The 144179-nt window shown below is 37.4% G+C and overlaps 1 protein-coding gene and 1 non-coding gene across 2 annotated transcripts; one reads left to right on the top strand and one right to left on the bottom strand.

The window, feature by feature from the left end:
- Positions 1-78818: 78818 nt before the first annotated feature.
- BTC (betacellulin) lies at positions 78819-128887 on the bottom strand. The gene is made up of 6 exons (XM_077143165.1): positions 128680-128887; positions 103486-103584; positions 93356-93473; positions 87660-87806; positions 86005-86115; positions 78819-84579 (listed from the first exon to the last, which is right to left on the bottom strand). The coding sequence occupies exons 1-5, from the start codon at positions 128741-128743 to the stop codon at positions 86007-86009; spliced, it is 537 nt and encodes a 178-aa protein (XP_076999280.1). The 5' UTR covers positions 128744-128887; the 3' UTR covers positions 78819-84579; positions 86005-86006.
- Positions 121256-121362, top strand: LOC143668643 (U6 spliceosomal RNA). Its single transcript, XR_013168508.1, has one exon. It is a non-coding gene; the product is annotated as a U6 spliceosomal RNA (small nuclear RNA).
- Positions 128888-144179: the final 15292 nt, after the last annotated feature.

Genomic DNA, 144179 nt, shown 5'->3' with positions numbered 1-144179 from the left:
TTTTTTATTAAAGGACACCATTATATATATATATTTTTTTCTTTTTTTTTTTTGCAAGGGCAGGAGCCAGGAATCAGTTTCCAACATGGCAGGTGAGAACTCTGCCTGCTGAGCCACTGTGACCCATTCAATTTTCATCTTTTATCTCAAACCTCAGCCTGAAATAGAATATGTCTCATAGAGTTGCAAGACTGACACCAAACTTCTCATAGCTTGGAAGAGAACCCTAAAGTAAGCTTCAGAGAGTTAAGAGATCCAATCAAGGAAATTTTTTAAAGAGGCAAAAAAAAAAAAACAACAAAATAAAATGTGAAAATGGAAACCATTGACTAGTAGGGGACATTTACAAATTTTTTAATGAAACAAACATTTTCATCTCCCTCTGTGCTACTCCATTAATTTTCTCTCACATGACACTGATCTATCTTTTCTTTGGACTGAATATTCATGGTACACCAAAGATGTTCTTATACCTATTTAGTTCCTGTGATCATGTTCTGAATATGCACATCTAGAAATGAGCACAAAAGAGTGAGAAGAATGCCACAAAATAATATAAGAATTTTTTCCTACCACTTTCTCTAGGAATGGATCTATATTATCTCTTACATCATTAAAAGTGTTTAGATTTCAGGTAGGAATAGGGTTAGCTACTTTTTAATAGCTCAGTGGCAAAGTAAAGTATAAAATCTAGCCAGTCATTCTGAAAAATGCTTTTAGTGCATTTTCTAGGATTATCCATTTGACTAGTTCCAAGCAGAAGGGAAGGTCATTCCAATATGAAATTAATGTTAACTGTTTACATGATTTTTTTCCTCCTGCCCTCCTCAGGTGAGAGTAGGGTTTTCCAAAGTTAAGTCACAGATGTTTGAAGCTGTGGTTCCTCTGATGGAAATGCTATGGAAAGCTACACCAAGACACTGACGCCAGCTCACCCCAACTAACTTGTGATTACCCTGTAATAATGGAAATAGGACAAAAATCCTGGAATGTGTCCCATTGTTCTCTGAACTCACCTACCTATTGCGTGCAAGAGAAAATTTGACTCCAACTTTGTCTGGTAAATGATTTCCTTGAATGATGCAACAGGTAGAAGGTTTATCTAGTGGGTTATCTCCAGACCTGTTCACAACTGACAGATATTTTCAGGGATGTATGATCACACTTTCTGTAACTAAAACATTAGGTGTTTGTAAGTGAAACAATGATGAGTAGCCCCTGAATCAGAGCAGGTAAAGTGTCTAAATAAGAGGGGTTCTCCTCTTCTGATCTTCCCTGAGGACTGAAGCAAGAAAATTACTTTTCAGGGGCAAATGAACTCTCAAACCAGACAAATGTGACAGAAGGCAAGGTCTTCATCAATGCACTGATTGAATTATCTACAAATAAATGTTTATTGCTATTTTATCAAGTACCTTTCTAGACTCAATAGTAAATAAAACAAAATCCTTGTCCTCACTGAGTGGGTTTCTGACAGTTCATATACACTAGAAATAATAATGTACAGTTATTGATTTTTTTTGTGCTATTAAACATAACAGTGAAATCAATAGCTTTATATTAATTCTTTTCCCAAAAACTCTACTCTTTACCCTACAATTCTTGACAGACAGGATGGATTCTTAAATTGAGGTATATTAATAGGGCATGGCTTCTCAGTCCATGAGTTCTCTCCCTACAGGGCATAAGAAGGAATTGGTCCTGATAGGAGTAAGTAGATCAGCAGACTCCTTGCTGGGGAAGACACAGACATGCTCAGTGGCCATACCCGAGTCTTTACTTATTCCCATCTCCCCACCCCCACCTCTGCCTCCTTTTCTATTGTGCGATGATGTTTCCCTGTTTCCATTCTACAGCAAGGAGGAGATGTTAGATCTAATGAAAGAGTCTAACACACACCTTAAAACCTGGAAACCAGGAACAATCAACCCCAGATGTTTATTAGGGCAGGAATTCTAAGTGACATGGCTCCTGCCACCAGGGTGAATGAAGCTCTACATTCAAATACCATGCGGTCTCTCCCCTCTGATGTGATGTTGGGCATGCAGTTTTGCCATTCACTGACACTGACCCAAGTAGTTTGGCCTCCTCAAGAGACTGGTCACAATAGGATCTCTTCCCTTGCTCTTTTGGACATTTTGTGCCATGTAAGTAATAAAGTGGTTATTTGCTGAAAATTTCTGTTGTACCTGAGCCTGTGTTCCCTTGACATAGCATGGAGAAATCATTCCACGCTCCTCTCCAAGAAAGACTAAACTTTTAAATTTCTGTCCGCTGCCTTCAGCTCAAAAGAAGGCACTATTTAAGCTCTTCTTTTGATCTTCTGAGTTTAAAACTAAATTTAGGCCACTGGTTTAAAACAGTTTTCAGTCTACTGATGGGAGAAACAAAATAAGCAGTAAATAAGCAAGCAAACAAAGAAAAGCATACAAATTGAGCAGCATATGAATTTTGATTTGTCAATTCCTTTCTGACATCCATAGTTAGAGGTATTTGAGCCAGTGGCTTGTAGAATCAAAATGACAACATCAAAATGGGCCTTTGACATGCCTCACATTTGACACTAATCTCTTCCATATCTGAATCATTCTATGTTAACATGAGGCAGCATGATCCTTGACCTAAGTCCAAGAATATGAGTGCAGACCTCAGAGGACCCTGAGGCATAGTCTAAATGGATCTGACTTGAATTGGACCTGCATGATTAGAACATTAGAGTTAGCAACATAAAAGCTCTTCACTCTGAAAAAGTCAAGAGATAAAAATATTTCTTTGTCAAAAAAAAAAAAAAAAAACAGAAATCTAGGTAAAAAGAAAAAGTTTAATCACTCACTTCTCAGCTTCATGTCCTGAGCCTGAAACTATTAGGAACCGACTTGTGTGCCACCACTTGTGTGCCACCATAGCTCTTGGGGGCGGCCCTAACTACCAGGCTTCCTTATCATATTGCTGAGTATTAAACAAATACTTTGGGAGGAAGAAAATGAAAAGGAGTATTGCCACTAAATATGCATTGGTCTATATCTATCTACAGAATCAGATTTCTTTTCAAGGGAAGTGGAGAAAGAATGAGATGTCCATGTGTATTTGTCTCACAGTGATGTACACTTTGCATGCCTCTTTTGAGATATTGAGATGCACAACAAATAAAACTTCCAAAACTGAAATTCACTTTCAAACAACATGCAACCCCTTTATCAAAGTTACCTAGAACATATTCAACATTTCCAAGTTGCTCCATTAGGATAAAGCAAGGAGTAGAAAGTCAAATCCGTGGCCCCAAAGATAAAAGTGCTTTTTGATTTCTTTGAAACCCACTCATAAGAAAGGCGGTCCAAATGTAGGGTTTAAGAGTTAATTATCTATGCTGATTCATTATCCCCAAATGATAACATACCTGTTTTTTGAAATCTTTGTAATGCTCTTGTTTTTAAAATGTTTGAGAACCAGACAAATGGTTGTAGGTCTGTTTTTATGACAATCTTCTCAATACAGATAGTTCTGGTAAAATAATAAATGTCAGTACAAGTTGATTTGACCCACTGGAACTCTATGTACCCAATTAACTTTCTTTTACCCAATGAAATCTCTTGAGGTTTTCTGAAACTATAGTCAGTGTTCTCAACTTTGTCAAAGTGTGTTGTTAAATTCCATTACTCTTAGTTAGCTGCTAAAAGCTTGGGGAAAAAAATGCATCCTCATTTTCATCTATTTCCAGAACTGACATTATACTTTTTCATCTCCTCTGAAATAACTGCTTTGCATACAGAGTAATTGTTTTTGAGCAACAGTAGTGTAATGAGGGGAATTATTTATTCATTTGCCAAATACTTATTGAGCATGTATGACTGACATTCAATAGTGAGCAATATGGACAAGGTTACTGGTTTAAAAGAGCTTTCAGTCTAGTGATGGGAGAAACAAAATAAGCAGTAAATAAATGAGCAAGTAAATGAAAGTGTCTATCACAGTATGTGCTTTTCAGAAAATAGAATAACTAGTTGATTAAGTGACTGGTTAACTACTTTTGCTTTCTGAGGAAATGACATTTGAGCAAAGATCTGAATGTCAAAAGGTAATTAGACATGCAAAGGTTCCAGGCAAAGGGAGCAGCAGGTACTCACTAAGCTGAAAAGAGCTTTGTGTTGTCATTCAAAACAAACAAACAAACAAATGAAGCAATTAACAACAGCAAAAGGCTGCTATTCCTGGAGCAGAGTGAACAAGGGGAAATGAAAGGAAAGAGTAGGCAAGAACAGCATTATGGCAGTCTCAAAGGACTTGAGGTAATAATTAAGGAGTTTGGCATAGAGGTTGAGTGCTATGGAAAGTCACTGAAACAATTCAAACAAGGATTGATATGGTTTACTATGTGGCTATATATGGAAGATCTTACCATTTGGAAAGGAAAGGAATATTTTCCTAGCACTAAATCCAAAACGACTATAATAAAACAAATTAACCCTCTTATTATCATTCCCTTTAAAGCATCCACCAGCATACTTGAGAAAGTATGCACAAATATGATGCGTTCATGAATGACCATTCATTATATTCACCAAAGGGCAGATGTACTTAGAGAACACTTTTTTCCAGATCCTGGTTTTTGCTTCTCATGAAGGGAATTTCAACAGTGCAACTCTAGGACTCTCTTAATACCTTTTCTCATTTCATTTTTAAGGAAGTAAGTAGACCTATCTGATATAATTACTGTTTATACAGAGTGACTGGTTGGAGGAATAACTAATATGCTTGGCTCAGCTCCCAGATCTTCCTCTTCAGAGTGACTCTACCTACAGAGAGCAGAAATTATGCGTTGCATGTCCATGGCAAAAGTATTACTTGAATCGACCCCATTCTTGTGGCCCACCTCATCCATCATTTCTGTGACTGGGCAATGAGTTGAAATAAATCTGAGTTCAGCATAAGCAAGTCCAATTTGTTAACAAATCTAAAGCTCAGTTCTCAAAACTGGTCTCTATTAGCAACAAAAATGATAATTTGGCCTCCATGACTGTTATTTCTCAAATTGTTCAGAAACGTGATGGGAAGAAGGAGTACCATTTTAGCAGGGGAAGTGCTGACAGATCCCAGCTTCCCATATCTATTGAGGAAATAGTATTGTCTTGAGTTCTGCAGATGACATAAAGGAAGAAGTCAACACATCACCTGTATGTAAGGAAATTTACAATCCTCTGTATTAAAACACTGTGTCTTGCTGACAAGAAAAGCAAATTCTCAAACAAAATAGAAAACCTCCATATTAAAAATAAAGAAATAAAAGTCAACAGTTTGGAGTTCCACAAGACTCTGACACATGCCTTATTTTACACAGATCTAGACAACCACATAGAAGGAAAGGACCTGTTAGAGAATGCTAATCTTTTGTGCTCCACATTCCTCTTTTTTGTTCATTGACTTTCATTGTTTTCCACGTCTTGATCTGTGAGCTTTGGCTCTGAACACTGTTTTCATCTTAGTATTATTTTCAACTCATTCTTGTCTTCACCAGACAATGAAAGGAAGGGCTGCTATTCTTGGTTTCTTTTCTCAAGCTTTTCATACCTTCTATCTAAACACAATACATTGCTGAAGCGCTATTGCTTCACATTGAATGACATTCATGTTGCATTTCAAAGATTGCTTCAGCATAAAGAGTAGAAGTCTTTCTACATAATTTCCTATCTATTCTCACATGGAAAAGGTGAGAGGTAAATAGAAGTATTTAAACTCATGCTTGAGAAAAAGGCTCTAGACATAACAGAATATTTTGTCTAACTTAGAAACTCTTAAAGCATGAGACATCAGAGAAAATCCTAAATGAATCCAAATACAGACTTATTCATCTTTACTGTTGGAAACAAAGCTCTGAACCACTTACTAGGTGTGAAATTTGAATGAATTGAAGATTAAATATGCTTGATTGGCCACCATATAATTTTTTCCTTTTTTAATGCAGTTTTCTTGAGATGTAGTCACATACCATACAATCTATTCAAAGTATACAATCAACGGCTCACAGTATCATCATCCATATATTTTTAACAAGCGGTGTTTTTTTTTTTCAAATGAAATAAGTAACCACCTTATGGAGATTTAGAATTACAATATGGCAAATATATGTGCTAAAGTATTATTTAGAATCTCTGTGCAGCAGCTTTTATTTGTTTGCTTTTCTGCTTTGCTTTTTACTTCTTAAGTACTTCAGGTTAATGGAGTGTTTCTCAGACCAAATGTATGAGACAATTATAATACTTAATAGCAAACACCTGTGTGTACTTGAACCATATTTTGTGGGCCTACTCTAAAACCCTCACCCAAGGAATTTGATCATTTTATTGGGCCTGTTCCAAGTAAAATGAGAAGTGATCGGGACCCTGCATGTAAGTTGCTGGCATCATTTTCATCTCTAAGGCTTGCTCAGAAAGTCTTAGAAATCATGGCCACAATTTTTTTTTTACCTGTTAAGTACACATACCCAACAGGTTAAGACAAGGAGTGTGGTAGGTGTTTGAATAAATTTTTTAAATGAAGGTGAATTTCCTGTCACTGGCAGTAAATGAACTTTCATAAACCATTACCCTCAAAAATGAAGTTACAGTCTTTAAAACTCTAATTGTTTCCACTTCCAAGATCTAGGGAGTGACTCAGCCATTCGGCCTCCTGCCCCACTTCTAACTGACTCAGAAGTACTTCCTTAGGAGCTGCCACACATTTTTGAAAAAATAAAAAGGTGGAGTTGCTACAATGAGTCATGAGAGACTGAGGGAGACAAGTGTAAAGTGAAAGGTGAGGCGGATGTTCCAAATGCATCTCACGAGGAATAGTCAAAAGACCAAGAGGCAAACTTTATCCTAGACTTTGAAAGAATTAACAATTAAATGAATTTTTAATATTAGTCTTCACCCCTGAAATATTATACTATCTTAACCTTCATATACAAAAGACCCACAGATACCTCTAATACAGTTTAGAGAGGGAAAAACAGCTCACATCACAAATCCCTCCATTGCATAAACATTTTTCCATTATCTTCTCCATGCTTTTTCTATCACATAGCTAAACTTGACATTGTGAATCGTTGGCTGTAAATTAATTGAATGAAATCAGGCTTTCAACTTCATCTTGGCCATTGAAGTATGGATAGTCTTAGAAGAACTCATTTAAATATTGAGAGCAAAGGCTTGCTTATTGATAAGAAAAAATAAATTTAAGTTCAACCAGAGAGCAATTTTCAGTAGAGTACATGCAAATTGATTCTTTTAAATTAATTTACAAATGGTAATTTAAGATTCCCCTAATAGCATAATAGAATATGTATCTAAGGGTAGAACCCTGTAGATTTCATGAGTGTTCACAAATCAGTAAGTGGGGGCATTAAGGCTGTGAGAAAACTGACCAGAGCAAAAGGCTACAATTTAGGCAGTAAGTCTCTGCAGTCTATTTTGAAAGATTTCAAATAAGCCTGTCGTGATCCAAATGAAATAAACATATTGTTTGTAAGTCAGCAATTGTGTTAAAAGTTTTTAGCTTCCAAGAAATCTTCAGAAAGAGCTTTTTCCATCCTTTGTTATTTTCTAAGCAGATATATTCTTAGTCTCTACTGAAAAGTAAGTTTATAGAGAAAGTAAGGGGCTTTCTGGAAGGGACTTCTTCCCTTCATTTGTAGATGAGAGATCTGACCAGAAATGATTGGAGCAGTAGCTGCATGGCAGTCGGCAGCATCTGCTCTCCTGCCAGCTTGCTTGGGTTGGAATTTTGGCTCTAACTGCCCATGACTCCATTATCTTGGACAACATTTGACTGTTCCATGCTTCACTATTGCCATCCTTAAAATGAAGATAGAGACATTACTTGCCTGGCCTAAACAGTGCCAGGCACAATATAAACTCTTTAAGACTGTAATCAGAAGAATTACAGACCCTAAGTAGGTGAGTGACCTTTTCCAGGTTACACAGCCACAAAACCTAGATTTGAACTCAGGTCTCTGAACTCCCTGTCCTACATGCTCAGACTTGGTTTGCTCATCGCCTTTGCCTCGAGTGTGAATAGTTCTCATGTTGGGTAATTGGTGGTAAAGCACCAATGTCAAATTGGTCTGAAAGTTTTACTTAAAACTCGAAATTAGGTTAGGTTTTTCTGTTTTTTAATACAGTGTTTTATGGGGCAAGTAAAATCTAAGATGTTTAACCTTTTTGAAATAGAAAAAGCTGCAAAGGAGTAGAGACCCAGAATATTGAATCTCATACTCTGACTATGGGGTTGTTCTTTTAAGACACATTTTGCCGCCAGGTCTCTGGAGCAGCGTTTCAGTGTCTGCCCCAGAGGCCGTGGTGTTGGTCATAGCATAGCCAGAGTGTCTGTCCCAGCAGATTGACCAGGGCTGGAAGGCAATGGAACAATGTCATTAACTTTATTCACAAGCCTCTGGGTCTCAGCAAACATTTCCTTGCAAAGTCATCACAACCATTATCAGATAATGCCATGGTCTCTTACCTGAGAAAAAAGGAAGCTTGCTGTGACACAAATTCCTAGCCAAAGACTGCATTTTCACTTGCTAAAGGATAAGACAAGAAAGGAACATATATGTGAAACACAAGTCCCCAAATCAATGGCACAATGCAAAATGTTAATTATTGCAAAGTTCTTTTTTTTACATGACTCACTCAGGTGAGATAGAGGCCGTTAGTTTTTACATACTGGTGATCTGGGAGCACAACCCGTAACAAAACCATGCCGAATTCTCTCAATTCTATTAATTGTCTACTGACCCTGGAGAATGTCTGTGAGTGCCATTTTAGGGTCTAATCTGAATGTGACTCATTCTCTTTCATGTAGTGTTTGTGAAAGGGAATAAACTAATCTATAACAAACATGTTTTATTTGACTCACTCTACCCCATTCTAACTTTCCAGAAATTCTAGCCTAGCCTCAAGTTCCTGTGATTAATGAGATTTCAGGTGCAATGAATTCTATGACAAAATCTGAGGAAAAGCTTATACCACTGTCTCTTCATTCCAAAAGAGGTCTACTTGACCCAGAAAATTTAAAAATCGGTTGCTCCATTTGTTCCAGGGCACGAATTCCCTCTAGACAAATGACGAGTTTATCTATCTACCCTACAATAAAGGCAAGTCAACTTAGTAATTATTCTTATCAGGTGCCCAATGACCAGATTCTGCATTTTACACTGTCTCTCATGTTACCTGTAACTGTGTTATTAAAGATTCTTCCAGGAACAGTCACAAGGTATAAAGTTTATAATTCTTTCTGATTATATTTTATTTAAATCCAAATAAAAAGAAACAAACATCTCCGTGGAAATAGAAGCATCAGTGGCTAATGCTGAAAAGAATGAGTAAGTGATTTAAAAATACATCAAAAGATTCAAAATAAAAAAAGAATTATCAGAGAGAAAAAAACATCAACAACTTTTTGAAAGGTGAACTGTTATCATAAAAACATATATATATAAACTAAGGTAGAATAAAAAAAGAGAATACAAATAATAATGTTAAAATGATGTAAAATGCATGAATATGCAAAGAGTTGGGAATGAATTGAAAGTTTATAGAGTGACATAATTAAATTATAGTCTTTATGGAATTTTTGAATGATATACATATTTGAAAAGAAAAAACAAATGATTCAAGTGATTATTTTTAATTGGTTGATTCTTTGAAATTACAAAGATCTATTGGTACACAGTTCACATTCATTCTATACACCAGGGTTGGAAAGGAAGCTCTAATAACAGTTCATCACAAAAGTAATGTAGTTGAGAAGGACATTTGTTTGTTCCTGTAAAATGTAACTTTTCTAAAGAATAACTGAACTTATAATCAATAACACTATATAGTTGTCTCATATCAGACCAGTACTAAGACATCTTATAGATAGTGAGGATATTGACAAATCTCTAGGACTTTATACAATTTCTGAAATGTTTATATTAATAGCATTTTACCCATATAAATTTAATTAACAGAAAGTTAGAAAATCCTGTTTAATTTGACAATAATTTCCATGTACTTCACAACATATCAAATAAACTTAATTATTTCTAGCACCACCCTTTTTTTTGTTGTTAATTAAAAAAAATTAACTAACCAAACATTTAGAAATCATTCCATTCTACATATACAATCAGTAATTCTTAATATCATCACATAGTTGTATATTCATCATTTCTTAGTACATTTGCATCGATTTAGAAAAAGAAATAAAAAGACAATAGAAAAAGAAATAAAACGATAATAGAGAGAAAAAAAAATACTATATGTACCATACCCCTTACCCCTCGCCTTTACCTACCACTATTTCAAACTGAATTTATTTTAACATCTGTTCCCCCTATTATTTATTTTTATTCCATATGTTCTACTCTTCTGTTGATATAGTAGCTAAAAGGAGCATCAGACATAAGGTTTTCACATTCACAGAGTCTCATTGTGAAAGCTATATCATTGTTCAATCATCATCAGGAAACATGGCTACTGGAATATAGCACTACATTTTCAGGTGATTCCCTCCAGCCTCTCCACTACATCTTGAACAACAAGGTGATATCTACTTAATGCGTAAGAATAACCTCCAGGATAACCTCTCAACTCTGTTTGGAATCTCTCAGCCATTGACACTTTGCCTCATTTTACTCTTCCCCCTTTTGGTTGAGAAGGTTCTCTCAGTCTCTTGATGTTAATTCTCAGCTCATTCTAGGGTTTTTCTCAGTCCTTTGATGCTGAGTCTCAGCTCATTCCAGGATCTTTGTCCCATGGTGCCAGGAAGGTCCACACCCCTAGGAGTCATGTCTCACACAGAGAGGGGGAGGGTGGTGAGACTGCTCATCATATTGGGTGGAGAGAGAGGCCACATCTGAGCAACAAAAGAGGCTCTCTTGGGGGTGACTCTTAGGCCTAAATTTTAAGTAGACTTGACCTATCCTTTGTGGGGTTAAGTTTCATGTGAACAAACCCCAAGACTGGGGGCTCAGCCTATAGCTTTGGTTGTCCACACTGCTTGTGAGAATATCAAGAATTCAACTTGGGGAGGTTGAATTTCTCCCCACTCTCACCATTCCCCGAAGGGGGCTTGCAAATACTTTTCCAGTCACTGATCAAATCATTCTGGGATTCATCGGGGGATCACTCTGGACAAACCAACAAAAACTCATGTGCTACCTGAGATTCCAAGTACTTATGACATTCAATCAAACTATCTACATTAGTTATATTAGGAAATGCTCTAGTCAAAATCTAAATTTTGTAACAAATAAACATTTTTTGCTTTGGTCTCACACACAATGTGACATTTTAAAGTATTAAATATCATCTATTTTCAGCACCCTGCAATAATGACAATCTTTTGTTCTTCCTCATGCAAAAACATTTTTTAAATTTGTAGATTGTACATTTCACTATTATTATACACTCTAGGCATTCCTAGATTATACCATCTTGATCTTTAACATCTATCTTTCTTTCTGATTGCATTTATGTCCCCAGCCCTCCACCCTCTATCATTCTCACATGCAGCTTCATTCAATGTTTTAACATAATTACATTACAATTAGGTAGTATTGTGCTGTCCATTTCTGAGTTGTTGTATCCAGTCCTGTTGCACAGTCCATATCCCTTCAGCTCCAATTACCCACTATCTTACCTTATTTCTATCTCCTGATGCTCTCTGTTACCAAAGACATATTCCAAGTTTATTCACTAATGTCGGTTCATATCAGTGAAACCATACAGTATTTGTTCTTTAGTTTTTGGCTAGTCTCACTCAGCATAATGTTCCCTAGGTCCATCCATGTTATTACATACTTCATAAGTTTATTCTGTCTTAGAGCTGCATAATATTCCATCGTATGCATATACCACAGTTTGTTTAGCCACTCATCTGTTGATGGACATTTTGGCTGTTTCCATCTCTTTGCAATTGTAAATAATGCTGCTATAAACATTGGTGTGCAAATGTCCATTTGTGTCTTTGCCCTTAAGTCCTCTGAGTAGATACCTAGCAATGGTATTGCTGGGTCATATGGCAATTCTATATTCAACTTTTTGAGGAACCACCAAACTGCCTTCCACAGTGGTTGCACCATTTGACATTCTCACCAACAGTGGATAAGTGTGCCTCTTTCTCCACATCCTCTCCAGCACTTGTCATTTTCTGTTTTGTTGATAATGGCCATTCTGGTGGGTGTGAGATGATATCTCATTGTGGTTTTGATTTGCATTTCTCTAATGGCCAGGGACATTGAGCATCTCTTCATGTGCTTTTTGGCCATTTGTATTTCCTCTTCTGAGAAGTGTCTGTTCAAGTCTTTTTCCCATTTTGTAATTGGATTGGCTGTCTTTTTGTTGTTGAGTTGAACAATCTCTTTATACATTTCTCTAGACTTGTTTTAAGTGGGACATTTTCTTGGCCTTGGAACTGTAAATGAGCAACTTATTAAATTCCTCTTTTTAAAAGCCATTCCATATCTGGTATATTGCATTCCAGCAGCTAGCAAACTAGAACAACTACTCACCCTCTTTTTCCTTTACAAAGCTTTTCCTGTATATCTTACATAACCGCATTTTTGACATTTTTGCCTTCCCAGAATCAAATAACATCATGTTGATCTGAAACTATCTTTGGGATTTTCCAGAAAAAACTTGGAAAATCACAAAGGATTTGTTCCTTCACCTTGTAAAAAGTGTGGTGCTAGACTGAAGAAAGAAATAAATAGATGGGAGCTCCTCAAAATTAAACACTTTTGTGCATCAAAGAACTTCATCAAAAAAGTAAAAAGATAGCCTACACAATGGGAGACAATATTTGGAAACGACATATCAGATAAAGGTCTAGTATCCAGAATTTATACATAAGAAAATCAATTAATGTAATACACCATATCAACAAATCAAAGCAGAAAAATCACATGATTACCTCAATTGATGCAGAGAAGGTATTTGACAAAATTCAACATCCTTTCCTGTTGAAAACACTTCAAAGGATAAGAATACAAGGGAACTTACTTAAAATGATAAAGGGAATATATGAAAAACCTACAGCTAATATCATCCTCAATGGGGAAAAACTAAAACTTTCTCCCTAAGATTAGGAACAAGACAAGGATGTCCACTATCACCACTGTTATTCAACATTGTGTTGGAAGTTCTAGCCAGAGCAATTAGACAAGAAAAAGAAATAAAAAAAAACAAACAAAGAAACACAGGAAACATGGAGATACAAACTCACTAATTTACATAAGCTATTTTACAATCTTGTGATTTCTTAGTAGATTGAGTACCTATTTGACCTAATGCTTTTTCATGAGCATGTCTAAGATAAATAACTTTATTCCATTGAAAAATTCTATAAAGGCCATTGTAACTCTAAATTATCCTTAGTGGCATTCTCCCATTTACTTAAGTAGGCAAAACTCCATGCACCTAATTCTTAAACATAAAAGATGCAGGGGTGCCGAGTGCTAGAGTGCTCTTAGAATTTGAGGATCCTATAGCAAACTAGCAGCAAAAATGCTGTGGATCCTGCAGTGGAAATGCTGTGAACTTTAAAAACAAAAGGTAAGGACTGAGTTTCCTTAGAGACCTTCTTGCAAAGAATACTCAGCCTGTTAATCTCTGGACAGGGGCTTGGTGAGATTGGAGAGCGCAAGCACAAAAAGAGTGGAGCTTGGACCTGAGAGGATCTCACTGAGGGCTCTAACAGGACAATGAGAAAGAGAGGGAACACCTAGGTTTTAGCAGATACCACGCCCCTTGCTTCAGGTTCTTCACAGAGCCTTTGGCAGTCCCCTTCAGGTCCCTTCAGGCTCACCAAAATAACTGTCGAAATAAAATATAAGCAGTAGTTGGTTAGATCTCAGAGAGTTTTATTGAATCAATTCATGAATTGAGGAGATTCCAATCGTCATGAGGTAGAGTGGAATTCTGCTGAACAAAGAGAGCAATGGGCTTTCATAGGCAGAGAAAGGAAGTACCTGGGGGAAGTTTTCATCGGGAAATACAGACTACATTTCCTAACATGGTTAATGCAGGCAGTTGGTTAGCAAAGAAGAAGTCCACTGCCATAAGGGCAATTACAGGGAGTAGAATCTTAGCTTTTGGTTTTGCTGACAATGCGATTAGCACAGCTGTCACTGGTTGGGCTGACTAGTTTTATTTATCAGGGGATTACATATTTATTGAGTAAGAAGACCATTAACATAAAAGAGCAGAAGAGAGTAACTTGTTAATATAAACAGTATAACTAAGTTAGTTACAAATCATAATATTTGTTCTAGAGACTATCAGCGTGACATTACTTAGTACAGAGTTAAGGAGAATATGTTTTCCTTGTGAAGAAAGATTTTGTAGAATGCGTAGGGTTTGAATTGGAGGGAGAAGAGAGGGAACGACAGGAAAGGACATTCCAGACAAAGAAAACAGTCAGCGCAAAGCTCCAGAGACAGACCTGTCATGGTGCCACACAGGTCAGTGGCCCTGTCTAAAGCTGAGGAAACCTTTGAGGAATAGAAGGCAAATGCTTTAAATTCTTAGGTTGGGTTTAAATAGTAGAGAAGTGTGTAAAACTGGAGCCATAATATTTGATACTAAAGAAAAAGGCATTGAGAAGGCTTAGGTTGGGAGAAAGTAAAAATAGTATTTAATGTTTATTCTAATAGTATCATGAAAGAAAAATAGAAGGGTGTGGGAAAGAGTCCAAAGGCACCGAGGCCAATGGAGAAACATTTGAGACATAATTGGTTTATATGGTAAGAAGTGGTAAGATCTTGGCTGTGAAATGATAAACGACAGGCATTTCGAAAGAAAAATGGGGGGCAAATGCCCCAACCCTCATTTAGGATAATGCCGTGGATAAAAGTGAAGGGTGGGGATCCATTGAGAGTGACTGAGTCTCTATCTGTGGTGTTAGGAAAGAAAGATGTGGTGAGAAGATGTTAAGTTGGCTTTATTGCTGTTGAGCTTGACAGGATAAGAGAATATGCAAGTAGAAGCTTAGTTAGAAGGCAAAGGAAAGCATGTAAATCAAGTGAGAGTATAAGGTTGGAGTTATAGGTGACACTTAAAACCACACATTTTCTAAGGAAAAGAACTGAACCGTTATTTCAACTTTTGTTTTTACAGCAGAATTAGTTCATACAAAACTTAAACCAAGTGCCAAGTTTTCCCATGATTTATAATAGAAGAGAGAGGTGCTTCGCAGGGGTGCAGGTCCTGGAGCTCCTTTGTGCCCCAGAACCTCCACTCCATGGTATCGTAGAAGCTAGGAAACACAAAAGCAGGATGCTCCTGGGAAGAAGAGGAACCAGCCGAGCAGAATTTCTTTATTGGTAGTGGGCATGGCTGGTGATAATGGGAAGGAGGCCAGAACCACCCTGACAGCGGCCGGAGTGGAGTGAACAGTGTAGAGTTGGCAAAGGAGCAGGATGGGCTGTTCTCAAGCAGAGCTGGTGGCTAAGAGCCCAGCGAGCAGTCCGTCTGAGTCACGGAGAGGCCACAGGCAGGTCAGACAATGTAGAAGATAGAAGAATATGGGCGCTTCAGAAACCAGGAGCTCAACACTGGCCAAAGGTCGGAGAGGCAGTAGCCAGCTGCCCATTGTTAGCACTGAGGATTAGTCTCTAAGTCACTAGGAAATACATTGATTCATCCATTCGAAAATTATATCCTGAGCATCCACTATGGACTAGGAGCCTGCTGACACTGGGAAATACCATGGGGAGAAAAAGATAAAGCACAATTTCTGTATTCATGTTATGTACTATGTGCAAAAAGTTACTCAGATTTCAGAAAATTCTTCTCTCTTATCCCTCCCACCTCACAGGTATGTCTTGTGATCAGCGTCTATTCAATGTCACCCTTTTAAATCTGCCTCATTTGTTCTGGTTCTGTCTAGATGGCTTGTCATGCCCCAGCTTTTACTTTACCAAGTTTGAATCAATTAACGAAAAGAAAAGACTTTGGCTTCTACCATATGAAGGCCACAGGTAATGTTTCAGATTGTTTTAGACAGTGACGAAGGCAAAAACTAGAGTTTAAGGGCTTACAGGAGTCTGTGAGATTTACAAAAAAAGTTTTATTTGATTGTAAAAGTAGGATTCATTGTTGAAAACTTTTAAGAAAAATAGAAAAATATCTAACATAACAAAAGTCACATTTATTTCTACCATCAGAATTAGCAATGACTAATATTGGGGGTTATTTCTCTCCTTTTAAGCATAGCACAGTGGTTAATAGCACACAATGCATAGCAAAACCTAGCTCATTTACTCAAGAGAAAGTAAAACAAATGTCCACAAGAAAATGTGTACACAAATGTCCATAGCAGCATTATTCCTAATAACAAAAAAGTGGAAACAACACAACTGTCTTACAACTGATGAAATGGATAAATAAAATGTGGTATAGCCATACAATGGAATATTATTCAGCAATAAAAAGGAATGAGTTCTAATATATACTGTGTGATGGATAAACATCATGCTGAGTGAAGGAAACCAATCACAAAAACCACATATTGTATTATCCCATTGATGGAAATGATCAAATAAGCAAATCCATAAAGACAGAAAGTATATTACTGGCTGCTGGGAGCTAGGGAGTGTGGGGAATGGGGATGAATATTTATTGGGCCTTTTTGGTGTGATGAAAATGGTCTAAAGCAAGTAGTGTTAGTTGCAGAACTCTATTAATATACCTAAAATCCATAGCACTTTAAAAGGGTACATTTTATGGTATTTGATTCTATCGCAAGCCTATTATTAAAAAGAAAACCAGCTCTGCAACTTTCTATCAGTTGGTACAAATTATTTAATACTTATATGCCTCATTTTCCTCACCTGTACAATAGTAATAATAACTACCTCACCAGGGTTTTGGGAGCACTGAATAAGTTAATATATGTAAAGAGTCTAGAAGAGTACTTGGCACACAGCAAGAGCTATGTACTTTTTAGCTTTTATTAATAGTAGTAGTTGTAGGGGAAGGAATACCTTTTACTTGGTTATACGTCAAGCAGTAAATAAAATTATATTGTAAACACTACCTATAGCAAGAAAATCTTTGTAAATGTGTAAATGTCATTTTAAACAATACATCATACTTTCTCAACTGTTCCTCTACTTTTGGATATTTAGGCTGTTTCAAGCTCATGACTGTTTAAGTTATGCGGCAATAAGCATCTTTGTGCACAAAAGTATGTTTTTGAATCATCCTCTTAAAATAGATTCTCAGAATTGAAATTACTGTTTCCAAGGTTGTGACATCTTAAAGACTCTGCATACGAACTGCCCAAAGTGTTGTTGAAAAGCTCATTCTACTTGACTCTTTCTCGAGCCAGCTGTGTATAAGACTGACTGTTTCAACTTGCTCGCCCACACTAGATGGTCTCTGTTTTTATAAACTTTGCTAATTGGATTCTCACTGTTCTTTTAAATTGCATTCAGTTAATTGTCATTGAGATTGGGTATTTTTTCAATCATTCTTTTTGGAAATTACAAATTTCACCATTCTAGAAAATTTAAGAAAAATTAAGCTTTTTTTCTTAGACCTTTATGAGTTCTTTATTTGCTGAGCATATTGTATATATCCTGCTAGTTCATAAAATAGAATTTGACTATAAATAAACATTTGGCATAACAGTGGGTACAGAGCAGATTTCTTTCATTCATGACTCAAGTAGGGTTTGAGGTATTTAGATCATTGGCAGTAACTCTTTCCCTCTAAAATTCAACTTCCAATTTCTACCTTTCTCTGTCACTGCTCTTCATTAGAAAATGACTCTTGAAAATTATACAATTGGTGAGGAATTCAGAACCAACAAGAAGTAAATTATGAGATTGTATGGAATCTCTTACTTTAATGAAAAATCTGCTTGAGGAAATGGAAGAGTTTATTTTTTAACCTGATAACTCTTTGGCATATACAGAGGGCTTTCAAAACTCTTCTTTCAGGAGAGCTTCTGCTTTTAAACCAAGATGTCTAGGGCAAGGTACAAGAACTACCCTCTCTGAGCCTGTGGCCCATGGCTCTGCCCTCTCTTTGCCTTATTTATTTTTATATGTGTTCTAAGGTTTTGTCTTGTATATCAGGTGAATACCTTCACATTTAAGCACTTCAGATAAACCTCATTTGATCTGGCAGCTGTAATTTTAAGAGACTTGCATGTCTTAATGACTGCTTTATCACTATCAAACTGAGATGTGTGAATAACAAACCCTCTTTGATATAAAGCTGCACCCTTTTGTCGAAACACTTGCTGTGTTTTATTAAGCAAGGAATGTTTGTTTAGCAAATCACAGAGTCCTTTTATGAGCTTTGTTACTAGGTTCAATGTCATATAACATTTCCATGAACTTCTAAACACAAAGCAATCTTCAAAGAAGCAGAGGTTCTCAGCTTTGTTTGAAAAGAAATATAACTAACTCTTAGAACAAGGTAATATTTAACAAATCGGACGCAATTTTGGAATGGGATGAGTTTTCTGTAAATGGTGGCCCCTTCTGCAAGAGCATAACCACTATCTTGCTGGAGATAAAGTTCTAAAAATGGGTTTTCTGCCAGTTTTTCTCTCTCTTCCTTTCTTTTTTTCTTTCTTTTTTTCCTTCTCTCTTTCATTCTTTTCCTTCTCTCTCTCTCTCTCTGTCTCTCTCTCTTTCTTCCCCCCTTGTCCCTCTCTGTCTCTCTGTCTGTCTCTCTCTTCTGTCTCCTTGACCCCCTCCTCATCTGTCTGTCTTTCTCTCTCCCTAGTCTTTCTACATTGAGGAAATTGGGTAAAAGCCAGTGGGGATGATGAGAGTGATGGTGGTGGTTCTGGGTAGGGCTGAATCATTCTCGTGATGAAGGTAGTTAGATGAGTTGTAGAGATTAAATGAGAACTCAGTAAACTCATTTTTCATAGTTCAACTGAGTTCGAAATTGTTGGATATTGATTAAAGCCCTGAGGTAAAGTAATAAATCTTATTCATTTTCATATAACTTAGCATCAATAAAAAAGCAATCATGCATCTATTCATTGGATTTTGAACTATTAGCCAAGCACTGCACCATATAAGGAAGATTCAAAGATGATGAAGACCAAGTCCCTTCCTTCATACTTCAAATCTACTATTCCTTTCCTTCCTTCTTGTGATGGTTAATTTATGTGCCAACTTGGCTAGGTTATGGTGTCCAATTTTTTGGTCAAACGGGTACTGGCCTGATTGTTACTGAAAGGGCATATCAACTTGCAGCTATAGTCAGTTGATTGTATCTATGACTGATTACATCAAAGGAGCTTGCCCTCAACCATGAGGGGAATCTCCTCATCCAATCAATTGGAAGGCTTAAAGCCAGAATTGAAGACTTCAGAAGTCAGAAGGAAGAATTCCTGCCTCTACTTCAGGCAACCAAGCTTCTCCTGGGAAATTCAATACCACCTACCTTGGAGTTTCCAATCTGCAGCCTGGCCCATGGGATTCAGACTTGTCAATTCCCATGGTCACACGAGCCAGTTTCTATTCTCCTTCTCCCTCTTCTCTCCCTCTCCCTCTGTCAGGTCTGCTTCTGTGGAGAACCCGGACTAATACCCTTCTTTTACTTCTTCCCCTCACTTTTCATACGAATACAAGCAGCTTTATAAAAGAGAATGGACAAAGGGCTCTGAGCAAGAAAGGAGGATGTGCCTTTAAAATGTTGAACTCCCTGGACCTCAGATTCTTTTACTGTAAAATGGAAGTAACTTTGAATTCTAAATAAAAGTGACCTATGAAGTAAATGAAACGTCTTCAGAAAGTCCAGTCAAGATTTTTTCTTTCTTTTATCAGAGAGAAAAGGGTCTTCCAGATCAAGGAAATGTCCAGTGTAAAAGGTACAAAGACAAGAGATTTCGTTCAGGATCATAAATGTTTCCTTACAGTCCTTGTTCAACAGAGAGGTGGGAGAAGATAAGTCTGAAGAAGTAGGCAGCTTTTAAGGACTTTGTATTGCAAACCAAAGAGTGTGGACATGATCCTGGAGGAGATGGGATTCAACAGGGAAGCTGTGTGGTTATAACTGCGGGAGAATGAGACCACAGCCAATATGGTCTGTTAGGAGTCTGTTGCAACAGTGAGAGCAGGTGAAAACTAAGCTGATATTATCAGAAGAGATGGAGACTTATATATATTTAAGAGAAAAAAATCAGCAGGCCTTGCATAAAATAGATGCCCAATAAATCTTATTTTAAAAAATTACATTGGCAGATATTGTAATAAGTGTCAAATTCCCCTCTAACCCCACCCACTTTCAGTGTCCTCATCCACAGGAGGAGCTAAGAAATTGAAAAGATTATTAATGTCATAGTTGTTTCACTAGCTCAGTTGAGAAAATATGGTTCCCTAAAATTATATTTTTATTACAAGTTTTGTGTACAATGACTACCCTATGCTTTCTATAGGAAAAGGGTCCCAGCCTTTATTGAGTCCAGTAACCCCATGAGGTAGATATTATTCATCCCATTTCATAAATGAGGAATCTGAGGATAAAAGTAGTTTGGTAACTTGTCAAAGATCACACAGTTTGCATGTACCAGCATCAGAATTCAAAGTCAAATCTGTGGACTTCAGATGTCAAAACCTTCCTACCACAAGATAAGCTTCAGTATATCCAAAGACTTTGGTTCTCAACTTTGACTCCACATGAAAATTGTTAGAGGACTTTTCTTTTTTAAACAAAGATGTGTAAGCCCCATCTCAGACTTACCAAATCAGAAATTTCCAGGAAGAGAAGAAGCAGCTAGCTTTCTTAAACATCTTTGAGAAACTCTGATGTGTAGGCTGAGATGAGAAGTTACTTCATGGAGAGAAGAACAAAGTTTTATCCACATTTTAAATGAAATGAAATGCAATGAAGGGAGTCTCATCCTTGTTTATTGATTGTGAGGGATATAGATCACATTTCTCTTCAGATCCTACATATAGCCTTATTAGGAAGCACCGATATTAGAAACAATGAACTACATACAATAGGGTAGAAATAATTAAGTTTCACACCTTCTCATCCCAGATTAACTGCTAAGTGAATGTGGTATACAGTACTCTAATAATTCTCAACTCAGATCTGAATCAATAGATGGGAAAGGAAGTCAAAAGTTTCAAAGCAAAGACAGAAAAAAGAAATACATTCTTTCTTGATACCTTTCAACAGATGCTACAATAACTACAATAAGCTTAGTGTAAGTCTTCAATTAATTTCCTCCACATCAAGGATATAAACTAAAAAATCTAAGATCATTCCATCCCCCTTGTCCAGGTTCAATGTCTAACACCTGCGCACTCTCTAAGAATCAACTCAAAGGAAGCCTTACCTGACCTCCTTTACGTTATAGAAGCCTCTCTTCTGGGCTGTTCTCTTCTCCCCTAGTGTCTTATATCTACTGTTATCACAGCTTTGAGTACACTGTAAGGCAATCATTGCTTTCATTGCCTGTATCTGTCTAGACTCTGAGGCACCTGAGAGTAAGGGCTGTGTCTTATTCCACTCTCTATCCTCAGATCATAACACAGAACAGATCACAAAATAAGTGCTCAGGAAATATCTGTGGAGTTAATGAAAAAAGTAAGTAAAGATGGGAGGACAAAGGAAAAGAAGGAAGGAAGGAAGGAAGGAAGGAAGGAAGGAAGGAAGGAAGGAAGGAAGGAAGGAAGGAAGGAAGGAAGGAAGGAAGGATGGATGGATGGATGGAAGGAATGGAAGGAAGGTAGAGAGGAAGAAAGGAAGGGAGGGAGGGAGGAAATTAGAAATTTCTTTTGTGGATTGTTGTCAGTGCAACTTCTGTTCAACTTCCATAACTGAAAAGTAAAATGTAGGATGAAAAAGAACTACTCTACTAATTAGAAAGAAACAACAGGCAAATATATTACATCAGATCCCTTGGAATATAATAAAGTTGAAATTTCCTGTAAGATTGATCCTATTGTTGCATATGAATGGCTATTTCTTCCCAGTAAGGACTTCCTTATAGACATTCATGAGTAAAGAAGGGCAATAATGCCTCCCAGAGGCCAAAGGCAGGCGTTTGGGAAATAGATAGCATTTATTTCCCATTGGCAGAGTGCTTAGGGAGATCCACGGGGAAAATGGCAAAGACATATGGCAGGCTTGTACAGAGTGGTAATTTGAAGGTTGAGGACAAAGGGTAGGGATCAACATAGTATACAAGAGGCTATTGCCATTTTCGCTTTATTTGATTAGTTATAGGGCACTAAATACAGGTAAGTAATTCATAAAATGTAGCCTCAATTGAGCAGCCACTCCTAAGATACCACAGAAACCTGAATAAAATAAAACAAAAATATCCCATATAGGTTACATGATATATTTTTAATATCTAATTTTAATATGGAAAATCCAGTAGTTGTACTGGATAAATTCCTGGATCCACATTCATAAAAATACTGGCTTTTTATAGGTGAGGACTCGTTTTTTTATTGCTGAATCTTTGTGTCTACCACAGTACCTGGCTTCATTGAATGAATCATCATATGTGTATCCTTAAGATGAAACACAGAATTATAGGCAAGGGCTACTGCTTACTTGACAGGTAAAATGCTTCAGATGACTAATGAACACCTAAGACTTCTTGATAGGGAGACTTTTTGCTGAGCCTTTGGTTCTCAGCATCATTGTTTATTATGTTTTCCTTATTAGGAGGTTAAGTACAGCAAAAGAGTATTAACAGTAATTAGCCTTGGAAATAAGAGTAAACCCAAGCACAATTTGGTGCTTACTAACAGCTCATGATGAGAACAGGAATCATCAGAAATATGTAACCCATTATGCTGAGAGTATAATCAACAGAGACACTATCTCCTCATCTGAAGGATGGACCTTAGCCAATGGACTTAAGCTGTGATATTCATGCTTAGAGATCTTTCTAGTGTTTCACTGCCTCAAATCTCCTACCCAGCATTTGTCACCTTCAGTTAAGCAGATGACCTTAACATTTACTTCACTAAGGGAAAGCACATCCTGGGAACTCCCCTGCCTCCTAACTGTGTCCCAATACTTACAAATAGTCTTGAGTCTCTGTGCTCTTCTTTCCCTCTTACCCTTAACCCCAGAGGATGAATCCCATTCTTTTGAGTGAGTTTCACTCTGTTTCTCAGTCCTCTGCATCCTTTTCATTAAGGAGCAAAAGCTCTCACACAGCATCATGCCCATACCCAAATTTGAGCTCTTTTGGCCCTTGGCTTTTTTCGCAATCTGCTTAGGCTTTTTCCACCCTTAGCATCTCTTTCTTGATCTCCTTCCCTTAACAAGCAAACTCCTTCTCTCCACAAACTTTCTAAAAGAGAATCTAACACAGCAATTCCCCTCTCCTACCCCTTCCAATCACCAACCATTTCACTGCATCCTGATTTTGCAACCACTATTCCACGGGAACTACGATGATAAGTATTGCCAGAGTCTGCCAAATCTATGAGACCAAGTGGACTGACTGCTTAGTGTTTATCTTTCTTGATATCACCCTCCACATTTTCCACTTAGCTTCCCCCCTTCCTCCAGTAGTGTAGCATTCAGAAAAGGTGCATCCCACCATCTCCTTCTCTCACTCCACTCTGAGCTCCCAGATAGAGTGACTCCCTCATACAGTGAACAGATTTTTGTAGTTTCACTTTTAGAAATATATTCTCATTCACTTGTTTATACATCCATCTTCTTTTTCACATGGTGAGCCCTTTGCAAGCAGAGAAAATGTCTAATTTATCTCTGTCTCACAAATTCCTGGAAGAGTATTTGGTGCTTAGAAAGCAGCTAATAATAATAAAGGAAGAAAGAGGAAGAAGGAGGATGAGAGGGAAAGTCAAACAGATCTGAGTATCCAAAGGAGGTATGTAAATTCACTGATTTTTTAACGTGCATATATATAATGTATATATAATACACCATGGAATTACCATTCTACATCAGAGATGGCTGTGTATTTTAGATATTATGGAATTTAGTGGCAACTTAAAGATTATCTTTAAAATGAAGAAAGAGAGGGACAAGGACATAAAGTTATTTTTCAAAACCCACTATAGTTGTGGAAGAACTAAATCTAGAACCCACAACTCCTCATCCACTGTTCTTTTCATTATACTACATACTTGTACTCTTTAAAGTTAATTGGTTAATTAACAAGTTAATGAATTCAGCAAAAATTGGTCTAGTGCCTATTATGTGTCAGGAATGTCCCAGGTGCTCAATGAATAGTACAATCAATGTCCCTGCTCTCATGGTGATAAGCTCCACAAATGAACAACACAATGAACAGAAATGAACAATAAAATGTCAGGTAATAATTGCTAAGAAGCAGAATGAAGCAGTCTAAAAGGATAGCTAATGACTGAGGAGGGAGGGCATTTTTTTTTAGATAGGGTGACCAGAAAAGGCTTCTCTGAGGTGGTGATATTCAAGCAGAAAATTGAGTGTCGTGAAAAAGTAAACCACGCAGGGCGGGCCGCGGTGGCTCAGCGGGCAAAGTGCTTGCCTGCTATGCCGGAGGACCTCGGTTCGATTCCCGGCCCCAGCCCATGTAACAAAAAAAACGGAGAAACAGAATACAATAAAACAAGAAAATGGTTAAAAATGTTTCCCTTTCTTCCTTCCTTCCTTCCTTCTATCCTTCCTTCCTTCTCTCTGTCTTTCCTTTAAAAAAAAAAAAAAAAAAAAAAAAAAAAGTAAACCACGCAAAGATCTAGGTGAAAACAGGAATGAGGGGCACAACGTGCAAATGATCTTGGCGTGGTCTGCAGGAGAGTCTAAGGAGAGAAGTACGATGTGGTGTGGGTGATTATGACAAGGCTCAGATCATGGCGTGCCTTGCAGACCACAGCAAAGATTTGGATACTACACTGAGGATTAGAGGACTGGGGTTGGGGATTATTGCAATCTGATTTCCTTTTCAAGATCAGTTTGGCTATGGCAAGTAATAGACTATAAGGTGGCAATAAAAGGACAAAAATGAGCTAGGAGGCTTTTCCAATAGTCCATGAATTGGGATGCAGGGTTGGAAGTACTGCAAAGGGTTAGGTGTGGGATGTATTTTGAAGTCAGAACTGCCTGACTGTTCCTAAATCGGTTGGAAGGAGGGCATAAGGGAAAGAGGGGATGAAGAATAATTTCTAATACTGTGTTGTTTCAATTTGCTAAAGCTTCTGCAATACGATGTACCAAGAATGGATTGGGTTTTACAAAGGGGACTGTTCTAGTTTGCTGGCTGCCAGAATGCAATATACCAGAAACAGAAGCGCTTTTAAAAGGGAGAATGTATTAAGTTGCCAGTTTACGTGTTTTAAGGCTGTAAAAATGTTCAAACTCAAGCAAGTCTATAGAAACGTCCTATCTAAGGCATCCAGAGAAAGAAATGTTGGTTCAAGAAGACTGGGCAGGCCACGGTGGCTCAGCAGGTAAGAATGCTTGCCTGCCAAGCCCGAGGACCCGGGTTCGATTCCCAGTGCCTGCCCATGGAAAAAAAAATAATAAAAATTAAAAAAAAAGAAAGAAAACTGATGCCATTCAGGGTTTCTCTCTCACCTGGAAAGGCACATGCGTGGGGAGCATGTTGGTATCTGTCATCTTTCTCTTCCCGCTTCCCGTTTCATGAAACTCTCCTGGGGCATTTTCCTCCTGCATCTCCAAAGGTCTCTGGCTGCACGGGCTCTGTCGTGGCTCTAAAAGGGACTCTCTCCAACACGTTTCCTCTTTTAAAGGATTCCAGTCAAGGCCTACTCAGAATAGGTGGAGTCACATCTTCCTCTGAGCAAAAGTTAATACCCACCATCGGGTGAGTTCTTCATGGGAACAATCAAAAAAGCTCCCAGCCAGCAGTATTGAGTGAGGATTCAAGGACATGGCTTTTCTGGGGTTCACAACAGATTTAAACAGGCACAGGAATTTATTACGGTGCAAGTTACAATTCTAAGTTCGTGAAAATATCCGAATGAAGGCATCCATGAGAGGATACCTTCACTCAAGAAAGGCCAATTGTGTCGGGGTTTCTCTGTCACATGGGAAGGAATGGTGACATCTGCTGTCCTTCTCTCCTGCTTTCAAATGGCTCTCTGAGCTTCTGGTGACTCCTGGAGCATTTCCTTCTGCATCTACAAACATCTGTCACTTGTTTTTATCTCACTGCCCTGTGTCAGCTCTGAATTCTCTCTATTTTCTACCTTTTATGCTTTTCATACTGGTCTCCAGTAAAAGGATTAAGACCCGCCCTGAATAGGCATAGTCACATCTCCATGGAAATAACCTTATCAAAAGTTCCCACCCAACAATAAGTCTGACCTTACAAGAAAGGATTAAAAGAATATGGCTTTTCTGTGGGTACATAACAGTTTCAAACCAACACATGTGTGCTAGCTAATGGACTCAGGGTTTCTTCCTGAATCTGACTGTGGTGATGGTTGCTCATGTCTCTGAATATACTAAAATCCATCAACTTGTATCCTTCAAATAGATGAATTGTATAGTATATGAACTATATCTCAGTAAAGCTGGCTTTTTAAAAAAGAATAACTTCCTGGATTTTGTCCAGAGAAACCAAATGAATGATTGGAATGCTTGTGGAGATAGGAAAGACCAGAGGAGGTACGGTTTTGTAGGCACAGAAGGAAAACAGAAATTCTCTTTGGAACATGTACTCATTGAATTGCTTATTGGACATTTAATCCGTAGTCCTTTAACCTCTGATACCCGCTGCTGCTGAGAGTAGTTCAGCTTGGTGATTGTTTTAAAAATTTCTCTCCATGTTATTGGCCCTTAACCAGTGTCCAGAAAATAAAAATTTATTTTCCAGAAGCACTTTTTCAACAGCCACAAAACTAGATGCATTCAAAACCAGGCATCAAATCCATGCTGATGAATTAGTTTATACCTCAGGTAATATAAATATACCCCACTGTACAAAACACATCTTAACTTTTTCCTACTGCTGTTCCTTAAACTTTATTCATGAGAGCAATGATGAAGACTTGGGCAGGTTCATAACTTTTCTAGTTACTCTTAGATAAGACTTAAGATGAGTATAAATCATAAAAACAATAATTCAGAAATGTAAATGTACCTACTCAGGCAATAGTCAGAATTCTGAACTTAGCTTTAATTTTCTCCCATTTTCCAGCTCAGACCTGATTCTAGTTGGTTCACTGGTGACTCTTGTGCTCCTCACCAGAGACCGTGCAGGGGAAGGAGGGAGAGATAGAAGGAGATGGATCCTTCTCACTTGGCTGGGAGCCTTCACACTGTCTAAGGCTGGCAGGAGGCCAAAGCTAACTCTGACCTGGGGGAATTTGCATGCGGTCTTCAAAAGCTTCCTGTGGGGGAGGGGGGGCTCTCTCTCCTCACTTCTCTTGAGCATGGTAAATGCTTTTCTATGTGGGCTGGTCACTTTGTGACTCCTTCTTCATCCCCTGGGTATCCAGCAGCCACACACACCCCATGACCTCCTTCTGCTGAGGTCTCCTCACCCCTGAAGATGGGACTGCTAGATAGAAGTCAAGATGACTTGCTCGCACTCTCTTCCTGGTCACCCTTGTCTGGGAAACCCAACCTGCCTCGAGTTGAATCCTGACTCAACCGTTCGTGAACTGTTACCTTAGGCTATCACTTAACTTTTCTGTGCCTCAATTTCCTCGTAAGTATATAGGGAATAATAATAATGTGAATCTCATGGGGTTGGAGAAGTAAATGAGTTAAAATATGCAAAGCCCTTAGAACACTGCTCTCTAGTTCTAGGCTTTTACTTTCTGGACTCTTTCCTGGCTAGTTACCAAAGCAGCTTTTCTCTCCATCTGCATTTTCTGGTGGGAGCTGTCAAACCCAGCCCAGAAACCTTATCAGCTTTCCAGGTTTGAGTTAGGCTCCAGCCCTTTGTGTCTTCCAAGTAAGGATCCATTTCAAAGTTCTATGAATGGCCTTCTTTAGTCCACTCCTAAATAGAAATTGGTCAACAGAACCCCCTTAACTCACTCCTGAAGGACAAAGAGATGGGAATTCACAGTAGGATCATAACTTTCTAAAAAGAAACTTCTACCAACCTCATAACCACAATCCCTCACCAACATCATCTCTCTCATCTTTGACCTTGCTTTATATCCCTGATCTAACCGAAATAGCCAAATTTGGGGGAATAGGTTCTATTTGATACTATTTTCTTGGTAAATCTGCATTTAAAGGATAAGTAATTGGCTTCACATTCAGTTGGATATCTGATATCTATTTAAATGCAATGCCTAAGTGGCCATAGAAGGAGCATCTCTATGCAAAATAATGGAGAGGTCTCCTGTATGATCCTTCAGAGACTGTCCCAATCAAAACTATCTTTCTCTTGTGTACTTTTCATGATCTCCTTTCCATTCTTTGATTTTTCCAGTACCAAGTAAATATCAATTTTCATCAAATGACTTAGAGTTGTTAAAAAAAAAAACAAAAGTAACCACACATATATTTCCCAGAGCAAATATTTGGTTTAAAAGTGGCTTCTAAAACAACATTATTTCCATTTATTTCTATATTCTTTATTCATGGTCCTCCCCATACCTTTTCCTTTTGGTCAGTATAATATTTGGGATAATCGTGCCCCCTTGTGGTCAAGCCTAGTTCCTACAGGGTTAGAGAACATGACCCTGGCCAGCTTCTGGACCATTCCAACTACATACTCTATAAGTGGCCGCTTATTCATCGTGAGCCCAATTTTAAGCGATATGAGTGTTCTCAGTGATTCTATTTTTATATCTATGCTTCAAGTAAATGTTTACCATGTGAAACAGACATTTTATCCGAAATTAATTTAAACATGCCCTCTTAATCCCAAGTCATTAAACACATTTACATGTTATCTCTCGCAGCTGACACCCTAAAACATTAAAAGGTAAGCCAGCCAACATTTTAATTAACCGCTTTACTTTTTGAATTTAAACTTTTTATTTTGAGATTGTTGCAGATTAGTGTGCAGTTGTAAGAAATAATACACAGAGAGAGATCCTATGACCCCTCTACCCAATTTCCCTTAATGGTAAAACCTTGCAAAACTGTAGTTTGATATCACAGACTGGATATTGAAAATGCAGAAAATTTCTCTCATCACAAGGGTCCCTTATACTGTCCTTTCAGAACTACACGCACTGCTCTCCTGCCCTCAGTCCACTCCTAAACTCCTGGCAATCTGTTCTCATGGCTATAACGTTGTCTTTGCAAGCCTGTTTTGCAAATGGATCATACAGAAGGTAACCTTTTGGCACAGGCCCTTTTCATTCAGTACAATTCTCTGGCAATATATGTAGGATGTTGAGCATTTCAGTTCATTCCTTTTTATTGCTGAGCCATATTCCAAGGTATGGGCGTACCATTTTTTTTAAAAATCTTTTTAACTTTTTTACTGTATAATATAACATATATATACAAAGCAAAGAAAGAAAAAAGTAATAGTTTTAAAATTAGTAACAGGACAGATCCCAGAGTTTGTCATCAGCTACCATACCATCATCTCAGATTTTTCCTTCTAGCTGCCCCAGAACATAGGAGGCTAGAAGGAATAAATATTTTATCATCACAATAGACTTTTTTTTCTTCTTTGTGAAAAATAACATATATACCAAAAAGCAATAAATTTCAAAGCACAGCACACCAGGTAGTTGTAGAACAGATTTCAGAGCTTGGTATGGATTACAATTCCACAATTTTAGGTTTTTACTTCTAGTTGCTCTAAGATACTGGAGACTAAAAGAAATATCAATTTAATGATTGAGCAATCATATTCGTTTGTTAAACCATACCTTCTCTATATAACTACACCATCACCTTTGATCTTTCTCTCACTCTTCAGGGGTTTTTTGGGCTCTGGCCATTCTAACTTTTTCATGTTGGAAGCGGCTGTCAATAATATGGGGAAGCGAGATGGAATCAGCTGATGTCTGGAGAGGCTGATCCCTCTGGGTTTCAGGCCATATCTGGTCCAGGGATCCATCTGGAGGTTGTAGGTTTCTGGAAAGTTACCCTAGTGCATGGAACCTTTGTTGAATCTTATATATTGCCCGAGGTGTTCTTTAGGACTGGCTGGAATGGTTTTGGTTGGGGGTTGGCAAGTTACGATAGGTAGCAATGTCTAACTTAAGCTTGTATAAAAGTGACCTGCAGAATATCCTCTCGACTCTATTTGAACACTCTCAGCCACTGATGCTTTCTTAGTTACACTTCTTTTCCTCCTTTTGGTCAGGATGGAATTTTTGACCCATCAACAAAATCCATCAATGGTGCCAGGGCCAGACTCATCCCTGGGAGTCATCTGCCTTGCTGCCAGAGAGACTTTCACCCCTGGATATCATATCCCACTAAGGGAGGAGGGCAATGATTTCATTTGCAGAGTTGGACTTAGAGAGAGTAAGGCCACATCTGAGCAATAAAAGAGGTCCTCCAGAAGTAACTCTTAGGCATAACTATATGTAGGCTAAGCTTCTCCGCTACCTACATAAGGTTTACAAGAGTAAGCTTCAAGATCAAGGGCTTGTCCTATTGATTTGAGTGTCCCTAATGTTTGACACAGTATCAGGGAATTCCCTGATAGTAAATATTCCCTGATGGTTAATAGTTCCACATTTTTTCTCCCATGCCTCAAGGGATTTGCCAACACTTTTTGATTATCTGCTTAGTATATTCTAGAAAGTATCCAGGCTTTACATTAAGCTATACAGGATTAAAGAACCTCATTCTTATTCTGGGCTCCCTGTGGTTCAATTGTTCAAATGAGCTGTGTAGACAGTTTGAGTTAGATTATGTGCTACAGAAAATTTAGTTTTCAGACAAAATCAACCTTTCTTCTTTTGATCTCAGAGAGTAAGTGTGATTCTAAAATATAGACAATGTCTTCTTTACCTCTGTGATCTGAATTACCTTAATCCAGATCTGATTGGCCTTCTTCTTACCTCTAAATATCAGGTTATACATATTTAAAGCAGCCTCTGAAAATCCAGAAATAATAAATAACATACCAGACAAAATGTATCCACTATAAAAGCTTACAGTTTAGGTCCCTGTTTTCTTATAAGAATTTTCTAAAGGAAACCATGCCATAATTGTTCTTCCGTTTCTGGCTTATTTTGCCCCACCAAATGTCCTACTGCTTCATTCACCTCACTGCATGCCTCACTTCATTTCTCTTTGTAGCAGTGCAATATTAAATCATATGTATACACCATCGTTCACCAATTTACTTCTCAGTCGGTGCATCCTTCAGACACCTGCATTCATTAGGCATCATGTATAATGCCCAAAGTCCACAGCCCATCAACATTCTCAATTTTAGACAATTTTCTTGTTCCAAGAGGAAAATAACCAATAAACACACCCTTACCAAATAGGAAATCTAAACCTCCCCTTAACTCTTATCTCTCCCCCCATTATTTACCCCCTGCTGTTGCTTGTGGTGCTGTTGATGTTTTCCTGTTGAACATAGCTCATAGCATGCAATAGCAGTTTTCCCCCTGTACCCTGGACTTAAACACTCTTTGTACATGAATCATACCTTTGAAAAAGTTATTACAAGAACTTATTTATATTTCTAGTGTTAATCAGTGAGACACATAGGTCTATGCAACCCCTTTCAATCATGTTAACCTTCAGTATGGTAGTATTACTTATAGATGCACAGGTGAACCATCTTCACTGCATTTGAGTTCAACGTCATTAGCTAACCATTTCCCCCCATGTATTTCTAATACCCCTATGTTCTGTATAAGCCCCTGATTTTCCCTTTACCATCGTCATGAAAGTGGAATCATATGGTATATATCCTTTTGTGTCTGGCAAATTTCACATGGCATTATGTCTTCAAGGCTCATCCATCTTGTCATGTGGTTCAGGATGTCATTTTGTCTTACTGCTGCATAATATTCCATCATATATATACACCACACTTTTATTAATCCACTCATCTGTTGATGGACATTTGATTTGTTTCTGTCTTTTGGTGATTGTGAATAATGCTGCTATGAACATTGGTCTGCAAATGTCTGTTTGTGTCTCTGCTTTCAGCTCTTCTGGATATATACCAAGTAGTGTTATTGCTGGGTCAAAGGGCAACTCAATATTTAGTTTCCTAAGGAGCTGCCAAATAGTCTTTCATAGTGGCTGTGTCATTAGACATTCCCACCAGCAGTGCATAAGTGTCCCAATTTCTCCACATCCTCTCCAACACTTGTAGTTTCCTGACTGTTTAATAGCAGCCATTCTTATAGGTGTGAGGTGGTATGTCATTGTAGACTCGATCTGCATTTCCCTTACACTTAATGAAAATGAGCATCTCTTCATGTGCCTTTGAGCTATCTGCATTTGCTGTTTAGTATATTCAGAAAAATGCCTATTCATGTCTTTATCCCATTTTATAACTGGGTTATTTGTTCTTTTGTTGTTGAGTTATATGATTTCTTTATAGATACAGGATATCGAACCTTTGTCCAATGTGTGATTTCCAAATATTTTCTCCCATTGAGTTGGCGGCCTCTTCACATTTCTGACAAAGTCTTTTGAGGTGCAGAAGCACTTGATTTTCAGGAGTTCCCATTTATCTATTTTTTTTTCTTTTGTTTCTTGTGCTTTGGATGTAAAGTTTAGGAAACTATGTCCTATTACTAGGTCTTGAAGATGTTTCCCTACATTTTCTTCTAGAAGCTTTATGGTGCTAGATCTTATATTTAGGTGTTTGATCCACTTCTAGTTAATTTTTGTATAGAGGATAAGGTAAGGGTCCTCTTTTATTCTTTTGACTATTGATATCCAATTCTCCCATGCCCAATTATTGAAACGACTATTTTGTCCCAGTTCTTTGGATTTAGGGACCTTGTCAAAAATCAGTTGACCATACATTTGGTGGTCTATTTTTGCACTGTTGATTCAATTCCATTGGTCAATACTGTTATCTTTGTGCAAGTACCATGCTGTTTTGACCACAGTGGCTTTCTAATAAGTTTTAAAGTCAGGAAGTGATAATCCTCCCACTTTGTTCTTCTTTTTTTAGGATGCTTTTAGCTATTGGGGATCTCATTCCCTTCTGATGAATTTGGTAACTAGCTTTTCCAAGTCTTCAGAGTAGGTTGTTGGAATTTTGATTGGTATTACATTGAATCTATACATTAATTTGGGTAGAATCGACATCTTAATTATATTTAACTTTCTTATCCATGAACAGGGATATATTTGCACCTATTTAGGTCTTCTTTGATTTCTTTTAACAATATTATGTATTTTCTCAGGATTTTCCAGGTATGGTATCATGTTATCAGCAAATAATGAACATTTTACTTTTTCCTTTCCAATTTGGATGTCTTTTATTTCTTTGTCCTGCCTGATTGCTCTAGCTAGAACTTCTAGTACAATGTTGAATAATAGTGGTGACAGAGGGCATCCATGTCTCATTCCTGATCTTAGGGGAAAGCTTTCAGTCTCTCTCCATTGAGTACAATGCTGGCTATTAGTCTTTCGTATATTCCCTTTATCATATTGTGGAAATTATCTTTGATTCCTATCTTTCTAAGTGCTTTTATCAGAAAAGGATACTGAATTTTTTCTAATGCTTTTCATAATCAATCAAGAAGATCATGTGATTCTTCCCTTTTAATTTGCTAATGTTCTGTATTGCATTAACTGATTTTCTTGTGTTGAACCATCCTTGCATTCCTGGCATAAACACCACTTGGTCATGGTGTATAATTCTTTTAATGTGTTGTTGGAATTGATTTGCTAGTAGTTTGTTAAGAATTTTTGCATCTATGTTCATTAGGGAGATTGGCCTGTAGTTTTCCTTTCTTGTAGCTTCTTTATCCAGTTTTGGTATTAAAATGATATTAGCTTCATAAAATGAGTTAGGTAGTGGTTTTTTCCCTCAATTTTTTGGAAAAGTTTGAGCAGGACTGGTGTTAGTTCTTTTTGGAATGTTTGATACAATTCCAATGTGAAGTCATCTGGCCCTGGGCTTTTTTTTTTGTTGTTGTAGGAAGATTTTTGATGACTGCTTGAATCTCTTTACTTGTGATTGGTTTGTTGAGATTCCTGTGTTTCCAGGAATTTGTCCATTTCATCTAGGTTATCTAGTTTGTTGGCATATAGATGTTTATAGTATCTTCTTATGATTTCTTTTATTTCTTTAGGGTCTGTGGTAATGATTTTGTTTATTTGATTTTTTTCTCATTTCTGATTTTGTTTATTTGAATCCTCTCTTTTTCTTTGTCAGTAGTTGCTAGTGGCCAGTCAATTTTATTGATTTTCTCAAAGAATCAACTTTTGGTTTTATTGATTCTTTCTATTATTCTTTTGTTCTCCCATTCATTTAACTCTGCTTTAATCTTTGTTATTTCTCTTCTTCTGTTTGCTTTGGAGGAGTGAGTTTACTGTTCTTTCTCAAGTTCCCCCAGGTGAGCAGTTAAGTCCTCAATTTTTGCTCTTCCTTCTTTTTTAATATAGGCATTTAGAGCAATAAATTTCTCTCTCAGCACAGCCTTTGCCACATCCCATAAGTTCTGATATGTTGTATTCTCATTTTCATGGATCTCCAGATAGCTACTGATTTCTCTAGCCATTTCTTCTTTAACCCATTGGTTGTTTAAGAATGTGTTACTTAATCTCCATGTATTTGTGAAAGTTCTTGTTTTTTGTTAGTTATTGATATCCAGCTTCATTCCACTGTGGTCAGAGAAAATACTTTGAATAATTTCAATGGTTTTAAATTTATACAGACCTATTGTGCTCCAGCATATAATCTATTCTGGCGAATGTTCCATGAGCAGTAGAGAAGAATGTATATCCTTGTGTATGGGAGTGCAATGACCTATATATGCCTGTTAGGTCTAATTTATTTATAAAGTTGCTTAACTCCCCTATTTATTTGTTGATCTTCTGGTTGTTCTATCTATAGAGGAGAGTGGTGTATTGAAGTCTCCTACTATTACTGTTGAAACATCTATCACTCCCTTTAATTTTGCCAATGTCTATCTCATGTAGTTTGGAGATCCTTGATTGGGAGCATAAACATTTATGATTGTTATTTCTTCTTGTTGAACTGTCCCTTTTATTAATATATAGCATCCTTCTTTGCTTCTTATGATGTCTTTAAATTTAAAGTCTATTTTATCCAATAAGAGTACAGTTGCTCCTGCTTTCTTTTGGTTACAACTTGCGTGGAATGTCTTTTTCCATCCTTTCTTTTTCAATCTATTTGTATCCTTGTGTCTAAGATGAGTCTCTTGTTAGAAGCATATAGCTGGATTATATTCCTTCATCCATTCTGCCAAACTGTATCTTTTAATTGGTAAGTTTAGTCCATTAACATTCAAATTTATTACTGAAAAGGTGTTTCTTGAATCTACCATCTTATATTTTGGATTTTATTTGTCAGATCTATATAGTCTTCAATTCTGTACCCTCCTTCAGACCTCTCTCTCTTGTCTTTTTTTCTTTCAACTGGCAGAACTCTCTTTAGTATTTCTTGTAGGGCAGGTCTCTTGTTGACAAATTCTTTCTGGGTTTGTTTGTCTGTGAAAATTTTAATCTGTCCCTCAGTTTTGAAGGACAATTTGGCTGGGTACAGAATTCTTGGCTTGAAGTCTTTTTCTTTCAGGATCTTAAATATATCTTACCACTGCCTTCTTGCCTCCATAGTGCCAGTTATGTAGTCTGAACTCAGTCATATGTGGCTACCCTTGTATGTAGTAGATTTTTTTTTCTCTTGCTGCTTTCAGGATTTTCTCCTTCTCATTAACACTTGACAGACTGATTAGTATGTGTCTTGGGGAAGGCCTATTTGGATTTATTCTATTTGGAGTTCATTGGGCTTCTTTGATTTGCCTATGTATGTCCTTTATAAGGGTTGGGAAGTTTCCCTTCATTATATCCTCAACTAATCTTCCCAGCCGTTTACTCTTTTCTCCTTCTGGGACACCAGTGATTCTTATATTTGTGCGCTTTGTTTTGTCCTTCACTTCCCTGAGATCCAATTCAAATTTTTCCATCTTTTTTGCCATTTGCTGTTTTGAGTGTTCAAAGTCAGTTGTGCTGTCATCTAATTCACTTATTCTTTTTTCTGCTTCCTCAAATCTGCTGCTGTCTGTCCATAGTATGTTTTTTATTTGGTTACAGCATCTTTTAAATCTGTAATTTCTGCTATTTTTCTATCTATTCTTTCAAACTCCTCTTTATGTTCTTCTAGTGTCTTCTTAATCTCCTTTATGCCATTAGTCATCACATTTATTTTATTTAATAGAGTTATATAAACATCTTTGATTAGTTTTTCCAATGTCTGCATCTCCTCTGGTGTTTTAATTTGGGAATAGACTGGGATATATCTGTCTGCATCACAGGCTTAGTGATCTTCTGTTGTCTTTCAGCATGTAAATATCTTGATTGATTTACTTTGGAAGTTGATTTCCTTCAGCAGTCTAAAGCCCTGTATTTGTGTGGTGGATGTAGAGCAGGAGGCAGGGCATGGGGTGGGACAAAACAGAGCAGTGATTCATTGCGGCGCAGGTATAGGCACAGGTTGGAGTTGCTATGTTGGTGCCTCTGAGCATGGGTGCCCTATGGTGGGGAGGATGTGGCTGTGTGGGTGAATGGGTCTGGGGGGCGGGGTCCTGATGTGTGCTGATCTAGGGCACTGGACCCTTCGTGTGCAGGCACAGAGTTTAGGGCAGCGGGTTGGTTCTCTGCCTGCATGGGCTAGGGGCAGATGTGGCCCAGCTGAGTATGTCAGCACTTGCCCAGAGGTGGGGTCATGACTGGCAGCCATGCACATGCATGGATCTGGGAGGGCTAAACTGACATACATTTGCAAAACTCATGGGATCTGGGGTGGGGTTGCATGGCTGTATGGGCTGTGAGCAGGTTGTAGCCTGGGTATGGAGGTAAGCATCTGCAATCTTTATGTGCTGGCTACAGCCTGAATGGGGCAGGGAGGGTAAACTAAGTCTTGGGAGGGGCAGAGTAAGCCTGCGCTGGTGCAGGAGAGGTGGGCTGGGCTGGGCTGGGGCAGACCTGCGGTGTGGGTGTGGGGGGCGTATATGCACAGGGGCATGGCGGGGCAGGGATACTTTGAGCATGGGGAGGGTGTCAGGTGATGAGGTTCAGGTGTGGGGTGATTTGCAGGTCTCAAGGCTGCATTAATAAGGGTAGTGCATTCAAGGAATCTGGCTTGGCTTACTTCCTGCACTCCTGAGGGCTCCAGGCTTCGGAGTTAGGACAGTCTCCAGTACTCTGCTTCTCAGTTCCTCAGCTTTTGCAACTGGGGCCTCCCTATGTGGTGTAGAAGACTCTCCCAAGTCACTTACACCCTAGAATCACCATCTCAGTAGCCCTCCCATCCCTTTTCTAGCTGTTTCTTGATGCAGGGGTGAACTCGATCTATCCTATTCTGCCATCTTCCCAGAACTCCCCTGTACCATTGTTTTTCACCATTTACTAGAGAAAAGATATTTGGGTTATTTCCAGTTTGAGATTATTATGAATAAAGCTGCTGTAAGTGTTCATGTATAGTTTTGAGGTGAACATGTGTCTTTTTTTATTTTTATTGATGAAACAACATACAAACGCATACATTCTTAACATACAAACATTCCATACATTATGTACAATCAGTGGCTCACAATGTCATCACATAGTTGTACATTTATCACCATGATAATTTTTTAGAACATTTACATCATTCCAGAAAAAGAAATAAGAAAAAAATTCATACATACCATATCCTTTACTCCTCCCTCTCATTGACCATTAATATTTCCATCTACCCTATATATATTTTTTTAATTTTAACATTTCTCATTATTGTTTATCTTTAATCCATATGCTTTACTCATCTGTACATACCATAGATAAAAGGAGCATCAGACACAAGATTTTCATAATCACACAGTCACATTATGAAAGCTCTATCATTATACAATCATCTTTAAGAAACATGGCTGCTGAAAATCCTCTAGTCTAATACACCTTAAACTAAAAAGGAGATATCTATATAATGCATAAGAATAACCTCCAGGATAACCTCTCGACTCTGTTTGAAATCTTTCAGCCACTAACACTTTATTTTGTCTCATTTCTCTCTTCCTCCTTTTGGTTGAGAAGGTTTTCTCAATCCCTTGATGCTGAGTCCCAGCTCATTCTAGGATTTCTGTCCCACATTTTCATGTTTACATCCCTGGGAGACATGTCCCACATAGAGAGGGGGAGGGTGGTGAGTTTGCTTACCGTGTTAGCTGAGAGTGAGATAGGCCACATCTGAGCAACAAAAGAGGTTCTCTTGGAGTGACTGTTGGGGCTAATTTTGAGTAGGTTTAGCCTATCCTTTGTGGAGATAAGTTTCATATAAACAAGCCTCAAGATTGAAGGCTTGGCCTATTGCTTTGGTTATCCCCACTGCTTGCAAGAATATTAGGAATTCTCCAAATGGGGAAGTTGAATTTCCCCCCTTCCTCACCATTCTCCCAAGGGGATTTTGCAAATACTTTTTTATTCACTGTTCAAATCACTTGGGATTTATCAGGGCATCACTCTGAACAAACCTACAAAACTTCATTCCCTATTCAAGGTTCCATGTACTTATGGTGTTCAATTAAACTGTATATATAAATTATATTAAGAAATACACTAGCCAACATATAAATTTTGTACCAAATAGACATTTTCTGCTTTAGCCTCACACGTAAGCTGAAGTTTTAAAATATGAATTACCATCTATTTTCAACACCCTGCAATATGACATTCCTTTGTTCTTCCTCATGCAAAAACATTTTTAAATTTGTACATTTAACCACTATCATTGTACACTCAAAGCATTCCTAAATTATACCATCTTGGTCTTTATCGTTTATCTTTCCTTCTGGTTTCATTGTGCCCCCAGCACTCCTCCCACTGTCATTTTTACATTCAGCTTCATTCAGTTTGCTAACATTATTGAGCTACAAATAGGTAGTGTTGTGCTATCCATTTCTGAATTTTTACAGTCAGTCCTCCTGCACAGTCTATATTCTTTCAGCTCCAATTACCCAATATCTACCCGATTTCTATCTCCTGATGGCCTCTGTTCTTAACTGAAATTCTCCAAGTTCATTTATTAATATTGGTTCATATCAGTGAGACTATACAGTGTTTGTCCTTTTGTTTCTGGCTAATCTCTCTCAGCATAATGTCCTCAAGATCCATGCATGTTGTTACATGCTTCATGACTTTAGTCTGTCTTATAGCTGTGTAATATTCCATCATATGTGTATACCACAGCTTGTTTAGCCACTTGTCTGTTAATGGACATTTGGGCTGTTTCCATCTCTTGGTAATTGTAAATAATGTTGCTATAAACATTGGTGTGCAAATCTCCATTTGTATCCTTGCTCTCATTTCCTCTGAATAGATATCTAGGAATGGTATTGCCAGATCATATGGCAATTCTATACTTAACTTCCTGAGGAATCGGCAAACTGCCTTCCACAGCAATTGTATCATTTTACATTCCCACCAACAGTGGATAAGTGTGCCTCTTTCTCCACATCCTCTCCAACACTTGTTGTTTTTTGCTTTATTGACAATGGCCGTTCTGGTGGGTGTGAGATGATATCTCATTGTGGTTTCGATTTGTATTCCTCTAATAACCAGGGAAGTTGAGTATCTTTTAATGTACCTTTTAGCCATTTGTATTTCCTCTTCTGAGAAGTGTCTGAATACATGCTTTAAAACATTTTTTAAATTAGAGAATTTGTGAGTTTACAGACCATTCACACATCAAATACAAGATTCCCACATTCCACATCACCATCACCACCTTGCATTAATGTGGGCATTTGTTGCAATTGATGGCAGCTCTTTTTCTAATTGTACTAAGGATTTTAAACAGTAGTTGCCCTTGTTACAGTTGATGAAAAGATATTAAAATTGTACTATTAACTATTGTCCATAGTTTACTTTAGGTGTATTTTTTTCCACATCCCATCTGTGGTAGTTAGGTTCAGGTGTCAACTTGGCCAGGTGATGATGCCCCATTGTTCTGTTTCTGTGGACTTAAATCATCAATATGTGAAATTCATCTATGTCTAATTACATGTGCAGTTGGCTAAGGGGACCGCCTTCCACAATGAGTGAGGTTTGATTTAATTAGCTGGAGGCTTAAAAGAGAAAGAGCAGAAGAAAGATCAGCATACTTCTTCTCAGCACCTGTAGCTCAGCCTAGATGTTTGGAGATGAAAGGAATCATCCTGGGGAAGGCCATTGGAACCCAGAAGCCAGGAGACAAGGACAGCAGATGTTGCCATGTGCCTTCCCATGTGACAGAGACTCTCAGATGAAAGCTAGGTGTCTTTCCTCTGAAGAGCTATAAATTTTTAACTAAATAAATCCCCTTATTAAAAGCTAATCCATTTCTGGTGTGGGGCATTCTGGCAGCTTTAGCAAACTACAGCACCATGCTATTATTACACCTTGTATCCTTGTATTAGTGTTGTACATGTATTATAATTCATGAAAGAATATTCTTATACTGTTTACTCTAAGTAACTGTGCTGGTCTGAATCTGTGGTGGACCCCAGAAAAGCCATGCCCTTTGATCCTCATTCAATATTGCTGGGTGGGAGCATTTTGATTGTTTCCATGAAGATGTGACCCACCCAATTGTGGGTGGTAACTTTTGCTTAGATGATTTCCATGGAGGTGTGTCTCCACCCACTGAATGTGAAATTGCTTGCTGGAATCCTTTAAAAGAGGAAACATTTTGGAGAGAGTCCTTTTTTGGTAGAGCCACATGAAAGCCAGCAGATGCTGCCATGTTCTCCATGTGTCCTTCCAGCTGAGAGAGAAACGTTGAACGTCATTGGACTTCTTGAACCAGGGTATCTTTTCCTGGATGCCTTAGATTGGACATTTCTATAGACTTGTCTTAATTGGGACATTTTCTCGGCCTTAGAACTGTAAACTAGCAACTTATTAAATTCCCCTTTTTAAAAGCCATTCTGTTTCTGGTATATTGTATTCTGGCAGCTAGCAAACTAGAACACCATCATATACAATAGGATACACTGTTTTTGTGCAGTCTTATGTTTTATTTTTAAATTTTTTGTAGTAACATATAAAACTTAAAGTTTCTCTTTTTAACCATATTCATCTATTTAAATCAGTGCTGTTAATTCCACTCACAATAATGTGCTACCATCATCGCCATCCATTTCCAAACCTTACAATCAACCTAAATAGAAATCCTGTACAAATTGAACAACTCCCTATTTTCTAACCCAAGCCTATACCCTGGTAGCCTAAGTTATATATTTGAACTCTTTGAGTTTGCTTATGATAATTAGTTTGTGTCAGTGAGATCATACAAAATTTTTCTTCTGTGTTTAGTTCATTTCACCCAACATAAAGTCCTCAAGGTTCACCCATGCTGCTACATGCATCAGGACTTCATTCCTTGCAGCAAATAACATTTCATTATATGTATATATCACATTTGGTTTATTTATTCATCCATTGATGCATACTGGACTTGCTTCCATCTTTTGGCAATTGTATGTAATACTGCTATGAACATCAGTGTGTAAATATCTGTTCTAATCCATATTTTCAGTTTTTCTGGGTATATTCCTAATCGTGGTACTGTAGGTCATATGGTAATTCTACACTTACCTTTCTGAGGAACTGCCAAACTGTCTTCCACAGTGGCTGCACCGTTTTACTTTACCACCAGCAATAAATGACTGTTCCTATTTCTCCACATCCTCTTTAACCTTTGTAGTTTTCCGTTGTTTTATTAGTAGCCATTCTAGTAGGTGTGAATTGATATCTCATTGTGTTTTCTTAATTTGCATTTCCTTAATAGCTAATGATGTTAAGCATCTATTCATGTATTTTTTGTCTAATCGTATATCCTCTCTTTGGAGAAATGTCTATTCAAGTCTTTTGCTCATTTTTTAATTGGGTTGTTTGTCTTTTTATTGTTGAGTTATAGAATTTCTTTATATATATAGTGTATATTAAGTTTTTATTGGATATGAGGTTTCCAAACATTTTCTCCCATTTAGGAGGTTTCTTTTCACTTTCATGATAAAGTCCTTTGATGCACAAACATTTTTAATATTGATGAAGATCCACTTATCCAACTTTTCTTTTGCTGCTTGTGCATGGGGTATAAAGTCTAAGGAACCATTATGTAACATAAGATCCTGAAGATGTTTCCTTACATTTTCTTTTAGAAATTTTATATTACTCATTCTTATATTTAGGCTTTTGATCTATTTAAAATTAATTTTTGTATGCAGTATGGAATAGTGGTTTCCTTTACTCTTTTAAAAGAAAAATATCCAATTCTACCAGCCCCATTTGTTGAAGAAACTATTCTTTCTCAATTGAGTGGACTTGGCAGCCTTGTCAAAAATCAATGGCCAAAGAAAAGAGAGTCTAATTCTGAACTCCCAAATTTATTCCATTGGTTAATATGTCTATCATTTTGGCAGTACTATGATATTTTGACCATTATAGCTTTGTAAAATGCCTTAATGTCAGAAGTGTGCGGCCTCTAACTTTGTTAGATGGTGTTCCCTCCTCTTCAATTTTTTGTGGAAGAGTTTAAGCAGGACTGCTACTGATATACTTGGAACAATTGTTAGCAATCACCTGTGATGTCATTTGGTCCTGGCCCAGAAGTTTTCAATGACTGATTTGGTTTCTTTATATGTAATCAGTCTGCTAAGTTCTTCTATTTCTTCTAGTGTCAGTGTAGGTTGTTCATTTGTTTCTAAGAATTTGTCCATTTCACCTAGGTTGTGTAATTTGTTGACATGCAGCTGTTCACAATATCTTCTTATGATTGTTTTAATTTCTCACAATTCCAGATTTTATTTATTTGAGTCTTCTCTCTATCTCTCACTCTTTTTGATCAGTCTAGCTAGGGTTTTTTTTTTTTTCAAATTTATCGATCTTTTCAAAGAACCAACTTTTGGTTTTGTGAGTTCTCTCCATTGATTTTTATTTTCAGTTTGATTTGTTTCTATTCTAACCTTTGTTATTTCTTTCTTCTGTTTGCCTTGTGATTCCTTTGCCATTTTTTTCTAGTTCCTCAGGTGTGCAGTTAGGTCTCTGATTTTAGCTCTTTCTTCTTCATTAATGTAAGCATTTAGAGCTTTAAATTTCCCTTTCATCACTGCCTTTGCTGTGTCCCATAAGTTTTGATACGTTGTATTCTCATTTGCATTTGTCTCAATATATTTACTGATTTCCCTCATAATTTCTTCTATGATGCACTGACTTTTTAAGAGTAAATTATTTAAATACCATATATTTGTAAATTTTCCAGTTCTCCACTTCTATTGATTTCCAGCTTCATCTCATTATGGTTAGAAAATTTGCTTTGTATACTTCAATTTTTTTAAATTTATTGAGATTTGTTGTTTGACCCAACATGTGATCTATCCTGGAGAATGATCTGTGTGCACCTGAGAAAAATGGGATGCAATGTCTATATTTGTCAGGTCAATTCATTTATCATATTATTCAAATTCTCTCTTCCCTTATTGATCTTCTGTCTAGATGTTCTGTCTATTAATGAGAGTGGTATATTGAAGTTTCCAACTATTTTTGTAGAAGTATCTATTTCTCCCTTCAGTTTTATCAGTGTTTTCCTCATGCATTTTGTGGTACCATGGTTAAGTGCATAAATATTTATGATTGTCATTTTTTCTTCATGGATTGCCCTTTTTGTTATTATATAGTGTCCCGTTTTGTCTTTTATAACAGCTTCTGCTTAAAGTCTATTCGGTCCAATATTAGTATAGCTATTCCAGCTCTTTTTTTGATTACTATTTGCATGAAATGCCTTTTTCCAACTTTTTACTTTCAACCTATGTGTGTCCTTGGATCTAAGGTAAGTCTCTTTTCAACAACCTATAGTTGCATCATGCTTTTTTATTTATTCTGCCATTCTGTGTCTTTTGATTGAGGCAATACTTCAGCCACTTTATCCTTAGATTTTTAGATGTTGTTTTAGTTAGTAAGCTGTTGAAATGCAATATACCAGAAACAGAATGGCTTTTACAAAGGGGAATTTATTAAATTGTAAGTTTACAGTTCTAAGGCTGTGAAAATGTCCAAAGTAAGGCACCAATAAGAGGTTACCTGCACTCAAGAAAGGCCAATGAAGTTCAGGTTTTCTCTCAGCTGGAAAGGCACATGGAAAGATCTGCTAGCCTTCTCTTCAACAGCTTCCCTAGGGCCCTGTCTGTTCTGTTGGCTCTTCAGTTCTGGTGGCTGTCATGGCTCTAAAGCTTTTTCCAAAAATATTCCCTCTTAAAGGACTTCAGTAAGCAACCCTACCTTGAATGGTAAGAGACACCTCCACGGTAACCATCTAATCAGAAATTACCAAACACAATTGAGTGGGTCACATCTCCATGGAAACAATAAAAAGATTCCACCTAGCAATATTAAATGAAGATTAAAAGACATGGCTTTCCTGGGGTACACAACAGATTCAAACCGACACATTCTACACTTTGGAAAATGTTCTTTCCAAATGCAAAACACATTCATTGCTCACATTATTAGAAAGCCTTAAACCATTTCAGTAACAATACAAATACAATGCAAAGTCAGAAACAGTACAAAGTCTCAGCAGAGTCAGCTACAGGCATGGTGTGTCCTAAGGCAAAATTCTCCTCTGGCTCTGGACCTGTAAAGCTCAGAACAAGGCATGAGCTGCCAACACACAGAGGAGGGACAGTCATAAGATACATATTCTAATTCCCATAGGGAGAAATTGGAAGGAACACAGAGGGCCAGTGGACCCAAGCAGTTTTCAAAACCTGCAGGACAAACTCAATTAGATTTGAAAGTCTGAGAATCATTTATCTTCAGAGCTTTAGAAAAAAGCATTCCCACCCTTTCCAAGGGCCAATGCTGTGGCCCACCTCTCTCTGAATGCAACCTTGGGGAACATTGGGGACATTACCTTTTTCTCAGCTCCAATTTCTCCAAGCACTGGGGCCACAACCAGACTCTCTGCTATCTCTGGGGCACACACTTATCCCCTCCATGTGATGGCAACCAGTCTCCCCTTCAATCCCCAAGGAATGTGCTTCACCATCTCCAAGGCTTGAGGCAGCACAACACTTCCACTGCATTGAGGTGGAAGGCCCACACTTTGCCTTCAGGACAAACTCAACCTCTCCAACTACTTGGGTGAGTCCATTCTCCTGGTCTGAGTTTTCTTGACTTCAGGCTTTAGCCTCCATGGTTGTGCCTCTGAAGACATTTTACTTTCACTTTGTCCCTTTTCTAAATCTTTTTGTCCAGACTGGCAGCAGTTCTGTTTACACAGATACCACAACACTCTTGTTAGTTTCCTATGCAATAGGCTGGGATCATGCCCACCAGACAAAAGGACTTTCCCCTTCCTGAGTAACTCCATGTCAAATCCTCGCTTGTCCTGTAATTTCTACCTGCTTTTCATGTTTGGTCAAGTCCTCATGTGGGGCACTATTCTCTGGGGTCTCTCTTTCTGGAAGCCAAGAATTTTCCAGAACATCAATTTCTGGTTTCTTTGTACCCAAAAGTTCAGTTCTCAACTTTTCTCTTTCCTCTTGCATTTTACTATATGCTTCAAAGAGCAGTTAGATTGTATTTTCCACATTTAATTTGGAAATTTCTTCTGCTATGTCCAAGTCCATGATTTTAAAAATTTGCCTTCCAGCTGAAACCACTAGCTAATTTTGCCAGGTTATCTGCCATTTAAAAACAAGGATATCCTTCCTTCCAGTTTGCAATAAAGCACAGCTCATTTCTGTCTACCTCATTTGTCATGGGTATCTTCCGAGTACACATTTCAAGCAACAGTCTTTTCAAAGCATTCTAGGCCTTCTCTATCAAGCTCCTCACAACTCTTGCAGAATCTCCCCCTTTTCCATTTAAAAAGCTGTTTCAACAAGTTTGGTATTTGCAAACTGCAGCAGCACCCCACTTCTCCAGTACCAAAATCTGTTTTAGTAGTAAGCTGCCAGAATGTGGTATACCAGATATGGAACAGTTTTCACAAAGGGGAATTAATTAAGTTGCAAGTTTACAATTCTAAGACTGAGAAAATGTCCAAATTAAGGCACCAACAAGAGGTACTCAAGAAAGGCTGATGAAGTTCAGGGTTTCTCTAAGCTGGAAAGGCACATGGCAAGATCTGCTAGCTTTCTCTTCAATGGCTTCCCCAGGGCTCTGTCTGTTCTGTTGGCTCTGCCAGTTCTGGTGGATCTTGTGGCTCTACAGTTTTTTCCAAAATGATTTCCTCTTAAAGAGCTCCAATAAGCAGCCCCACCTTGAATGGGTGGGGACACATCTCCATGGAAACCATCTAATCAAAAGCTAGCAACCAGAATTGGGTGGGTCACATCTCCATGGAAAAAATAAAAGATTCCACCCAGCAATATTGATTTAGGATTAAAGGACATGGCTTTTTGGCAGTACACAGCAGTTTAAACCAGCACAGATGTCATACCTTTTATATATATATATATATATATATATATATATATATATATCTTTTCCTTTATTGCAATCTTCTTTTCCATATTGTTGATCTTTTGTGTTGTATCTGACTGATCTCTTCCTAATTTCTAGTTCTGTATATTTTGAAAATACTTTCTTTGTGGTTACTGTGGTGTTTATATTTCACAATCTACATCTATAACCTAATAATTTGAAAAGATACCAATGTATCTTCAATAGCCTACATGTTTTCTCCTCTCCCTCTGTTTGCCCTCTTTATGTTCTGTGTGTCCCATTTTACTTCTTTATGTTTTGCATGTCCATTGTGGAGATATGTGCACTTTCCTGTTCAATTGTATTCTTATTCTTATAGGAAATAAAGAGTAGAGTTTTATATTGAGGATACAGTACTATTGGGTTTTGCATTTATCCTTTTAGTTGCCATTACTGATGATCTTAACTTCTTCAAACTATTCTATGCCACTCTCTCCTATTTTTCTTTTGGCCTCAGAACTCTGTTTAGTATTTCTTGTAGGGCAGGTCTCTTGATGAAATATTTCAGTTTCTGTTTTTCTGTGAATATTTTAAACTCTTCCTCCATTTTGAAAGACAGTTTTGCTGAATAAAGAATTTGGAGCTGGAAGTTTTTCTCTTTCAGTGCCTTAAATATATCCATACCACTGCCTTCTTATCTCCATGGTTTCTGAAGGGAAATCAGCATTTAATCTTATTGAGGATCCCATATAGATGATGAATCACTTTTCTTTCGTCTTTCAGAATTCTTTCAGAATTCTGTCTTCATCTTCAGCACTTGTCATTCTGATTGGTATCTTTTTAGAGTAAGTCTATCAGGACTTACTGTGTTTGGAGTATGTTGTAGTTCTTGGACATGTATATTTATGTATTTCATTAAAAATGGAAAATTCTGGACCTTTATTTCCTCAAATACTCTTTCTCCCCCTTTTCCCTTCTCTTCCTCTGCTGGGACACCCACAATGCATATGTTTGTGGGCTTTCTGTTGTCACTCAAATCCCTGACACCATTCAATTTTTTCTATTCTTTTCTCTATCTGTTGTCCTGACTGTGTGATTTCAATTGGCCTGTCTTCTAGTGTGCTGATTCTTTCTTCTACCTATTCGAATCTCCAGGTGTATGCCTACTGTATTTTAATCTTCATTATTGTACCTTTTATTCCCTTAGTTTCTGTTACATTTCTTTTTATATTTTCAATTTTTTTATGCTCACACCTTGTCTTCTTAATATTCTTTATCTGTTTATGTGTATTTTCCTTTATCTCCTTGAAGTGATTTTGTAGATTTGTTTGAACATCTTTGATTAGTTATTCCAAATTCTGTGTCTTCCCTTGATTGAGCTTTATCTTCCTATTGCTTAGTATGGCTTATAATTTTTTGCTGACATCTAAGCATCTGATTATCTTGATGAGTTAACTCTAAAGGTCAGTTTCTCCCTCTTATCTAGGGTTTCATTTTTGATTGACTTTGTGTTAAGCTTCTTCTTCAGTACTTGGTCTAACTTATTCTAGACCTTTAGAATAGCCCTTATTTAACTAATCATATTTTCTCAGCTCTTCATCTGATTCTTGCCCTGGATATGTTGTACAATTGTTTCACAATTATAATTGTTTCACCTCCAAGAAAAAAACTTACTTTCCTCTGTTACTCCTCTGGGAATCTTGGTCTGGCTTGTTTACTTTTATGCAGGGTATTCTCCCCAGCTTTTCTGGAGAAAGTACATTTATCCAGAAATGATTTTGCTTTGCCTTTACCACATGCCAAGGGTGGCACCAAATTAAATTTAAATTCTCAGCTTGAGCATTTTTGTTTGGTTCAGTTGGTTGGTTTACCTTTTACATAGTGTAAATTTAGGCTATGAATCATTTGAAAGTTGTCTTCTTAACAAATTCTGAGAGAAGTTTTGTTTTCCCTATAGAGCCAGGGTACTGATGAGCCACGGTCCTCTGTCCCCTTCTACTCTATTCTGTGCCCATATTGAGAGCATGGACCTTTGGTCTCACATTTTGCTCTGGGTGTCCTGCAAGACTCCACCTCTGCAGCCCCTGGCCTTTGTTTTCTTTCATCGGTGCCCTTCCAGTCCCTCAAAACTGAGGTTTCTCTTTACCAGAGTCCAGCAGATATTCAGAAAACAAAAGCGAACCCAGAGCTTACTTACATCTCTGGAGTCATGCCTTCAGTTTATTTTTAGTCTTTGGGAATTGTTTGTTTAGATTTTTACATTTTCTTTTTATAAAATAGATACAGAAAACCACACAAAAGAAATGCCTCACTTAATGAATTAAACTAATCAGTTTGATGCAAAACTTTGCTACCCAGCCCAGAAGCTGCTTCTTTGTGCCACACCCCAATCACAGACCCCTTCCTCCCTCTGAAAGCAACCACTATCCTGACTTTTATAGTAATCACTTCCTAGTTTCTTTTAAAATAGTTTTCTCACTCAAATGTGCATCTACAGACATATAGTTTAATTTTCCCATTTGATTTTTTTTCATTTTAACTTTCTTTTTAATAAATAACCTTTCTAATTTTGGAATAATTTTAGGTTTACAGAAAAGTTGTGATGTCAGTAGAGAGAGTTCCCATATACCTTGTACCCAGTTTCTCCTATTAACTTTAAAACAATTTTGCAGCTCTTTGTTGCTTGGATGAGGGTGAAAGTGATCTTGGAAGTTGAAATCTAGTCTTCTTTTTATATTACCCCACACTTGGGTTAAAAGAATGCAGCTAATAAGTCCTATAGCTGGTACTTTCCAAAATGGGCAAAAATTCCCATCCTTTAGAAGCAAGCTTAACTAAATTATTTATAATTATTGTCTTTAAGGCTGATTCCGAGAACAGGTGACACACCAAAATTGCTCCTTGCTATTTTGAGGAGCAGGGGGTGCCCAACTTCTCAAGATACCAGCACTCAGGCAGCAAGGCCAGACCAGGACCACAGCAGGGGAAGCTGTGGAGCAGCCAGCAAAAACAGATTGTCTTGAAGAAAGGGATTTTCACAGGAGAGATGTGAAATTTCATATTCAATAAAAGCCGACCTGCTGCTGTTTCTACTTTCCCTAACCACAGACTAAAAATACCCAGCAAATATCAACAAACCCACACACCTCATCCATCTCTGTCCTCAGTGAAATGCCAGCAAATCTGCAACCCCTCCAGGGAAACATCTGACCAGGGAAGGCAGGACTCTAGGGAAGTAAGGGAGGCAGGAAAAGTCTTATAAATGAGCTCTGGACAAAGATTTTCTTCAGATAAAAGATTTCTCCAGGAATTCAAAATGTCTCAAATGAGAAATCTGCTAATGCTTATGAAAAAGGAGTATGTGAAAAGAAATTGTTATTGTATCTCTTCATCAGTGTTCAAAAATGAAAAAAGTTTGTGGGCTATTTCAGAAGCATTTTACCCCCAATGCTTGCAACTCACTAGGTTGAACAATTACATTTTGAGCACTCACTTAGACATTTGGTGCGAGATGTTAGAAGGTGCTTCAGTATAGATGGAGGCTGTAGTATCTTCCAAAGACCAGTGGGAGGCAAACCAATACTCATTCATTCTTTCAATATTTATCAAGTGCTTACCACATGCAAATCACTTCTCTGGTAATTATCTATACCATTCTTTCATATTCTAGAAGGGAAGACTTCTATGCAAGCACTGATGGCAAGATTGCCCTGAGTGCAAAAAGAAGGGAGAGCAGAACGTACAGTTAATCATGCTGGGGACACAGCTTGCAGAGGGGGTGTCAGGTAAAACCAACTTTTTAAAATTATTTTATTTTTCAGAAAACTTCAAGGGTTCTTTTAAAAATTTCTCAGGGTTGTTCTCACTGTTTTTGTCCAGTTTTATCTCCTAAGTCCTATCTGCTGAGGCTAGTCACCTCCCACTCTAGAAGATGAACACACTGAATGTCCATGTGCTCAATGCATCATGACTCTGTTTATCCAACCGTATGGCCTCTCCCAGGTCTACTCTTCTGATTAGACCAAATGTGGGCCTTACTCACTATTCCTCTGCTGTGTTTGTCCATCTCCTGCTGAATTCTTGATCCCCCCTTCATCCCATTTCCTGTTCATGCTAATCTCTTCACTCACTGTATGTTCATACAAATGGACATTTTCCTGCTTCTTGAAATTCCAAGAAGTAGACATACTTGTTGCCAAAGTGTGGGTACAGAAGGAAGCTACCTCTCAGTGCAATATAGCAATCAGTCTAAGATCCAGCATTAACCCTTGTTTTTAAAATCTTCTTCTATATTCCTGCCATGAGAAACTACTATCCTCTTCCTCCTTCCCCTCTGTGCCTCTTCGCTGTTTCCTGGGAGGAGAACCACATTGTGTGGGATCCACAGCTTATACAATTTCACAGCCCTTCTTTGAGACAAACAGTAAAAACCTGTGGCTATGAAACTAGATGCATGGCCTTAGAAGGCACCTGTGTGGATGAGTCCCCTGGAGCCTGTGTTCTACCTCCTTTAGCTCCTCTTCCTATTGCCATGTTACTCTGATCTTGTCATTCTTCCTCTCTTAGCTGCCAGCCCACAACACTTCGATTCCTGTTGTTTTTCTTTTAAAAGAACACAGAGAGGCATCAACTTTCATAACCTGAAAATGCTAGAATGTACTTTAGGAAAGAAAAGAATTTGTTCTCTGAATATTTGGAAGCCTATAGGTTTTAAAGGAACATGCATTACTTCTAATGTGCTTTGCCAGCATAAGGATTCCTCTCTTCCTTTATCCACGTGGAGTGTCGCCCATCTCCTCCACGTGCACACCCTACCACCACCCAGACAAGATCTATTAATCTTACATTTCATCCAGAGCATAGTTCTCCTAGATGGAAGGAGCGAGGATGTTTTAGTGGCTGTTTGCTGACAGTTTGACGGTTGCCATTGGTGTGTGCAGTTAAACTGAGTGATGACTGGTATGTGTTCCAGTCTTTGGTTAGATAGGGAAGAGCATTTATGAAAAAGAGGCCCAACTCAGTAATTGGGAAATAAAAAGGACATCAGGTTGGAACGAGATACCATGACCTAACCATTCAGTACTGAAAATGTTTTTCAATGTCTGATATTTCAAGGATGAAGCTGAGTTTCAAATGGTTGGGAGGAGTGGGATCTGTCTATGAGGAGACATGGGCAGAGACTGTAAAGGAAATCTTGGTGCACAGAGGCAGCCAAATTCACCCCAAAGCTCCAAAAAGTCAAAGAGGGGCCCTTATCTTTGCCTTTTTGCTAATGTAATTAACAATAACAAAAATAGTTTTAATTTAAATCCCAGAAGACACCATCCTTTGTTCTTTGCAGTAATTCTAACACCAGTTCTGAGAAGGGATGCTATCCTTCATTTTACAGGTGAAGATAGGGTGATTCAGGGACATTAAATAACTCTCCCAGAGTCTGTTCCCTTGAAACCTATTACTATTTTGGCAAGTGCAGAAGGTATTACAAAAATCAATTATCAAATCATTTTTCTCTGGAGCATTATTTGGCAACTGGTGGAAACTGAATGGGGTTTGAGAATTAGATGGAAATGATGCATGGGTATTAATTTCTTGATTTGATTGTTGTATTGTGGTTATATAAGAGAATGTTCTTGTTTGTAGGAAATATACACTAACATATCTGGAGATGATGGACCATCAGGTTGGAAACTTTCAAATAACTCCAGAAAAAAAGTTCTCTATGTTTTACTTGCAACTTTTCAGTAAGTTTGTAATTATTTCAAAATATAAAATATGAATTTTAAAAAATAATGATCAAGGAAACAAATGCACTAAATTCTACTCTTCATCCTCTCCACCAAAATTATCCTGAGTCCCTAGGCAATATAAGTTCTGCAAGCTCAAAACAGCTTTGGACTAACTGACCAATTTCTATGCTATGTTTCATCACTGTGGAAAGATATGCTCTCAATAGCTTTCTAATGAGCACCTGACCACATCTATATTCCTATTTTGAAGTTTAAGACACTTTGCCATCTAATAACTATTCTCATCAATAGAGATATTGCATACTAGAATGAAAAGTCATAAAGATTACTACTGCATAATGCTCTGCGTGTTCCAAGGCATTTTCACAATCATCACTGGATTCTCCTCAGATTGGGAAGCAACTTGGAGAAGTTCCATGAGATCGGGCCCTAGACTAGGGATTATGGGAATTATGACTCCAGTTCCACAAATCCCAGATGTGTAACCTTAGGAACATTAGGTAAACTCTCTAAGCCTCTACTTCTTTACCGGAACCTCATGAGGTTATGGTATGATTTAATGAGGTATAAATCACTGATTCAAGGTATATGCTACAATCAAGGATCATGCATTTATTCAATTGATATTTATTATGTACCTGGCAAATGTCAAGTGCTGTTCTAGGTGTGGGAGGTAGAGTTGTAAACTATAAGATATGGCCCTTGCTGTCATGGAGTTCACAGTCTAGTGGGAGTAGAGATAAAGAGGACAATCAAATGGTGAAGATATGGAGTGAATGGAATAATAGGAAGGGGGGGGGGAGCTTCTCTAGGAAGTGCTAAAACTTCAGTAATGAAACACAGCTGCTCTATGATCTAGGCCAGCAGCTTCTCCAAAGTTACTCAATTCCCCTCAGAGGGGAAAGATTGATTTTTGGAAGAGCAGCAGAATATGGTTTCTTGTCTGTGCCCTGAGATCTCAGCAACAGTTTCAGAGTTTGTGAATACCTCAACTGCTTTTGTGGTACATTCATGCAGACACCATATCAGGATGCTCAAAGTACCATCCTTTAAGTTCCCTCACCCTCAAACTCAAATAAAAGAGGTTAAGCTAAAGTTTTGCTAGGCTTCTTGAGGGTATTTTTCTCAGCTGGTTCAAAGTTAGGGATGTGCACGTGTGTGTGTGTGTGTGTGTGTGTGTGTGTGTGTGTGTGTGTGTGTGTGTGTGTGTGAGAGAGAGAGAGAAAGGGAGTGAGAAAGAGAGAGTTACTGGATTTTTTTCATATGTAAAATTTCATGAGAATATTGTTTCTGAAACCAGTTATTTCCTGTTCTCCAAATTCAAAAGTTACACTCCTATTTACAGCCTATATTAGGACATATGTTCCAAGTGCAATTAAAGAGCTAAGAAAAGAACAAAAGTCCTTATGGTCGGGAATAGGCAGAATTTCATGACACTTGAATTTTTATGACGCAGGTAAGAAGCGAAAAGGAATGGTAAAGAGAAATTATTCCAATTCTAAAAATCTTCTCCACCCAGCCCACCTAATAGTCATGGGTTGTCCACAACCAAGGTTGATTGGCTTTATGGCCACTTAACTTTGAATATTCACATCAATAAAGTTGTATTATTTGATTAATTCTTCAATGTTGAATTGTCCTGACTTAAAAATGGAAAATTCCTGAATAAGAATACCTTGTTCGCATTTATGTGTCAGTCTACTGGTGCTGTAAATGACCTCTCAAGTCTACATTTTCATTCCAAGCTAGGATTGTTCTCAGGGAATTCTGAAATGCTTTCTATATTTAGTAGAACTGCATCAAAAACCAAAATATGCAATTTTAATTTTTAAAAAATGCCATGTTTTACACATAATTCTGGTCGCCTGTTCCCTTTACATTTTTCCTCCACAGGAAAAAGCTTTCAAGCTGAAGATAACACAGGCCATTTGGCCTCAAGCCCCAAATTACCTGAGAACCTGTGGTTTCCTGTAAAGATGACACATTAGTCAGAGAGCCCCCTGTTGAAAGATCTGAGCCACAGAGTCTCCTCATGACAGTAGGGGACTGGAGACAAGATCTGTATACTCTCCCTCTTCACCTAATCTCTATTCTTAAGAAGCACTTAGAGCATGTACAACAGGGGTTTAATAAATATTCCAGAATTAACGAAATGTGCAGGCAGACTGCTGATTGTCTCCAATCTCATTCTTCCTTTCTTTCTTTGTATTTTTGAATATCAGTTGAGCAAATAGCTGCCCAGCTATAGACTACCTTTCTCAGCTAGGTGAGGTCAAGTGGCTATGTGGTGGGCAATGAGTGTAAAATGGAAGTTATTCCTCTATGGAAGTTGCATGTTCTCCATTTCTCTTTCTCTCTTTCCTTGAACTGAATAACTTTGATCATACAGTTGAATACATTTCTTCTTGTTAAAAACCACATGATTAAAAGATCTTGGTTCCTTAAATGTCATCATGGAACAAAACCACCTATTTCTAGGTTGTTGCATGAGAAAAAAAATACACCCATGTTTTGTTTGAGCCACTATTATTTTGAATTTCCTTATGGCGGAAATTCACTTTGTATTCCTACTAATATGCAAAGTAATTAAGTCAACATATTTGCAATTACTGCCTTTCTTTGTGTCAGGCACTGTGCTACTCTTAATGGGGAGAAAAAAGGTGAAAAAGGCAAGGTTCCTGCCCAGAAGAACTTAAAATCTACTAGAAAAGAAAGATATTTACAGAGTTAACTACAACATAAAGGAAGATACAATAATACTTCTTAAAACACCAACCAACAGCATTTCTTGAATGCCAAGTTTTATAATAACCAGCCACTCTCCAAAAAATTATAAGAGCACTAACGCTTATTTTCAACCCTCCTTTCTGTTTATTCATATACCTTCTTCCCTTACTGGGTACTTAGAGCCTTTGAGCTATTACCATCAGACCTTCCTTCCAGAGCCCTACTAGAAAACAGAATTTGGGGTAAATATGTTCTCATATTAGACTCTGTAGATAAGAACATAACAATGATGTGCCAAACCAAGTCCACTGTCCTTTTTATAAGGTTCCATGTAGAATCTTAAGGAAATAAAAGATAGCTTCTTAGTTTGCCAAGGCTTCTGTGATAAATATCACACAGCAGGTTGGCTTTAACAACATGAATTTAGTATCTCTTGGCTTTGGAGGCTAGACATTCCAGTATTGGCAGGGTTTATTTTCTTCCAGAATCTGTAGCCTTCAAACAATCCTTCACGTGGTGATTTATCTCTTCTTGTGTATGTCTTTCTGATTTCCACGGACTTCTGGCTCCTTCTGACCAACTCCATCCAAATTTCCTCTGCCTTATTAGGACCCAAGTCATAATGGCTTAAAGCCCACCCTGATTCAATTTAGCCTCATTTAAATAGGATCTTCAAAGTTCCTATTCACAAAGGAGTTCACACTTTTACTGATAGGATCCTCAAAGGTTCTAGTTGCAAACAATTCCTCTGGAATGTGGATTATAACTTGAACATGTTTTTATGGGGGACATGATTCAATCTCCAAGAGATTCTTTCATCTCAAAGACTTATTATCTGGTAGATACCTGAAACATTCCTGTGGTTTCTGATGATGATCTACAAATCCTTTAAAGAATGAGTGGGATCATATAAATATGAAGAGAATCCATTTGGGCACCATTCCTTAGGATGTTAGCATTTCCTAAAGTGAGGAGGGATGAGAGGCTCTAGTGGCTGTAAGATGTGTCCAGGTGGTGCACACACACCAGTAATCACACTGAATCAGCTTGGGAGAAAGTTACTTCCCTTTTCAGATCTCATTCAACCTTCAGATTTTATTTAGGAAAAATTCTGGTGTTAGCACCCATGTACATTTTTTTTTTAATTTTAAAAAACAAAGTTTAATTCAAAAAATGAAGAGATTAAACAATTCAGCAATGAAGAAATTAAAATAATATATTGCCAGTTTACATTTTTTGGTTCCTGTTTTTTAATTTGAAAAAAAGATTTATTTCCTAAATGATGGTTTTTGAACATTTTCTTCCAGAATTGACTCACGTGCAAAAATTCTAAAAATAGCTCTGCTTAATGGATCCTTATTGCTTTTTTGTTGTTGGCATGGGCAGGCACCGGGAGTCCAACCTGGGTCTCCAACATCCTATTGCCTTTTTTTTTTTTTTATTAATTAAAGAAAAAAAAGAAATTAACACAACATTTAGAAATCATTTCATTCTACATATGCAATCAGTAATTCTTAACATCATCATATAGATGCATGATCATCATTTCTTAGTACATTTGCATCGATTTAGGAAAAGAACTAGCAAAACAACAGAAAAAGATATAGAATGGTAATATAGAGAAAAAAATAAAAATAATAATAATAGTAAGAAAAAAAAAGACAAACAAACAAACAAACAGACAGACAAAAAAAACCCCTATACCTCAGATGCAGCTTCATTCAGTGTTTTAACATGATTACTTCACAATTAGGTATTATTGTGCTGTCCATTTTTGAGTTTTTGTATCTAGTCCTGTTGCACAGTCTGTATCCCTTCAGCTCCAATTACCCATTATCTTACCCTGTTTCTAACTCCTGCTGGACTCTGTTACCAATGACATATTCCAAGTTTATTCTCGAATGTCGGTTCACATCAGTGGGACCATACAGTATTTGTTCTTTAGTTTTTGGCTAGACTCACTCAGCATAATGTTCTCTAGGTCCATCCATGTTATTACATGCTTCATAAGTTTGTTCTGTCTTAAGGCTGCATAATATTCCATCGTATGTATATACCACAGTTTGTTTAGCCACTCGTCTGTTGATGGACATTTTGGCTGTTTCCATCTCTTTGCAATTGTAAATAACGCTGCTATAAACATTGGTGTGCAAATGTCCATTTGTATCTTTGCCCTTAAGTCCTTTGAGTAGATACCTAGCAATGGTATTGCTGGGTTGTATGGCAATTCTATATTCAGCTTTTTGAGGAACCGCCAAACTGCCTTCCACAGTGGTTGCACCATTTGACATTCCCACCAACAGTGGATAAGTGTGCCTCTTTCTCCGCATCCTCTCCAGCACTTGTCATTTTCTGTTTTGTTGATAATGGCCATTCTGGTGGGTATGAGATGATATCTCATTGTGGTTTTGATTTGCATTTCTCTAATGGCCAGGGACATTGAGCATCTCTTCATGTGCCTTTTGGCCATTTGCATTTCCTCTTCTGAGAGGTGTCTGTTCAAGTCTTTTTCCCATTTTGTAATTGGGTTGGCTGTCTTTTTGTTGTTGAGTTGGACAATCTCTTTATAAATTCTGGATACTAGACCTTTATCTGATATGCCATTTCCAAATATTGTCTCCCATTGTGTAGGCTGTCTTTCTACTTTCTTGATGAAGTTCTTTGATGCACAAAAGTGTTTAATTTTGAGCACCCATGTACATTTAACACAACTTTTTCTAATCAATCTTTTTAACCATGACAGATCAAACTGAAAGCTATTTCCTTTTCATCACATTAGCTTTTATTTACTTTCTATTTATAGTAAGTAATATTGATTTTCCAGTTATTACATTAGTGCCATTTTCTTTTAAAAATAAATGTAAGTGAAAATTGAGAAATTAAAAAATATTGAGTAAATAATAGAATTATTAGACAAACTAACCTATGGGAAACGTTTCTGTACGGGAAATGTGTTTCCTGGTCTATCCACTCTGGGCACAGTGAAAATGACTCAATATTAATTGAATACATCAAATTTGGGTATTAACGCTATCTGTGGGAATTCTATTAGATTCAAGGCACACAAAGACTACTGACCACAAAAATGTTGTCCAACTGTAATCACAGAGGCACCCGTGCACCATACCAAGATGGAGTGAAGACTAATTGGAAGTATCAAAGGGTGAGACTCTGTCCTGGATCTTATCCTGTTGTCTTCTGTTTTCTACTACTTTATTATGGCTTATGTATTCATTTCTTTTATTTCTGGAATGAATTTCTGAGCTTTGATATAGCTGAGTGTACAGGAAAGAACTTGGGCTTCGGAGTTAGACAGACCTGGGCTCAAATTTGGACTCTGCTACCCACTTGCCGGGTAACTCTGGGTAAGTTACTAAGCCTCTCTACACTTGATTTCCTCGTTGTAAAGTGAGGATTATATCTCATTTGCACAGGTGTTGTAAATGTTAGAACTCAATCCAAGGACTCTGCAGACAGGAATCTATTCCTTCTCATTCTACCCGAGCAATTTCTTTCTGCAAAATGCCTTTAGAAAAATACTTGCTGCAGCTTTAGCTACAATGAAAGGTATTCTGTCAATCAACCTGAATATAGGTAGGAAGAAAACTCTCTTCTGGGGTTTTGCCCATTATAACCAAGGTTCCTAGGGCTAGATGCTTCTGAATGGCCAGGTTGTGTACTAGAGAAACAAAATACTGGCACTAAAATGAAAATAGTACTAAGTCAAATTGATAAAAGTTTAATTAATAATTACAGAATGTCAATTTGCAACTGCAACTCAACTCTCGTATAAACAATAATATGATAAATTTAATATCATATGACCATGAATTCTTAACAAAACTCAACTTTGTAAATATCCTTTCAAAAATCAAATAGCTGGGCAGTGCAACGAAAGGCTCAGTGGCAGAATTCTCACCGACCATGCAGGAGACCCGGGTTTGATTCCCGGAGACTACCTATGCAAAAAACAAAAAACAAAAAACAAAAAAAAAAATTGAATAGCCAAAATTTGTATATAATATACAAAGTGATTATGGTGAGGAATGAAGACCTGAAAAGCAAAATTTCCTAGGAACATGAATATTTAAAAATATTCCTGGGTCTGTGCATCCTCAGAGTTGCTCCCAGGTTACTCAGAAATGCTTAGTGTTATTCCCCAGAATAAGTAATTGGAATTAAATGATCTCTCATTGATTAAGTATATGAACAGTGTTATCCCTCCCTTATACTAGAATAAGGATATGAAGTTCATGGCAAGAAAAATAGTAAATGTGCTTTTGATAGAAGAACCTTTTCTCTAGCTTATTATTTTCACAAGGACTCTCTCCAATTTATGAAATGCATTTTTATAAATCACAAGTAAAATAATATGCACTTTGTCTATAATTCCAAATTTGTGTTTGTTTTCTGCAAGCTGTTGTTCTTTGAGAAATCCTTGGTCATAAGATTAGTGATTCCTCTGAGATGGTTAGAAGAAAAAATTGAACACCGGAGACAGAGTGATATCGACTAAAATGTCCTGGCCGGGGAGCCTGTGGGTCTGGATGTGACTGGCTGTGGGAGCCAAGGGACGACACTCACTCTCTAGACATTCTATCTTCAACTGTAAACCAGGGGGTTGGACAAATGACCTTTGAGATATCTTTACTTCTACAATCCCGATATTACTTTTCGAAGACTCCAGGATATCACACAAATTTCAAAAGTCATTTGGCATTACCTCTGGCTGGTAATAATGATTTTCCTCCATTTTATACTTTGCCACACATTTATGAAATTTTTCACAAGGAGCAATATTCCTTTCAAAGTAAGAAACTGATAGAATAATGGAGGAGTGAGTGCATTCATTTGCATGTATGTTCTAGAATGGAAGTCTAGGCCACAGGTTCTTTGCTTTGTATTTACCATTAAGGGACACTCCTTTGTATTGACCAGGCCCCAGCCCTGCTCCCAGATGTGTTGACATAAAGCTTGGCTGCACAGACAGAGTGAGCTGCCACCCTTACTTTGTATTACTCCTCTGTACAGAAATATGAGGGCTGCAAAGAGTCCCATTCAGTGGAGCTCATTCAGGTCCCTATCATGCTGAAACTGAGCAAGCCAGCACTGAAAGACCAGTTTCTGATAAAGCCTACCAAGTATGCAGCAACAGCTACACCTTTTTAATTGAGACTAATTTACTTCTTTCTCTCCCTTTGACTTGTTCTGGCAGAATAGTGATTCTTTGTAACTATAAAGCCCTTGCATGTGGTCTCTCAATCAAGGAGAGAATAATCTTCTAGGTTGCCATCTTAGAGATGGAAGACGGTAATTTACTTTTCTACCCATTTCAGTTTTATCAGCACAAGCACCGTTAGTTTCATCTTTGAATGTAATTAATTTAAGGCTTACCCAGCTACAGGTATGTAAACTGATAATCCAAAGCCCACATATTCATCTTTGTGTCTTTCCTATTTCTTCCCTCTCACCTACATAGATCATTACAAAACACAAAGTTCCAGGCATCTTCAAAAGCTGTCACAGATCATTGTTAAAGCATAAACTACTGCTGAAGCACTGTTGCCATAGGGATGGATTCCTATCATAGCCTTCTTTTAAACTAAAGCCTGCCTGGGATATTTTTAGAAGTGGCCAGCAGAGTCTGTTTATTAAAAGTTGTTATTAATTTGTGCAAACAAGTTACTGTAGGTTTAAAGCAACTGTGAATCACACATATCCATGTTGGCTAGAAAATTTTAAAAAAATATATTTGAGTTTCCAGATTGCTTTTTCCTTGTGAGTGGTTTTCTTCCAAAACTAATTACTAAAAGAAAGCAGGGCAGGGTGAAAAGAGAAATAGCCAAACTAAGTGAGAAACAAAAAGAGTTATGCATTTTCCTTGCAACCAGAGAAATCTCAATCCTATGACAGGATGTTTTTCACCCCACTCTGAGAGCAGTCAATTTCACTAACTTCAGAGGGATGCTTCAGAGGAAAACTGGGTTTCCCAGTCAATAAATCATGGGAGCCCGTGATGCTCAATTTCCACAGCTGTAAACGAGATTGTTGCGCTAAATGGGTGTTTTCAAGATAGGTATGTTTAGTGGAGTTTGAGGGACTCCAATCACGTGCCTTAGAGGCAGGCCAGGTTCCTCACATTTCAGTTTTCATCTGCTATACATGTGAAGTCCTGCATACGATTTTGCAAGAAAGAAGTAGAGGTTTTTTTTTTAATTTATTGTTTTTTTTTCATTTTGTTTTATAAGAAAAGCTGAAAAATGGAACTGGTTAATGAAATCTATAGTAATAAAATGTATTGAGTAGGTGCCTGGCCCATAGGTTGTTTAGCTCATTACTCTTGTTCCTCCCAGTAATCCTGCAGGGGAGACAGTATAATTTCCTTTTTACAAATGCTATCAATAATCCCAGACATGCACAGCCCCTTTCCTCTCCCTTGTATTCAATCAGAGTTGTCACTAGCTATAGCTGAATGAATTGTAAAGAGCATACTTTTACTGTAGGCACCTCTATTTCCTTACATAGATTCAAATATTTTTCTCACCTACAAACTTCTTACATATCTTACTACTTCTCTTCCTCATAAAAACCAAGGCTACATTTTCCCAGAGCTGGTCCAGAGAACCTTTCCCTAGAATAACTCCCTTCACTAAGTATGAATCAGTGACCTAAAACACATTCATAGACTCTCCTACTTATTCAACACTCATTCTAAAAAGGTGTGTTTTGTACCTCCAATATGCCAGGCACTGGGGATACAGCAATCATCAGGATTTCCAATCTACATACTGGAGCACTAGTCTTGAGTTTAGAACTCATTTAAACATCATTATCAAGAGCCTTAATGCTGATTTCCCAGAGAAAAATAATGAACTTCAAAGTTCTTCTCAGGATCCAGGAGGCCATTTGGTCTCCTTATAAATAGACGAATCTACTGTGAAAATACAGTCATTGACCATGTGATTCAGACACCAAGCAACACTGCCACCTAAAATAGAGGCCAGGAGCAGGAAAGGGGCATTGAAAATAGTTTGATTTCTTAAATTATGAGGGGCGGATATGTGAACTAGGGCAGTGTTTTGTAATGCCCCTCTACCTTTCCTGACCACTATGCTTCTCTTACCCAAGATCCCTGGAAAAGCTCTTTCCCTGGCCCTATTGCATCTTGTCATCCACCTCCTGCTTCATGTACTCCAGATTCCTCACTACAAAAGCCTAAATAACAAGACAAGAAAAGCAGGATTCTCCTCACAGAGTAGGAAAGGGAGGAAACTAAGGAAACCAAGGAAAGGAAAGGTTGGCTTCATTGTCGTAGCACCAGGAAAGCACAAAGGATTCCTGTCCACCTGCCCTACTGCAACATATTCTGGAGAGGGACATTCCAATCAGTGTGATCTATTTTTTCTCTCTCTCTCTCTATATATATATATGATCTGCTTCCAATTGCTATTTAAAGAGCCCTACTTTCACACACACATGTACACACACAATCCTCCTGTACATAGCTATGAAGTGAGAGACCATCTCTTTTCCAGCTTAAAGACTCTGGGAAGTCTGCAATCTTAAGCACTTCACTTATGAAATGGCCTCCAGTAGGTCATAGAATAGCAGTTAGAAATGTGAATGTCAGGAAACTCTCACCAAGTTCTAAGTATTCCGAAGTGAAGTCAAATTTCCAGAATGGAATAAAACCAAGAAAGGAGGAATCAATTCATATTTTGTGATGTTAGTTATGGTCCAGAAATGACAAATATATAATCATGGCACATTTATATTTGGAAGAGTTATTAATTATGCTAAAATGAGTCCCCCCATTTACAAATAAGAAAACTAAGGACAAGAGAAGTAAAGTGCCTTACTTATGGTCACACACCTAGTAAAGGGCAAAGCAATTCTAGTCCAGGCTCTTTAAACAAATGGAAAAGTGCTCCCTGCCAGCTCTGGATTTATCTAGAAATGGTGTCATCCCTTGCTGTGTGAAACATTTGGCTAAAGTGCGTCTTTCTCTTTCAGATAGTTTTATTTTATGAAGCAGCTTAAAATGGAAATGGATTGGGAAACCTCATTATACATCATTGGCAATATTACCTGAAGAACGCTGCTTTTGTTAGGCCTTGCCTCCTCCTACACCCTTCACTTCCCAAGTATTAATCCTTGTTTCCAGTTGCCTGTATCATGTCAGAAGCTGACTTTACTGAATAGATACTCAGGTTAAGCTTGACCAAGATAAAAGCTAAGTGCCAATTTTAATATTTTTAGTGGTCAACTATGGAGGACATAGTCCTTCAAATGGGAAACACTGATATTTTTACCTCATTTATTTCTTTAAACAAAAGCCATAATCCTAAAACCTAGTAGCAAATGTACTTTGATATCAAAATATGTAATTAGAATAAATCAGAATTTTCTATTTCACAGTAATCGTTTTAAGCCAATCGTGTTAAATTGTGTCTCTTGTAATGGAAAAATTGAGATCCCATATTCTTTCTACTTGCAGATCATAGTGAATAAAATAAAGGGGAAAGAGAAAGAGAAAGGAGAGGGAGAAAGAATGTGCCAAGTTAAAATAACATTTATATAGAACCTGTCTTTTGGAAGCTTATGAACAAACAAAAAGCCAACAATAATGCAGATATGTCAAAGGGACACAGGAGCCAACTGAAAGAGGTCTTGCTGGTAAAAGCTGGAATAATCTGAGCAAAAAAATTAAAATACTATCAGATGATAACCCAGCATATAAAACAAACATCAGTGAGTCCCTGCTGATACAAATAAATGATTGAATAAATAAATGATTAAATAAATGGGGTGACAACCTCCTGTGCAGAAGAATTCCATAATTATGTAGATACTCTGCCCTTGAGGAGGTGACACATAACTCCCTTCTCCGTAAGTGTAGGCTATGATTAATGACTTCCTTTCAAAGAGATCAGCATGGAAATGGGGGCGGAGTGGGGCAAGTAACTTTAGAGTTGAGAAACTTGACAAAAAGTAATTCATTCAGATAATCAAAGGCAACAGCACTAGATTTAAGTCATATTGACAGTATGTACCCAATATAATGTGGTAAAAATGAAGTTTAGCTGTGGTTTTCCTCCGCAAAATCCCAGACTAGTTATGAGGAAAAACCCAGATAAATCCCAGTTGGGGGGCTATAAAATACTTGGCCAGTACTCCTCAGATCTGTCAAGGTCATCAAAAGCAAGGAAATTCTGAGAAACTGTCACAATTAAGAGGAGTCTAAGGAGACATAAGGAGTAAATGTAATGTGAAATCCTGGACAGGATTCTTACAACAGAAAAAGGCATTAGGTAAAAACTAGAAAATCTGAACCAATTATGTTTCTTTGTTAACAAATAGTGTATAATTATTGGTTCACCAAGTAAAACAAATGCACCATACTAATAAAACATATTAATAATCTGGGAAACTAGGTACAATGGGAACTCACTATACTCTCTTCATAATTCTTCTCTAAGTTGAAAACTACTCTAAAATATAGTTTATTTTTTCAAAAAGTCTTTCAAAAGAATTGGAGTCTAAATGTGAATAAATTTTCAGAATAGCTTAACCAATTTATTTTTTCCAATATCTTAAAGAGCTTCTCATTAGAAATAAAGTAACAATTTCATATAAGAAAGCAAAAAAGAAAAACCTTAAGAACAACTTTATTGCCTCTTCAACCTGAAAATTGGGAATAGATAACAAACTGCAAAAGTCATGTCTTTCATTTATGTCTGTCATCATATTATAAGCACATTTTAAATTGGCAAGGCATAAAATCTCTCCTTGATATCTGTCTTCCAAAGAGTTCAGTGTTTGAGAATCATCAAAAAATAATTTATTGTAAATTTTTTATAAAACCAAATTTACTGTGAAATTATGGCCAGACAATGCTGTATTTTTATTTTGTTCTTGAGTTCTTTTCTAATTATTCAGCTTTTAAGTCAGAGATTCAAAATCCAGCAAATACTATAAAGAGCTATTTTTTAAGTTATAATACAACCCACTAATGAAACTACATATGGTTTTCCTTTGCTTGGGTATGGCTCCTTATTGCTTTATTTGATACACCATCTCATAGTCTTTTGACTATCTCATGAATGTGATTATCAATTGGTTTGATGCCTTAGCCTTCTTCTAAATATATCATCTCACAACATAATCCTCAGTCCCTGGAAAGCCTGCTTATTGCAGATGCAGATCTCTGCACCTTCTGGATTTGTGTAAATGTTTGTATATATGTGTTAACTAAATCCAGAAGATGAGTAGAAAAGCTGTAAAGAGTATAGTTCTCTCTCCATTACTCCAACAAATACTTCTTGCAAGATGCTATGCTATTGAAAGATTGAAGTGGAACTCCCTCTTCCCTGTCTTCTAAATGTGCAAATTGTACCAATATTTGTTTAGCTTTTTCTGCACAACAAATAGTCTGAAAACTTAGTTGTTTAAAACAAGAACCATTTTATTTAGCTCAGGATTCCTTGGATTGGCTAAGATAGCCGGATCCTTGTTTCATGTAAAATCTCATTCTACTGGAAGCTAGAAGGAGCAAGTGCCAATGCACCAGCACTTTTTAAGCTTCTGCTTATATACTATTTCTAGTGTACCATCAGGCAAAGAAAGTCATACAGTTAAGTCCAGATTTAGAATAGAGTCCTATTTGGAAATAGAGTCCACCTTTTGATGAAAGGAGCTGCAAAATATTGTGGTCATTTTGTGTCCATATTAGCACAATCTGCAATTATTCACATTCCTCCCATGAAGAATTCCCTGACACCCCCATGACTCCTCAGAGTTCTGCTCCATCCATCCACAGTGTCATACCCTAATATCCCGCAGTGTTTCTGGTTCAGACACAGATGCAGATCCTTCGATGTGACACCTTGAGTGTGTCTCCTTTTGATCAACAGACATCAGAACTGAAGACCCAATGGTGAAACAGGGGCAAAATAGCAACAGAGACTCCCATTCAAAAAGGGAAGAAATGGGAGACACATAGTGGTCACTGCCTATAACAATACAAAACATGATAGAAATCTTTTTTTCCTATTTCCATTTCTAATATTTGTCAGGATAAATCATAGGAAAGTTTGCAATCCATTAATTTATTAAATAATTGGTGCATATGTACTATGCTGATTTGAAACTGTTATGTACCTCAGAAAAGCCATGTTCTTCTCATCCAGTCTTGTGGGTACAGACCTATTGTGGATGGGACATTTTGATAGGTTGTTTCCATGGAGATGTGAGTCACTCATTTGTGGGTAGGATCATTTAATTAGGTTGTTCTCATGCAGATGTGACCCTGCCCGTTCAAGGTAGGTCTTAATCCTTTTTCTGGAGTCCTCTATGAAGAGCATAAAAGATAGCTAACAAAGTGAACTTAGAGCTGACACAGGGAACAGAGAGATGAAATTGAGTGAAGGATTCTTGAAGAAAGAAAAGCCCCCAGTAAAAGCCAGAAGTACCCACAGGAGCTGAGAGAGACATTGTGAAACTAACCCAGGAGAGAAGGGCCAGCAGACTTTGCCACATGCCTTCCTAAGTAACAGAGAAACCAGGACATGATTGGCCTTTCTTGAGTAAGTTATCCTCTTGTTAATGCCTTAATTGGGACATTATCATGCCCTTAGAATTGTAAATTTGTAACCTGATAAATCCCCCTTGTAAAAGCCAATCCATTTCTGGTATTGCTAATGCATTCTGGAAGCATTAGCAAACTAAAACACCTACTCAATGATAACTGCTAGGGATAATATGCCAAGCAAAAATAGATGCAGTGCCTGCCCCCATGTAGCTCTGTCCTAGTGGGAAACAGGTACTAATCAAATACATGTAAAAGAAAACTAAAAAAAATTATGGTAGCTACTGTAAAGTAAACATAGAGATTAATATCAAAATACATAAAAAGATATCTAGCCTAGTGAGAGAATGCCAAAGAATACTGCCAGAAGAAGCAACATTCACATTGGGATTCAAGAATTAGAATTTAGCTAGGCAACAGAGAGGATGATCAACAGAGAAAGGATATTATAAGCAGAAGGAACATTTCACATATGAATTGTGGAATGTTGGACAAGTTCCTTGAGCTCAGGTTCTGAGCCTATTTCCTTCTCTGTGCAATAGTACCTGTTCTAGTTTGCATGCTGCTGGAATGAGATATACCAGAAATGGAATGGCTTTTAAAAAGGAGAATTTATTAAGTTGCAAGTTTACAGTTCTAAGGCTGTGAAAATATCCATATTAAAGCAAGGCCATAGAAATATCCAGTCTAAGTCATCCAGGGAAAGATACCTTGGTTCAAGAACCAAATGCCCCTGGGGAGCTTCATGAAACAAGGAGCCTGGAGAGAAGGTTAACAGATGTCTCCATGTTCACTATGTGCCCTCCCAGTTGAGAAAGAACCCTGACTGTGTTCGCCATGTGCCTTCTCACTTGAGAGAGATACTCTGAACTTCATTGGCCTTCATGAACCAAGGTATCTTTCTCTGGATACCTTTGATTGGACATTTCTACAGACTTGTTTTAATTGGGACATCTCCTCGGCCTTAGAACTGTAAACTAGCAACATATTAAATTCCTCTCTTAAAAAGCCATTCCATTCCTGGTATATTGCATTCTGGCAGCTAGCAAATTAGAACAATGGCTTTTAAGGAATTTGAGATTCAGAAAGTTTAAATACCTGTCCAAGTTTACTTAGGTCGGAAATTTCATGATCTCAGACTCAAACATGCAATTTCTGACTCTGATACAATTTTTAATTCACTCTATGAGGCTTCTTCATGCCTCAGTAAAAATCACCTTGGAACTTCGAGGAAGGACAGTTGGCTCATCAGTATAATACAAGTCACACTAATGTCCCTTTGACCTTTCCAAGTCAGTGAAAATAAATTTTCTGAAAAGTTTCAGATTTATGAGAAATAGGTGGAAATTATAGTTACTCAGAATTACTTAGGTCAGAATATTTTAGCTATAACACCTAACAAAATTTGTTCATTAAGATGGAAGAAGCTTCAGATTTTGAATAGGTTCAGTAACATGTTCAGAGTAAAATACACTGGTGTTTGAAATGCTCTTCATCTTTTAAAGATAGAATGAGAGCTTTTCAACCTATAAAATAAATTCTCAAGATGCTATTATGTAAAAAGGGTCTCCAGTTCAAATGCTGACTGGAAACTACCTCTGCAAATCTGAGATGGGTGACCAAGTCTGTTTGACTTTAAATCCCTTGTTCTGTTCACTGCACCACTCCCACCAATGCATGGTGACACTGGAGTTCATTTGCAGCTATTCTGCTAGGAGTTTCCAGAAGAGGGACAAAGAGATGGAGGAGGGGCTGGTAATAAACATTAAAGATGGCTTTAGGATTCACTTGCCATGTCTCTGAAAAGTAACTGTGGTTCATATTTTTGTGGGTTAAAGAATGTAAGAACTGCAAAAAAAATTAATCACTGAAGCTAAATAAATCCTAAATATTCATGCTTATCTTTCCAGTCTCTCTTGGTTTGGTTTCCATGGCAACCCATATTTATTGGGCAATTGTGAACATATTTGCTGAAGGTAAGGGCTTGCTTTCTCTCAGCCTGGGGGTGGGTAGAGGATGAGCGGGGTGTGGTGGGGAATCAGTCCAGAGTGAGCCATTTAGAAGAAGGAATCTTGTTTCATTTTGTGGAAACTTTTTTTAAAAATAATTTCACTAATGTATGTATAACTCAAAATTTACCCTTTTAACTTTTAGGGTAAAGTTTTTAAAATTAACAAGTTAATCTCTTAAACTCTGTGGCAGGCATTGTCTAAAAGATGATTTAGTTGATATCTTCTCATTAAGAGAAACAAGAGAAGGAAGAGGAGGAGATAAAGGAGGAGGAGGAGAAGGAGAAGAAGAAGGAGAGGGGAGGGAGAAGAGCAAGAGGTGGAGAGGGAGAGAGGGCAGAAAGAAAGAAGGCAAATGTGATGTATGAATTTTCCCTGGTTAACCTCACTAGATTCCAGCCATTTTTTCACTGTTGGCCTTCTTACTCCTGGGGTATTTTGTCTACACCCTTTCGTCCTTCTGCATGCTGACTACTGTTCCTGCCACTGCACCAAAGCAGGGGAGGCTGGCTGGCTTGCAGCAAAGCCCTGCACCAATGACACCAACCCAGCCTGGACCGCAATTCCACAAATCTGTTCTACCTCCCACCTCAAGTGCCTCCATTGCTCTGCTTTTCTGCCCAAGAGCTTTCTCCAACAGAGAAGAAGATTGTTCTTCCTGGAGACAGGAAAGCCCAGGAGTTCAGGGTGTTTAAAGCCACCCCCGAGAAGTATCCCTCAGCCAGTGAGTTGCAGGTGTCTGATATGATTATGGCACCTTGACAAAAGCCTTGGTGGCATACTTCTGAGGTACATTCTACATGGTTTCTCAGATGTACCTAAATGAGATTAAACCTAGTCATCCGTAGAAGTAATTCTCTCACTAACACACAATTCCATGTCTTCTCTCTATTCCCCACATCATTTTGGCCACTCCCTTACTTGTGTACTCTGGAAATATTCAGGGTATCCCCTTTTTGGCACTGATATATCTGAAAAATAGTATAAATAGTAAAATAATTAAGGCAAAAGGAAATTCATATCCCTGAGGGCTGTCACTGCCCTAGTGCCTTCATCTGGGTTCCATAATGAGAAACAGAATCCCATAGGTTTTCCAAGGGGAAAAGTTTTACTGCAGTGTTCCCACCCAGCAATAGTGAATGAGGATTTAAAGGACATGGCTTTTCTGGGGTCCACCACAAATTCACACTGGCACATGCAGGGAATTAGAAGCTAGACAATCACTGAAAGAGCTAGAGGATCAAAGGTCAGCAAAACTACAACTAGAAGCATATGATCCTCAGGAACTCACCTGGAAACCACTGCAAATTCATGACTTCCATCTGTCCCTTCATCATCATCTACAACAGTGTTTGGAGAAGAAAGACTTCTCTTTTCTCCCACATACCAAATGTGCATAGTGGAAGATTCTAACCTGTACTAAAAGGGGTGAAGTATTCTGGAAAACAGGGTTCTAGGTTGCTGCCATGAAGTGCAAAGAAGGTAGAAAAGGAAGTGATAATGGTAAGATTATAGCAAATAATTCAGCATGCCCAGGTAGAATACTCCTGTAGAGACCAGAAGCCTGAAGTTGGACAATGCTGGATAAACAGTGTTCAAGTTTTGCTACCCAGTTTCTTCTTTTCTACACTGCATGAAGACCATCACATATTATATTATGTGACATAATGTAATTATGCAGAGAGGTGCCATTTCAACCAGTTAGAACAGATTTCTATAATGATAATACTGCTCTAAATATATATTCTGAGTCTACTGACTCAGATGTCCCCATATAGCCTTTTCATTCAAGCATTTACATTTATCTTAGTTCATCCAAAACTTGACTTTCATTATCCCATCTCACTATAACTACCATTACCACTAATGCATGGTCTTCCTCCTTCTTGTTTTTCCATTTAATTAAAAGTATATAGTCTTGTGTATACCTCAAATCATCTGTTAGGAACTGACCTTTGCAAACTTTATTCTGAATGAAAACTGCAAATGGATGGAAAGCTGCAACATTCCCCAGTATCTATCTAATTTTTTTCGTAGTTTTCCTCCTTGTGGCATATGCCACTATAGTTTACACTCTCCTGCTTTTTTGCCTTGGCCTCCCTGACATTGTGCTTTGTTCTATTCGCCTTTTTGGCATCTCTTACTGCTTCCATGGCTGGCTCCTCTTTCTTTTTGATTGGTTGTTCCTTTATTACTTTACCCCAATTTTTCTGCCTTTGTTTTTATGGAGAAATAAAGCATAACAGATCACTTTTAAAGGGCTGATAAACCCAAAAACTCTCAACCCAGGAAAATGCCCATAAGCATGTAATAGGGAATGGTATTAATTTTAAATTATAATTTTCTCTTTCTGCCACACTGAGTACACAAACCTGGCCTGTATTCCCTTGATTATAACTGCCAGCCAAGAGACTTAGATTTCATGCACATACTATTTCCTCTCTGATATGGATGCTGAGTTGAGAACTACACACTATTGTAGTTCGTGTCATGGGCCTCCATGGCAAGGTGAGATACCACCTTGGAAGACGTGATTAACTGTTAGGCTAGAGGCCAGACAAAGGATGAGGGGATGGAAGCCAATAAGTCATAAAGAGAAACCAAAGCAAGGGTGAAATGCTCACGGATCTCTGGGATCATACCTGGACCAAGCAATAAGACCATGACGTCCTCTGCCTCAGTGTGCAGCTTCCAGGCCAGCTGTCAGGTGGTCTGAAGGCATATACTCCTGGATGTCAGTGGATGCCTCCCAGGACAACCCAAGGCCCCCTGTAGGAGGCCAAACCCCTTCCATCCCCCATTCCATGCCTGCCAACTTAATGAGATAAACAAGAGATGGAAATTCTCTGAGAACCTGAGCTCTGAATTTCTGAGGAGCTAGGAAACTTCCCGAAAAGACTTTACATTACTTGATTGTGCTAGATTTAAAGCAGATTGGACATTTAATTAGCTGGTTTTCTACTTACTAGCAGATGAGCACTCAGGAGAGGAAAAAAAAACCAATTAGTAACAAACTAAGTTAATTTATTGAATCTTTTTCTGCACAATAAATTTGGAGTGTGAGTTGCATTTTTTACCCCAGCATGTACACAAACACATACAAATGTGCATTTCTTTTCAAGGAGTTCACAGCACCTCTGAGGGTGAAGCCCCCTGCTTTGTATTCATAACCTCATAAATACCACTCTCTTGTCGTGGTTACACTGTATAAATCTGTATTTTCAATCCTTTTATAAATTAATTTATAAGTTGCATCCACTAGCAAGGTATCTTAATTTAGATGTTCTATGGGTAACCTGAAACTCAGATACAAAGTGGAGCATATCTTCCATCCCTCCAATCAGCTTCTGTCTCACTTTGCTCCATGATGTCGGGAACAAGCCTTCACCATGTCTTAGTCTCCCTGACCCCTCTCTTTCTCCTGTATTGCCTGCTATAGCTAATGACGAAGGCTGCTATATTTTTTCTTTTGAAATGAATCTTGGTTTGCCTTTTGTCTCTCCATCTTCACATTATTCCTGCACGTTAGGATACTGCAAATTCTCCAAGCTTCCATTCATGAACTCAATATCTATCCTTTCATCCATCCTCAATGCTCTTAGATTACTCTTCTAGAAGCTGCTATATCATTGTCTTTCTCACTTTCAAGACTGGTCTGTTTCTTGACCTGGACAATTTCTTGAACTCCAAGTTTGTATTCCCAATTGCTTACTGGATCCTTCTACAAGACGTTCTTCTGAAACCAGTCTTATCTTTACTATATCACCCAAATCCCTACCCCCAGCCTTCTTTTCCTCCTGAATTCCTTATCTCAATTAATCACACCAAGAACTGCCTGATCACCAGTTTAGAGCTATCTGTCTTTATCTTTTCCCTCTCTCACATCCCCAGATTCAACAAATCACACTCATATCACCAAAATATCTTGAGTATATCACAGTCTTTACATTTCTACTGCCCAATTTCGGCTCCTATTATTTCTTCTGCCTATCATCTTTCAGCTTTCTTCTTCACTCTTCACATAGCCTGCAGAATTATCTTCCTAAATAATATATCATTTCATGTCACTGGCCTGTCCAAAAACCTTTCCCATTAAGTAAAGTCCAAGAAATTTTAGCATGACACACTAGGTGTGCTATCGTCTTGCCTGCCCTAACTGATAACTTCATCTTTAAGAATATTGCCCATCACACCCCATGCTCTACTGATTCTATACCAGGGCTATCATATATAGCAAACAAAAATATGAGCTACCCAGTAAAATAATGTTAGATAACAATATCTGGGATATACTTATACCCAAAAAAGCCTGTTGTTTATCTGAAACTCAAATTTAACTGCATGTCTGGTTTTTGTCTGGCAATCCATAGAGCATTCCCCAAACATGCCCAAAATTACAAACTTACACAATCTTATTTCTAGTGGCTGTTCTCTTCAAATGAAGTTCTTCACTCTAGTCTCTGCACCTACTCATGTCCCATGCATTCCATTGGTCTCCTATCCAAAACCACGATCCAGGTTCTCTTCCCTCCCAGGGGCACTTGCCCCTGGCCAAAAATTCAAGGGGATGTCAAAAATCTCAGAAATCAAAATAAATAAATATTAAGTAATGTAATATTCTTTTAAAAACAAAACTTAATTACAAAAATCCATGATGAACAATATATATAAAAGTTGTAAATAAAGGCAGGTAGTGGTCGCTTGTTTGTTTGCTTTCTAACCATACATCATTGCTCAATGGGAACAGGCTATTTCAATTAGCCTGCAGTTCCGGGACCCACCTGCCATCAGGTCACCAGTGGGACACTGTCATGAGGGTTGGCAACGAGGTGTGAACAGGCTGAGCAGTGTGGGACTTCAGGTACAGTCATATTGATATATAAATTTTTTTTTTATTACAGGGCTTTTAATACCTTTCTCTAGTTGGTTCAAAATATAGGAGGATATTTTGATAAGAGCATGTCATGGTTAGGAACAGGTGTCAACTTGGCCAAGTTGTGGTACCTGTTCATCTGATTGGGCAAGCGCTGGCCTGTCTGTTGCAATGAGGACATTTCATAGGATTAGGTCATGATCACGTTAGCTACATCCACAGCTGATTCCATTTGTAATCAGCCAAAGGGGAGTGTCTTCTGCAATTAGTGATGCTAAATGCAATCATGGGAAGCCTTTTAAGGAGGACTCAGAGGAGACAGGTTGCATTCCTGCTTTGGCTGGTGAGCCTCTCCTGTGGAGTTCATCCAGGCCATCCATTGGAGTCATTGGCTTCGCAGCCTGCCCTGTGGATTTTGGACTCTGCGTTCCTACGGTCACGTGAGACACTTTCATAAATTTTATATTTGCAAGTGTTCCCTGTTGGTTCTGTTTCTCTAGAGAACCCTAACTAATACAGAGCATATAAGGGTACACATTTTTCCTTTTTCCTTAGGCTCCAAGTTCTGCAGTGGGGTGACCATCCCCCTTCTCTTCCTAATGCACTCTTTATTAAAGGTATGATGCTTTGTGATATAATTCAAAGGGTTAGGGGTGGAAGGCAGAAATGCTTTCTTCTCACATAACAAAACTGATATTGGGCATGTTTGCTACAAGAGATTGTATAAATATGTTTCTCCTGCCCAAGAGAGTACCCAGGCTTTTGTGATCCAAAAGCTTGGAGCTTTTTGGCAGAAACTTTATCATCTTCTGCTTCACAACTGAAATGGAAAAGTTGCCAGAAGAATGAGGGAGTAACTGGTGAAACTATAAACAAGACATTGTGTCTCAAGTCCACTCAATTTTACTGCCTAATAAAAGGAGAGATATGGGCCTTTTGTGAGTGTGTTTGGGGTGCTGAAAAAGTGAAAGCAACCCTATCACTTGATTGCCAGGAACTGGGAAAAAGGTCAGAATAGAGGCGACTAGAACCTGGTGAAATATGACCCATCTGAAGCACTCAGGCCCCAGAAGGTATTGGCAAATGGATGCCTACAAGGATGGGCTCAGGACTTCCTTAATAGCTTAGGGAAGGAGCCCCAGACTCTTGAACGCAAAAGAAGTGGAGGTGCTGGGGGTGCTACCTGCCTTACAGCAGGCCACTCTGGCCAGGGCAGGGAAGATCCCACTCTTAATGGAGCTGAAGCACTGATGGATGGTGTATTAGTTTGTTAACGTAACTGGAATGCAATATACCAGAAATGGACTGACTTTTGTAAAGATTTATTGAGTTACAAGCTTACCATTCTAAGGCCATAAAAATGTCCAAACTAAGGCATCCAAACAAAGATACCTCGATCCAAGAAAGGGCAATGACGTTTGGGGTTTCTCTGTCAGCTAAGACGACACATGGTGATGTCTGCTAGGTTTCTCTTCTGGCTTCTCATTTCAAATGGTTTTCCTGGAGGTGCTTCCATTGTATATCTTCAAACGTCTGTTTGTGTCAACTCTGAAGGTTTTTCCAAAGTGGTTCCCTCTTAAAGAACTCCAGTAAGCGATTCACCTTGAATGGTTGGAGACACATCTCCATGGAAACCACCTAATCAAAAGTCTACCCCCAAACTCATACAATTTCCTATCAGGATTAAAGAACATAGTTTTTCTGGGGTACATAACTGTTTCAAACAGGCACAGATGGTGATATCATTCTGAACTTCTGGAAACCTTCCTTCTGGATTAGGTTGGCGTCTCAGGTTTGGTGGATAATTCATGAAAGAAGAGGATGGAACACTGTCTTCTCTGAAATATCATTGCACTGTAGTCACAGTCAGTTGGTTACCCCCAGCTACTTTCTATTGTCCCTTTCACTCTATTCTGGTTCCCCTAAACTGAAGTCAGGGATCATAATGAATGCCTGACTCTCCGTAACCCATGTACTGAGCACAGGGCAAATATGTGCTCACAAATCAACGATGAGGCAGCCAACTCCACCACTATGTACTGAATGCCTTCCGTATTATAAACACTCTGTCAGGGCCATGGCCTGCTACATAAATTGTGCGTCCCCATGCACACATGAAATTGCCAAGAGCTTTGTTAAAAAATTATTAGGAATTTCAAGAGAACAACAATAGAGGAATTAACCAAGCTAAGGCCTTTCTAAGCAGAGGACCTTGTGCAACGTAACAGCTCATGCACCTGTGAGGCTAGCTCTTGCCGGGGCTTTCACAAACAGTGCTGTTTCATTTATCCTTATTACATAAGGTGGATAATAGTATATTAGGGTTACAGATTAAGAAACTGAGGCTGGGTAAAAATGTGTGGTTTGCCCTAAATCATATCGCTATCAAAATATGGAGTTCACTTTTAAACTCAATCCAAAGGACTTTGGTGGGATCTATGAAAATGTAAAATTCATTAGGTTCTAGAGGAGATTTTCTGTTTGCCATTTGGTTGTTTGAGGGAAATTACATATAGAGCCTGCTAATTTTGTCTCTTCCTCTGCCTTTTATCAATAACTAGGACCAGGATTAGTGTAAGGAAAGCGAGGCACTCGCCTCTGGCCAAAAATTCAAGGGGATGTCAAAAATCTCAGAAATCAAAATAAATAAATATTAAGTAACGTAATATTCTTTTAAAAACAAAACTTAATTACAAAGATCTGTGATGAACAACATATATAAAAGTTGTAAATAAAGGCAGGCAGTGGTCACTTGTTTGTTTGCTTTCTGACCATACATCATTGCGCGATGGGAACAGGCTATTTCAATCAGCCTGCAGTTCCGGGACCCGCCTGCCATCAGGTCACCAGCGGGACACTGTCATGAGGGTTGGCAACAAGGTGTGAACAAGCTGAGCAGTGTGGGACTTCAGGTACAGTCATATTTATATACAATCACTTTTTTTTATTACAGGGCTTTTAATACCTTTCTCTAGGTAGGCTATAGGAGGATATTTTGATAAGAGCATATAAGGGTACACATTTTTCCTTTTGCCTTAGGCTCCAATATGGATTGGCAGGACACTATTGAAAACTTATTGTGCTCTTGGGTTTCATTTTACATAATGCCATGATTGATGATCTACTCCATATGGCATGAAATTAGTGCCATATATTCACCCTGTGACTTAGATATCCTCAAGAACATTTCAATCCAATAGACAGAGTACACCTCATGTGAAAGCAGATATTCCATTTGGTTGACAAAAGGTGCACTTGTGTATTCATCATTATTCCTATGAAACTCCCTGGGGCACTTCTGGCACGGCCTTAGGCACCTTGTCTAAACCAGGGCATTTCTCACTCCCTAACCAATTAGGGGCTGTTCTGTGCTTTTATCCACATTAGCCCGCCCACCTGAATGCTTTTTCACCTATACATCCTTTCACATCCCACCCATACTCCCAGGCCAAGATAAATGCCACCTCTTCAGGAAAGTGTTTCTTGTTCTCTTCAGTCCCTAGTCTATACAATATATTGTTTGTATATATGAAGCTCTCATCTTCTCAATTAGAGAATAAAATTCTGGGGGAGCAGGGACTAAATTTAGTTCCTCTTTTTCTCCTTAACACATTGTACTGTGTTTGCATGTAATAGAAACTAAATATTCATTTGGATGAATTAATTTATTTGGCTTTTATTATAGCTATTTGTGTATCATCTTTTCTTCTACTTGGAAAGAAAAACACTCTCTTTGTGCCCATTGCAAGCTTTCAGTAATAATTAATTGACTTAGAATCTGAAGGTAATTTAGGGAGATGATGATGTCACATGAAGGATGCTATTACAATGCAATAAAAAGATGCTCTTGCTGAAGTGTAATTTTCAATGTATTTGGAAAGTTTATAACATGGACATCTCCACTGCAATTTGTAAAAAATACTATTTCTTAATTATCATGAAGATAAACAACTGCCTATCCCTTGGCTGAGTGATAAATTCGAATTGGTGGGGTCTGAATTATTGATGTTCCATTGTATCCACAGACTCAAACAATGTGCACTTAATTTTGGTTATCAGTGTAAATATTTTTAAAATTACGTCTAGTTGTATAAAACTTAGGTACTTGTAAAAGCTTCAGAAATAGCCGAATCATTTACAGGTTGTTTACTTCTTCATGACTACTGCTGTTCAAATATTATTTTGGTCCCACCAGCTTATTCTGCTCCTATAAAAGCATGGTCTGTATACCCTGAGTTAGGGAATCTGTTGTATTTCACAATCTACTTGCATTTACTAAACATCTTTTTCTCATATTTTCAGATATTTTAACAGGCTTAAGCAAAGATAGTTAAGCCTATAAAAACTGGCTGAAAGGTTGAATTAAAAAAAAAAATCGGTAGGTTGCCATAGATCATCAGATTTTATTTCTGTCCAGTTTTCACTTTTTATGTTTCAAAGATTTTTGAACCACATTCTTAATAATCACTTATTCAGCCAATTGTCAGAATTAGAACAATTTGTTTCTGGTTTCTTTCTTTCCCTCTGAAAAGCAGGCAACATCAATGTACTTTTATTCCAAAGTTGGAGATGCGAAAGTTAAAAGGCAGATGACAATTATTTACTAGTAGCATGAACTTGGGCAGGGAACTAACACAACCTGATTATTAGATTTATCATCTAGTAAATGGATATCATAGTTCTTACTAAGCAGGCCCCTTATGAATAACAAATATGAAAAGTTTGCTATGTTTAAAAACGCAAATGATTTCGAATATACAAATAGTAGAGAATCCAATTCCACCTTCAAAAATATCTAATTTGTCTCCCCAAGTAAAATTTAAAAATCATTGGGTATTTAATTATTTTCAATGTCTTTATAATAATTCTTCCTTAATCTTTGTCATTGTGTGCTTTCAAGGAGAGAGTGGGGTAAGGAGAGAGAAAGAATGCAGAGAGAAGAATAAGGCAATATCACAGAACTGGTCACTGACATGGAATTCTTCATCTAAACATGGTTTGTCCGACCGTTGCAGAGAAGACATTCCTTTCCATAGGGATCATGGATCCTTAAAAAATACAAAGACCTTTTCTGTGTCAGTACAGTGGCTTGTTTTCAGAAAAGAATCTCTTGTGTTCCATTAAAGTGATTAGAGAATATCATCATCACTATTATTATAGATCTTACTGCTAATAACTAACTTTTATTGAACCTTTTTACCATATACAGAGCTTAAAATGACCCAGGTGCTGGGCTAAGCATTTTATTGGCATTATTTCACTTAATCCTCTTAGCCCATGTTATTTATTATTTATTTCAACTTTACTGATGAGTAAGTTAGTAAAGTTAAATGACTAGCCCAGGATCTCACAGTAAGAGTCAGACCTGGAAATGTGGCCCAGTCTGTCTGCATAAAGAGCCAGTGCTCATAGCCTTTGCATTATAATACTTCAGAAGCAAGTTTTTCCCTATTCCCACACTGTGTATAGAGTGATTGAGATTCTGGTTTGGTTAAGAGTGCAGATAAGTTGAAGTCTGGTTGAATTGAGGGGGTAGAAGAGTGATAGTACAGTACCTAAGAATAAAAATGGGCAAACAAACAAGTAGAAAGAAAAAAAAACTCTGTGTAAGTGATTTTTAGAATTGCTAACTCTAGTTCATTGAGTAAACAAAATGCTCCCAGGGCATTAAAACAGAATGTGCTAGAAACAAATTTATTTAAATTAGCTTACACATTGCAGTATTTCAAAAATGGTTTTAGAGAGTAAGTCAGATACAAGACTCTCATGCTTCTTAATAAAACCCAGCAAACTGTCATCTACTTGAATCGCAGAGTTTCAAATTATTTTATTATTCTGCATGCATCTTTTAAGAATAACTAGATTTGCCACAACAAGCAACATTAAGGAATTCTCTGTAGGTGGGGAATTTTATTTTATTTTAAATAAACTGAAAAAAAATAGAGAAAACCAGCTTCATGAAGGATCTCTGTTACACGTTTGTGTTTTGTGTGTAATTTAAACTTGAATAATTTTTTTTAAAAAAACACGTTGAGAAGTCTTAGAAAAACATGTTTCATTAACTTTTTAAATAATCTTTATAATGATTATTGATGAAACATACATAGATATCCACATTTTGAAATTTCTAATAGCAGAAATATTCCCAATAATTTACCTCTTAAATACACTCTGATATCATTTTTGGAGTTAAATAATTTACATTGTTTTCTAATACTGAATTTCAGACTACTTCAAATCCCAGTTGCTGATGGGTTCTAAAGAGTTTACAGAAGTACTAGATGTTACTATAAATATACATTCCTAGGATCCAATAACATTAAAAACAGGCAAGAGTTGATTACTTGCACGTTATGTTTGAGCATTAATCTCAGCTGCCAACAATCACATGGGAACAGGTTTCTCTGTAGAAAAATGCTTTGAAGCAAAAACGTGTCTTTGAAGAATAGCAGGTGCTTAATTGCCTTACCAATATTGGTCAACTATAGTGAAAAAGTGTATGAACAAAGATTTTTACACCATATAAACATAGTTACACCTTTTTTTTGCTCTTTATATTCATTATCAAATGATGTAAATTATTTTGAGTTCAAAGGAAATCTGCTTAAGCTTCCATATATTTAGTTCTTTTGCAAGTGCTCATTTTTGTGCTCCAAGACACTGTTATAGATTAAAAATTTAACAGTATTGTCTTTTGGATAATATAACTACTTGGATAAGCCTTGTTACAAATTCTATGTTATAAAAAATTATATCCACTATAATATAAGCTCCATGAAGTCAAAGATTTTTTTTTAACCATCGTGTTCATTTGTGTATTCCAATGCCTAAAACTACTTGACACAAAGTAGATGCTCAAATATTTTGGAATGAATGAATAAATGAATTATAGCAATGTTTCCTGTATGGCTAGGCTTGCATAACAAAGAGTTAATATACTAAAATGGAAGCCTCATTAAGGTAATAATTTGGTCTTAGAGCCATGGACATTGAAATATATCCTTGGATCCCTTTATAAAATTTTGCACAAACCAAGGCCTATCCAAATAGAAAGTTATTTGACCTAGAACATTTGCTCCACTCTTTATGTAACATACCTACACCAAGGATAATGAAATAGAAAAATGTGTCCGAATAAACCACTGAGGAAAGATATCAAAAGCTCTGCTCAATCTCAGCCCATCACTTAAACACATAAAGTCACTGGAATAAGCAATATTTCACCTTTTACCCCATATTCTCACATACTGTTCTCCTGTCTTGTCACTAATATAAAAGTGGGCCCCAGGGGCAGTCTGGATCAAGGCACGATGAAGTCCTTGATCCCTTTGCTTGCTCGCTTGTAGTAACATCTGCTGTTTCCTACATTGCTGGAGATTTTAGAGAGACTCTGTAGAATTTGTTAAGGACCCAAAAAATATCTGGACTTATCTAGGATTGGGGGCAGACTTTTATTTCTTTCAGGGCCAGTTATTAGTTCAGATGTAATTTACTTCAGGACCCTTCCTCAATTCTTTCTAAGTTTGGTTAAGTCACCATACTCTTGTATTCCATAATACCTTGCATCTCAGAGTACCACATTCTTTGAAATTATGAGTGAGTAGCTGTTTCACCCACTAAACCCTAAGCTTCTTAAGGGGCCATGTCTTATTCCTCTTTAAATCCTTAGCATTTGTCAGAGTGGATGGCACAGTGCCCAAAATACAGTAGATGCCCAATTGATGCCTGTTGAACAGTCTGCTCCCTCTCCGTGCTTCCCTCCAACCATAGTCCTGAATGGCTATATGGCTATATGCTATTGCTAGAAATGTTTTCTAATACAATTGAAGGCACTATTTGAAAACAATAGTTTGATATTCTGTTTCACAGAGGAAAGAAATCATTTCCACCTTAAGAAACTAATATCCACATCTCATAATGCACCTGAGCTGTTCAGATCTTGGTTGTAGGTTAAACCCAAAGAAAACTACTTGAGCCAAATAAAGAATTTATAATAAAGAGACCAACATGTCTCATTGAGCCCGAAGACAGGAATGAGGCTAAGCTTGGAGGATACAATCAACTGGGATTCAGACTCTGTTGGAAAACTTATGTCTCATCTCTATTTTTTCTGAGTGTCTGCTCCAGGCTTCTCTTTCTCTGAGCTGACCAACTTCCTTTGAATTTCTGCCCCCCATGGGACAAACCATGATTGCCAGTAGCTTCCAAATGAACATTTTTATAGCACAGAATCCAAAGAAAGACAGATGCTCAGTTCTAATTCTCTAATCCCCTGTGAATGACCCGTTGGCCCAGTTTTATTAGATACTCAACTTAGACCAAGAAAATGCACATGGAGTTGGGATTCAAAAAAATGTTCAGAGTGTTGGCCAGATAATCTTTTAGGTGTCCACCTATTCAAATTATTTATTTTTTAAAGAAAACACATGATCAGAATGTGACCATTTCAAATGCATTAATTGATAATCTTTACAATAAATAAAAGTTTTAAGAACAATAATGCTCAAATTTATTTCTATTAGTAATTCATGGTGCTAAAAGGAAACCCCGTTAAAAAATGTTTGCTTTGCTTTAAAAATAAATTTAGTTTTTACATGATGATAGTGACAGCTTACATAAACAAGGTTCTTAAGTATATGCTAAAAATTTAAAATGCATTTTGAAAGGATACAAAATTCTTTGAAGTTCTTTCCTAGTGTCAGTCCTACCATATTTCAGAGACTCCATGAACGTTTTAGAATCAAAACAAAATTCCAAAGCCTGAATTTGTCTGAGAGTTTCCATTCATCAGGCAACCTGGGTCCAAGAAAGAAGAAATATTTACAGTATTGTTTTGTGCTTTTAAATGCTTCAATATCTTTGTTTCAAACACTTTTAGTAACAAAGAAGAATGGGAAAGAGAAAGAACACTGATGAGTCCAGAAGGAGACTTCTGAAAAGAAAACATGTACACCATGAATCAGTTAGATAGAATCCTGTTTCAAGGATGGATTCGTCAGGAGAAAAATTAGATTTAGAAAATTATCAGTTGTTTGACTTTGCTCTTACTGATATGCAAGTTATATCTGTATTATATATAAACACAGTCCTAGCCTCACTCAAAATAGCATGTTAGAACATGATGTACGACTAGAGCTTTTTTCCGAATTCTCCACTTCACTTTGGCTATGGAGAAGAGGCTGCTTAACCAACAGATTTAAGAGACAAAGCACTCGAAATCTGGGGGCATTATCCATCAGCTTTTGTAAATGACCCACCTAGAAATGCAGAAATTTCCATATTTGATGGAATGCTCACTATATAGATTTTGTTTTTTTCAAGTTTAAAAGTCTTTATTAAATATCCATGGAGTGGAAGGAATATTTAACAAGATGGTCCCAAGTAATAGATGCTTAGGTCTTTGGAGAGAAAAATTCACCTGAGAGCAATCACATGTACTGACTTTAGAAGAACAAAAATGAGGATGTGGGGGGTACAAGGGTAGTTCAGTGGTAGAATTCTCACCTGCCATACAGGAGACATGGGTTCAATTACTAGTCCATGCACTTCCCCCCAAACAAACAAACAAAAATTCAACAAATGGTTCTGCTATAATGGGATACTCAAATGGAAAAATAATGAAATGTGATCTCACCATACAAAAGAAAGAAAAATGAGGATGTGGTGACAACTAGTCTCTGCTTGGACTCTACTATGGTGTTACTATGACCCTAGAATCCTCAGTCTCTTCTAATGCTATTATTCATATTTTATTAAGCATAAACACTTATCTTGGGCTTAAAGAATGTTCAGGCACCTACTTTTCCATGTGCATTCATTACCCTAGCTATGGGGTAAGTTTGTTTACTTTAATAACATAAGAATTTGTTCATGTTGCTGAGAATTAAAAACTTTTTAAAAAGCCAACTCTACAGAAAGCAAGATGGTAACAGCAGAGTAGGTCAGGAGTTGGCATTTTGTGTTTCTGCAGGAAAATGGCCCCGGCATCTTACAGTCATGGCAAAATATAGTTCACCATAAAATCCTGAGTTACATTATTTGAATTGGGATACACTAACTCAGATTAATAATAATGATGGTCACACCAGCTTTGATTTAGATAAATCTTGATTCTAACTCCAGCTCCACCAGCTCCTAATTCTGTAAATTTGTATTAGATTATTTAACTTCTTTGAGCATGTTCTAGTTTGCAAGCTGCCGGAATGTGATGTACCAGAAACAGAATGGCTTTTAAAAAGGGGAATTTATTAAATTGCAAGTTTACAATTCTAAGGCCATGAAAATGTCCAGATTAAGGTAAGGTTAAGAAAATGTCCAAATCTAAGGCACCCAATGAAAGATACCTTGGTTCAAGAAGGTCGATGAAGTTCAGGGTTTCTCTCTCAACCGGAAAGGCACATGGTGAACATGGCGACGCCTGCTTGCTTTCTCTCCAGGCTTCTTGTTTTACAAAGCTCCCAGGGGCATTTTCTTTCTTCATCTACAAAGGTCTCTGGCTGCTTAGACTCTGTAGCTTTTTCCAAAATGGTTTCCTCTTAAAGGGCTCCAGTAAGCAACCCCACCTTGAATGGGTGGAGACATATCTCCATGGAAATAATGTGAAAGGTCTCACCCTCCAACACTGAATGAGGATTACAGGAGATGGCTTTTCTGGGGTATAGCACAGACTCAAACTGGCACAGAGCCTATTCCCACGTCTATGAAAAGAGGATTATATACTTATCTCTCAGGGATGCTGCAAGGATTAAATGAAATAATATATTTCAAACAGCACAGAGTAAATGTTCAATAAATGGTAACAATTATTAATTCAATTCCAAGGTTCTAAACTCTTTTCTGCCTTTGTTTTTGTTTGATTAATAATCCTGGTGATGAAACTTAAGTGGGAGTATATTAAAATTTCCCTCTTTATGGAACAATTATTGCTATCTTAACCAGGTATTTTTCTCCTAATTATTAAACAACAATAAATTTATTATTATAAAAAAGTATAAAAATAAAACAAACTAAAGTTACAGATAAAAAGTAAATACATTATTCAAAATCTATTTCTGCTAGCTGTTTTCATGAGATACGTTGGGTCCATTTTCCAATAAGCAAGACATTTTATAGCTTGCAACCAGCCTGGAGATGCCTTCAGAGCCTGTGGGAATAAAGAAAAAAGAGCCGGCTATTTAAGATAAATAATCTATGCAGTTTTTTTAAAACCCAGAGCAAGAATTTTTATTTTCAATTAATTAGTGTTCTGGTATTAAGTTAGGAGAACAGTATAATTCAACACTTATTTACTATACTTCAATAAGCAGCTGGCGGTTCCTGGGAAACAAAATTCTTTTTATTACTAAGAGAACTATGGAAAGTCACTACGCTTTGTTGTTGGATATGAACAAGGAAGCATGTGACCCTGATTGCTACTGCCCTATCCTATGACCTAAGAGGAACTGGCCAAGGCTGAAGCCAATTCTTTGAAAATATAAACAGAAAGATAAAATAAGTCTTTTTCTCAACGTGAGTCTCTTGATCCACCAAGTGTGAAGCCCCCCTTACCTCTGAACTGCCAGTTCATGTGAGCTAATGTATTTCCTTAGTTTTTAAACCAATTTGAGTTGGATTTGAAGTCATTACAGTCCCAAAGACCCTGATTGTGCTAGTGATTACCCCTTCGGGGTCTTTCTCTGTGCTCAGGGAGGCTGACCTGCACAGATCACATCTCCGAGTCTCCCCAGTCCCCCAGCTTTCTGGTTGGGTTTGGCTAATGAAGGCACCAGCTGAGAAGCTGAAGACAGGAGAAGAGAAAGTATGGGGTATTTCTTTCTTACTTCCTACTTCCATCCTTGCTAGATTCTGGCAGTGATTATCTCTTCCACAACCATAGTTCCTGCCAGGTGGGACTAATTCACTGTTCTGAGGTCATATGTCACCTGGATCCTCCCAACATAAAAAGGGTAACAGCTGCCCCTTGTTGCTAGTCTCAAGCTGCCTCAACATTCCTTGCGGGTTCCCTTAATCTCGCCTTCACAGTTCCATCCTCAAAATCTTTTTATTGGATCATGTAAGAGTACCTGTGATTCCTGCTGGGATCCTGTTACAATATTTAAAGAACTTAGAATAGTGCTTGAGACATGGTATATTCTAAATAAATGTGAGTTATTCAAACATGACTATTGTTATTTCCTTTCAATTTGAGATGTCTTAATTAAAATACATCTTCTTTGTCTGTCCAAAACTGAGGAAAAAATATAACTAGAACAACCTTGCCAAATTAGAATGTAGATTGAACTGGTACGTTAGAAAAAGTGAAAGTGTGTGGAAGCCTTCTCTCCCATGTGTCTATCTCTATGGTAACACATAAGAGAAAGATATAAAGTTTTTTCTGTAGCTTTGGATTCTGTTTGCAAATCATCCATTTATTTTCACTTTAATAAGAACTATAAATTAATAAAACATTTTAATTTATTTAAAACACAATCAAATTTCAATCAATGACTTACTAGACACAGTTAAGCACACTCTCATACAGTAAATATTTTTTGAATAATTTCCCACCTACAAAGTTCATCACACTTACTATTAAGCAATGTTAGTCTCTTGAGTAGCTTCATTTATTGGAGTTATATCTTTACCCAGAGTTTCCATTTCTTCTTCCTTCTTCCTTCTTTTATAACGTTTTCGAAGAGGACTTAGAGAATAAGGAATTAGAAATTAGTCTGGGCCTGTTTTTTCATGTGAACACAAAATCAGAGAGCCTATGACCTTATTTCTAGACTTTTCAAACTGCATAGGGCCCTTCTTTTCCTGAGTAGTTTAGGCTTTCTTTTAACCCAGCTCTTTCTTTAGGATTAAATGATAACCAGAATAGTCAACATTGTGGATCAAATATAGTTATCTACATAGAAATAATTCAGCACTTGATGGTTGATAGAGTTTGGTTGGCACAAGAAAATTTTTCAGGTCAAGTCATTTTACAAAGTAGACTGATAAGCATTATGTACTGTGTAAACCAGAAATAGTACAGAATTGGGAACTGACATTTAAAAAAACCAAAAGAGTAAAGGTAACTTCTGAATGTACCAATTAAGCTTCTAAATCATTAATTGAGAAATGATTTAGATATTTTAGGTGTGATGCAATTTTCTTGCTTAAAATTATTCAAATTTAATGTAATAAAGCAGGTTATTTCTCAGCTCTGATCAACCGATGTTTTGCCTGAAACCTGACATCATAAAACACCAACCTACCAAAGAAGATAAAATTAAAAATGTCTTTCCACTTTAGAGTTAGAAAGAATCCTATGGATGATCTTGTTTAGCCCTCTTATTTTACAAAAACAAACAAAAAAAAATTGAGGTGTTAAAATATGAAGACATTTGTCCAAGGTCTCAAAGATATTTAACGGCACAGCTGGGACAAAAATCATAGACTCCAAATAGGTAGGCTAGTGTTTTTCTCTTACTTTGGAACTTCCTTCCCCAAATTTTGTGAACAAAAGGAATTATGAGATACCTTTTCTGCTATGTACAATAGCTCAGACTTAAATGTAATAGCTCAGAAGACTAGACTAGCTTCTCAAGAAAATAAGATAGGAAAAAATGCCTTTTTAGCATATGTAATAGTAGTTCTGATCTGAAAAAAAAACTGATGAGTTTCTTCCAATAGGATTTCAATTTAGAACTGTATCAAGCCACTCTATGCCTTAGAGGAAAAGCAAAACATTTCTTGATTCCCAAAATAGTGTTATATAATGAAAAGTGAGAGACAGGAAAAACATAGTAAGCATCTTTTGTAGTTAAATGCATTACTTTAATGTGGCCAAACAAAAAAAGTTGTTTTTTTTTCCTGTTCATTATTTTTATATTTTAAAGTTATAGAATCATTGTACAGAGTAAGCAAAAAAAAAAAGTGCTTTTATTTTTGCTTAGTCTTATTTAGCCTACTAACAAACACACAAAATATGACTTCAGGACTAAATCATTGCCTTCTGTTTAACTAGATGTATACAAATTCTCTTTAAATTATAATAATTTTGTTCAGTAAAATAATAAAAATCATAGATATATGTTTTATTATAAATAACTTTATACATCAGTATAAATGATGGAAAACTTCAAAAAGTGGATCTATTTAAATCAGAGAAAGAGAGAAGGAAGGGAAAAAGAAATAAAACAATTAGCAAGATATAACTTCTTAGTCATCTGAAAGTATTAGGTTCTTAAAAATACTTACTGACAGCATGTGCAGACACTGACCACCAGAATGATAAAAATCACCATAACTGCTATCAAACAAATCACCAAAATATGTCCTCTGTCTCCTCTTAGGTAAAATAAGTCAACTCTCTCACATCTTGCCCCAGCATAGCCTTCATCACAGCTATAAAATAAAACAAGAAGAGAGCAACAGGGTAAAAAATACAGGATATTTAAGGGTCTCTATTATTTCTTTTATGAAGAAACTAACATTAATTTCATTACTTGTAATTACAAAAACAAAAAAGAATACAACTCCTTAAAAAAAGTTGTATACTACTGAGTTCACAAATTATTTCACTTTCTTTGCTTTGCTGAAAATTTGTCATCACTTGAACATTATTAATAACAAGTCTAATATACATAAACAGAGATAATGACAATTTACTAAAATTTATCTTGAAATTTGAGATTCTGAGTTTGAAAGGGAGGCAATGATAAAATTCCCTCCTCAGTATTCTAAGGGTTTAAATACTTCCATGACAAGGAATTTGCAAATCCCCAGAATTTCCCATTTCATCTTAGGGCAATACTAGCATTCTCTCATTATGGTACTGTTTTATATAATCAAACATGCAAATGTTTTCAAAGTTCATGGCCCCAAGCCCAACATCAGAACCTCTCCATAAATGCTATTTCTACTGAGTAATCTTTCTCTCTCACCCTGTAACTTTTACCTGTTGGATTCTAGTTCTGTTTGGGGGATCGCAGATTAGGTAAATATTCTTCTATTCATAACCTCCCCAATTACTTACCCAAATACACAATAGGACCTGTCCTCTCTAGTTCCTTTATTGGATCTTCGAAGGCCATGTTTTCACGTGTTCCCCATTCCATTCACTCTACGTGGCCTCCGTTTCTCACGGCCCTCACAAAGTGGGGTGACTAGAAATCAGCAAGCTCCCCAAGAATCATCTGACTGCACACAGCACAGTGAGGACATTACTTTCCTCATCCTCTCAATTCTCTATCAATATAGTCTTATGCATCAAGGCAACTCAGCAGGTCCTCCCAAGTCTCTGAGTGTTGGAGATTTAATAATGTTCCCCACAAAAGGCATGTTCACATCCCAAACACTGGTTCTGTCAGTGTGAACTCACTGTAAATAATATATAAATAAGATGCTACTTCAGTTAAGCTGTGGTCTAACTGAATCAGGTTGGGCTGTAATGTGGGTTGCTAGAGCCTTTGATAAGCAGAATGCAATTCAGACAGAGAGAGAGAGATGCCACAGGGAGCAGCCAGAAGCTGAAAGTCAACAAAACCCAGGACAGAAAGGAGAAGACACTGCCAAGTGCATTGCAATCTAGTCTCTGAAATCAACAGCCAATAAATTCCTGTGGTTTAAGCCAACCCAGTGTATATAGTACTTGTTTCAACAGTCGAGAATCTAAAACACTGAGGTTACAGTTATGAATCTGTTTCACCAACCTGATACTTATGCGAGTGACATTCAGTGTTCCAAAGGCTCAGTGATTTAGGAACTATCCACAGTGCTCTCTGAATTATGTCTAAAGCAAAAAGGTACATAAAATTTTTGCCTGATGATATTTTAAAACCAAAATTGCAGGTTGTAACATCAGTGCCTAAGTACTAACAAATATTTCATCTTTATTCTACTCAGAAGCATTCAAAACACAAAGAGATTCTGGGCATATAGAGTATATAATTATTTAAATCTTAGAAAGAGGAAATTCTACTTCTTGAAATGGTCTCTCAACAACTCCATTTTTCTTTAAGATAGGATCTACTGCCAGCATTTTCTATAGGTTATGTTTGGATAGAATCAAAGCAGGTAATTCCCACAAAGCCAATATGTCTCACATAAGGAGATCTCTTAATGCCAATATTATTGCTGAAACTATGCCTCAAAACAAACAAGCTCAGTAACAACCATCTGTTGAAAGGTGAGGCTTAATGCAAGCAAAGGAGAAAGACGCTCAATGCCATCTATTGTAAAAGCACCCCTGGGTGAATGAGAGAATATTGCTTCCTGCAATATTGCTGGGTATTTTCATTCCATGGTCAAAAGAACAGAGAGAGCTTAGAAATACAGCAAAGTGTCAAAAACCTGCTGCACATAGGACTGGAACTGGAAAAAAGTCTCTTTTAATTGCATATGTGGGAGGGAGGCTTTTTTCAAAGGCTGTAATTAAAATCCTAAAAATATAGACTCTCCCAATTAGCTTAAATGTTTCTCTAACAAGTTTGCTAAATATGGCATTTTTTGAAAAAAAAAAACAATAGCTCTGCCTATAAAATGCACAGCAATTACTTGCTTCTCTTTTCGAATGTTTTTCTAATTATCAGCTCTGTGGCAGCGGCTTCACTACACTTTTTAAATTTAATTTCTCAGTAAGCAGTACTTCCTATAAGTTACAACCCAATGACGTCATGGTAGAAGGTCAAACCCTGACAAAACAGGTATGATAGCTCTTACGTTATTTCACTCCTCATCAAACCAGCAGCACATACGCTGATGGTCATGGCCATTCCGTGCCTTACGACTGAATGTGCCCCTTATGTGGTAGAGAAAGAGAGAAAGGGAGCAAAATCCTAGTGAGAGTTTAAGAAATGTCAAATGGATGTATTAATGGGTTTTGTTTAACAAACATTTATAAAACAAAATTTTAAAAATCATTAATCTTAATTTAAAATGATTTTTAAAGATGCCCATGATCCTCAAGGGCTCTGCAAAATCGACGTTTTAGAACTCCTATTCTGAAATAGTCATCAGACACTGTTCTAAGAGCTTTATAAGTATTAACCCAATTGATTGTTAAAACAAATTTGGCAGGTTGACTCCCAAAATCATGCTTGTAACCACTATACAACATTGTTTAAATGAGCTGAGATGCATAAAGGAATGAAAGCTGTGTATCTGGAAACAAATAATCCCTGCCACAAGAAAACACTGATAGGGCGGGCCGCGGTGGCTCAGCGGGCAAGAGTGCTTGCCTGCCATGCCGGAGGACCCCGGTTCGATTCCCGGCCCCAGCCCATGTAAAAAACAAACAAACAAACAAAATATAATAAAGATGTTTCCCTTTCTTCCTCCCTTCCATCTTTCCTTCCCTTCCTCCCTCTCTCTAAAAAAAAAAAAAAAAAAAAAAAAGAAAACACTGATAAAACTAACAGGGGCGTTGGGGGTGCAAGTGCAGTTTGTGGTAGAATTCTCACCTGCCATGCAGGACACCCTGGTTCGGTTCCCTGCCCATGCATTTCCCAAACAAACAAACAAGCAAACGAACAAAATTCAGCAAATGGTGTTGCAATAAGGAGATACTCACGTGGAAAAAGAATGAAATGTGACCCCTGCCACAAAGCATAAAAAAAAAAGAGAGAAGAAAAAAACACTAATGGGGGGTTTGTATTATGTGAAATGCACTTTAGTTTTTCATGTAAAAACAAACTCCAACCCAATGAAGTCAAGGTAGAATATCAAACCTTAGCTTAACAGGTATGGTTGCTCTCATATTATTTCACTTCTCATCAGATGAGTAGCACATATGCTGATGGTTATTGACATTCAAGGCCTTACAAATGAATGTGCATATAGTAGAGGAAGAGAGAAAGGGAGAAAACGCCTATGATCCCAAGCAAAAAGAAGTATTTCTGGTTTTCCAAGATGATATAGTCACCAACAGAAAGGTAGTTTTAACTGAATTCTTGCTGTACCAACCAACCAAATGGTCAGACCCAACTTGAACAACCTCCCATTTGTCTCATTGGTACAATTTATAGAATACTTATGCTATTCTGGGTACTCTAAGTGGTTTATATGCGTTATTTTGCTTAATCTTCAAAGTTGAGAGGCAGGTATTATTATCTCCTTTTAAAAATGATAATGCTTATGCTCACAAAAGATAACATCCATTGTTAACATTGCTTATAATTGATAGAAACAAAATCTTAACTTATGTCTACCTGCCTCCAAAATCTGTACCTAATCCCGCTGCTCCTCTGCTTCCCATTAGTTCTGTATCTTCACCACTAAGAACGGCTTCCTGGTTCAGATTAAAGCTTTGTTTTAACATTTAGCATAACATTAGACAGACCATGCAAGAGACACTCATTTATTTATTCATGAGTCATTTCTTGTGCACCTAGTAAATTCTAGGTACTGTACTTGGCACTGGAACACAAAAACGGATACGTCATGAGCCCTGCCCTGTAGGACCTCACAGTCATGGAAGGGACATTCCAGTACAATAGTTATGCTCCAGTGGGATAGGAGCTTTTATAAAAGTGTGACAAGATCGCAGAGGAGGGGCATCTAATTCACACTGGGTGTATGTGTGGGAAGAAGCCAACAAAGGTAACCAGGAGGAGCTGATGTTTGAGTTACCTCTTAAGATATCAGTGAGAATAAGTTTCCAGGTTATGAAAAAAGCTTGTAAAATAGACTGTGAAAAGGAATGCCGTATTTTAGAGGAACATTTGGAGACTTGGTAAAAGATACATCTAGAAAGGAAGACCAGGATCAAAGGGGCTATGGAGGTCAAGGAAATGAGTTTTAAAGTCAAATGCAGGTGACTAGCTGTGGATTCATCTTAGGCATGTAGATTACACATTATGATTTTTATTTCAGAAAGTAGTGATATTAAAGAACAGAAAATCCTCAGAGACATAGGGACCAGTTGAAAAATCTACTGGGTTAAAAGGCATCCATATTTTTAAAACTCAATATATACTCCCAAGCCAATGAGCAAACAGATGAAATGAAGTGGAAAAAAAAAGTCAGCTTTAGCCTACCCAACACACAAACAACACAATTTTCCTTACATTAGTATCACTTACCCTTCTCCAGGATATATTTATTTATTTATTTTTAATTTTTTTCAGGATATATTTATTTTTAAAATTAAACTTAATTATAATTAAATTTTGAAGAAGTTGATGACCTTTAAAAGTTACAAGGTTAGGGATGGAATCACCATCTGAGATTCTTATGAAAACAGTTGTATATTGGGAAACTAGGCAAAAGAACACAAACATTCTGTGAAATTTTAGGTAAAAATTATACTTTAAGAATCACCTGCTCCTCTGTGTGGAAAGGTCCCAGACAGCACCTTAGGAGGACATCTCTTTAGAAAAAAATGAATATTAAAAAGATTGTTTGTGCCTGAGTAAAATTAAACTTGGACACTCAGTCTACTGAGGGTGGGAAAGAAAACTTTTCTCCCAACTCCCTGCTGTATTAAACAGAGTTTGCAAACTCTATTTTTAAATTGGACTGATTTCCTTGCATTTAACTCACATACTCCAAAAGTAGCTTTTAATTTGGCATATCTTTATTCATGTTTACATTAAGTGTGAACTACCTAAACATATGCCAGAAGGATTATTTTCCATTGAACCATCCAGGAGATTATTTGAGCGGAAAAGCATTCTTAGCACTGGACAGAAACAGTTTTGCTTGCATAAGTCAGCAGAGGACATGGTCCAGCCTAGAGGTGGACATGGACTCTCACATGCTCATATTTCAGCAAGAAAGTGTGCGTCAGTTTCTCCATAAGTAGTTGTGGGACGGGCCCTTACATGAGTGACTGGGACAGGCCATGCTGCATCCCCACAGATAGCATGGTTAACTCAGACTTTCCAGCCCAGTCAGGCTACAGGCCAGCACCCTTCTGCACCCTTTTGCCTGCTGGCTCAGGGAGCTCTACTTACACACAGGATGGTGTCTGCTCCGCCACGACGAACCGGCATCTCCCTTTGATGCAGTAATGCTTGTATTGTTTGGGGCACCTGGAGAAGTGGCCTCTCCGCTTTGACTGTGTGGTAGTAGCTGAGAAATGAGGAAAAGCTCAGTAAATAAACCCATTTTTAAAGTACTTTTGCAGATAAAATTATTTTCCTACCTTTGCTGCCAGTTTTGCTGTAGAATATACTCCAATCTCTTTCTCCTCCCCTTCCACACTGGGACAAAAGTTAGACTTTTGTAACTCCAAAATTACTCTACAGATTGGGTAATGAGGGTTATGATGGGAAAGTTTCATATTTGTAATTAAGATTTGTGTCCAACCTAGCTCTCAGAAACTCTGATGTTTAAAGGATAAAAACATAGATATGGCAAAAGAGAAGACCATTCTCACCAGGAAGATTATCTGCTTATGGCATTGAAAATATAGAAGGACTTTTTTCTTTACCTCTCTTCTCTTCTCTTTTCTCTCAAACTTAAACACTTAAATAACATTTACTGAGTTCCAGTGCTCATCTATATACTTTACATACCTTAATTCATTTAATGTTCATAATAGCCTTTTGAGGTAACCTCCATTCTAATCTCCATTTTATGGATGAGCAAAATAAAACACAGAGATTAAGTAAACTCCCAAAACACCAAACTGCTAGTAAGCAGTAGAACTGGTACTTGAACCCAGCAGCCTTACCCCAAAGCCCATGAACTGGGTTGATGTGCTCTGATTGCATCATGACAAGTTCTCTCCATGGAGAAGGAGGAAAATAAGGGAATCTTCATGCCTAGAAATTCAGTCTTGAACCGATTTCCTCCTCTTACCATTTTAGAGCCTTGATTTCCTAATTTTTCAACTGGAGCCTATATATGTAACTATTACCCCATCACGCCAAAGGGATTGCCAAGCGAAACAATACAGAAATACTAACTAGTTGTTTCAGCTCTTGAATCAAAGCCAAAATGCGCTCACAGCTATTGAAAACAACTAACTGGCCAGCTCCAGCCCTGGACCCAGATTTGTATGTTTATGATACAACAGCATCTGGGACTCAAACAACAGTGGTGTCAGATAGACCATAACATGTTTCCTTCAGAAAGGCACCTCACACTAGGCTTGGCACAGCACCGGGCAGCCCAATGACATTAAATAATCCTTTTATTAATAGCAATGACTACTGAATTTCTTAATCAGTCTTATAAATTGTGTACATATGTTTGTTCAGGGCCACCAGAAAAGGAATACCAATGGGCTTTGGAGGATCTATACAAAGCAAATTCCTGTGATGCCAGGTCAATCTACAGAGTCTGAGGAGTGGCAGAATGTTGCTTTGGAACTGGCTGATCTGGTTTTGGTCAGTGACTTGGTTATAACCCGTTCTGACTGCTTGTACTTGCCAGATGTTTGCTCCTGTGGATGACAATCCATTGGACTCTTATCAGAAGGATTGGAATTTCTCCCAGAAATAACTGCAAAGGGTGGCAAAGGCAAACACATGTGTATTTTGGCAAATAAACTGGAAATCAATGCCATTTATTGAGTGGTTTCTATTTCCAGAGCCCTGTAACAAGCATTGAAAATCAACAAAGAAATAAGGGATATGCTATCCCATATCTAAAGTGATGCAAGAGAACAAATTAAAAATAATAAGTAACCAATCAGTAGCTACAACCATAGTCATCATACAAACAGTTATAGTGCATCAAAAAGTGGAAAGAACACTAGATGAGGAGTTATGAAATTAGTGTTTAATCTTCAGCTCTGCCTCTCCTTAGCTGTATTCATCTGGGTAAGATAATCAAGTTCTCTAACACTCAGTTTCCTCATTTGTAAACGAAAATTATAACATCTACCTTAAACAGCTGCTGAGAGCTCAAATAAAAAAATAGAGAAGTTCTAAACAGAGTGTCTGGAACAATAAATGCCCAATGAGCTTATTCTAGAATCTTGAAAATTTTTGGCAATTTTAAGAGAATTCTTGTATAGGCATAAATAATGCTCAGCTCTTCAGGGAAAAACTGGAATATGTAAATTTTATGAGAAGGCGAACAAGCAATCGAATTACAGAGAACGTCAAGTGCCAAGCCACAGAGCTGGGACCATGCAGGTCTAATGCAGAGGATGAGAGTCAGAAGGTTCATGAAGAGAAGCAGCCAAATTATGACTGGGGATGAGTGTTACAGACTTTGAATACCAGTAGGCTGAAGTGTTTACACTTGAAATACAAGGCAGGAGAGATCTGGTAAAGGGTTTTATAGATTAAATAAGATAATATATGTATAAAGGTGCTTTAAACTGTGAAGCACTCTTTCAATATATTAGATTGGAGAGTACTGTTTAGATTAGAGAAGCAATCTGCAAGGAGAAGAAGAAAACCAAGATATCCCTGAGCTATGCAGACACGTGATGAGGGCAAGGTGATGAATTTAAGAGACAGCAAGTCTTAGTGAAAGATTTTATATGCTCAAGGAAGACCTCTCCTACTTTGCAGAGCATACCTGCTTTTAAATATAAACCATATGGTTCTGTATCCTGAGCTATACTAATATGTTTATCACTGTACCCCTTTAAATGAAGCTGACCTTTTAATAAGTGCCATACCAAGTGTGATACCAAATAGCTGCTTAACCAGCAGGTGGATGCAGTGACTTCATTGTTCTTGGTTGATCCAAGCAGCACAAATCCATGCCAGGAAAATGGTTGCCAAGGCCACTTTTGATCTCTCACAGAGTCCCCTGCTTTGCCAAATAGATATGCGCTTAAATATTCCCAGCATTATTTGGACTATAAAACCATTCCATGCCACGAAGCAGAAAATATCCAGTGATTTCCCTATGGAAATTTAAAACTTTAGAAGAAAAATAAATCACTTATACTGCCACAACCAAAAAAACAAAAAACATTCTTCTCTTTTCTTGTTGTAATGAGAGCTTATCAGCATCTCCCACCTTGCAAACTGTACCTAAAACTCCACTTGCTTTTCATCTAGTATTCATGAAGATCGCATTATTTGAAAACTGAACAACGATGAAACCTAACATTTTCTACCAATCACAGGCCTGATGATATAGGGCTGGGAACTGTACAGTTCTTCCAGAGATTTTTATCAAGAAAAAGGAAAAATTCCTATGACAAAAGAAGGAATAGTCCCATGTATTGTGCTTCTCTGTGTTGAGAAATGAATGGTATGGTCTTGAAAATGTAACAACCTCAAAGATTCCCTGATATTGGGGATGGTGGAAGTTAATTGATTTTTTTTACTCCCACCTTACTCTTTTCCAAACCACATTTCCCAAACCAAAGCATTCCTTTGAGAGTGAGTTTGCCCCACGAACTTTCACTAGAAAACTACATCCACTAGTGGGTCATTTGGCAGCAACATAATGTCCTAAGTGGATGATGGGCATCATAGGTAAATGGAACACAAGATGCCAAAGTTTCTAAAGCCAATTAAATAAGTCACTCAGGTTACGACAGGTCACAAATGATTCTAAGACTTGGCAAAAGAGATGGGAAGCAAAGATATTTTCCTTAGATACTATGGGCAGTTAGACAAGAAGTGGCCATCTTCCTTAGATCACATTGGTAGTTAGATGTGAAGAGGGCAATTCTCTCAGACTAAATTAAGGTAGAGGAATGTAGCAGACACCCAAACAACTGAATTTTATTATGGAATTTTCCTCTGTTTTTTGGATTCTTTGATTATGACATAGAATGGTGCATTGAGCTTGCTATACATGAATATTCTCCCTTACTCTCAAGATAAAACATTAGCTTTGTGATACCTTTGTGATAAAAACTCTTCATAATTGATACATTGGGTTTATTTTTCATAAACCTACACTTATTCCAACAGTGATCATTATAACTCTATTTAATGATTTTGTGACATTAATATTGGCAGCTTTATTCTGAAATCTATACTAAAGTAATACTACAAGTATTACAACAGTGCAAGCACAAAACTTCCTGGTGTCTCTAAACTCTTGGTCTCTTATGTATCTATGTAAGAGATTTAAAGGGGGATATGCTAAATTCTGAAAGAAAAGTCCCAAAAATGTTAACTGAGAGAGAGAGAAAGGAAAGCACATAACTATACATTGATCTTCCCGCACAGGTTCCTCTGACCTAAAAAACAAAGAGTTAGTGCAAAGAGAGATAAGCGGTCATAACAGAATTCAGGGAACAGTTTCTCCCTGGGTTATGCAGTGGAGCTTAAGTCATGACTATTCTCATCCTTGGCTTCCAGACTTCTTCCCAATAGGGGTTTCCTCACTTTACAAACTTCTTAAGTTAAAAGGTGAGGAAGAAAGTTCTATACGTTTTTAAGTTTATTTTCCCTCTGATTTTTCCAGCTTCCTGAGACAAGGGAATGTATTCATGGTGCCCTTGAACAGTGGAAGATTTAGAAATTTATTGTAATTAAGGATTCCCATTTTTCTTATATCCAATGTCATTTTCTATAGAAATGTGAAAGGAGTGTTTGTTCCAGGAAAAGAGAATAAATCTCACAGATGTATTTGTTAACCCTTTCTGTGCTACTGGGGCACACTTACATGGGGAGAGGGGGGCAGACAATGAGGCCAGATCAGCATGTTTTTAACCAAGGGGCCAGGCTGACCATTTCTGAGCTACAGGAGTGGAGCTCTACTTTGAGCTGTCCTTTTTCATTCTACTTCTTTAAAGGAAAAGAAAAAGAATCCAGTATTAACAAGGCTGTGTTTGTGTTTTTTAATTATTTATAAATAGAAAACAAACCAACAGTAATGGATAGGAAGAAAATTTCTATTTTTTTAAATTTTTCAAGAGTGCATGATATAGAATTCTTTATATATGATGGCTCCTTTGCTCATTATCCCTTGCGGTTCTTCCCTGCTTTCCATTTCTCAGCTCCCAAAGCAAATACCATAAAGTGGGTTGGAAATTTATTGGTTCATGGTTTGAGGTTAGGACAGATCCAAAATCTGAGACATCAGCATGGCAATGCTTTCTCCCTGAAAACTGGCATTCTAGGACTGGCTGCCGACCACCCCTGGTTCTTCGCTTTTCTGTCCCATGTCAATGGAAGAGAATCTCCTTTCTCTTCCAGGTTTCATTGACTTTCAGCTTCTGGCTACTCCCCATGGCTTCCTATTGGTGTACAATTTCCTTTGCTCATAAGTACTTCAGGCATATTGAATTACAGCCCACGCTCACTCAGTTTGGGCACACATTAACATCTTTAAAGGTCCTAATCACAAATGGATTCACACCCACAGGACCAGGTGTTGGGAACTGAACATGCTTTTTGTGAAGAACATGATTCAGTCTCCAATACTTTCATCTCCCCAACCTCTAAATTTTGCAATGCTTTCCTTTCTTCTCCTTTCATGCTCTCTCCCTGGGTGATCTCATCAAGTCTCCTAGCTTTAAAAACATCTTTATGTTAACAATTCCAAAATTTATTTTTCCATCCCAAGTCTCTTCCCTCAACACTAACTGTGCAACTGACATCTGCACTTGGATATCTAACTGGAATTTCAACTTAATATTTGCGAAATGGAATGCCTGAGTTTTTCTTTTCAAGCCTGTTCTTTCCACATATCAGTAAATAGTATCTCTAACCTTTCTGTAACACAGGCCAAAAATCTTGAAGTCATTTTGAATTCTTTCTCTCGTATTCCACACCCAATTTATCTTATTGGCTATATTCAAAGTATATGCAGATTCATTCCACCATTACAACTACCCTTGTCTAAGCCCAAATCACCTCTAGACTGGAAATAGTATCCATGACAACAACCTCCAACTGATCTCCTACTTCCTGTTTATGCCCTTTAACTGTCTAGTCTGCACACAGAAACCAGAGTGATGCCATTAAAGCTCACCCAGAGTAAAAGCAAGTCTTTATAACCCTTGGCAACGATCCCCATGACATGGCCTATTCCCATTAACTCCCTGACTTCATCTTTGACCATTTATTCATTGCTGCATCCTTGGCACCTTGAATAGCTCCTGTCGCATGGGTAGGTATTCCTAAGGATTAGTGGAATGAATCCCTAACTCATGATAGAAAATGGCAAACTGAAATGGAATTCTTAGAGATATGGGCTAGTTGAGAACCAAAGCCTAGAATCATTTAGAAATGAGAAGGACCCCTAAATATCACCTGATTCTTCGTTTTTCAGGTTTCAAACCAAGTCTATGAATGCTCATATGACTTGTTTCAAGGTTATACAATTGCCAGTACAGATGATCTGTTCTGTTCCACATTAATTCCTTTTTCAAGAACATATTGTTGCTATTTGTACTTTCAGGCAATTATTTTTTTCAGGATTTCCCTTATATACTTGGCATTTTGATCTTTCCTTCTGTTTCTAAGTAGTTAAGTATGGTGTTTAGCAACACAAACTCAAGAGCAAGTCTCTCTAAATTCATGTTGGGCTATGCCACTTACTAGGGCGACAGTGAACAAATAACTTAATTTCTCTGTGCCTCAATTTCTTCATCTGAAAAAGGGAACATGAAGGAACATCATAGGATTGAATTAATATACGCAAAACACTTAGAATAGTACTTGCCACATAGCAGAAGTTCAATAAATGAGGAATGCTATTATTTTCATTAAAAAGTATAATTTTTCATGTTGACGCTGTGCCTTATTGTATAAACTTATAATAAAATAAAATAGAAAAAGAAGGAAGGGTAAAGGGCAGAGAAGAAAGAAAGGGATAAGGGAGGAAGGGAGGGAGAAAGGAAATTTATTCAAAAAGTCTAATTAATTTTAATGCGGTCATCATATTAGAACAGGCCCATTGAGCTTAGATTCTGAAAAGCCAAGTTTAAATACATTTAACAGAGACCTCCTGCTTTTTTAGCTGAGATTATAAGGCAATGCAGTTATTTTTAGCCTGCTAACATGGAGGAACACTGATAATATGAATGCTACTCTTAATACCACAAAAGTTTGGAAGCCCAAGGTAAATTAAATGACCAAAAAAAATTTTGATCAACATTTTCAAAATCATATCAATGGGATGGTGCAATGGTGGATGAGTGGCAGGTCTCTGCCATGCTGGAGACCTGAGTTCATTTCCTAGTACTGGTCCATGTGAAAAAAGAAAGAAATAAAAAAAGAAAAATCAAATCAATGAATTTACACCATCTTTGAAGTTGCTTTTTAAAAATAGGCTATTATGGGAGGGCCATGTGGCTCAGTGGCAGAGTTCTCACCTGCTGTGCCAGAGACCCAGGTTTGATTCCCAGTGCCTGCTCATGTAAAAAAAAAAAAAAAAAAAGCTACTAGAAGTGAAAAGAAAAATAAACCAAAGAACAAATTATATTTCTGTTTATTTCTGTCTTTTCACTTGATTCCTCAGCATTGCCCAAAATACAGTCATGTTTAAGTCTGTCTCCTCTCCATATTCAGGTAACATTTCTCAAATAGGAAAAAATACAACTATACTTCTAAGCCCATTTGCAAAAGCATTCTACACTGAGCACAAAAAAAAATACAAAACCTTCATTTGAGATGAAAATATCATTTTAGTTCTTAAACAAACTCTAATCCCCTGCCAAATCATTAATATAATTGTGTTTTAAATGGGCTATTGATTTTATTAAAAGTGCCATAAGATTTAGAATGTAGACATAAACTTCTAAATGATAGTGAAAAGGAGAAGAAACAGAAATGATAGTGAGAAAAAAGCATTAGAGATCAATAGATTTGGCTCTTTACAAAAGCTGCAGACAGAAAGCAGAAAACACACGCACAAAAAGAATTACATGGGCCTTGTTCATAGGCCCATGTCTGAGAAAGGAAGTTCTGACTGAGGAAAATTCTATGGGCAACATTCAGAGAAAGTTACAGATTTAACTGGGTGAAAAAAAAATAACACTACATCCTCATCAATCCTCCAGAGTAGAACTGGAGATGAATGTAAAAGCCTAAAAATTCTGTTAATTATGCAAAAGAAGTGTTCTGATTTAGAAACTAAAGATAGACATCATATTTTGGCATCTCTACCGTCCCTGGGAAATTGCCTTTGAAACAATGGCTGACTACTGTGTACAGTGGCTGTTATGCATATGGCACACTGGCACGTTATGCGAGGCATCATATGACTGAGCATTACTATCGGAGACATTGGAGACGGGAAGGTCTTCATCCTACGGATACAATCTTGAAAGAGGAAATTTTGGTGCTAAAAGGGAACAGCTACCTGAGGTAGCACAATGGCTTGGAGTGGGGGCTAGGGATTGTTCTGTTCAGGGATTTTCCCAGACTCCTTTTTAGTCGTACAGTATTGTAGAGAAATATAGAAACAGCATCCATTAGTAGCATGTAGAAAAACTAGAAATACATTTAGAATGATGGGGAAGATTTTTTAACACTGTCAGTCATTGGATTATGGAATAATCTCCCAAAGGAAATGTGAAAACTGCCATCATTTAAATCATTTAAAGCCAGACTGTAGAAAAACACACACACAGATAAAGTTGGCCTTGTTCTCCCTACACAGCTGACAAGGCGAACATAAGCATGACACCACTGGGTTCCACAGCCTATGGGCATCTTCCAAGCCACCCATTAGTGTGAAGGAAAAAGGGAAGATTAGACTGGAACTGATGAGTCATATCAGGATGACTTGCACAGTATATTCCTGGCTCAGTTACAGTTTCTCCAGGGTGCTAGGAAAGGAGCACTTAATGCCGAGTCACTTCATATCCATAGTGCAGCTCAGAGACGTTTCCAGGGAATAGAGGAGGCTTTGTTCCACGCCACCCTACTTTGAATTGGCCTGTGTTTTTTTGTTTGTTTGTTTGTTTTTAATCAGAAATAATCCTAGAAGAAGACCAAACCAAACAACCTATATAGGACAGACAGAATCTTAAACCAAGTATCAATAAACTGCAGCCGGTGGGCCAAATCTTATCCAATCTCTGTTTTCCTACATAAAATTTAATTAAATCCACTCATTTGTGTAGTGTCAATGGTTGCTGTTGCACTACAATGGCAGAGTTGAGTAGCTACACAAAGATCACTTGGGCCATGAAGCCTAAAACATTTGTTATCTTACCCTTTACTAAGACTGGCCCTTACCTTAGACTAATAAACTGAAAATATTAATTTAAGCATCTCCAAGGTAAATTTATGTTAAATAATTTCCTTCTTCCCTTCTATTCAATTAGGGAATAGAGAAAAATAATTTAAATTTGAACAGAATATGCCAACTTTCCATGAATCCCGTACAAGATATCACATGCTAGAGTATGGAGCACATCTGTAACATTCAAAATAGTGTAGCTGTTAAAAGTGGAAGCACTAGAATCAGAAAGACCTGAGTTTGAATCTGAGATTTTCCATTTATCAGGTATGTGGCCTTTGATAAATTACGTGGCCTTTCTAGGCTTCACCTTCCTTCCCTTGAAATAAAGTAAAATATATTAACTAGCTCAAAGGGTTCTTATGAGAAATGAAATGAACTACTATATGTAAAACACTTAGCTTAGTGACTGGAACATGAGTAAGTGCTCAAAAAGCTACCTAGTTTTATGATTACTATTATTATCAAAAGATTAATGGAGATCTACTTTATTTCTGAGATTGAATATAAATCTGCTGTGATAGTTAGATTCAGTTGTCAACTTGGCCAGGTGAGCATACCTAATCTTGTTGCTACGGACATAAGCCAATGGTAGTGAACCTCATCTGTTGCCAATTACATCTGCAGTCAGCTAGGAGGCATGTCTGCTGCAATGAGTGACGTTTGACTTAATTGGCTGGTGCTTAAATGAGAGATTGCAACGTAGCACAGCTAAGCAGCTCGGCATTCCTCATCTCAGCACTTGCAGCTCAGCCCAGGCCTTTGGAGATGCAGAAAGAAATCACCCCGGGGAAAGTTGTTGGAACCCAGGGGCCTGGAGAGAAGACCAGCAGAGACCATCCTGTGCCTTCCACATAAGAAAGAACCTCAGTGGAAAGTTAGCTGCCTTTCCTCTGAAGAACCAACAAAATAAATCCCCTTTTATTAAAAGCCATCCGTCTCTGGTGTGTTGCATTCCGGCAGCTAGCAAACTAGAACAGCCGCTAAAACACAAATGGGATCATTGGTTAAGCATTACCTGCACAGTTTTCTCCTGGATGTCCACAGAGAAGGCCCTCAGTTTCAGGTATTCTGGTTGAATTCGCATCTGCCACAACACAGTGGAGGATTACCAGACCTTCAAGTTCAAAACAGAACCAAAAACAAATTTGAAAATGTACTTAATGCAAATTACTCTATCAAAGCCATGACCCACTTATGAAAACAACAAGCTGTGACTTCCATTTCTAAGCCATTTTCCTGTAACAAGGCAGGGGTACACAGATCAACATGTTAAAGCTCAGTGCTAAAGACAGAATTCTTAAGCCAGCATCTAACTTACATTAGATGCTTACATCTAACTTTGCATTAGTGAGAAAAGGAAATGGAAGGGAAGAGAAGGGAGGGGAAAGGAGGTGGCTTGGAAGTTAACTTTTTCTCAATTCAAGCCCTCTTTTTGTCACCTTATAGCCATGTGCCTTAGGGAAATTTATGCAACTTTCCTGTTTCCTTATCAGCAAAGTGAAGATAATTTTATAGACATTGCTGAAAGGATCCAACCAGATAGTATGAAATGCTATTAACACAGTGTCTACCATGTCATCATTGCCCAGTAAAAATTGCTCATTATTCCTGGATGCTCACGGTTGCTTACCCAACTGAATTGAATTGGAGAACACATGTAGTCTAGAAATCACTGGCTATACATATAAAGCTATTATCCAATCAATTCATTTCAGCAAGCATCCATGAGCATCCAGGAATATATGAGCTGGAAAAAACATGCTTTACCCTCAAGTTGTCCCATAGCTACTAAGGCAGATAAGTAATCAACAATAATTAACCATAATATGAACTAATAGCACTATACCTGGAAACAATAGGTATCTTCTAAGTTTAAGAGTCAAATTTTCAAAACAAGTCTTTCAAGAGAGACCTTTTTCTGCCTATGGACTTGGAAGAGACTTCTTGTAAAGAAAGAGGTGGCATCCAATATTGGAAGCAGTGAAGAGAAATGGACACTCAAATCCACTGATGATGGGTCTGATGGTTAGGTTCTGGCATCACTTTGGCCAGGTGATGGTGCCCATTGTCTGCTCAGGCAAGCACTGGCCTATCTTACTGCAAGGATGTTTCATGGCTAGTTAATAGACCAAAGGCTGGTTTATTAAATGATCAGTCAGTTGATTGCAGCTGTGGATTATATTTACAATCAACCAAGGGGGCGTCTCCCATGAATGAAATAATCCAATCAGCTGAGGACTTTTAAGGAAGAAGAGAAAATTTTAACTTCTTCTTCAGCCAGTGAGCCTCTTCTTTAGAGTTTGTGGAGCCCCATCATTGGAGTTGCCAGCAAAACAATGCAAAAACAAAGAAGTGAATGATTATATCCAGTAATTACATTTCTAGTTATTTTTTCCTAAGGGAATAATTCAGTATAAATGAAAACACTTAGCTACAAAAAATACTCTATTGGCGTAGGTTAAAATAAAATCATTAGAAGTTACCTAGTGTGAAAAATAGAGGTTTGATTAAATACACTGAATTATCTTCATACAGTGGAGTGCTATTCCACTATTATGTTGAAATATTAATAAAACATCACAATGTATCTTAAGTAAGAGAAGCATTCAGTATGATCTCTGTGTGAACATCTGCGCATGTATGTCTATTAAAAAAATCCTGATAGATAGATAATCAAAAAGGTGGGCAAGTAGATGAGCACTAATTAGGAATAGATTTTCTTCTTAGTTTTGCTTATTTGCATTCTATTTTTTCTGCAACAAGCACATTTTGTGTTGCAATAAGAAAACAAGTGGTTCAAATTTTTAAAAAATAACTCATAATTTGACCACCCAGTTTCTAGATTTTCACACTTTTTTCTTCTAATACCAGTTACCCCTCCTTTCACACGTAGAACAAACCAGAAACAAACTATTATCTAGGACTTTTCAAGCACAAAAAGAGTATCACTCATCTTCGTAATCCTGATACCTAACACAGGATAAAATGGATATTCAGCAAATGTTGAAAAATTAATCAATTGATAAGCAAAAAGTGTTTCAAATTCAAAAGACCCTTTAGCAATTTCTAGTGGAAAATAATGAAAAATAATTTTTCATTTCTAATATATGGGATTTATTCATAAGGCAGAACCAGGACACCTGACACTAGAGTTAATCTGTTCTAATTAAAAACTCAAACAAACAAGAAAACCCTCTCAATATCATATAGATTCAACATCTGCAAACTAGAAATGGCAATTCCTTCCTTCTCTGGGGGATTGTAAAAACATAATTTACATAACACAAGTAAAAGCATACTGCTTAACATTTAATATACAATTTTGTAAAGAATAATTTAAATACCAGAAGTAAAAGCATACTGCTTAACAACATAATTTACAACTTTTACTCTCATCCTACTCTTTCACACTATCACTTATAATTTAACCCATGATTCCCAAATTTCACCTAAAAAAAGGAGTCTGATTCCATTGAAACGCTGTCTGGGCCCCTGTGACAGGTTGGGGTCTGAGAGTCAGGCCCCTTTCTGCTGAGGCTCACTCTACTTGCAGGTATCGTATCAGTTGACAAAAGAAGGAGGCCATCCTCGGAGAGGGTGCCCCTGGGCAGGGACATCATGGAAACCAGACATCACCTGGAGCACACTTTTCCCTTCTCTCCACCCCAGCAATCTACAGATAATAAGATGGCAGCTTGTGAGCCAAATCTAGCCCGAAGAACCATTCCTTGGTGTGCACAGGCCTTAAAAATTGAATCAAGATAGTTCACATTAAACCTGGATTTTCTGCTTCGATTGAAATGACAAAGGGTCTAGCAAAACAGGTCTGGGAGCTCCTTCTTGACAAGGACTGGCTGTCGGCTCCTTTAAATACCACAGCCCCATTGGGCTTGATTCGCTTATTTCGCTCATTTGACTACCTGGCCCTGACAGGCATTTGACTTTGTGATGTTTCTTAAGTGGCTGGGAAATCAGAGAAACACCCACAAAACCATCTACTAAATACTAAAGACTGCTTCAAAGAGAAAGACATTCCCATTCCATCCACAATTCAACAGATATTTATTACGCATTATGTGTTTGGTACTGGTACAAAGCATTGAGGGTTCAAAAACAACACATATTATCACTAACATGAAGAAGCTCACATTTGGTAAGAAAGACAAACATAAATCCTTAATGTATTGTGTAAAAAGCACAATGACAGAGGTAACACAGGAGTAACACAGAGATTGGAGAATCAGCTCTGCCAAGCAGCAAAGACTCCATAGAGAAAGTGATGTTTATGATGAGTTTTTAATGAGGAATAAGTGATCTTTTAAAGAGTCAGTTAATAGCTTCTAGAAAAAAATTGCATAAACAAGAGAATGTAGTCATAATATATTACTTGGTTTAGCAGTGGACAATATTTACATACTAACAATAATGTTGTCATAAAACAATTAGACCACACACACCTACATGCACAAATTGGTTCTAACTGATTAGTGTTCAAGCTGTGCCACTTAAAAGTTTTCATTATCACCCCTATGCTTAACACACTAGAACTGGGACAGAAAGAAAACTCAATACATATAGTCTAAACCTGACGAGGCAATAAATAGTATTATAAGAAAATTCTTTAACAATATGATGATGAATACCAGAAGAAGCATCTAAAAGAGTCCAAAGTGGTTGCCTCCAAAGAGGTGGGGAGGTAGGAAGGCATGGTGCAAAGATCTGCAACTTTTTTGCGAAAAGCCTTTTGGTATTTTGTTATTTTTTTATGTCTCTCTATATTTATCATTTTGTTAAAATAAGAATTAATTTTTAAAAAGGATGAATAAAGTTGTAGTTAAGAAGACAAACAGTAACACTGGGGAGGTCCTTCTAAACAAAAGTAAAAACTTATAAAAAGACACAGAGTCATGAAATAGCCCAGCTTACCTAGCTCATCTGGAGTGTGAGACAGGTCGTGATGGGGAGGCTGGAACACCGAAGACCAAGTAGGACACAGAAGGTCTATGCGCCCTATAAATTAGTTTTGATTCTATCATTCAGCTAAGACGGTATCACTAAAGAGCTTTAAGTGAAAAGTAAAATAACCATTTTTTTTTCAATTTGAAAAGTTTGCTTTAGTACCAGATTGAAATGCAAGAACTGCATAATAGATTGAAATGCAAGAGTTGGGAAGCAGGGGAAATATTTAGGAGATCATTTTAATAACCTAATTCAGACATACCTAAACCAAGGTGGCAGCATTGACTATGGAGAACAAATGAATATGAGATATTCACAAAGTAAAATAAAAAAGAATTGGTGGCTGTAGAATAGGGTAGGAAATGAGAATAAAAGAGGAGTACTGGCTGGGTGGTGATATCAATCACAAAGATATAAGGTCTACAGGAAGACAAACAGGTTGGGAGGGAGAGAGAAGAGCAGTTTGAGATATTCTCAATTTAAGATGACTGTGGGTCATCCAAGAGATAGTAGATGGATACATAGATCTGGAATTGTGGAACAAAATCAAGACTAGAGATTTTGTATTTTGGAATCATGGAAAATAAGTTGGTAATCAAAGCCATGGGAGCGTATCTCTCAAAAAGCACTGTGAAAAGAAGAAAGTTGATTAAGGACAGAATCTTGGAGAATACCAATATGATACAAACAGAAAGAAAAGGGTCCTCAAGGAGAGACTGAAAAGGAACAGGCACAGAATTAAGAAAGCAGAGTTATTCAAGAAGAAATTGATATATAGTGTAGTAACTAACAGAAAAATGAAAGATAACTGAAAAGTGTGCACTAGATTTGAAAACCAGAAAAGAACTAGTAATATCATGCCAAAGTGGCATGCAGAGTGCAAATAATGTAGACTACCCTTTGAATATGTTGGACTGAGAAAGGAAGGGAACTGATTAGTCAATATGTAACAAAAAAGGGAGTTTTTTTTTTAAACATGAGATATACCTATAAGAAGAAGCCAAGTATAGGAGAAAGGCAATGAATAACCAATAAGAAAAGAAGTCGGAGTTCAGAGTAAAGACAGGAAATTTAGCCTGAAAGGCAGGACCTCTTCTGCAATGTTAGCCCTTTGCGGTCAGAATCAGCCAGTCTGGAAAATAAACTTTTATTTTAAGTGAATGGAAAGTCTTTGAAAAATAAGAGCTTAAACATATTTATATCCTATACATTTTACTTCATTATTTTATATTCTATATGTCTCACAACACTGTTCAAAGAAATCCAAGTTCAGGTCTAAAATGAATGAGAAAACTCGAATGGCTATAATGGATTGCTCAATCTTAGCTCTGTTGACATTTTGCTGCAGATAATTCCTCATTGTGGGAGGCAGTGCATCATAGGATGTTTAGCAGCATTTTGGCCTTTACCCACTAACCAGTAGCATCCCATTTCCCCCACCCCTAACCCCAACCCCTCAGTTGGGAAAATCAAACATGTCTCCAGACATTGATAAATGGCTCTGGGGGAAGGGGAATTGCCCAGATTGAGACCACTGCAATTCTGTCCACTTTGGTTCACACGTATTTATACAAATTATGGTTTTTGTTTTGAATATTATCTTATATTCTGAATCAATTTCAAAACCACAAAGACTCAAATTTGGACTTCCTAAAAATTTTCTTTAGGAAAGGGACCACTATTTTGTGGAATGGTCACAGGGCTTGGTAGTTAATTCACCATCTACCTTGAGCTAAATAACAGGCCATTTTGACTTTTTTCCTCAAGAAAAACCAGGATAACAGGTTCCCTGCTTATCCCATAATCTAGTCCATGAAAATGAAACAAAATAGCGCATTAAAATAATTTTAAATATACATTGATAAAAAGAATTATTGTGTCTTTCAGGAAAAGTATTTTAGAGAAGATGAAAGAAAATAGGGCACTTAAATATGTAAAACAATTAGATTTCCATTCCAAAAGTTCACAAATTATATTAAATTTCAAAATTAGTAAGAAGCTGAGAGATATTAAAATCTAACTATCCCACCAATCAGCTCTCATACCTGGAGAGTTTATCAAGCTCACCTTTAAAATTTCAGTACAAAGACTACATTCCCTTCCAGAGCATCCAGTTTCAGTTAGACCATTTATTCATTCTTTCAGTTGCATTCATTCATTCATTCAAAAAATTATTAATCACCTATTTCTAAAGCCCTGTAAATGTTTCCAAATGTCTGGTTTTGTCTTCCTGTAATTTTCCTCTGTTCTTTGGAATCACCTAGAATAAGTTTGAGCCTCTTTCACAAGACAGATTCTCATATATTTGAAGTCAGCTATCTCCCTGAAAAGCTTTTGTTTCACTTGACATGATCAAGACCTTTTATCAGCCTTGTCATCCTCCCCTAAAAGCAAGGTTGAAATTAAGTGCCATCCTATATGCTCTGGCAAAGACGGAACAGAGAGAGTAGAGCTTGAGCTCCCACGTGGTGGGCACCACATTTTTGGTGATGCAACCTCATAGTATACCACCTATTTTTAACTGTCACATTAAAATTGGATGTTAATCTGATAACAATAAAATGGAACTCCAAAATGTCTAGTACTGCTAGGAGGCATGTGTTTATGGGTTTGTTTGCTCCTGTTCTTCTTATTACTGCTGTTACGTTTTGTTTAATTTTCTTTTTTACCTAAACCAATGTTTTTGCTTTTGTATTTGTTTCTACATTTGTCCCCTTTAAATATTATTGTGTTAGATTTCACCTACCATTATAATCTTTCACAATCTTTTTGTTTTCTGGTTCTTTCATTCAACCTATTATCCATACCTCCTAGCTTCACATGACCTTCAGAATTTCTCAGCTGCATTGAGACAATAAAAACAAAATAAAACAAAAAATACCAAGTTAACTGCACTTGCTAAGTGACTGGAAATGAAGTCTTCTGGGGTGGGGTTTTAAATATCATGAAACGAAAGAAAAAATAAGAGAAAAGAAACCCAATTCTACTTCAGTGAGTCAAAGCTCCATTTACTTTTATGCACTTTGAGGTTCTCAAGTTAAAAATTACAGAATATATTAAAGTATTATCCCCATCAGCCAGCATGGGGGATGAAGTCAGTGGGAACAATACAAGCATTCAAAAAACGCAGCCTGACAAGGAGCATGACACGCTGTCTCAAAGTTACTGCTAATGCTGAGGTAAGCAGCACACCAGCTGGGTCAACTACTTAAAAAGATCACATGTGACCAAGCTAAACAGTCATATATGTTGTATTTGTCTCATCTCTGAGCTGAATTTTCCATTTTTAGAGCCAAGTGCATTTTATACTTTAAAAATAAATATAACATTGTCCTAAAACATTCATTCAACTCTATTCCGATGATTTAGGACATTGTCATAGATGCATGGCAAACCTCAACTTCAGTCTACTATATCGAATCGTTTCTTGTCATATCATAATTCAATTTTAAGATTTGAACCACCCTCCCTGTCCCATTAGAAAATCCAGCTGTAAATCGTATCAGAATTTGTCAACCAAAGAATATAAGTAGAAATTACAAGAATATTTCATTGACAAATCCCTGAAATTTCATTTCTATTAGAGAGAAACGGTAAAAATTAATGGAAAGAAGAATGAGTTTAGGGTCTAATCGAGTTGGATTTGAGTCCTTGATCTACCTTTTAAATACTAGCCATGTGACTAACTTTCTCACCATTGAGCTTCAGGGTCCCTATTCGTAAGCTGAGATCAGTAATATCTAATGATATGGCTGTTGTGAAGATTTAGCTATGAGTCCAAAGAAAGGAAAAATATGAACTTTTAACCTTGGTAATGCCTAGCACAGAGTAGGCACTCAATAAAATAACAACTACAAGAGACCTGAAGTAAAGGAAGACAAATTCCAATTACTCCTGGTAAGAAAATTAGATTCTCACATTTATGAATGGATATTGACAAATTTCTACATTTATGGCACGATTTGGCTTATGTTGAAAATATGTTTACAATATAAACTACAAAAGATAAATATGCACATTTCTGCAATGTGTTTCTGTGTATGTTTTTAGAAAGATATGACTGTATTTTAGTTTTTCCAGATGTTGTTTCTTTCCAGAGTTTTTAAAAGAGATATGAAGTGATATGCCTCAGTTGATTAATAGACATACGACATTTTCCAAATGTGTTCTCAGTGTAGTTCTACCAGTGACTCAGGGTTCTGTTTTTGTCAATCAGTATTACTAATTCAGTGAACTGGTTAAGTGATTCAATAATACAAATTAGCAGATAAAATCAGGACTTAGATTGCAATATCAAACAATCATGTGATTGTAAATCATGTCTCCAATTTCTGAAAAATGAAAGTCACTAATTTTTTTTAAAGTTTTATTTGAAGCTAAGGAATAAGCATTTTAAATGTTTGGAGAATTTCTCCATTGTATCTTATTGTTAAAAAGAAAAACAATCTTGAGTGTGCATTCTATATAGAAACTGTATTTTTCACTTTCTAAAAGAGAACACATCTAACTTGGAGTTGGAAAAAATCAGCAGTTGGAAATACTACTATGCAGTGTTTAATGTTGGACTTGGGGTTTGTTGAAGGAAAAACTGTGAACTAGATGAAGTTTGATATAAGTATTCTCTTCCTTTTTTTCTAAAAAACTCCTTTTCTATCATTTTTTTCTGGCTTTTGCTGTCCTATAAACCAGCATCCTTATATGTTTTAATTCCCTCCCAAAAAGAACACAATTCTTTAACATATTTTTTGTGTATCTGCTTTCAAAGAAAATCTGTAAGGAAAGAAGCTGCTTAATTCAAAAGATATACTCTAGAATCAAGAGTGTCTCAACCTGGGTCTTCTAGAAAGCAATCTCTGAGATACAGATTAAGGGGTTATCACTTTTTTTGGTACAAAGTTAAGACTATGAGAATGAAAAAAAAGGAAATGAAGCAAAGAAAGGGGCAAAACAATGCAATGTATGCAATCATGATGCTGGGTGCAGCTTCAGAGTGAGACATAAGAGACATACAGGAGACAGCACATGACACATTTAAAGGGCTCAAAGAAGCACTGCATTTGAAGTAGTTCACAGAAGACAGAATGAAGGAGGAATACATTTGCTCAATTACATCTCCCATTTCCCACTGGACAAAACTCATCCCACTGGGAACTAACTATTGCAAATTCTGACTCCTTCATGGGCGAGGAGGTCAGAAACCATGCCTGCAGCATGGTATTTCATCCAAATCTAAAGAGAGGAACGACCTGTGATCAAGAGAAAGTAAGGAGGTAATTGAAGGGCTCCTAGGAGGTGCATGATATTTCTGTCTGAACAAAGTGAGGATTTTTGGCATCAGGATATCTTATGGGGAGTGATATTCCAGGCCAAGGAGAGTTTTTCTAAGGTCTCTCAACAGTTCTCTACACTGTTGGAGAACTGCCTATTCTATAAAAATACAAGACAGACTCCTGGATTTTTAGGTCCAGAAGGGGAAGCAGAGACAAAAGCAGAGAAAAACTAAGAGGGTCTTCACAAATAGTCTATGTTCATTCAAATCAGGAATGTAAAATGTCAGCTCCTTCCTCCTCCAATGTAAAACTATTCTGAATGGTAGAAACAGTACCTTGGTGTTTGAGGAAGGCTAAGAATGATGGATAATGCTAATTTTTTAACTATAAAAGCAGTCCACTATCTTATATTTTTTAAAGCCCAAGGTGGGAAGGAACTCAGCAACCTGTCATAAGTAAACTAATTTCATATATCCGAAAACTGTCAATACCACAATAAATCCTTTGTCAGCAAATCAATCTTTGTTTTTTTTACCATTATCTTTATTAAGTCTGTGACAAGAGTGACTAAATTGAATGGGAACCTCAAAATAACCTAGAGCTAGTTTCTTAGAAATCATCAGTTATCAAAACTGAACTTTTTGATTCCCATTCCTTTATGATCAGAACAAACCAGACACTCAGAAATAGTAGCACTCTAAATGAAAAACTGGCCTCCCTGAATTTCCATAACAGTTCAAAGAGAGGAGGAAAGAAACTAAGAAGAACAATTTGTTATCAAGGAGGGATTAGCCAAAAGCAAAGTGAGGAAGAATATGGGAATTGGCCTCTGGATTCAGTGGTAACACAGCCTCTGACCCCTGAGTGAACAGTCATCAGACTTTAATAATGGCAAATAGAAGAACGTAGAATTTCAGAGTAGATGCTTACCCAACCTGAAAATTCAGACTCTTAAAGTGAGGTAGAGTAAGCCAATCCAGCTTAACATAAATCAATTATTATCTTTATCAATAAAACCATTTAGAGAGACCAGTAATATATATAAAGAAATACTAGGCAGCATACTCTAAGTGCCTGGTGTATTCTATTGTAATTACAGAAAGACGCAATGTGGTGTGTTGCAGAAATCATAAGGAAAGTTTCACAGAACTTGGGAACTGAACTGAACCAAGAGCAATTACATAAAAACGAGCTTAGTGTGTTTTGGAGAAAATGAGTAAACTGTCCAGTTGGTGTGGAGAATTATACAGAAAAGTATTAGGAAACAAGGGCCTTCTTGATGTGTGTGCTGGGACTGTGAAATAATCCAATTGATTTTCTGTGTGACCTAAGAAAATAAGACTCATTAACAAATAGTCACAGCACATTTTTCCAAATGAAGCTTCGCAATGCCTGCTCACCACATCCTGAAAGACAGATTCCCAGTTAAGAATCTTTCTGGTCTAGAAAACCACTCAATAAGTATTCAATAGTGGTGAATGTTGTTGTGTACAAATCGTAAGAAAAAAACATGATGTATTTCCTCTGTTATGCTTTTGGAAAGGCAAATGGGAAGGTTAGCTTATTATTTTTATGTGCATTTTGAGCTTGTACCTAAATCATGCTTAGAATCACTGTTCTCACCCTCCATTACAAGATGACTGTCATTTACCTAAAAATGAGTAAGGTATTTTCTAACAGAAGTCTTCTACCACAGAATGACAATGTTATAAATAATTGTCTCTCGAAATAACATGACATTTTTTGTCAACATAATTTGTTAGTTAGAGTTGTGTAGTTTTTTCCCCCTTCACAATAAGATCCAGTTGATACTTATTATCGTAATAGAGAGTAAAATATAAAGAGTACAGAGTATAGAAGGCAAAAACTGAACATGGAGTATGAAATTGGTATAATATCCTAAGATAAAGATCATGAGAAGACACAGTCACTGAATCCAGTTTTGGGGGGAAAGCTCAAGTAATTTCTTCAAAAATTTTCACCTTTGGTTTCACAAGTCTCTAAATGCCCTGACATTTCTGCCGTTCCCAGAGAAGTCTGCTGATGGTGTCCTCAGTTTAAAACTGTATCTTATAGCCTCCAAAGCATTCCCAAAGTGCAATAACATCATCTTAGATTCTTAGAGACACAAGAAACCCTGGACCTCCTTGATTTATCTCCTTCCTCATGTAGGAATCACTTCTACACAATTCCCCATAAGTGCCATCCAGAAAACGACAATATCCAGGTGTGGAAACTCACCACATCCTAAGGCAGTTGTTTCCATTTTTAAACATCTCTACTTGGGAGAAAATTCCTCTTCAATTAAGATGAGAGCTGTCTTTCTGGAATTTCAGTTCATCAATTCAAGTTCTGCCTTCTAAACTATACATAGGAATTCTGCTAAGACAAATTTTCAAATATTTGAAGTTGGCTATCATAAACCAAAAATTTTCTCTTTTGACCCAACTTCTAACCTCTCAATCATTTTTGTAACTTTATCTCTGGTCTTTCAAGGGTACCAACCATTTCCTCCTAGCTCATTCTCCAGTGACCTCTTATTGAGCCTCATCCTCTTCCATCTTCACTGTATTTGATATGGTTGACCTTTTCAGTTTTTCCATCTAAATCCACCTCCTCTCTTGACTTCCTGACTTAGCCTTCCTTTTCCCTTTCCTCTGCTAGCTCTTTTTCTGCCTCCCACATCATAAATACGAGTACCACTAAGACTCTATCTTTTGCTCTCCTGTTTATAATATCATTCGATCTCACAAGGTATCCATGGACGCATTGTTTGAGAAATATTATTGAGGATTTATAGTATGGCAAGCACTGTGCTAGAACTTGAAATTATAATCAGTTAAATAATTCATTTATATTTCAAGCATTGTTTTCTAATAAGTGATTCTCCAAACTAGCTGGTCATTTGTATCTTCTTGGGAGTAATTTTTTTCAATGAACTTTTTACTTTGGAATAAATTTGGATTTACATAAAGTTTCAAAGTACTGAACATTGCTGTACACCCCTCACCCAGTTTCAGTTTCCTATAATGTTACCATCTTACAATATCATGGTACATTTATCAAAGCCAAGAAACCAACATGGGTTCAGTATTATTAACTAAACTCAAGATGTCATTTTGTTTTCACCAGTTTTTCCATTAATGTCCCTTTTCGGTTTCAGAATCCTTCATCTTCTCTGGTCTGTGACAAGTCCTCCAAGAGTCTCCTTATTTTTCGTGACCTTGACAATAAGGTGTATTGGTCAGGTATTTAGTAGAAAGTCCCTAGATTGGGATATGGATGATGTTTTTCTCTTGACTAGATAGAAGTTATGGATTTTGGAAAATAATACTACAGAGGGAAGTATTCTTCTCATCACATCATAGCAGGAGGTACATGATATCCACAAGGCATCATTGTCCCTTCTCCTTGAGAGTCTTTTAAAAATTTAGATTTCTAGGGACATTCCAACCAGACTTTAATAGGTTGTGGAAAGGTCTTAAAAGCTATACATTTTACATTCCTTGGGAGAAGAGTCATATTTGGGTTCCAAACTTCATATTTCCAAATGCTCCTAGGACATATGAATGTCTCAAAAGCATTTCACGTCTCCCCAATGAAAGCAGCTCTCTTTCAAATATGGTAGCATACATTCTGCTTTTCTCTCAGCTTAGTCATTTTGGAGACAGCTTTAATTTTCCCCTCTCCTCCTTCCCTAACACATTACTTGTCATATATCCAATTAAATACTGCTTTGAAATATTTATTGAATTTTATTCTTTCTCTTCATTCACATTGCTACCACCTTGGTTCAGATATTCTGGACTACATAGCAACAGCTTCCTCCTTACTTGTTCCTTCCTCTCCAGTCTCTCCTCATCTGATCCATCCTGCACTCTAAAATCAGTGCCAAACCATTGCCTTCACATACTATACCCCTACTGAAAATACTTCAGCTAAGATGTTTTGGGGGCTGGGGGCATAGGCTGGCTCCAAGAATCAAAGCCAGGTCTCCGGCATGGCAGGTGAGAATTCTACCACTGAGCCACCATTGCATTGCCCTGAAAATACCGCAATAGCTGCTTATTTTCTATTACTATTCGATTCACAAGAAGGAGACCCTCTGAGTTGAAATACACTATGTGTCTTTAATGTTGTAGAATGGAATTGCTCCTAAATAAGCCGGTATTTGGGGTGATCTTTTGATGAAAAGAATGAAGTGCTTTCCCTTGTTGGTTTTCTGTAAGAATTGTTTGGTCATGATTAAGTGCTCTTGAATTTGTTATCTTGGATTAATCTCTTTTTCAAGATTCTGTGATTACTTTAAGATGGGCCCAGGGCTACCTTTTGATTTATGAGCCATCACCAGCCTTAGAAGACTTAGTAGTACATAGTTAGGGACAAGAGAAAAGGGACCATAAAATAGACCATCCAGATCTGCCTCTAATCTATCCCGGAGCAAGAGGCCAACTCTACACCAAGCTTTAGGTAATAAGGAAAAAGAGAGTCTGGATATTTTCACAGTATTCAAACAATTTCCAAGAGTAAGAGAGGACACAACAGTTTAAGGTAAAGTCTTCATTTGTAATGACAAGCATAAATTTATCTAAATTACAAAAGAAATTCCAATGTCTAGGAAATTCTACAGAGATGGCACTGCATCAAAAATTGAGGATGCAGTGACTAATGTCCTTGTTCTGGAAATCAGGTGCTTATCAAGTCAAGATTTCCCTCAATATGATATAAAATTAACTTTTGTTCTAGACATTTTGGTCTCCTCAATCTCTTCTGCACACACAAAAAATGTTCATTATTAATTTATCCATCTTATGCTGTCTTCTGAATGTTCTCCATTTTTTCCCCTCCATCTCTATTATAGAAGCACTGACTCAACTTTCTATTTCCTTGGTGAATTTTCCCCAATAACTCCAGCCCATAATAATTTCACCTTCTCCGAGATCATATTTAGTCTGTATTATGTAATTTAAGCTTTGTTAAATACTGAATTATTGCACAGTGTTTACACATGGTGAATTTTTTTATTCACTATAGTGTAAACTCTTTTGAAAAAAAAATGTATTATACTTGAACAATTCTCCTGAAAGCTTAACACAGTATTAAACATACTTTATAACACTATTAGACACAGTTTAAAATAGTCTATTTAAAATGCTAAAAAGTTTTATATCTGTCTTCCTCATTATTATGTTTTAGAAATAAAGAACATACTCTCCATTGACCCACACAGTACTATGCCACAGGAAAGTCATGCCTTTGGATAAGTTCATATTTTACTGATGGTGATAATCAACACCTAACGTCATGAAAAAATCTAACTCCTCCTTGTCAACCTCGTAAGCAAAACTAGGCACAACTGTCATTTCAGCAAGGAACTCTCTAACAAAAATGAGTCACTATTAGCAAATCCAAAGCCCTTAAATATGCACACAAAGAGTTGTGTGAAAAGGTGAAGGGTTCTTAGTCTCTAATTATGGAAGTTAGGAAAGTGTGTGTGTGTGCATGCATGTGTGTGTTATGTGCAGTACTGATATTACAAAGCTTACATTAAGATCTTTTTTTTTTTACACCTTCTCAGGTTACTTTCGAAATAACTCTTTTGTTTATTTACATAAACAAAATGATGTACTATGAGAAGCTACTGCTCTAGGAGGACTCCCTGAACAATCTGCCCTCAGATTCATTCATTCAACTAATATTTATTGAGTATTTATAGTGTATAGACACCATTCTAGGCACTAGGAATATAACTGTGAACAAAACAGACAAAATTCCCTGCCATCATGGGATTACATTCTAATGGAACTGTTCAGAGCCCTGTTGAAAGCATGTTTATGACTGGGAAGATTCCTGCTTTTTTTTTCTTTATTTCCCTTCAATGGTGAATAATATGGAAACTTCCTTTAATCAACACTAAAACTCCAATTTGCTGAATGAACACATTGATTCTAGTCCTCCTTTTTCAGATAATATTTATGTAATACCTCTAATCTTGTCTAGTCACAAAGTTGAGAATATGAGTAATTTGTGGAACACTTACATGCCAATTCTTCTGTAAAAATCTTTATCCGCATTATCTGACTTTATCCTCAAAACAACTTTATGTCCCTGGTTGACAGGTGAGATTAATATTATCAATACATAGACGAAAGAATAAGGCACAGGGAGGTTAAATAACTAAATCAAGATTCAGGACAATTATTATGGAACAATTTAGTATTTATGTATGGTTGTCTACTCTTTAAAATATAAAAAAAAAATTCTTTTCACAGAAGAAAACCTTTACCAAAAAAATTATTTTCAATTTTTTTGATATTTAGAGCCTAATTTTGGCATTGTATCTTCATCTAATGTTCCAAAATGATCATTTTATTTATTTTTAATTAAGGCAATTATTTGTATAATTCAAATAAATGGCACAATCCCATTTTAGTGAGATTTCCTAAAATATCATTTATTTTGTAAATACTTCATTTTACTTTACTAGTGCAGGTCAACTTATGAACCTGATTCATCTTAAGGTATTGGGTTGTGGCACCAATGCCAGAAAAGTACCTTAAATCTCTTCATTACATAATATTAGTATCAAAATTGGCAAGTGTGAAGAACCTATATATAAATAAGAGGCAAGAAGCAATCTGAATCTCCAACAAGAATGCAACAAACAGAAAAAGTGGACTTGCAACTTGCAAAACAAAAGTCCCCTTTGTGAAAGGCTCTCTAGCATTTCCGGCAACAAATCCCATATAACAAGAGATGAAGAAACATGTTCTTCTACAACCTCTCTGAGTCATGAGCCACTATTTTGCTAGTAATAAATAGAAATGTTTTCTTTATTGAGTTTTCTGTCTTTTAAATGACTGGGCATAGTTGCACCAACAACCACCTGCATTCATTTATTCATTTTACAAATATATTTTGAATTCCAACTATGTTCCAGGCACTCTTTATGCATCCTCTCAAAAGTAAATAAGGCTAAATGAATAAATATATCCATAATTTTGCAAGGAGGGAAATGTCTTATTAGTAGCTCATCTTGTTATAGTCAACTAACTTAGGCACTTTGAATAAGATCATTGCTATACTCTCCATTACTGTTTTGGGATTAATGTCTCTAGGTTACAGGTTAGATAAATAATATAATATAGCATATTATATGGGGAAAACGTAAAGAATTAATGAAAGTATTTCATGCCTATTTGATTTGACCTTGCTGATCTTCAAAGTAGGCTATTGTTTAATTGATGTGAATTAAAAATTAAATATTGCATCTCTCTCCAACCACTTCAAAATATCTTTCCTTAGTTCTCTACATTCCAGCAATTAGAAATTCATTTGAGCTGCCAAGAGTCATTTTTAAAGATGCAAATATGCTGAGAAGGCCAGAAGTCATTAGCACTTTGAAGTATACCCATTTTAATTAAATTGCTTTCCTCTTATATTTTACTTAGAAACACTCAAGACCAACTGGTCTCTGGATCTGTTATGGATCCAGTAACAGCTGGGGTCCTTTGTCACTTAAGATGGATCCATGGTAAATGAAGCATAAAGGCAGGATAGGGTAGGATTGAGAGCAGGACCTTTGGAGTCATACAGATAGAGTTTGAGTCCCAGCACGGTAGTATGACCAAGGGAAAGTTAATCTCTCAAAGTGTTAGTTTCCTCATCTATCAAGTTGTGTTATTAATAACAACACCTACCTCCTAGAGATATAATAAGGGTTAAAGAAGATTCAGCCATCCTCTACTGGGTTCCCTGAGATAGACATTAAGTCCTAATGCCCTAAGGTTTTGTACTTAGCAATTTAATTTATTTCTTATGTATCTACAATGGTACTGTGTACCTTCCTTGGGACAATTGAGAAAATAGTCATTTAAAAAAGGGTGCTGCATGACAACACTCTTGTGGAACCCAGGTTAAGAAAGGATGTGAGGATCAACAGCAACTTGGCATGTGGGAAACACTTTTAAAATTACCATTACTATTATATATAGGGTAAGTTTAGCTAAAAAAAAAAAAACGGCATAAAAGAACTAGGAAGCCACCTCACTGCGTGATGATGAAATCACTGTATAACTTTAGTAACTCCAGAATTTAGTTGTGCAGTAGGTTTTTCACATACATAAGAAAATTGCTAATCTCAAATGGATGCTTGGGACTACTTCATTTGAAGCATTGTGCACTGTCACAGAAAAGGTGAGTTAAGAATATTTTTAACTTGTATATATGAATGACATTACTAAATGTTTGCCTGAGAAGACGATGACTGACTTGCAAAATTAAGAGGTACAAGTCACAACCTCTGATCCCCACGAAGGCTCTTGCCTCTTATTCCCTATCTGAGGAAGAAATAGTTTGAGTAAAAAGGTGTCTTGTGTCATGCAAATATTTGCAAGTATTTGCACCAGTTACATAGTGCCTTGTTCATAATACATGCTCAGTAAATATCTCTTGAATGAATGGAAGATGTAAGATGCACAAGAGAAATTACCTCACTCCTACCCTCCAAAGCCCTTGGCAGTAAAGAAAAACCCTTTATCAAAAAGATACAATATTGTGCTTGCTTCGGCAGCACATATACTAAAATTGGAATGATACAGAGAAGATTAGCATGGCCCCTGCGCAAGGATGACACGCAAATTCGTGAAGCATTCCATATTAAAAAAAAAAAGATACAATATTGAAGCCAAATACATTTTCTGTTAACCCGTTTACATTTACTTATAGACTTCAATATAAGATTATTACAATTAGTATCCTCTAAAACATTGTGAGTTTAAAAAGTATTGTGAACTGACCCGAGAACCTACTCGCCAATCACGGAGCATTGCTTAAAAAAGTTTCAAATTATCCAACATGAACATGAACTTTTAGAACACAAACTATTAGGAAGTCAGGAACTGCCTTCACTAAAATTAACAAGATTATGATTAACTGGAACCATGGCATGTCTTTAGAAAGCTAGCAAATGAAAATGTTGCTCAAAATGAAGTCACTATAGGGTGTTCCCTTCTTTTGGAAAGGAAGAAGTTACGACTGACTTCTTCATCATTTTAAGAGTCATAACTACACACATACTAAGGTTATATTCCATCACCCAAAATCCTCAGAGATGCAATTAATTCTAATGGAATTATTTTTCTAACACAATAACAAAGCTGAAAAGATATTATCCAATATCCCTTTTTCAGTAGTTCTTTCTCAACCTGTTAACAACTGAAAAGTTAAATAAGAGACAGTTGAGAAATATAAGCCCTTTTAGAAAAAATGGGATTAAGTGGTTCAAATTTTCTACTGACTCTGAAAATTATTTTAAATAGTTTTAGTAAAATAAAAACAAATCAATTTGGCATACAGAATATCAATGACATTTTATATCATATAATACAGTGTTATTGTAATAGGTTTAAAATAGCATAGAATTAACAATTATAATAATTATTTTATAAAATATTATTTTTCTATTTATTCCACCTTGCTCAGTAGGAACTTTAGGATATCCTTCCTCTAGAACTTGATTAAATCTTTAGACATTCACTCTGTATTGGTCTGTATATAACAGACCTTCTAGGAACCATTTGAATGCCTGTTCCTTTTTTCCATTCCAGTGTTGTGTTCAAAGCCTTCCCAACTCCATAACTCATAGCCTCCAATTCCCATTTCCTGCCTACCAGGCCTTGCCCATTTACCTAAATGCTAAAAGTTTTGGATAACCTTTACTTAGTAACTCAACATAACAGAACTAGTATTAGATGAGTAATAGCTCTAGTTCTGTCCATTAACATCACCCCCCACTAGCCCCTCCTTCACAAGCCTGTGCAGCCTTCCTTCTAACCATGCCAAAATTCTCCAGGTTTACTTTTCCTGGACTTCCTTTGACAATGCCATGGCTACAGTATTTTATGCATGCTTGTACGTGTATGATTTAACCATAAAATGCACTGACTAACTAATTATGAATATATATCAGTGCATTGGGAAATTATATTTGCTATATTATCAATTTATAAGTGATTGATGTATAATACATTGTTGATAATTATGTATATATATAATAAATTATATGGATTAATTTTCTATTAATTTATAACAGATTATTAATATAATAGTGATGCATTAACCATATAAGTACTTAACTTATTTATTATAGATACATACCATTTATGTTTATGTTAAATTGACCTATAGTATACACAGTCAATCCCCCTGTGGTATGTGTCCCTTTTTTACCTCCAGTCCTTCTTCTCTCTAAAAATTCCTAAAAAGAAGGGTACATAATTTGCAGATGTTGGAATGAAAATTACCCTGTATCAATCCATTTACTATATGCCAGATGTTTTTACAGAAAACTAACATTAATGTTGGAGCTGTGGACACGTTGGTTAAGAACAGAGATGTAGGCCGTGACTCCCAGAGCATATGTTTGAATCATCCTTAGGGCAAGAGCCATTCATCTGCCCTCTTATACTCATTCACCAAAGGAGATATTTTTGGAAATGTGTCAGTATCATGGCTTGAGCCTAAACTTTATTGAGCCTGGGACTTTGACTTGTCTAGGTCCTTCTTAGAAGGGAAAAGCACTAAGGTATGGTTCAAAGATCAGGGAGGTGATGGGGTACAGCGTGGTACCTGTCTGTCCCTTTGTTCACTAGCCTCGTTCCCCTTTCAGCACTTATTCTGTGTCCTGGCACGAGCTGATTACAATAAAAGGGTGAGAAAAAGTCAAGATGAGGTTTTCCCACTTGGCTTTCTGTTAGATCTAGGGAGTCCAGGAGTTAGCAGTTTGGAGAAAAATGGGACAGTGCCAGAAGCTTGGGCCCTTGGAACAGACATGGCAGGTCAAGCACCGCCAGCTGCACTTTCAGTGGGTTAGCAGTTTGGACAAAGATGGGACAGTGCCAGAAGCTTGGGCCCTTGGAACAGACATGGCAGGTCAAGCACCGCCAGCTGCACTTTCAGTGGGCATAGCAGAGCATGGCTGCAATAACCGAGTCTTCCAGAATTGCTTGAGAATTTCTACACAATTGAGAATGGAACAACAGCAGTGTAAGTGTGGCTTGAAACACCTGGGATATTTGAAGAGGAAAAAGAATTTCTAATGATCTTTTAAGCCAAAGGCACAACAGGGCAAGTCCCAAAGTTCTGAAGTGTTTGGAGCTTCAATTACTTTCATTTTGTACAATGGGAATTTTACTTGCTGCCACGTACCTGCTTTATAAAACTTGAAAGATAGATATTTTAAAGCATATTACATCGAGAATACTTTTATATTCTCAAGCAGAACTTAAATCAACTAACAAATATCAGTGTCACAGATTTTGCTATGGAGGTTAACTTTTTTATTTAAACATTCTTGACCAGTCTTCTCTTAAACTCTCTTAATTTGGCTTCCTGGATTCCATTTGCTTCTGTTTTCCTTCTACCTCCCAGAGAACTGCTTTGCTCACTTTCGTTAGTTCCCGAATTGTTGGTTTTTCCTAAGGGGTTTTTCCCTCTTAATTTCTTTGGCCCCTGACAAGATTCTTTCTAGGGCATGTCTACCTGAATGTGAATGTCACCATATCTCAATCTCACCTACTCTCCAGACTCCTATTTCAGACTATCTCGTGAGGAGGCTGTTGAGGAACCAGTGGACACCTCAGGCTCACTATTCTGTATTCATCTCTCTGAAGTTCCTCAACATACTTCTCCTACTAAACCCAATGACAAGGTTATCTAAATTGTAAACCTAGAAAACATCAACAATTCAAGTTCCCTCACTCACAACATCCAAATAGTCACCAACTCCTAAATAGTGTTATCTTTTAAATAATTCTGTCCTATCTTTGTGCCATTGAAGCCTTCATAACTTTATGTCTGAATTTTTGTATCAAACTCCTAAGTACTTTTCCTTTTTCCAAGCTCATTTACATGTCACTAAATAACTTACATTTCATATGTAAAGTGAAAATTTTATCACATTTCTCTCCATTTAAAAAAAAAATCAGTGGCTTTGTATCTTTTAGTAAATATCAAACTAGTTATCATGATATCCAAGGTCATTTGGGATGTGTTTACAATTGTTATAGCCTTAAATTCTATCCCATTTTTGTTTATATTATTATATATATTCCATACTTTACCTAAGTTTCACTCTTCGTGCTTGTTCTAGTTTACTAGCTGCTGGAATGCAATATACCAGGACAGAACGGCTTTTCAAAAGGGGAATTTGATAAGTTGCAAGTTTACAGTTCTAAGGCAGAGAAGATGTCCCAATTAAAACAAGTCTATAGAAATGTCCAATCTAACCAAGGAAAGATACCTTGATTCAAGAAGGCCGATGAAGTTCAGAGTTTCTCTCTCAAGTGGAAGGGCACATGGTAAACACAGTCAGAGTTCCTCTGTCATCTGGAAGGGCACATGGCGAACACAGCATCATCTGCTAGCTTCTTCTCCTGGCTTCCTGTTTCATGAAGCTCCCCGGGAGGCGTTTTCCTTCTTCATCTCCAAAGGTCACTGGCTGATGGACTCTCTGCTTCGTGGTGCTGCAGTATTCTCTGCTCTCTCTGAATCTCTCATTCTCCAAAATGTTTCCTCTTTTACAGAACTTCAGAAGCTAATCAAGACTCACCCAAATGGGTGGAGACGCACTTCTACTTAAACCATCTTAACAACCATTCTTGATTAAACCACATCTCCAGGGAGATGATCTAATTACAGTTTCAAACATACGATACTGAATAGCGATTAGAAGAAATGGCTGCCTTTACAAACTGGGATTAGGAGTAAAACATGGCTTTTCTAGGGTACATACATCATTTCAAACCAGCACAGTGTTGTACGGTTTTATTTTTTCTTTTATGTTTACTCTGGTAACATAAATACAACCTGAAACTTCACATTTTGTCCACTTTCAAATATGCAATTCAGTGGTATTAATTATATTCACAGTGCTGTGCCACCATCACCACCATTCATTATCAAAACTTTCCCATCACCCCAGAGAACTTCCACACGAATTAAGATTAACTCCCCATTCCCCACCCACTTAAAAGTCATTCTTAAGAAAAGAAACATGAGCTTCACTGATTGCTATTTCAGTTTTAGTTAGTATATACATTTGGATGAGAAAGAGAAATTGAAAACAAAGTAAAAAAAGGAATTACTGGATTTCTGCAAGAGTAAAAAAAACACTTTAAACAAAGTTATTGATCCTTGTTTCTCAAAGAAATAAGCACCCATGATTCTCCCTGCCATGGCAAAGTTTGCAGCTCATTACAAAGTAAATGGAAGACAAATACTCTTATAAAAAGGTTTTCTTATAAGCTTTCCAATGAAAATGTTGGTTAAAGTTGTAGAATATCTAGCTTTAGCAAACCTTAGCCTTCATCTAATGTAAACCCTCCATTTTACAAATGAAAACTAATGTCCCGGAAGAAAGTTGTAATTTACAGACCATCTCAGAGCCAGAGGGTGGCAGAGCTAGAACCAGGTCTGTTCACCTCCGGTTCTCAGCATGCTTTCCCTGCATGCACATACACATGCGCACACACACAAACACACGCAAATCACATTGCTCACATTCTTTTCAAAAAGTAAAATAATAATAATAATAATAATGAGACAAATCAGAAATAGCACTTAAAAGTAAACGTTATATGATAGAAACAGGATCACTTTATGGAAACATTGATGTAAAGATTATATCCCTTGGCATTTTGCAAGGAGTAGAGCTTTTAGGGGATCTAGAGACCAAATTCAAGAACCTAAGCTTATCCTTCAACAAAAGCTTAGTACATTTGATTACCCTGAGTATATATTAGCATAGGATTAGAGTTTTCTTCCATTTCTGCCTTTTGACAAGCATTGAGGAAAGAATAAAATACTGTGTGAGTACTAAAAAGGGGAAAAATCCCCATCGACCTTGAATAATCATTTCTACCATGGCATTCCTGCTGGCATTTTACCCTGATTTAGGCCAGATTAGCTCATGACTGCATTATATCTATGAGACAATCAGGTCCTCTGGCTCACCGTCCCGCTTTCCTCCTCCCACCCTGTACCCACTTCCAGATTTACCTTCTCAAATCACTACTTGCATTATGTTACTCCCTTAATTAACCTTTTTTTTTTTTTGCTTAATAGTCTGGCTGCCTCTTGTCTGCCTCTCCAGTCAAGCATTCTCATTTCATCACCAAAGCCTCACTCTAGGCTATCCCCCCTTGTCTACCTACCCCCTCTCTTCTCTACTCTTACACATCTTACCTAAGCTTCAAGGCTTAGGTAAGGACCCCCTTGTGTCCTCCATGAATCCTTCCCACACCCCTCCATCCCTCACTGCAGAGAGCTCTCTCCTCTGCTTTAATAAAGTTTTTTTTCATAATGTTTCACATCTGTTAGTCTTGCCTGGCCAACTAGAACATAAGATCTTTGAAGGCAGGAAACATGTTTTAGAAATCTCTTGAGCCTTCTTTCCACACCCATATACTGTGGCATTTCAGTGACTACAGTAGGCTCTCAGTAAATGCCTTCTGACTTCTTGAGGACAGTCCAGACAAGGTCGAGGATAAGAATGCTGATTATATCCAAGCAACCAGTAATGGCTGCTAAGAGCATCAATAGTGTTCCCCAGCCTGAATTTCAGATTCATCACTTTCTTCCTGCACCACACACTCCACTACTAAATTGTTACTGACTAATTTCCTCTGAATGTTTGTTAAATCAGTCTAGAGCCATGGTCTTAAGTCTGATCCACTTCTAACCAGTTCATGATATCGTTTTTGGCCACCTCTCTTACTCCAAGAACAGAGCCAAACCAAAGTTTTCATTTAGATCCCACTTTTTTTCTCTCCATAAGAGACATTCTCATCCCTTTTCATTTGTGGTGACCTCTTCCCAGGTTCGAAGGTAGGGGTGATGTCATGCAGACACTTCAGGTGTGGAAACACTCCTCTCCCGAACACCCCCTCACAGCTAGGACTATAAAAGATAGCTGGTTTCCTTTCCCTTCATTCCCTTCAAAAACACCACCATGCAAAGGGTAATAATGCCTTGAGTTGGTGGAGTCTCCTCATCTCATTGCCTTCCTCCTATTTTCCTACATGGAGGGCTAGAGAGCTTTGTTTCCAGCTTCCTAACCCTTCCCAGCACCTGAAGTTCCAGCTTCCACCATGGAACCTGTTGGGTTCCTGGCACCTACTGCCCTTCAAAGTGAAGTTTTCCTTCCTGCAATTTCTCCTTAAAATAGGAAATAACATATTCCAAGTAAAGCATCTATTTGCCTCATTGATATTGCCCTCACTGGAACATTTCATTTACCTTTCCTGTTTCTCTATCAGCAACGGGAGATTACGGTCTCAGAAGAGGGGTCGTCTTTTCTCCCTTTCATCCTCCCAACTGAAATGGGTACATTAATTCATTCCCAGAGGGCCTCTCTCCTCTCCGTCTCCCTCTCCCCCTCTCCTTACCCCACTTTCTCACACAGGCACAGGCGCGCGTGCACACACCAGGTAAATGCTCTCCACAGCACCCCGAGCTCCCCGCCAATACCCTAAATCAAATAACTCCCTTTCCTCTGCCTCGCGCGGGATGCCCTTCTTGGTCCAGCTCCAGCACCACTCCTTTAGGGGATTTCCCTCCCACCACTCCTCCCTGCCCAGCGCAGCTCCCCCTCTTGACTCCGAGGGCAGCCCCTGTCCGGCACCTCCCAGCCCTCGGCTCAGCTCACTCGTCGGCAGCTGTGTACAAACAGCTTGGCTCCTGGGATCCCTCCCGCCCTTGGACCTCCCCACACGTCCAGGGACAGCCTCCAACAGGTGCAGTCCCCGGTGCGGAGTTCCTTAAACTCGCGCTCTACCAGTGGTTCAAGTTCTCGGACCCGCCCCTGCCAGCTCCAGTGCACCCTAGTGTCCAGATGTCATTGTGCTTCGGCGATTGCCCTCCCTGCAGTTCCAGCCCCAGACTTTTCTCCTGGGTCTCCAGTGCCCAGCGCGGCCACTTACCCAGGGCGAGGGCCAGGAGCAGTGGCACGGAGCTGCCGCTGCTGCCCGGGGCTGCCGGGTCCATCAAACCGGCTCTGCGGGGCGGGCAGCCCCTAGACGAGTCTTCCGCCTCCTTCTTCGCCTCCTTCCCGGGCTACGGGCTCCCCACGGGGTGCCTGGAAATAAGTCCCGGAGTCAGGAGGAAGCGAAACTACTCCTCAGGGTGGCACCCAGGGCAGGGAAACACCCTGGGAGGGCGGGAGGGCGGGCGGCCGGCTCTGCGAGCGTCGCGGGGAGGAGGGAACCTCACATGCATGCCCTCTCCTTCTGCACAGACGCCACTAGGCGCAGGAGTCCCGTCGCGGTAGTCTCCTCATTGCTCCCACCCAAATTACCCCACACCCACACCCAGGGTACGTTCGGGCTGCCCTTGGCCCAGCTCACCCACTCCCCCTGCTGGGTCGCACCTGACCGTTCACTTCCCTCCCGGCTCGGGGAATGAACGGCGTAAGTAGGTAGGTGGGTAGGAGCGAGAGAAGCCACCTGGAAGGGTGTTTGATGGCAGGGCAGGCCAGCCGCGGCTGTGAGAGAAGTTAACCCCCGGGAACCCACAGAGGTAGAGTTGGGGACTCAAACAGGTTCTGTAATTCTAACATCTTATTTCCATTAATTGTCACAGAGGGACCAGAGCTACCACTGACTGCGGGTACCTTCAGGCATTTGACAATATAAGGCTTTTCTGATAATAGGCCATCTCAAAAGAGCCAATGTTGTCTTTATCTGCATTCCAATTGCAAATTAATATGTGTAATCATCGATTTCTATAGCATGCAAAAATGCAATAAACATTACTTTACATATGAAATGCAGTTCAAGTGTCTACCACTTCCTCTCCGTTGCTTAAATGTTGTCTTTAAAAATGTTAAAGCTAGTATCTTAGTTTTCATTGCATTGTCTTCTAATAAATTGTTGACTGTCTGGGTTTTTCACCAAGATCTACTTTAGAAGTTTTATTTTGATTTTTTAGCTATTCGTTTGCCTAATTATTCATTATATTTTCATTTATTTATTTAATTCTTTTATCCTATTTATCTTTTCATTTTAATTAAGTCTATAGAAATAAGAAGAGAATGCTCCTTGCTTGCGGCTTGCTACGCGCTAACTACCTCTACTCCATCACACCTCCTCTTCACCGAGAGGCGGGATCCAAGGTCTGGCATTGAACATGTTCTGTAAGACAAAGGCGGCATCCATTTTACCTTACTTGATTAATATATTCCTCTCCAAAATAACTAAAAGGTACCTCTGTTTTTGCTCTTATCTGCGTTCCAGTTGCAAAATCAATATGTGTAATCATCGATTTCTATAGCATGCAAAAATGCAATAAACATTACTTTACATATGAAATGCAGTTCAGGTGTCTACCACTTCCTCTCCATTGCTTAAATTAGGCATATTATTGCATACTTTTCTTCCACAAGTAGCATTTAATTTCAAAGCCAATTCAAATTATTTTATTACCAAAGGGAAAAAAATATATCCATATTAATAAAAATTAATTCTTCATTTACTGAATTCCATTCAAACCTCACATGACAGTTCATTAAGCATTCGTAAAAAAGGCAGCCATGGAGTTTAGAGAACTCCCAGGTATAGGATAGTAAGTTACTGCACACAGATGAAAAGAGCTGGAATATAGGAAGTTAAAGACTTTGACCTCATTTCCTCCTTTCAACTTGTCCATCCTCCCTTTTTTCTTTCTGCTGTTCTCTCACTCTCTCAGTATGAGGACCCTTCAAGATGGCATCCTAGCCAATAGTTGTTCTGCTAGCCCCCAAAAGAACACGACTAGGTTATTTTCACTTTTCGAAGATACTAATAAAAAACAAAGCACACTTAAACAAAAAATACTAAATCTTTATTGAGTATCCTAAAGTGCCAGTTTTTGGGTTAAGTCTCATCATTCATGCTATTCAAATGATAAATTAACTTTTTCAGGCCACTCAAGTATGAAATAGTGCCATTTAATACTAAACAAGTGAGATGAATTAATAACTTTCCCTAAGGGCTTCATTTACTACCAGGAATGTTATAAGTACTCAGGAGAACATGCCTTCTAAATTTTCTAACACCAGAGATTCTAGTTCATCAATATCCCGTCACTTCCCATTTTTCTTTTGTTTCTCCTCCCTCCCTCCCTCCCTGTCTTTCGCTTCCTCCCTCCTCCCTTCCTATTTCTCTTTCTTTCTTCCTCTGTGCCTTGTTCTCCCTCCTTCCCTCTCTCTCCTTCTCTCTTTCTCTTCCCTCCTTTTCTCTCTCTTACTTCTCCATTTCATCTCCCTCTTTTTTCTTCCTCTTCTTGTCTCCCTTCATGCCTCTGTCTCTCACTTCAGTCACTCATGAGGGACAGACAGTAAATCTGGGATCCAACATTAATTTTGAAAGGGTAGAAGGTAACAGTTGATCTTTCTGGAGCCTCGGTCATATAATTAAGGTGTGTCTCAATGCTTTAGACTTTAAGCAGAGCTATGATTAAGAGAAGAATATATCAAAATTACAAAGGAATGACAAGGTATAATTGCATGCCCACAATCTAAGGGATTGCTTGAGTGGTGGTTTTCCTGTGCCAGATTCAGGCAGGTGTAACCAGCCCTCCCAGATAAGGTACGAGGCTTAAGGAGTTTCCTTTGAAGGACCTTTAAGTATCGGCCTCCGGCAGGGACAGGGGCAAAATAAGCTTATGGCTATTTGTGGAGCACAACAAATAAACAGACAGACTTGTGGTGGTAGAAAGGAAAAATGGAAGAATGCATTCATTCTAAGGTCAGCATGCGTTCTCCAAATTATGTCCTCAGGCCATTCAGTAGTACAGGAAGATTTCTTGGTGGTCATTAATTAACATTATTTGATTCAATAAGGGTGAGTGAATGAAAAAAATACAGATGGTAAATTATTTTTGTAAATATAATTATATAGTAATGATAAACATTTTACTTTATAGTTATTGAAAATAAGTGGTGCAGAATATATAGAGAGCTGTTAAATATATTACTTGAAACTATTGGACTGGTCTCTGGGGAAATACCAGGAAAATCACTGCTCAAGAGATGTGTTCAGGTAATTTTGTTTTACAATCTGATTTATCTGGGTTTTTTTGTTTGTTTGGTTTTATTGTTCTTCTTTTTTATTATTACCGATTTCATTGTACCTTATTTTGCAGATCCATTGCATGACTTAATTTGTTTGAGCTATCTTTTTAAAGTAGCAGCTGCTTAATGAAAACTTAGCAAATTTCAAAAATAATGTGATATTATATTTGTTAATTTAGGTTCACCATTATGATATTTTTCTTTGACCAAATTCATATATACTTTCAAAAGAAATTCCCAACTGAAAAAACAAAAACAGATTTTTGTCCTGGCTCTAGTTGAAGGCTAAGTAGGCAAGAACCTAAATGGTATAAATTTAATGCTATAATATGGCAGGGCATGTTATATTATCTGTCCATAATTGCCTGCCATGGTGATTTCATTCATTCCTACATGGTCCCAGATTCCCATCATTAAAAACAGCTCTCAGGGTTGGACAACAGAGGTGGGATATTATGTACTATTGGTTTCGAAGCCTGTGCAATCAGTTCAGATTGAATCTATGCCACTGAATGGCTGAATCTAAAATTACTCACCTCTCTGAATCTTGGTTTCCTTATCTATAAAATGTGATCATAAAGACTTTCATGCATATTTTTATGGATCACACTGATATATATCTCCATGGTAAAAATCTGGAATGTTAGAATTTATTTAGTAAATTCTAGTTGTTTTATTTTTACTAAAATCTATTTAGAGTTTACATAGAGAGAAACATTGGAAGCCATTTTCTTTTACTAATTCTGTATGATAAATAGTGTGAAATGAAGGAAAGGCAACAGCACAGAGCAAAATTCTTCTGGAAAAATACCACTGAGCTTGAAGTCCCATAGCTTGGACAGTGCTTGAATCCCTTCAGCAGTATGGTATTCCATTTAGACCTCTCTGACCTCCTTCACCCTCCTTCATCTCTCTTTCTATAAAGAAAGATGGCATACAACCAAGAACACAATAATTTATTAAACAGTAAACAGAAAATACAATGTTTTGAAGGCCTAAATAAATTAGCTACCTTATTTCCCTAGGCCAAAATAAATAAATTTGTCTTTTAAAGTCAAAGAAATTAATGTTGAATGAGCTTTCAACGAAGCAGGCAGGATATAAATCCAGGAAGCTTTACATGTCATTGTGTCTCCTTCCTCCAACTTCTTAGAAAAGAAAAATGGCCTAAAATCATTGAGTAAGAGACAATAAATTCCTCCAGAAAAAAAGGAAAGAAGGGCCAGAGGCAAATATTTCTCATCTGTGGTTGAATGTCCTGGTAAAGCATTCTGTGTTTTAAAAGATGGTGACTGAGAAGTGTGGCATATTCCTTGCATGGTTTGAGGAACAAAGCAGACTCCCCCAACTGCCACCTCCACAGATGGATCATTTATCTTGAACCATGATCTTATTGTTCCCCAACTTGTCTCCAGTGCTTCTGGAGCAAATCTACAAGGATAAACTTATACTGTGGGCACAAAACATATATCTCTTTACTTTTATACCATGTGATTTAATTCTATGCCACAATAAGGCTAAATGGTAAGGAAAATATTTATTTTTATACTATGACCATTTGTTTTAGTTTCCTAGGCTACTTAAGAAAACACCATGAAATGGTTCAGCTTAAACAATGGGAATTTATTAATTCATGGATTTGAGGCTTGAAAATGTCCAAATCAAGGCATTATTTAGGCAATGCTTTCTCTCCAAAGACCAGCATTCTCGGGCTGTGATCCTTGGTTCCTCTGTCACATGGCGAGGCACATGACAGTATCTCCGGATCTCTTCCTTCTCTTCGGGGTTCTGTTACAGCTTCATACTGTCTGTGACTGTTTCTCTCTCTGTCTGAATTTCATTCTCTTATAAAGGACTCAATAATAAGACCCATCCTGATTGAAGTGGATCACACCTTAACTGAAGCAGCCGCATCAGAAGGTCCTACTTAGAATGGATTTGCACCTGCAAGAGTGGATTAACTTTAAGAACATGCTTTTCTGGGGTAAATACAGCTTCAAACCACCACACCATTGTGTGAGGGTTCTCTAGAGAAACAGAACCAACAGGAGAGATCTGTAAATATGAGATATATAAAGGTGTTTCATGCAACTATAGGAACGGAAGACACCAAAATCCGTATGCAGGCTTGAAGCTGGCAGCTCCCTGAAGGGTCTGAATAAACTCCAATGGAGAGGCTCACTGACTGAAGAAGCAGTGAAAGACTCTCTCTTCTTCCTTAAAAGCCTTCAGATGGATGGAGGGCCAAGATGGCAGCTTAGTGAAGTGTGAGATTTAGTTCGTCCTCCAGAGCAGATAATAAATAGCCAGGAATAGTACAGAACAACTCCTGGGGCCACGTCAGTGACCAGTCACACAGTGTACCCCAGTCTGGACCAGGTGGACCAGCTGCAAGCCCCCCCAGAACCGTGTGTTCTCCAAGCCACAGCAGCTGGCGCCCCTCCCCCACAGGCTGCTTCCCAGAGGGTAAAGGAAAGAGAGTTTACCAGCGACAGGGGCTGAGCACAACCAAACTCTAATTGTGGACTTAATTAACAAATTCTGACAACTAAAAATAGGCCCCTATCTCAGCTGAACCTTGAGTAAAAGCAAAGGTTGCTGGTTTTTGTCCTGGTACAGAGTGGGCAGGGCTGGCAGAAAAAGAAAAAAAACAGAGGTTTTTTTTTTTATCTGAAAAGGTCTGGGCCCTGAAGGAAAGGAGAGGGCACAAAGGACCTGGAGATACACAGAGCAACGTACCAACTTAAGCTCTTGATTGGCAAACCCAAGGAATGGGAGTCCTGCTCTGAAAAGGATTTTTCTCTTTCATTTTGTTGGCTGTGTTTCTATGGCTTGACTGCTCTTTGAATATAGCTGCAAGGCTTCTCGGGGTCCGTTGCCCCAGCATAGGCAGAATTAAGGTTGTTTGAGTGTTTGGAGCCTGTGCCTTCCCCAGGAGAGGGGTGGGGCCCAGATTAGGTGGAATCCCTCCCTTGAGGAGTTCAGACCCCAGGTCTGGAAAAGTGAAGTGATTAAAACCAGCTCACAACCTCTCCTCTGTCTCCACCACGCCCCCAGCAGGGAGCGTCTGCTGAAGTTAAATATACCACATCACCTTATGCTGGTGGGAACTACAAGCAGACAAGCACCACATACTGGGCAGGATAGGAAAAAATGGAGAGCCCAGAGGCTTCATAGGAAAGTCTTTCAATCTGCTGGGTTTTACCCTCAGGGAAAACTAATGCAGGTGACTCTTTTCTCCTGACAGGAGGCCAGTTTGGTCTGGGAAAATCTGACTGGGATCTATAATACCTAATTAGACCCTCCTATGGGGGGGGAAAAGGCACCATATAGGCAGGCCAAGAAACAAGAAAGCAAAAAAATTCTGATCTGTTAAACAAAACCTAAGTAGAGGTTCAGAATAAGCTGAACTGAATGTCAAAGAACAGATAGACAATAAAGTCATCCAGCAAGAAAATTCTAGGTTAAAAAAAAAAAGTGAAACCAATCTCCAGAATGAACTAATTAAGGTAATTAAATGCGTAGACATCAGCAAAAAATAGCAAATCATACTAGGGAAATTGAAGATATGGCCCAGTCAAAGAAACAAACCAACAATTCAAATGAGATGCAGAAGTTGAAACAATTAATTCAGAATGTTTCAACAGACATGGAAAACCTCATAAAAAATCAAATCACTGAATTGAGGGAGGATATAAAGAAGACAAGGAATGAACAAAAAGAAGAAATCGAAAGTCTGAAAAAACAAATCACAGTACTTATGGGAATGAAAGGCACAGTAGAAGAGATGAAAAAAAAACAATGGAAACCTACAATGTCAGATTTCAAGAGGCAAAAGATAGGATTAGTGAACTGGAGGATGGGACATCTGAAATCCAACAAACAAAATAAACTATAGGGAAAAGAATGGAAAAATATGAGCAGAGACTCAGGGAATTGAATGACAACATGAAGCACATGAATATACGTGTTGTGGGTGTCCAGAAGGAAAAGAGAAGGGAAAAAGAGGAGAAAAACTATTAGGGAAAATTATCACTGAAAATTTCCCAACTCTTATGAAAGACTTAAAATTACAGATCCAAGAAGTGCAGCATACCCCAAACAGAATAGATCCAAATAGACATATTCCAAGACACTTACTAATCAGAATGTCAGATATCAAAGAGAAAGAGAGAATTTTGAAAGCAGCAAGAGAAAAGCAATCCATCACATACAAGGGAAGCCCAATAAGACTATGCATAGATTTCTCAGCAGAAACCATGGAAGCGGGAAGACAGTGGGATGGTATATTTAAATTATTAAAAGAGAAAAACTGCAAACCAAGAATTCTATATCCACCAAAACTGTCCTTCAAAAATGAGGGAGAAGCTAAAACATTTTCAGACAAAAAATCACTGAGAATTTGTGACCAAGAGACTGACTCTGCAAGAAATACTAGAGGAAGAACTAGAGATGGATATGAAAAGACAGGAGAGAGAGAGGTGCAGAGAAGAGTACAGAAATGAAGACTATCAGTAAAGGTAAAAAGAAGGAAAATTATATCTGACATATGAAATCCAAAAGGCAAAATGGTAGAAGAAAGTACTGTCCATACAGTAATAACACTAAATGTTAATGGATTAAACTCCCCAATCAAAAGACATAGACTGGCAGAATGGATTAAAAAACAGGACCCATCTATATGCTGTCTACAGGAAACACATATTAGACCCAAGGATAAACATAGGTTGAGAGTGAAAGGTTGGGAAAAGATATTTCATGCAAATAATAATCAGAAAAGAGCAGGAGTAGCTATACTAATATCCAACAAATTAGACTTCAAATGTAAAACAGTTAAAAAAGACAAAGAAGGACACTATGTATTAATAAAAGGAAAACTCAACAAGAAGACATAAAAATCATAAATATTTATGCACTGAGCCAGAATACTCCAAAATACATGAGGCAAACACTGAAAACAGTAATAGACACATCTACCATAATAGTTGGAGACTTCAATTCCACACTCTCATCAATGGACAGAACATCTAGACAGAGGGTCAATAAAGAAACAGAGAATTTGAATAATACAATAAGCAAACTAGACTTAACAGACATTTATAGAACATTACACTCCACAACAGCAGGATACACCTTTCTCTCAAGTGCTTATGGATCATTCTCAAGGATAGACCATATACTGGATCACAAAGCAAGTCTCAATAAATTTAAAAAGATTGAAAGCATACAAAACACTTTCTCAGATCATAAAGGACTGAAGTTGGAAATCAATAATAGTCAGAGGGCCAGAAAATTAACAAATATATAGAGGGTCAACAACACACTCTTAAACAGCCAGTGGGTCAAGAAAGAAATTACAAGAGAAATCAGTAAATATCTCAAGGCAAATGAAAATGAAAACACAACATATCAAAATTTATGGATTCAGCAAAGGCAGAGCTAAAAGAGAAATTTGTTGTCCTAAATGCCTATATCAAAAAAGAATAAAGAGCAAAAATCGAAGAATTAACTGTCCATTTGGAAGAACTAGAGAAAGAACAGCAAACTAATCCCAAAGAAAGCAAAAGGAAATTGAGAACATGAAAACAATCAAGAAAATCAACAAAACCAGAAGTCTATTCTGTGAGAAAATCAATAAGATTGATGGACCCTCAGCGAGGTTGACAAAAAGAAGAAGAGAGAGGATGCAAATAAATAAAATAAAAAATGGAAGAGGAGACATAGCCACTGGCCCCACAGAAATAAAGGAAGAAATGAGAGGATACTATGAACAACTTTATGCTAACAAACTCGACAATGTAGATGAAATGGACAACTTCCTAGAAAGGCATGAATGACCAACACTGACTCAAGAAGAAATAGACAACCTCAGCAAACCAATCATAAGTAAAGAAATTGAATCAGTCATTAAGAAGCTACCCAAAAAGAAAAGTCCAGGACCATATGGCTTCACATGTGAATTCTACCAAACATTCCCAAAAGCACTAGTATCAATCCTGCTCAAACTCTTCAAAAAATTGAAGAAGAGGGAAAGCTACCTAACTCATTCTACAAAGGCAACATCACCCTCATACTAAAGCCAAACAAAGATATTACAAAAAAAAAAATACAGACCAATCTCTCTTATGAATATAGATGCAAAAATCCTCAACAAAATTCTCGCAAATTGAATCCAACAGCGTATTAAAAGAATTATACACCATGACCAAGTAGGATTCATCCCAGGTATGCAAGGATGGTTCAATATGAGAAAATCAATTAATGTAATACACCATATCAACAAATCAAAGCAGAAGAAGCACATGATCATCTCGATTGATGCAGAAAAGGCATTTGACAAAATTCAGCATCTTTTCCTTTTGAAAACACCTCAAAGGATAGGAATAGAAGGGAATTTCCTCAACATAATAAATGGAATATATGAAAAACCCACAGCTAACATCATCCTCAATGGGAAAAAACTAAAAACTTTCCCCTTAAGATCAGGAACAAGACAAGGATGTCCACTATCACCATTGTTATTCAACATTGTGGTGGAAGTTCTAGCCGGACCAAGAGGCAAGAAAAGAAATACAAGGAATCAAAATTGGAAAGGAAAAAGTAAAACTCTCACTCTTTGCAGATGATATGATACTATATGTCGAAAAACCCCAAAAATCCACAGCAAAACTACTAGAGCTAATAAATGAGCACAGCAAAGTGGCAGGCTACAAGATCAACACTCAAAAATCTGTATTAGTTTCTGTACACTAGTAATGAACAATCTGAGAAGTAAATCAAGAAAAAAATTCCATTTACAATTGCAACCAAAAGAATAAAATATTTAGGAATAAATTTAACTAAAGAGACAAAGACCTATACAGAGAAAACTATAAGAAATTGTTAAAAGAAATCACAGAAGACCTAAATAAATGGAAGGGTATATCAGGTTCATGGATTGGAAGACTAAATATAGTTAAGATGCCAATTCTACCTAAATTGATTTACAAATTCAATGCAATACCAATTAAAATCCCAAAAACTTACTTTTCAGAAATAGAAAAACCAATAACCAAATTTACCTGGAAGGGCAGGGTGCCCCAAATAGCTAAAAGTATCCAGAGAAAGAAAAATGAAGTGGGAGGTCTCATGCTACCTGACTTTAAGGCATATTATGAAGCTACAGGGGTCAAAACAGCATGGTACGGGCATAAAAGTAGATATACTGAACAATGGAATTGAATAGAGTGTTCAGATATAGACCTTCTCATCTATGGACAATTGATCTTTGATAAGGCAGTCAAGCTATCTCACCTGGGACAGAACAGTCTCTTCAATAAATGATGCCTAGAGAACTGGATACCCACATGCAAAAGAATGAAAGAAGACCCATATCTCACACCCTATACAAAAATTAACTCAAAATAGATCAAAGTCCTAAACATTAGATCTAAGACCATGAAACTTAGAAGAAAATGTAGAGAAATATTTTATAAATCTTATAAGATTATAAAAACATTTCCTAAACGTTGCACCCAAAGCATGAGCACTGAAGAAATAAATAAATAAATGAGAACTCCTCAAAATTAAACACTTTTGTGCATCAAAGATCTTTGTCAAGAAAGTAAAAAGGCAGCCTACACCATGGGAGACAATATTTGGAAACAATATATCAGATAAAGGTCTAGTATCCAGAATATATAAAGAGATTGTTCAACTCAACAACAAAAAGACAGACAACCCAATTACAAAATAGGCAAAAGACTTGAACAGACACTTCTCAGAAGAGGAAATTCAAATGGCCAAAAGGTACATGAAAAGATGCTCAACTTCCCTGTCTATTAGGGAAATGCACATCAAAACCAAATGAGATATCATCTCACATCTACCAGAATGGCCATTATCAATAAAACAGAAAACAACTAGTGCTGGAGAGGATATGGAGAAAGAGGCACACTTATCCACTGTTGGTGGGAATGTCAGATGGTACACCCACTGTGGAAGGCAATTTGGCGGTTCCTCAGGAAGCTAAGTACAGAATTGCCATATGATCCGGCAATACCATTGCTAGGTATCTACTCAGAGGACGTGAGGGCAAAGCCACCAATGGACATTTGCACACCAATGTTTTTAGCAGCATTATTTACAATTGCCAAGATATGGAAACAGCCCAAATGTCCATTAACAGATGAGTGGCTAAACAAGCTCTGGTATATACATACGATGGAATATTGTGCAGCTATAAGACAGAATAAAGTTACGAGGTATATAACAACATGGATGAACCTTAAGGACATTATGCTGAGTGAGATTAGCCAGAAACAAAAGGACAAATACTGTCTGGTCTCACTGATATGAACTAACATTAATGAACGAACTTGGATAATTTCACTTAAGACCAGAGATCATCAGGAGATAGAAATAGGGTAGATATTGTGTAATTGGAACTGAAGCGATAAAGATTGTGCAATCAATGGAACTTATCATAAAGATTCAGAAATGGATAGCACAATACTACCTAACTGCAGTACAATAATGTTAGAATACTGAATGACGCTGAATGTGAGAATGATAGAGGGAGGAGACCTGGGGACACAAATGAAATCAGAAGGAACGAGATACGATAAAGACTGAGATGGTATAATCTAGGAATGCCTAGAGGGTATAATGATAGTGACTAAATGTACAAATTTTAAAATGTTTCTGATGAGGAAGAACAAAGGAATGTCAATAATGCAGGGTGTTGAAAATAGATGGTAATTAATATTTTAAAACTTTAACTTATGTGTGAGACTAAAACAAAAAATGTTTATTTGGTACAAAATTTGTATTTGACTAGTGCAGTTCCTAATATAACTTATGTGGACAGCTTGATTGAATACCATAAGTACATGGAACCTTGAGTAGGGCATGAAATTTTGTAGGTTTGTCCAGAGTGATGCCTCAATAAATCTCATAAGGATTTGAACAGTGAATAAAAAGGTATTTGCAAAGTCCTCTTGGGGGAATGGTGAGAAAGGGGGAAAATTCAACTTCCCCAAGTGGAGAATTCTTGATATTCTCACAAGCAGTGGGGACAACCAAAGCAATAGGTTGAGCCCCCAATCTTGGGGTTTATTCATATGTAACTTAACCCTGCAAAAGATAGGTTAAGCCTACTTAAAATTAGGCCTAAGAGTCACCCCCAAGAGAAACCTCTTTGTTGCTCAGATGTGGCCTCTCTCTCAGCCAACAGGACAAGCAAACTCACTGCCCTCCCCCTCTCTACATGGGACTTGACTCCCAGGGGTGTGGACCTTCCTGGTAACGTGGGACAGAAATCCTAGAATGAGCTGGGACTCAGCACCAAGGGATTGAGAAAGCCTTCTTGACTGAAAAGGGGAAGAAAGAAATGAGACAAAATAAAGTGTCAATGGCTGAGATATTCCAAACAGAGTCGAGAGATTATCCTGGAGGTTATTCTTACGTATTAAATACATATCACCTTTTCAGTTAAGGTGTAACAGAGAGGCTATAGGAAACTGCCTGAAAATGCAGAGCTGTGTTCCAGTAGCCATGTTTCTTGAAGATGATTGTATAATGATATAGCTTTTGCAGCGTGACTGGTGTGATTGTGAAAACCTTGTGTCTGATGCTTCTTTTACACATGATAAAATACATGGATTTAAAAATAAATAAATAATAGGTGGAACAAATGTTAAAATAAGTTTAGTAGATTGAAATGCTAGTGATCAATGAAAGGGAGGGGTAAGGGGTATGGTATGTACGAATTTTTTTCTGTTTTTTTATTTCTTTTTCTGAATTGATGCAAATGTTCTAAGAAATGATCATGATGATGAATATACAGCTATGTGATGAAAAAAAGTATTCATATTGTATGTTTATTGGTTTTATTAATAAAATTTAAAAAAATTTTAAAACCATCAGATGATTGGATTATCTTGTTCTTGCTAATGTTAGTTCTAGCTTGAAATTTTAATGAGATAATGTGTATAAAAGTCTTTGAGAACTATAAAATTATATACAGGTGTGACAATTTGTGAGTAGTTCTTATTTTATCTCCATGCATTGCAAATATGTACTGAGTATTTAGCCCTAATAATCATAACTATTTTAGAATTCAATTCTAAGATGTCTGTCTTTTTGATATTTTAACATCACTGAAATCAGGATGAATCCTGCCATTGCTCTTAGCCAGGCAGCAGTTATAGGGAGGTTGTCTTTGCTTGTGCAAAGGCTTGAAAGAAAATCTTGTAAACCCAAAGGGCAATATTCCTAAACAATCTTATATCACTAACACATTTAAAGACATAAAGGAAAATATTGTGCGGAAAGGCAAAAATAATGATTCAGAATTAAAAGTGGTCAGAAAAGTGGGACTTTGAAATGAAAACATTTGAGAGATTTATTACTCAACTTATTTCACTTATGCATTCCATGTTATGCATACATGAGTATACCAAGTTGAATAGGACACCCCCAAAATTCATGTCCACATGGAACAGTAGAATGTGATCTTATTTGGAAATAAGATTTCTTTGGATGTAGTTATTTGAATATAAAGATAAGGGTCTGCCATATTAGAGTAGGTTCTAAAATCAGTGACTGGTATCCTTATAAGTAGGCTATGCAAAGACACAAACAAGCAGAGAGGAGAACTCCAAAACTGTGGGAGAGAATAAGTTTGCTTTAAGTCACCTAGTTTATGGTTTTGTCTTAAGGTAGTCTTAGGAAACTAATACAATCATTCTGATATATAATAGGGATCTATGTCTAAGTCTAAAATATTTCTTTCAGTTAGAGAAAATTAAAAATGTAAATAATAAAATACATTGGCTATAGTTTAACTTTTTAATTAAAGACATTTCTTCCTTAATATCCATAAAATATTGCAGTATCTTATAATCAACAGCATTTTCAATTAAATTATAATATTTGGGGATCAAAATAATAAATTCGGTGATATTTCTCCTTTGAGGTCAGCACTATTTTGGAAGAGTAGGCTGGTGCCTGAACTATGTGATTTCAGGGCAAAGCAAGTCATACTCCAAAATTAATGGTCAAATGTTCCTCTGTGGTTTGCTGAAATTCTCACCCTTTAAAATTATTTTCTCACCTGAGTAAAGTTCCTAGATATGCTTAGAAAAAACGCAAAATTGTTATCTGAGGTTAACTCATTAAATCATTAGTGCCTTTAATATCTTAGTTTAGATTAGTATACTTAGTTAATTTAGTATAAGAGGTAGACTGTCACTTTGTGAGATCTGACAGGTAATTTCTGGTTAATCTGGATAAAGTATCATTAAAGAGTACAGGCTCAAAAGCTGGGGTCAGCTTGCCATGGCAAAGGGGCTGAATAGGAGGAGGAGAAAGGATAGGGGGTAAGGGAAGGAGGGTGGAGACATTTTGTGCTTAACCTCCATATTATTTTTTGCATTGGCCTTTGGCCTGACTGAAAAATCTGTGGGATTTCAATCAGAAATGCAAATCTAGGGAACTCAACACTGGGTTGAGGACCGGGGGTAGAGCTGAACCTGGGAAGAGCAGTCCTTTCCTCTCTTCTCTGCCTTCAAGTTCTTATATTCACCCAGGCAAAAGTTGATTAAATGAGCTCTGCAAGGTTGTTAATATCTACTACTAACTAATTTTTAAAAACCCCTCTATGAAAATAAATAATGCAATATAGAAATAATCAATTTCTGTGTTTTCTTATTTAATTTTCATGACAACACTGTGAGGTGTTTCTTCTCCCATCTCAAAGAGGAAAAAACCAAGGCTTAAGTAAGTTAAATCATAGATAGTACATGGTATAACAAGGCCTCGCTCTCAGACCCTGTGACTATGAGTCCTATGAACACTGGATTTTTCTAACATAAAATCATTTTTCCTCTTTGGTTTGTCAAACTATGAAGGTAAAATAAATTATAGGGGATGTAATACAAATAATTACATGCATATAATCACCACTTTGCATTCTGGGGGTTGGTGCCATATATCTTGAGAATGAAATCTTCCAGGTCCTTGATACACTTTCCTCCCTCATTTGAGCCTGAAAAGAGGCAACTACCTGGGTAGTTTGGCATTCTCCCATTGCAACCACAATAGAAAAATATTGAAAACAGAAATCTTTGAAAACTATGGCAAAAAGGTAGGGCCCTGCAAAACTGGATTAATTGGACTTGGTAGGTTTTAAATCCAGATAACTGAATTCCTGAGGATCTACCAGGAATAATCAAAACAACTAATTCTACTTCCATTAAGGACGAATATCTCTTAATAACATGTAAGAAAAGTCAAGAAGGTTATTAAACATTCAGGCTTCTAGAAGATTTGTATTTTAAAAATTTAAATGTAGAAATAAAAGGAAGAAAACAAGTGTCAAAAAATTCCTGA

This window comes from Tamandua tetradactyla, chromosome 24 (genome assembly GCF_023851605.1).
Source record: "Tamandua tetradactyla isolate mTamTet1 chromosome 24, mTamTet1.pri, whole genome shotgun sequence".
NCBI classification, from domain to species: domain Eukaryota; kingdom Metazoa; phylum Chordata; class Mammalia; order Pilosa; family Myrmecophagidae; genus Tamandua; species Tamandua tetradactyla.
This window is presented reverse-complemented; position numbering and strand designations above follow the sequence as displayed.

Coding starts and splice junctions, on each gene's coding strand:
- BTC (XM_077143165.1), bottom strand. CDS start 128,743: ATGGACCCGGCAGCCCCGGGCAGCAGCGGCAGCTCCGTGCCACTGCTC. Junction 103,585..128,679: donor GCTCCTGGCCCTCGCCCTGG/GTAAGTGGCCGC, acceptor TTGAACTTGAAG/GTCTGGTAATCCTCCACTGT. Junction 86,116..87,659: donor AGTGTCTGCACATGCTGTCA/GTAAGTATTTTT, acceptor TTATTCTCTAAG/TCCTCTTCGAAAACGTTATA.